This window comes from Oncorhynchus tshawytscha, linkage group LG26 (assembly GCF_018296145.1).
Source record: "Oncorhynchus tshawytscha isolate Ot180627B linkage group LG26, Otsh_v2.0, whole genome shotgun sequence".
NCBI lineage: Eukaryota > Metazoa > Chordata > Actinopteri > Salmoniformes > Salmonidae > Oncorhynchus > Oncorhynchus tshawytscha.
In genome coordinates, this window is record NC_056454.1 from 32,004,403 (window position 1) to 32,148,581 (window position 144,179).

Sequence of the window (144,179 nt, forward strand, 5' to 3'; positions counted from 1 at the left end):
TTTTTTACCCCTCTGCATCATCATCATGCCTCAGTCTGACCCAGGACACTCCTCCTCTCCTGCTTCAAGCCAATACCAAGCAGGGCTGGATACTTGTCCCACAGCCTTCTTTGAAACGCTTGGTCGTTATGAAATAGCCTAACTAATTTCAGTAGCTAGGCCTATTCATTTCTATTTGGATTAAAAGTAAAGTCATGAAACCCTTATAAAGACACTAGTATAAAGTCACAAATCTAAAGACATATGAGGATAGTGCTAAGTACACAAGAAACTTTAATCAAGCCTAACTAGTGTAAACACAACACAATTGTCTTTGATGAGTGTTAATAGGCTCATTGGCTGTTGACAAGATTAAGAATGTGTTAAATAGCATCCTTTATGCAAACAGTGTTTAAATAATATACAATGAACAGCATGGAGGATTTTAAAGGGATTGTTTACATTACATGTGACCAAGAGGTCATATAGGGTCAAATAGTTAATTATAATTAAGATACAGTGTTCCCCATTTCAGTGTTCACAATTTAATGAAATACCATTTCAGTGTTCACTATTTAATTAAATACCATTTCAGTTTTCTGGATCCATGCAAAATTAGGCCAAATAAAGTGGAGCAAATTACTGTTATGAAAGCTTCTTAAAGAACCTTAGTTTCTCACAAATACTGTACCAGTGGAAAAGAGAGCAGATTTAGGATTTAAGATTTGTAGATCAAAGGGTCACCTGATTACCTGTCAGCCATTATTATAATGTTCACATTTGTTCCTCCAGTCAAACATGAACACAGAAACTACTGATCGTGTGTGTGTGTGATCACGTGACTGAGGGGTGTTTAACATTATGACCAGGGGAATGTGATGGCTGCTGGCCGGGACCCTCAGGGTGGAGGAACACTTCCCTACTAATATTTTGACAGCAAAAAAAAACACACAAAAAAGCACAAGTGACTAAGACCAATGTTGGCCTACAAAAATACAACTGTTCTAGGAAAGACCTTCAAGTTCTAGACAACCTTTGTTTCAGAATACACTGAGAAGCCAACTCAATAACACAATAAGACAATCAGGTCAGATGTGTTTGACAATTAGCTGCAAAGTGTGACAGCTCGAACTTTTGTGGACATTTCTCTAAACGAATGTCTCAAATGCAAACTCAAGTTAAAATGATTAGGCTAATCGTAGTACTCTATGTCTGTCTGAGTATGTATAGAATTTTGTGTGCAGTTTGTGTCCTGAAGTTTAGATTCAAACATGTCAACAACAACAAACACAAAAAATCACACATTAGGCCAGTAAGTGGATATAGCCTAAGATTTATTTGTCACGTTATGGAGGACACACAGTTCATCGAAACATCGAAAACATATAAAAGTGGTAAAAGGAGAGCTATTTATTAACATTCAATAAATATGAAAGAATGTTTATTATATACCATACAGACAGGTACAATGGAGTGGTTATGCCAATGAGGCATTTAGTTAAAAAATTATTCTATGCTTTATACAAATATCAACGATCTGTTACCACTTTTCATAATATTTAAGTTTAATACCAACATTTTAGCTTAGCTCCAAATAATATAAAATGCTATGGTTTCTCAACAGTTTGGCAAATATCTCAAAAGAACACAAGAATGTAATTAACACAAATTCACAGATACACATACTGTAATAATCAACAGATGATGGTGAATGGAATAACTGTGGATCATCAGTTCCCCAAAAATCTGCAATTAGTTTTGCACATTGCAATGCTTCCCTTAATAGCAATTTTAGTGTTACATTTTTTTAACCCATTCAATATTTAGAAACGAAAGACTATGACAGTATTCAAAAATGGAATTAAGTAGTAGTGTACCACTGATCATTGTCAACAAAGCTTACATCAGATTCATTTAAGTAAACAAATTATTCATTCATAAAACTGGGTGAAAAGAAAAAACCCTGATCCCACAAAACCAATAATATTATTTTTTGTTTTCTTTAAGACTGAAGATGAAACACAGCACACCCACAATGGTCACATCATCATATCAGACTCAAGTTGTACAGAGCCATATATTTCTATTCTCAGTATAGGGCTCTGGGGCTGCCTGCATGTATCAAGCGTCTCAGAGTAGGAGTTCTGATCTAGGATCAGGTCCCCTGTCTATGTAACTGCTAGGTGTAACCCTAGCTAGCAAACTGTCATGGTCAAAACATATAGACTAAATGGTTGCTAAAATGGGAAGAGTTCTGTTCATGATAAGAAGTTACTCTGCTTTCGTGACATCGAAATCAACCAGACAGGTCCTACAGGCCCTAGTTTTGTCGGACTTGGACTACTGCCCAGTTGTGTAAACTTGTGCGGCAAATAAGGACAAAGGAAAATTGCAATTGATCCAGAACAGAGCAGCACATATTGCACGGAAAATGTATACAGAGGGTGGATGTCAGTGGTATGCATGTCAATCTCTCTTGACTCAGTCTTTTTTTGCCAGGTGTTGATTGGTTAAAGGTATCGAACTGTTTGTTCAAGCAGTTGGCACATAGTTCGGACACTCATTGGTACAACACAAGACATGCAGCCAGAGGTATCTTCACAGTCCCCCAGGTCCTGAACAGAGGCTGGGAAACGCACAATATTACATAGAGCCATGACTAAATGGAACTCTCTACCACCCCGGGTAACTCAAACTAGCAATACAACCAGATTTTGGATAAAAGAACACCTTACGGCACAACGGGGACTGTGAAGAGACATTTTTATACATTTTGTATTATATTCCTCATTGTATTAAGTATTGCATTATGTAGTGTATTCTGCACTGTATTAAGTATTGTATTAAGCATTGTATTATGTAGTGTATTCTGTAGTGTTATGTATATTATGTATTTTATGTATTCTATTTGTCATTTTGTTTCCTGTTTGGACTCCAGGAAGAGATTTGCAGTGGGATCCAAATAAAATATTACATCTCATTAATTGTGATCTAAAAGGCAAAACTGATCTCAAATGATCACTCCTACTCTGAGAAGCTTGATACATAAGGCCCCTGATGTTGTCTCCTTCACTCTCTGCATGCTAAGGCTCCAGACAAAACCTCTTTCTCTCGCTAGGCGGGGGGAGCCTCCCCGCCTGCCTCTCTCTCTCTCTCTCTCTCTCTGCTAGCCTCCCTGCCTCTCTCGCTAGCCTCCCTGCCTCTCTCTTTCTCTCGCTAGCCTCCCTGCCTCTCTCTTTCTCTCGCTAGCCTCCCTGCCTCTCTCTCTCTCTCTCTCTCTCTCTCTCTCGCTAGCCTCCCTGCCTCTCTCTCTCGCTAGCCTCCATGCCCCTCTCTCTCTCTCTCTCCTCTCTCGCTAGCCTCTCCTCCTCTCCAGCCTCTCCTCTTCCTCCTCCTCTCCAGCCTCTCCTCTTCCTCCTCCTCTCCAGCCTCTCCTCTTCTTCCTCCTCTCCAGCCTCCCTCCTCTATAGCCTCCTCCTCCTCTATAGCCTCCTCTTCCTCCTCCTCTCTAGCCTCTCTACCTCCTCCTCTCTAGCCTCTCTATCCTCTTTTCACCTCCTCTCAGGGCTCTCAGGTGGAGGAAGGCACACTCTGCTTGTAGACGGCGTGGTATGCGTTACGGAGCAGCACATAGGGGAAGCAAGACTCCAGAAGGTCCATGGTCAGGAATGGGGACTCCTGCACAATCTGGTAGAGAAAACACATGGATGGATAAGGACACAACCCAAAATAAACACTGTGTGAACAAAGTTACACATAGGTTGCATCCCAAATGGCACCCTATTCCCTATATAAGTGCACAACTTTTGACCAGGGCCCACATACAGCTCTGGTCAAAAGTAGTGTGCTATACAAGGGAATAGGGTGCCATTTGGTATGCAGATTAAGTTTAATCACACTTTTGTGATCTTGCCTTGTTCTCTATGTTATCGGGGCAGAGTAGCCCCATGGATTAGGCAGCAGGGTGTGTGTGTGAGTGTGTGTGTTCTATCCTATGCCAGGTCCACTGCAGGATAAAGACTGTGGCTGATTCTTCCTTCTTTCCATTACAGTTGTCTTTCTATTCAACAACCTCCCTCCTGTAGATTATTCTTCAAAGGAAAGCAAATCTCCAGACCAATGAGTAAGCATCTCTGATCAAAAGACCATACATGTGTATGCATGACTGCATATGTAATTTTCAATACAGTCAGAAAGAAAATAGTGCTCTGTTCATTTTCCAAAGAAAATAGTGCTCGGCTCATTTTCCAGTAGAAAGAGGTTATGCGATTCTCTTCCTTTTCCTTCTACTTTGTGCTGGCCAATGCTAGTGAAAATGTTGACCTTGGAACCAACTGGTATATTACATGTGTTAGTTAGATGATGGCTAGATGATAATTAGATGATGTGACAATGTGTTAGATGATGGCTAGCTTAGTCATAATGCATGTCAAGTTCAAAGTTCAAGTGCTACAGTATACAGTAAAACTCCAATCTACTTGGACTATTGTAATCCTTATTTATAGTAAGCCTAACTTTATAAAACTGCAACTCTTAGTCATTCGGTTTGATATAGTGTCATCAATTTTTAGTATAGGACTCTCTCCTAAATGAATTTTCCAGGTCTCCTTTGGGAAACATTTCTTCTGGCCTAAACGGGACTTCCTGGTTAAATAAAGGGTTAAAATAGAACATTAATCTGCATCCCAAATGGCACCCTATTCCTTATATACTGCACTACTTTTGACCATGGCCTATAGGGCCCTATATAGTAGTGCACTATATAAGGAATAGGATGCCATTTGGGACTCATCCATACAGTATGTGACTCACCATATCCAGGAGCAAGTAGACAGATTCTCTGTTCCTTGTTGTGGTTTTGTCAGTCTCCTGGCCGATCTTCAGCAAACTGGAGGAGGCAAGCTGCACGGAAGAGAGAACCGTTTAAATCAGTTTCAACTGACTGTGTAGAAGAATGGTAAAGAACTAGAAACTTTAAGAACAACTTCAAAATGGGGCGGCAGATAGACTAGCGGTTAAGAGTGTTGTGCCAATAACCAAAATGTTGATGTTCCCTTGAGCAATGCACTTAACCCTAAATGCTCCTGTAAGTTACTCTGGATACGATTGTCTTCTAAACGACTCAAATGTAAACTTTAACACTGAAAGAAGCATGGTGTCTTTTCACAACGTTTCTACAAGTCACCAAGCTGCACCGGAGAAAACAACTCTCACACCGAGGGCCGGTTTCCCACACACAGATAAATCCTATTTCTGAACTAAACAGCAATTCAAACTTTTTGTCCTGCAATATTTATCTGTGTCTGGGGAAACCGGTCCTAAATGTATAGAAGCACTCGTGTCTCTTCTGTCACTTTCACAATGTTACTAGACATTTAAAGCACACTGTTACTAGACATTTAAAGCACACTGTTACTAGACATTTAAAGCACAATGTTACTAGACATTTAAAGCACAATGTTACTAGACATTTAAAGCACAATGTTACTAGACATTTAAAGCACAATGTTACCAGACATTTAAAGCACAATGTTACTAGACATTTAAAGCACAATGTTACTAGACATTTAAAGCACAATGTTACCAGACATTTAAAGTCTACCACTCTAACCTTGCCTCTTGGATTTTAACTAAACACTGCAGGGTTTCAAAGAGGATGGGGCTTGGGCTGCATCTCACATGGTATCAGACTGGAGACAGCATTACATATTTTAACACTGTTGTAGTAATACAATATTGGAGCGCAATACAAAGTAAGAGACATTTTATGAGGAATAATTCCAATGGAAACACAGAGGGGAAAACAAGGTTGGTGGTGTGCTGTACCCTCCTCAGCGATGCAGAAAAAGCCCCGGTATCCGGGAAAATTCATTTCTGATATTCAAATGAAAAATGATTTAGAATCACAGAAGGTTTATGGAACATTAATGTTTATCAATCCCGGTCATGAAAATAAAAAATGAAATAAAACAAATATCCTGCCTCCTCCCACACCGTGTGTAATAAATTCTTACACGACCTTGGCTCTGTCCCAAATAGCACCCTATTCCAGGGCCCAAAAGAAGTGCACTATATAGGGAAGTGTGCCATTTAGCATACACTCGCTACATTTTGAAAAACCCACCAGAGAGATTAAATAGGAAACAGATGAAAGAAGAGAGCTGCTTATAATACATAATAAGAAAGGGTGGAGAGAAATGTGTGGTATAAACCAAATGGACTACCACTATAAAACGTACTGCGAGGAACTCTTTGAGGCGGTCCTCGATGCTGCCCTTGTGGATGGTGAATAAAGCTGCAGCGATCTGGTTTATGGCTTTAGCCAGACAGTGGATGTTGTTGCAGTGACCTGTGAAAGGATGACAGACAAGTAGATATTAGTGTCTCGACTATGTCGTTAAACACTGCGGGTAAAACTATCTACTATATCTCCCTACAATGTTAACTTGAGACTAAACCACATCAATCCATATACACGGAACAACAAATGAACATAAAATGTCCTTAAGACATCTTTTTACTTACTGTATGTCACAGCACTATTAACAAAGGACTATTATGAAGGAACCATATCAAGTATAACAACAAATAGACTTAAAATGTACATAGGAACATTTACTTCATGTATCTAAAAACAGGTACCTTCAATAGCAGGGCTATACTGGGACATGACGTTGCTTGCCAAGGTGGGCATAGAGACCGCCACAAAGACCATCAGCAGGCACGCTATCTTGTACTCCTCCTCAGGACTGATGTTCTCTGTTACCAAAGAAAGGAAATGTCTGTTAACAAACCATCACCATGACAGCTTAACAGCACGACTTTATCTTGGCATCATGACATAGAGAAAAAAATATATAAAAAAATAGCAGTTTGGGGGAAATCGGGGGGATCCAATTTGGATATTATCTGAACACGAAGACCCTCTAGCCAAGACAAACTGCAATAAGGCTCTGTAATTAGCTGTAATTTATATTAACAGGACAACACTGGGAGATGATTCAACTATGTGGACCCAGCACGGGGTAGGAGTGCCTCCCAAATGGCATCCCATTCTCTATATTGCACTACTTTTGACCAGACCCTTATGGGTCTCCCTAAGGCCCTGGTCAAAAGTAGTGCACTACATAGTGAAAAGAGTGCCATTTGCATCCTAGGGGATGAAGTTGAGGGTTGATAACTATTTTGATATTAAACAGAGGTTTGTATAAGAACAGCAGGAGCATAATAGAAATGTCTTCGCTGGCCAAACGGCCTGCAGGGCTCTTAATGGCTCTGACAGAGTTAAAGCAATGTTATTGAGTATTTTCCTTAGAGCAACAGAGAGAGGCTGGGAACTTGAGGAGAGCCAGTGGTTTAGTCCCAAATGGCACCCTATTCCCTATATAGTGCACTACCTTTGACCAGACACCTATACAGGGGATAGGGTGCCATTTGGGATGCAAACAGAGGAATCTCTGGGAATAGGGTAACATTTGGGACATAGAGTGCATTCGGTAAGTATTAAGACCCCTTGACTTTTTCCACATTTTGTTAAATTACAACCTATTTCTAAAATCGATTAAATAGTTATTTTCCCCTCAATCTACAAACAATACCCCATAATGATAAAGCAAAAACAGGTTTAGATATTTTTGTCATAAAAAATTACATTTACATAAGTATTCTGACCGTTTACTTTGTACTTTGTTGAAGCACCTTTGGCAGCTATTAAAGTCTCACATCTTCTTGGGTATGACGCTACAGACTTGGCACACCTGTATTTGGAGAGTTTCTCCCATTCTTCTCTGCAAATCTTCTCAAGCTCTGTCAGGTTGGATCGGGAGCATCGCTGCACAGCTATTTTCAGGTCACTCCAGAGATGTTTGATCGGGTTCAATTCGGGGCTCTGGCTGGGTCACTCAAGGACATTCAGAGACTTGTCCCGAAGCCACTCCTGCATTGTCTTGGCTGTGTGCTTAGGGTCATTGTCCTGTTGGAAGGTGAAGAGTTCTCTGGAGCAGGTTTTCATCAACGATCTCTCTGTACTTTGCTCCGTTCATCTTTCCCTCGATCATGAGTCGTTTCCCAGTCCCTGCCACTGAAAAACATCCCCACAGCATGATACTGCCACCACCATGCTTCTCTAGATGAGACACTTGGCATTCAGGTCAATCTTGGATTCATCAGACCAGAGAATCTTGTTTCTCATGGCCTGAGAGTCCTTTAGGTGCTTTTTGGCAAACTCAAAGCGGGCTGTCAAGTGCCTTTTACTGAGGAGTGGCTTCCGTCTGGCCATTCTACCATAAAGGCCTGATTGGTGGAATGCTGCAGCAATGGTTGGCCTTCTGGAAGGTTTTCCCATCCCCACAGAGGAACTCTGGAGCTCTGTCAGAGTCACCATTGGGTTCTTGGTCACGTCCCTGACAAAGGCCCTTCTCCCCCGATTGGTCAGTTTGGCCCGGGCGGCCAGCTCTAGGAAGAGTCGTGGTGGTTCCAAACTTCTTCCATTTAAGATTGATGGAGACCACTGTGTTTGTGGGGACCTTCAATGCTTATGATATTTTTTGGTACCCTTCCCCAGATCTGTGCCTCGACTCAATCCTGTCTCGGAGCTCTACGGAAAATTCCTTCTACCCCATGGCTTGGTTTTTGCTCTGACATGCACTGTCAACCTGTGGGACCTTATATAGACAGGTGTGTGCCTTTCCAAATCATGTCCAATCAATTGAATTTACCGCAGGGTGACTCCAATCAAGTTGTTGATATATCATTTTGTAAACATTTCAAAAAACCTGTCATTATGGGGTATTGTGTGTAGATTGATGAGGATTTAAAAAAATGTAATACATTTTAGAATAAGGCTGTAACGTAACAAAATGTGGAAAAAGTGAAGGGATGCACATATGGAATGGACAGCACTTTGTGGATATGGCTGCAGGCTACATGACTTGACAAACTAATACCAGTGTGTATAAGCATCAACATGTCCTGTTAAGTAATACGTCCCTCGGGGGTGCTGGGGTGTTAAAACATTACCTAAAACAAAGCATGGCATATCTGTTGCGATTATGAAAAATTGACAGGACATGTATTTCTTTTTAATTTCTGAAAACATTAGTTTGATACATGACCTCAGCAGGGAATGTAGTTCTAATGCTTGTCCAACTCTCTCTCTCTTTGCCATTATTAACAGATTTACTTTCAAACTCTGAGATTTCAACAGCGAATCAGTCATCCCTATACACGGTGTTTGCACATGTAACTCAGGTTATGATGCATATGATAGCCATCGTCATTTCAGCTCAACAGCTAAACATAACCATTAATTCAAAATGTAAATTGCCGATTGACTAAATCCAAGATGTGCAGCAAACTAGTTCACATATGTGTTCTTGTTACAGTTTGTCATTATTCAACAATAATTTCATTGAATACACAATCATAGAGACTTCCTCAATGGTGCGTACAGAGAAATGGACTTCCATGTATCAGCTGTGTGATGAAGCAGTGTATGGAGTGTCCTATCTTACCTGACTTCTGGGAGGAGAGGGCCACCACTAAGGCAGGGTCTATCTCACAGGGCAGGCCTGCTGCAGAGGACAGCTCATACACATTCATGGCCACCTGATGATCAACATACAGGACATCAGAGAGTCAGTCTGCTTCAAACACAACAGCCATTTATATATCATATTAATAATATGAATAATATATGCCACTTAGCAGATGCTTTAATCGAAAGCAATTTACAGTACAGTGTATGTGATCCTTGTGCGAACTGAACCCACAACCTTGACCACATGAAGCATCAATTAAAGGTCCTACTGTGTTTCTCACCTTCATGTCGGTCTCTCTGGGAATGTGATCCTTGAAGTCCTCCACTGAGCTCACCAGGAATGGGATGTGGCACGACAACACCTGTTGACAAGAAGAAGATCATGTGTTACCTCAATACTAAGCCAGAAATATTTGATTTAACCAACTTCAGCACAGGGTGTAATATGAGAAATCAAGATAATTGTGTACTCTATTGTGTCAATATATGATGCCAATCAATTTAGAAACGAAGCATTTGTGTTTAGTGAGTCTGCCAGATCAGAGGCAGTAGGGATGACCAAGGACGTTCTCTTGATAAGTGCATGGAATTAGACAATTTTCCTATCCTGTTAAGCATAAAAAATGTAAGGAGTACTATTGGGTGTCAGGTAAAATGTAAGGAGTACTATTGGGTGTCAGGTAAAATGTAAGGAGCAAAAAGTACATGATTTTCTTTATGAATGTAGTGGAGTAAAAGTAAAAGTTGTCAAAAATATAAAAAGTAAAGTACAGATATCCCAAAAAACTACTTAAGTAGTACTTAAGTATTTAAGTACTTTACAAAACTGCCCACGGACAAGTCTGAAGTCGGTACCGCCAATGTGCCAACTACTGTCTGTAGCTTCTGAACTGTTTGGACTACAAACTAATATGGAAAGGGGAGATTCTGGTGGTGTTCCCCGTTTTGCTCTACGACCCCCACAAGTGTCACAGGACTCATCTGAAGGTAACCTTGTACCGGTAAAAAGAAATGAATGGAAGTAGTTTGTACCCCTACCAAAAATGGGGTTAAATATGGGTTAACATCTAAAAAAAATCATTTCTGAGCTTTTGAATATCTCCTAGATATAGGACAGACACTTTAAAACCTTATTCGTTATGATATCTTTTTTTACTCTCTGTTTTGCCATTCATGAAGGTGTTTCTATGAGCTATAGCAGTATTATTATCATTAGGATATATATTTTTTATATTGCTACAGGGGTCCTACAATTCAAAAGAGCCGACTTACATCTCGGAGTGCCTCCTGAGCCAGTGATCGGAATGAGAGGATAACGCCGATGATGGTCATCCGTTTCAGAACACTGTCGACTGCTATAACACCAAGACAAAAAACATGTGAGCCTCACAGACAACTGACATGTCTCTAGTCATTTTACTGGTATGCAAATAAGATTTAGATGTTATGTTACGTCACTTTTGCCCTTCAGCAGCCATAACCAAAGGTCCGTACGCAAAACAGTTATATTTATGGGAGAATGTATCACATATCTGTTGCTTATTTGGCCCTTGGCAGCACTGAGCCTAGTGTCTGTCTGGCACAGTAAGACTGACCAGGCCAGTAGAAATACAGACAGAGTACCCACATGAGAGCTTCTTGAACAGAGCAGCCATTTCTCCAGGCTTGTCAAAGCTGGTCCTCATCTGGGTCAAAACCTCAACGTTGTCCACCACCAGTTTCTGAAGAGGAGTAGAGGAGAAGAATGAGTTGAGGGAGACAGGGAGAGGAGTAGGAATGTGAGGGAAAGAGGAAGGAAGAGAAATAGGGAGATATATAGTATATATACAGTGCATTTGGAAAGTATTCAAACGTTCACTTTTTCCACAATTTGTTACAGCCTTATTCTAATATTGATTAAAACGGGATCTAAGCCATAAGAAGTTAACAGGATCGATATGACAACAGTCAGTGAAAGTGCAGGGCACCACATTCAAAACAACAGAAATCTCATCATTCGAATTCCTCAAACATACAAGTATTTTACACCATTTTAAAGATAAACTTGTTGTTAATCCCACCACAGTGTCCATTTTCAAAAAGGCTTTACTACGAAAGCACACCAAACTATTATGTTAGGTCAGTACCTAGTCACAGAAAAACACAGCCATTTTTCCAGCCAAAGAGAGGAGTCACAAAAAGCAGAAATTGAGATAAAATTAATCACAAACCTTTGATGATCTTCATCAGATGACACTCATAGGACTTCATGTTACACAATACATGTATGTTTTTGTTCGATAAAGTTCATATTGATATCCAAAAATCTCAGTTTACATTGGCGTGATACGTTCAGTAATGTTTTGCTTCCAAAACATCCGGTGATTTTACAGAGCCACATCAATTTACAGAAATACTCATCATAAATGTTGATGAAAATACAAGTGTTATGCATGGAACTTTAGATAAACTTCTCCTTAATGCAACCGGTGTCAGATTTAAAAAAAGCTTTATCCGAAAAAGCACACCATGCAATAATCTGAGTACAGTGCTCAGACAACAAAACAAGCCATACAGATATCCACCATGTTGTGGATTCAACAGAAGTCAGAAATAGCATTATAAATATTCACTTACCTTTGATGATCTTCATCAGAATGCACTCCCAGGAATCCCAGTTCTACAATAAATGTTTGATTTGTTCGATTAAGTCCATCATTTATGTCCAAATACCTCCTTTTTGTTCACGCGTTTAGTAAACAATCCAAACTCACAAGGTTTATGTAAACGTCTAATGTCAAAATCTACTTTGTGCATGACACAAGTTATTTTTTACAACAATTACCTTAGACAAATGATTTCACTTATAATTCACTGTATTACAATTCCAGTGGGTCAGACGTTTACATACACTAAATTGACTGTGACTTTAAACAGATTGGAAAATTCCAGAAAATGATGTCATGGCTTTAGAAGCTTCTGACAGGCTAATTGACATAATTTGAGTCAATTGGAGGTGTACCTGTGGATGTATTTCAAGGCCTACCTTCAAACTCAGTGCCTCTATGCTTGACATCATTGGAAAATCAAAAGAAATCAGCCAAGACCTCAGATTTTTATTTTTGTAGACCTCCACAAGCCTGGGTCATCCTTGGGAGCAATCTCCAAATGCCGGAAGGTACCATGTTCATCTGTACAAACAATAGTACGCAAGTATAAACACCATGGGACCACGAAGCCGTCATACCGCTCAGGAAGGAGATGCGCTCTGTCTCCTAGAGAAGAACGTACATTGGTGCAAAAAGTGAAAATCAATCCCAGAACAGCACAGTAAAACAACCTTATGAAGGTGCTGGAGGAAGCAGGTACCAAAGTATCTATATCCACATTAAAACAAGTCCTATATCGACATAACCTGAAAGGCCGCTCAGCAAGAAAGAAGCCACTGCTCCAAAACCACCATATAAAAGCCAGACTACGGTTTGCAACTGCACATGGGGACAAAGATCTGAAGAAATGTCCTCTGGTCTGATGAAACAAAATAGAACTGTTTGGCCGTAATGACCACCGCTATGTTTGGAGGAAAAAGGGGGAGGCTTGCAAGCCAAAGAACACCATGCAGGGAATTGAGTGCCATTTGGGACACAATCAAAAACAATTAGAGGCGTAGAATTGTCTGTGATGGGTGTCTTGGCGCAACGAGCCAAAGGATTGTTTTTGAAATGTTGAGACAGTCATGTGTGCCGCTTGCAATGCCTCACATGTCATCCACTCCTTCAGTTTACTTTGAGACAATTCGCCAAAAAAGTAACTTGATGACCACGACTCGGTGTGCACAGACTGAATAAAACCAATGCTTAATTCCTACATCTGATTGTGAATCAGATACCAAAACAATTTGTGCCAAAAATGTGCTTTTGTCCATTAAAATTACATGAACTTGATTAGAAATACAGTGTCAACATTGTTAATGTTGTAAATGACTATTGTAGCTGGAAACGGATGATTTTTTATGGAATATCTACATAGGCGTACAGAGGCCCATTATCAGCAACCATCACTCCTGTGTTCCAATGGCATGTTGTATTAACTTATCCAAGTTTATCATTTTCTGTGAAGGGAGTAGTACACAGCGCTGTACGAGATCTTCAGTTTCTTGACAATTTCTTGCATGGAATAGCCTTCATTTCTCAGAACAAGAATAGACTGATGAGTTTCAGAAGAAAGTTATTTGTTTCTGGCCATTTTGAGCCTGTAATCAAACCCACAAATACATATGCTCCAGTTCCTCAACTAGTCTAAAGAAGGACAGTTTTATTGATTCTTTAAAAATCAGCACAACAGTTTTCAGCTGTGCTAACATAATTGCAAATGATCAATTAGCCTTTTAAAACGATTGGATTAGCACAACATGCCATTGGAACACAGGAGTGTTGGTGATGGTTGCTGATAATGGGCCTCTGTACGCCTATGTAAATATTCCATTAAAAAAAGTTTCCAGCTACAATAGTCATGTAAAACATTAACAATGTCTACACTGTATTTCTGATGAATTTCATGTTATTTTAATGGACAAAAATGTGCTTTTCTTTCAAAAACAAGGACATTTCTAAGTGACCCCAAACTTTTGAACGGCAGTATATATCTATAAGGAATGATTTTGTGCCTAACCATAGTACCTTTTCATCCCAGTTACACTAAATCCAATCAAAGAGATTTTGCAGCTCTAAAGTGCAACACTAACCAAATAACAAGCCACGGAACGCAGAGGTCTACGTATGTACAGTACGTCTATTAGAAGTGATTTTGGTTCTGATGTAGGTTTATCAATAGGCTGGCTAGCTGCTTTCCTAACACTTACCATGAACCCATTTTGTCCCAGTCTAATGTACAGAACAAAAATATAAACACAACATGTAAAGTGTTGGACCCATGTTTAATGAGCTGAAATAAAAGATCTCAGAAATGTTCCATACGCATAAAAAAAATATTTCTCAAAAAATGTGGTGCACAAATTTGTTTACATCCCTGTTAGTGAGCATTTCTCCTTTGCAAAGATAATCCATTCGCCTGACAGGTGTTGCTAATTAAGCAGCATGATCATTACACATGTGCACCTTGTGCTGGGGACAAAAGGCCACTAAAATGTGCAGTTTTGTCACAAAACACAATGCCACAGATGTGTCTAGTTTTGAGGGAGTGTGTAATTGGCATGCTGACTTCAGGAATGTCCACCAGAGCTGTTTCCAGAGAATTTAATGTTAATCTCTCTACCATAAGCTGCCTCCAAAATTGAAAAGAATTTGGCAGTACATTTAACCGGTCTCACAAGCACAGACCACGTGTAACCATGCCAGCCCAGGACCTCCACATCCGGCTTCTTCACCTGCGGGATCGTCTGAGACCAGCCACCCAGACAGCTGATGAAACTGTGGGTTTGCATAATTGAAGAATCTCTGCACAAACTGTCAGAAACCATCTCATGGAAGCTCATCTGCGTGCTCGTTGTCCTCACCAGGGTCTTGACCTGACTGCAGATCGGCGTTGTAAACGACTTCAGTGGGAAAATGCTCACCTTCGATGGCCACTGGCACGCTGGAGAAGTGTGATCTTCACGGAAGAAACCCGGTTTCAACTTTCAGACAGCGTGTATGGTGTCGTGGCGGCAAGTGGTTTGCTGGATGCGGGGAGGTTATTTTATGGGCAGACATAAGCTACGGACAACAAACACAACTGTATTTTAACAATGGCAATTTGAATGCACAAGGGATACCGTGACGTGATCCTGAGGCCCATTGTAGTGCCATTCATCCGCCACCATCACCTCATGTTTCCGCATTATAATGCACAGCCCCACGTCGCAAGGATCTGTAGACAACTCCTGGAAATGTCCCAGTTCTGCATAGTCAAGGATCTGTAGACAACTCCTGGAAGCTGAAAATGGCCCCGTTCTTCCATGGCCTGCATACTCACCAGACATGTCACCAATTGAGCATGTTTGGGATGCTCTGGATTGCTGTGTACGATAGCGTGTTTCAGTTCCCGCCAATATCCAGCAAATGGTAGCCACTCCAGATACTGACTGGTTTTCTGATCCATGCCTCTACCTTTTTTTTAACACATCTGTGACCAACCACCACCCAGTCATGTGAAATTCATAGATTCATGGATTTATTTCAATTGACTGATATACTTATATGAACTGTAACTCAGTAAAATCTTTGAAATTGTTGCATATTGAGTTCATATTTTTGTTCAGTGTAAGAACTAATCAAAAAGATTTTGCTGACCATACAGAATTCCGTGGTCCTCTTTTTTTTAAACAGAATTCTTATTAGTTACCCAAAATTCAGTGAGGGTAGGGAACCTGATCCATCGTCAGTCAGTCAGCAGTAAGAGGTTAGCAGAAACCCCCACTGCCTCTGCTCTTCTCTGGGAAACACCTCATTAATGAATAATGAAGAAACAAACAAATTTGCTCCGCTGTGGGTCTGGTTCTGTTTCCAGGGAAAAAAAAAAAACTCTGCTTCTGGAAAGAGCCTCTAACCTCTATTGGCTCATACAAGGCAGTATCTCAAATGGCACCCTACTCCCTATATAGTGCACTACTTTTGACCAGATCCCATAGGAGACCGCCATAGGGCCTATGTCAAAAGTAGTACAATATATAGAGCAGGGGTGTCAAACATACAGGTCCAAACCAGCCCGGTTTGAGTAAAAAATAAATAATAATAAAACAAATCGATATACTTTAAAAATTGTATAACCAAATCAAAACTGTGTAGAAATGATAATGGACCTACATTCATACAATTTACTGACTGTCCAGCACACTGGCAATGAAATATTTAAAACATTCAGTGCAGCCCTGAAGACCGATTGCAGCCCGAGGCAAAATGAGTTTGACACCCCTGATATAGGGCACAGGGTCTCCTTTTGGAGCACACTAGGAATTAGAGAAGCGAGAAACCAGGGTCGTGTTCATTAGGCACCAAACGGAACAATGTCATCCTAAACTGGCATGGGACTATTTGGACCAATGAAAGAATATATGTATATTTTTTTTGTTACTATGGCCGAGTGCCCTAATGAACATTGACCCAGCCTGCCCTGAGTTAACCCTGGATTACCTATGGTCCTCAACCTGTAACCCCTGACCTCCATGACCCCTCACCTTGAGCTCAGCCACCTGGGAGGAGATATGCCACATGAGACTCTCACTGAGGAACTTCATCCCATAGGGCCCCAGCAGCTCTGACAGGGACCGCATTTCTGAGAAGAGGAGAAGAAGATGACTTTATTGTCCAATAAATGTCCAAAGGAAATTTGGCGTTCTGCTTTAAACCAACACAAGATGTCTTCTTCTGTATACATCATCTGTATACTTAAGGTGCTTTATCGTCCAAATGTCGAACATACATGCTTTTTTGTTTTATCCCAATCCTTCCGACATAAGATGGTAATGTTTTGTCAGTGATTCCTTGTGTCATCCAACACTGCTATTGCTATAAAAAAGCCATGTTTAAATATGCTAGATAGTAAATCATCAGACTCACTCTCAGTAACATGAATGTCTATTGGTGTCTAAAAGGACAATATAACTAATGAAGCTTACCTGAGATATCAGAATATTCCTCTGCATTGAAGGTGAGCTCGTTCTCCGTAGGCAGGTTGACAAAAGCCTTCATGGCTGGGAAGTAAGCAATGTGTCCGTTACTTACTTGGCGCAGTAAGGTCTCCAGATACCTGAAGTACAGAGAGAATGTATGGTGTCTGCGTCATTGAATGGAAGGCATGATCAAGGCTGGGATTCAAATCAATCAATTTCTCAGATGTTCACAGAGATCACGTTCACTGCCTTCCTGAAGACAAACAATGTATTCGAAACGCTTCAGTCTGGTTTTAGACCCCATCATAGCACTGAAACTGCACTTGTGAAGATGGTAAATGACCTTTTAATGGCGTCAGACCAAGGCTCTGCATCTGTCATCGTGCTCCTAGACCTTAGTGCTGCTTTTGATACCATCAATCACAACATTATTTTGGAGAGATTGGAAACCCAAATCTACACGGACAAGTTCTGGCCTGGTTTAGATCTTATCTGTCGGAAAGATAGAAGTTTCTCTGTGGATGGTTTGTCCTCTGACAAATCAACTGTACATTTCTGTGTTCCTCAAGGCTCCGTTTTAGGACCACTATTGTTTTCACTATATATTTTACCTATAGGGGATGTCATTCGGAAACATAATGTTAACTTTCACTGCTATGCGGAAGACACACATCGGTACATTTCGATGAAACATGGTGAAACTCCAAAATTGCCCTCCCTGGAAGCCTGTGTTTCAGACATAAGGAAGTGGATGGCAGCAAATGTTCTACTTTTAAACTCGGACAAAACATAGATGCTAGTTCTAGGTCCCAAGAAACAAAGAGATCTTCTGTTGAATCTGACAATTGTGGTACAGTTGTCTCTAAATAAAACTGTGAAGGACCTCTGCGTTACTCTGGACCCTGATCTCTCTTTGGACGAACATATCAAGACTGTTTCAAGGACAGCTTTTTTCCATCTACGTAACATTGCAAAAATGATAAACTTGCTTTTGTCACTTCTAGGTTAGACTACTGCAATGCTCTATTTTCAGGCTACCCAGATAAAGCTATAAATGAACTTCAGTTAGTGCTAAATATGGCTGCTAGAATCTTGACTAGAACCAAAATATTTTATCATATTACTCCAGTGCTAGCCTCTCTACACTGTTGTCCTGTTAAGGCAAGAGCTGATTTCAATCAATCCTTATCCCAGTCTGCTGTTCCCACATGCTTCAAGAGGGCCACCATTGTTCCTGTTCCCAAGAAAGCTAAGGTAACTGAGCTAAACGACTACCGCCCCGTAGCACTCACTTCCGTCATCATGAAGTGTTTTGAGAGACTAGTCAAGGACCATATCACCTCCACCCTACCTGACACCCTAGACCCACTCCAATTTGCTTACCGACCCAATAGGTTCACAGACGACGCAATCGCAACCACACGGCCCTAACCCATCTGGACAAGAGGAATACCTATGTGAGAATGCTGTTCATCGACTACAGCTCAGTATTTAACATCATAGTACCCTCCAAACCCATCATTAAGCTCGAGACCCTGGGTCTCGACCCCGCCCTGTGCAACTGGGTACTGGACTTCCTGACGGGCCACCCCCAGGTGGTGAGGGTAGGTTACAACATCTCCACCATGCTGATCCTCAGCACTGGGGCCCAACAAGGGTGCGTTCTGAGCCCTCTCCTGTACTCCCTGTTCACCCACGACTGCGTGGCCATGCACGCCTCCAACTCAATCATCAAGTTTGCAGACGACACTACAGTGGTAGGCTTGATTACCAACAACGACGAGACGGCCTACAGGGAGGAGGTGAGGGCCCTCAGAGGGTGTCATCAGGAAAATAACCTCACACTCAACAAAACAAAAGAGATGATCGTGGACTTCAGGAAACAGCAGAGCAGCACCCACCCCCATCCACATCGACGGGACAGTAGTGGAGAGGGTAGAAAGTTGTAAGTTCCTCGGCATACACATCACGGACAAACTGAATTGGTCCACCCACACAGACAGCGTTGTGAAGAAGGCGCAGGAGGCTGAAGAAATTCGGCTTGTCACCAAAAGCACTCACAAACTTTTACAGATGCACAATCGAGAGCATCCTGTCGGGCTGTATCCCCGCCTGGTACGGCAACTGCTCCGCACACAACCGTAAGGCTCTCCAGTGAGGTCTGCACAACGCATCACCGGGGGCAAACTACCTGCCCTCCAGGACACCTACACCACCCGATGTCACAGGAAGGCCATAAAGATCATCAAGGACAACAACCACCCGAGCCACTGCCTGTTCACCCCGCTATCATCCAGAAGGCGAGGTCAGTACAGGTGCATCAAAGCTGGGACCGAGAGACTGAAAAACCGCTTCTATCTCAAGGCCATCAGACTGTTAAACAGCCACCACTAACATTGAGTGGCTACTGCCATACATGTAAAAAATGTATCATTAGCCACTTTAAACAATGCCACTTAATATAATGTTTACATACCCTACATTACTCATCTCATATGTATATACTGTACTTGATACCATCTACTGCATCTTGCCTATGCCGTTCTGTACCATCACTCATTCATATATCTTTATGTACATATTCTTCATCCCTTTACACTTGTGTGTGTGTATATAAGGTAGCTGTTGTGCAATTGTTAGGTTAGATTACTCGTTGGTTAATACTGCATAGTCGGAACTAGAAGCACAAGCATTTTGCTACACTCGCATTAACATCTGCTAACCATGTGTATGTGACAAATAAAATTTGATTTCAAGGTTTTACTGCTAACCTACAAAGCATTACATGGGCTTGCTCCTAAACATCTCTCTGATTTGGTCCTGCCGTACATACCTACACGTACGCTACGCTCACAAGACGCAGGCCTCCTTATTGTCCCTAGAATTTCTAAGCAAACAACTGGAGGCAAGGCTTTCTCCTATAGAGCTACATTTTTATGGAATGGTCTGCCTATCCATGTGAGAGATGCAGACTCGGTCTCGACCTTTAAGTCTTTATTGAAAACTCATCTCTTCAGTAGGTCCTATGATTGGGTGTAGTCTGGCCCAGGAGTGTGAAGGTGAACGGAAAGGCACTGGAGCAACGAACCGCCCTTGCCGTCTCTGCCTGGCCGGTTCCCCTCTTTCCACTGGGATTCTCTGCCTCAAACCCTATTACAGGGGCAGAGTCACTGGCTTACTGGTGCTCTTTCATGCCATCCCTAGGAGGGTTGCGTCACTTGAGTGGGTTGAGTCACTGACGTGATCTTCCTGTCCGGGTTAGCGCCCCCCCCTTGGGTTATGCCGTGGGGGAGATCTTCGTGGGCTATACTCAGCCTTGTCTCAGGATGGTACGTTGGTGGTTGGAGATATCCCTCTAGTGGTGTGGGAGCTTTGCTTTGGCAAAGTGGGTGGGGTTATATCCTGCCTGTTTGGCACTGTCCGGGGGTATCGTCACACGGGGCCACAGTGTCTCCTGACCCCTCCTGTCTCAGCCACCATTATTTATGCTGCAATAGTTTGTGTCGGGGGGCTAGGGTCAGTCTGTTATATTCTTGGAGTATATCTCCATTCTTATCCGGTGTCCTGTGTGAATTTAAGTATGCTCCCTCTAATTCTCGCTATCTTTCTCTCTCTCTCTTGGAGGACCTGAGCCCTAGGACCATGCCTCAGGACTACCTGGCCTGATGACTCCTTGCTGTCCCCAGTCCACCTGGTCGTGCTGCTGCTCCAGTTTCAGCTGTTCCGCCTGCGGTTATGGAACCCTGACCTGTTCACCGGACGTACTACCTGTCCCAGACCTGCTGTTTTAAACTCTCTAGAGACAGCAGGAGCGGTAGAGATACTCTGAATGATCGGCTATGAAAAGCCAACTGACATTTAGTCCTGAGGTGCTGACCTGTTGAACCCTCTACAACCACTGTGATTATTATTATTTGACCCTGCTGGTCATCTATGAACATTTGAACATCTTGGCCATGTTCTGTTATAATCTCCACCCGGCACAGCCAGAAGAGGACTGTCCACCCCTCATAGCCTGGTTTTTTCCTAGGTTTTTCCTAGCCACTGTACTTCTACGCTTGCATTACTTGATGTTTCGGGTTTTAGGTTGGGTTTCTGTACAGCACTTTGTGACATCAGCTGATGTAAAAAGGGCTTCATAAATAAATTTGATTGATTGATGGTTCACCGAGGATGTTGGCTCAAGCAGAAAACCCTTTCAAACTCAATCGCAGTGCACAGGACATTTATTTGCGTTTGTTTGAATCAAGGCCTAAATCTGTTATTCATAGACAGGCAGAAAGAGGACATTTGTATTGCTTGTGCCAGTTGGTGTAGAGGCTGGTGATGGTAGGTTTGGGTTAAGGGGGTTAAAGAGTGCAGGGGTTAAATAGTTTGGGAGTTAAGGGGTTAAAGAGTTCGGGGTTAAGGAGTTAAGGGGTTTAGGGGTAAGGGGGTTTAGGGGTTAAAGAGTTAAGGGGGGTCAAAGAGTTCAGGGGTTAAAGAGTTTTGGGGGGTGAGGAGTTATGGGGGTAAGGAGTTATGGAGGGTAAGGAGTTATGGGGGTAAGGAGTTATGGGGGTAAGGAGTTATGGGGGGTAAGGAGTTAGGAGGGTTAAGGGGTTAGGGTTAAGGGCTCACCAGTTGGTGTAGAGGCTAGTGATGGTTGGTTCTCCGTGACTGTCCAGATGTTGCGTCTGCTGCAGCAGCACGTTGTTGAACACCCTGGTGATATCTATCTGAACATAGTTCTCTATGCTCTGGAGTACAGTCATGTAAGCCCTGACACTGGTCAGCAGCTCAGATGGTTTGGCTATCTCCTGGGTCGCCTGGTTATACATGGTCATCCCCACGATAGACCTAGAGAAGGAACAAAACAGGATCGATCAGTCAATCAATCAAAGGCATGATGAAGAATTCTTTATATTTCATTGACAGGGATGCAGAGAGGGAATTCATCATGTCCAGGAATTTGATATTTGACTGGCAGATCCAACAGTTAAGATTGGAATAATAGGGATCAATCAATCAAATGTTCTTATAAAGTCCTATTTACAACAGCAGATTATATCTGTTACTGGTAGTTACATGGACTCCAGGGAGTTTGGGCGACTCTTCAACAACGTTCAACAATGGCTGTATTGTTTTCCCTAATGCCTAACCTTTCCGTATTTCTACGTAGATAACTTGGTGTGGAGTGGGCAGATCTGATCCAACATGGCAGGGTTAAAAAACTATGGCGCAACAAGTGGTAAAAAGCTTTTTCACACCCTGACCGAGCATTAGGAACATTTTGTAAATAACTAGCCACTTTTCCCTTCTGTCTGAAGTGTGCTGGGAACTGGGAACCTAAGAGCAGTAAAACTTTTATCCTGCGCTGATCTGGAGGAGCAGGGTGGAGTGGTAAGTGGCGGTAATTGGGTATGTGTGTGAGCCCTCGCCTCTGTGGGAAGCCTGGAGAGTGGAGGGGTTCACGGCACTGTGGAGAGGGGCCAGCCAACGCACCCTCCCCTCTCACACACACACACACACCAGCCAAAGCACCAACGTCACAACCCCAACTCCCACAGTGGAAAATACCTGTTACTCTCCAGCACAATGTTTATTTCATTGGACCGGTCAGGCCCCATTCTGGATGCATGTCAAAAATCATTCTGACCCCAAAAAACGTTTGTCTGTTGGACTAATAAATCACTCACATATAACATCAAACCCCGGAGAGGTTTTTTGTTAAACTCTGTCTAGGGATTTTAATTAAAATTAACAAATGGATGACAATGTTCCTTGATGTATAACAACAAACTAAGCCTCCTTCCTTTTGCATGAGATAGTCAATGGATTGGTGTTTGGGGAGGAGAGACAGATTTCATAACTGACCAGCTAACGTTACAACACAGTGGTGTCATGATGTTGGCCGGGGGGTAGGTTTATGACAGTTATAAATACCTCTTCCCCCCTTTTTCCTCTCTCTACCCTACTGATGTTACATTTGAAAACCCCTTGGTTAACATTGAGATTCTGGGAACACCAGAAGGTGGGGGGAAATGAACTATATTCTGGTAACCCGACCAATTGAACATATGCAGTGGTACTTAATGAATATGATGTCAGTTCGGTTGTCATCTGAGACATTCTCATCAATGATAAGATGACAAACTCTACAGTGTAAAGCCTACACAGAGTTAGAGTTATCGGATTCACATGGAATTGTTGTTCAATTTAAATGTTTGAATATGAAATTATTCATGATGGGATGAAATGTGATTTTAGCTTCTAAAATGTGAGAATTAGGTTTTCATGAGTGAATTAGGCCCGACTCAGTGGCCCACCCACGTGAAGATACACAGGTTGTAAACTATGAAACACACCCCTTGTCTCCCTCCACTATATAAGCCCTTGACGAAAATGTAACCTCCTGCTCCGAGGATGTGAGGACGATGGTCCGATGTCAGAATGGTTCAGATAATAACTACAGAACGAAGCCAACATCAGCGTGAGCTTTGATTGCGAATGGTATGAACTTTGAACTCTTATTCACTACAGAAGTGATACCTCCTAGCCGTTGAGTTAGCAACAGCAGCTGCAAACGAGGGTTAGGAAGGAACAGACAGAGTATCCCGTCTATCACACAATGGGTGGTAATTTAGAATGCATAAGACACTGTATTTACGATAGCACAGATTCTTCCTTTGTCCCTCAGTCTTCCCGCTCTTTCAGTCAAACCCAGCCCCTTTCTTTTGTGTAACCAGCTGTCATATCTGTTCTGCCCGCTAGGGACGTTTTCCTTTATGACGTAATTTGTAATCAAGGTATAATTCATTCTTTGTATATGTAATTTCTGTGTGATTAGTTAGGTATTTAGTAAATAAATAATGAAACCTTATTTTGTATTGCTGATTCAACTTGTTAGCCAGGATTCGTGAAGATAACCAATAATTTACAACTTTCAGATGAGACTGAATTCAGGTGACGATTAATATTGACTCCTATTGATGTAAAATATTACTAGGTCTTGAAGAGTTTATTCGGAAGATAACAGCTCTATAAATATTATTTCGTGGTGCCCCGACTCTCTAGTTAATTACATTTACATGATTAGCTCAATCAGGTAATATTAATTACGGATAAATTATTTTATAGAATAGCATGTCATATCACTTAATCCGGCATAGCCAAAGACACGACAGTGGGAAGCCATCAGACTATCTGCAGGAATTCACTCATAGCCTCCTGTGAGGATTCGTGTTTGGATTCCCTAAGTTTGTGTGTGTGTGTGTTCATGCACATGTGCGATCATAAATATGCGTGTGTCTGTGTGCAAGCATGTGTGTGTACTCACTTGGTGAAGCGGATCTCCAGGTGTGAGGTGAGGTACTCCCTGGGAGTGAAGGTGTGTTCCCATATCACCATGTTGGGTACATAATTGATGGAGAAACACAGCTCGGATAGCGCTGTGTGAAGCTTATCCAGGCTAGGAACACAGACAGTTAGGCAGACATTAAAACCTCATTTCGTTCAGATTAAAGGGGAAATCTGTGACAGAGCAGATGGATTAAGTTCCTCCAGCACCACAGTTAATGTTGTTTTTACACATCACTTTTTTAGCCCAGACCTGAATCTATGTTATCCTAGCCCTGGTCATGGTCTGTTTCTATGCAGCTTAATGGACGCTGAGAATTAGGAGTATAGTAGTAGAGTTTGGACCAAATTCAAGTGGAATACCCAGAGCAGGGAGGGCAAGTGATGGCAGTAAATCTTAGCATGGTATTTTTAACACACAGTGGAAGATGAGGTTGCAAAACCATGTCTGCATCCCAAATGGCATCCTATTCCCTATGTAGTGCATTACTTTTGACCGTTGTCCACAGGGCTCTGGTCAAAAGTAGTGAATTTTGTAGAGAATAGGGTGCCTTTTGGGACACACACAGACCATGACTTACAAAACCATCCAATAACAGTGCGCTGTTGAAAATATCTGAAAGTGGATAGGTGGTCATGGAGAGGGGGAGGGGAACAGGTAGCCTAGTGGTTAAGAGCGTTGGGCCAGTAACAAAAGGTCGCTGGTTCGAATACCCGATCAGACTTGGTGAAAAATCTGTCGATGTGCCCTTGAGCAAGTCACTTAACCGTAATTGCTCCTGTAAGTCACGCTGGAAAAAAGTGACACAAATGTAAATGTCTCCATTTCATCTTTTCTTGATTCCTCCAAATCGAGCATAGACACATTGGGAAAGAGACCCTACAGAGTGTACACTACTTACTTGGTGACCAGCAGCCTGTTCTTCCTCATGCTCTCTACTCCAGGCTTCTCTCTCTCAGGTTCTCCTTTCTTCCCCGTCTGCTTCTTTGACTTCTTGTTCACCGCCTGACTGATGGTTTTGGCACAATGTTTTGGCAGCAGCTGCAACAGGAGCACAGCAGGGACAGGAAACCCCCTTTAACACTCACAGACCAATAAGGAATGAAGTGACAAATTATGTTTCCAAGGCACTTAGTTGGGACGTGCACAATGTAGGATATATGGTATTCTATTTACTAGGCTTGGGCGGTATACAAATGATTTTTTTGAAGTTTTTCAATAAATGTGAACATTTGTAGCTACTTAAGTTATTACCTGCAGTCAACTTGTGCAATATGTTAGGAGATAAAGCAGATTGCATTTTTCATTTTACCTGTCACATTATTTTAAATGATGAAGCTTACCATAGTTCCCTAGAACAGTTGATCCAGTCGGGTGTTTGTTAGTAAATAGCACAACAGGAGACAGCAGGAGCTGGTGAACCCATAGTGTTCTATATCTATCAGAGTCTCTGCTGTGCGGCGCACATGAGCTGATGAACTTATTACACTTGGATACAATTCACTACTAAATGTTTGCCAACAGATATCTTAATGGCTTTCTGCCAGAAGTCAAAGAGATCTGGATGAGTTCTGTACAGATGCCATTTTTTCCCTGTGTTTCCTACTAGTGTTTTTTCCCCTCCTCCTTCTCCCATCTGCGCCATGTACACACGCTGCTCTTCTTTCAGTAAAGCATGAATCACAACTTTCTCCATTTGCACAATTTCTCCTGTCCACTTTCACTTGTAAAATGTCCACCCTCACTGTAAATGGGATTCAGTAACAACAGGCTATGCTTTTATAACTTTATGAGCTGGATTTGCCGGTCTTTGCAATTAGCTTGTTTGGTTTCAAACGTTAGCATTTAGCTAACAGCTTCTATATGATTTTGCTATTAGTTCGTGCTAATTCTGTTAGCATTCTGGTAATAGCGGCCCAATGGGCTTTTCTTGTGTTTTTAGCGCACAGTTGTGTGTTATCCGGTAATACAGTAAATCCCAGGATGCGAGAAGGATGATATAGCAATATGAAAATTTGGATACCGCCCAAGCCTATTTACCTGTACATGACAGAAATAGAATTTTGAAAAGTATCTGACTTAAGACCTACATTGAGTCAGTCATCAGTTGAAAAACTTAAATGGCTAGTAAATAGGTCCAACATACTAACATACAATAGTTCCAACACACAGATAACAAGGCATGAACTCAATGTACCTTACGGGCCTGTTTTCCAGACTCAGATTAGGCCTAAATGACGAGGCTTAACCTGTGTCTGGGAGACCGGCCCTTCTCAGTAATTATAATAAATGAGATAGCTAGGAATGACACGAGAGCAGACCCAGACCACTCCTACCAAACAGTAAAAAAAAAAAAAAAAGTTAAAATACATTACACATTTCGTAATGACAGAATGCATTTGAAACTTCACGCACAGTAAAACTTGTGTAGGACTTTGGCCTAATGAAATTATTTTAACCACAGGAGTGGGGAAAAAGGTGCTTGTACATTAATAAGCAAAGACAAAGACGGCCTTAACGATACGTAATAAAATAAAGAGGACACTTCAACAAGCCTATTTCATACCATAGCCTGCTGAATTTGCAAGACGACTCGTCTTTCATTTAAATTTTGGCACAAATTAAAAATGTTGCACTGACTCACCCATAGACTGATGTTTCAGCATTGTATAAAATAAGAGTTCAGCCTTCGACTAGCCACGTGCGACATGCACGAGCAGTTACAAGCCTGCTTGAGTTAGCGGCAGGTGGACGAGCAATATCCACCATTGTCGTGTGGCTGAAGCCTGATCTGGAAAGAGAAGCTAAGTGAAGCTGGCTAGCTTTAGAAAATCCTGAGTAGATCAAGCTTGTATCGTAATATAGCCCTCTGGTCGCTTAGTGTGGACTGTGATTAATCACCATGACAACAGAACCTCACCTGGTCGCTGAGCGTGCACTGTGATTAATCACCATGACAACAGAACCTCACCTGGTCGCTGAGCGTGCACTGTGATTAATCACCATGACAACATAACCTCACCTGGTCGCTGAGCGTGCATTGCTCGGTGCAGATGTCTGTGATGAGGTTGCGGGCCTGTTTAGCCATCTCATCCAGAAACATGTTGCACAGGGACAAGCTACGGTCGCCTATGTGATGCCTCTGTAGGAAGGAGGGAAAAGGGGAAGAAAATGTTATCCAGGGTAAAGCAGTTTGCACTATAGGAGATTGGCTGGTGGATGGTTAGGTGAACGGCTGTTTGTTAGCCTGGTCCCAGATCTAACTCCTTCAGTAATTTGTCAATGCCAAACAGATCTAGGACCAGACTAGCGGTTTGTGAATAGCAAAAAGTTCTAGGTAGGTAGAGAGGTCTGAGTGAACCTGTCATTCATAGGTAGCCAACCCTTAACAGTACACACTGACTGAACAGCACACACCGCCACGCTCTAAAACTGGTCACACAGTCTCCACAAACAACTCTGGTCAAACAGAATAGCTCACAGAATAGGGCTGCGGGCAGCTGAGCGGAAACGGAGGAAAACTAAACTTTCGGAGGACCTACCATGCTTCCACTCCCTCCTCTCTACCTTCTCTTCCTCTGTGTACGTGCTAAAGCTGCTTTCTATCTCTTTACATTTCAAGCTTCTGCCTTTAACCCCAGGAAACTGTTTTCCACCTTCTCTTCCCTCCTTAATCCTCCACCTCCTCCTTCCTCACTGATTACTTTGCCAACCACTTTGAAAAGGTCGACAATATCCACTCCTCATTCACTCAGCCTACGGAGTCCACTGGTCCCACTATTACAGAACTACCTTACACCTTGACCTCCTTCTCCCCTCTCTCTCCGTATTAAATCCTGCAACTAGTGATGTCCAGCCGCCTGACAACCTGCTCGCTCGACCCCATGCCCTTCTCCAGACCATCTCTGGAGACCTTCTTCCATTCCTCATCAAGATGGCCAATGTTGCTCCCCTCCTCAAGAAACCAACTCTTGACCCCTCTAATGTCAAAAGCTATAGACCAGTACCCCTTCTTTCCTCTTTCCAAAACCGTGAGCGTGCTTTTGAGTGAAATGTTATGTTTGTGTATCAAATCAGTGCTTAGAGCATTGGGCCAGTAACTGAAAGGTTGCTAGATCGAATCCCCGAGCTGACAAGGTAAAAATCTGCCGTTCTGCCCCTGAGCAAGGCAGTTAACCCACTGTTCCCTGGGCGCCGAAGACGTGGATGTCGATTATGGCAGCCCCCCCCACCTCTCTGATTCAGAGGGGTTGGGTTAAATGCGGAAGACATATTTCATTTGAATGCATTCAGTTGTACAACTGACTAGGTATCCCCCTTTCCCTTTCCCCAAATCAATGCTACTTTTCTAATAACCCATTAGCTAGGTTCATGCAGGTGACTGACTGATTGTGTATGGAGGAATCCTCACTATCACTGATATGGAACTTGGCAGGACTCCCAGAATGTTGCTATGGGAACAACCAAAGTTTCAAGGTCTCAACTTGGAGAGAGAAATCCTCATGAGGTATTGGTCAGCAACATGTGTGAACCACCGGTAATGATTCATTAATCATGCTAAATCATGCAAATATAACTTGTCTGTGTACAGTATAGCTGTATATAAGAAAACTGCTGGGACTGCCCCAAGGGAGCTTCTGATAGACCTGCACGGTGTGCAGAGTTTTTTGTAACCTGTTGTAAGCTTGCTCATAAAAGAGTGATTAATTTAAGCTCGACTTTAGGTGTCCCTGGTGTTGAATTTCCACCACACTTTCTATGACCAACTCTCTCGTTATCGCTCTCAGAACGATCTTCTTGACCCTAACCAGTCGGGCTTCAAGACGGCTCACTCAACTGAGAACTCTCTCCTCTGTCACGGACGCTCTCCGCTCTGCCAAAGCTAACCCTCTCTCCTCTATTCTCATCCTCCTAGATATATATCCACTGCCTTCATCACTGCCAACCATTAGATTGAGATTGTACTCTCCACTCTCAAGGCTGGGTGTTTCAGGCTCTGCACACTTTTGCATTGAGTCCTACCAGGCAGGTTGCTCATACCAGGTGACATGGAGAGGAGTCTGCATCACATGCTCTCAATACTGGTGTCCCAGTGTCTCAGTTCTAGGTCCTCTCCTCTTTTGTCAACACAAAGTCACTCGGCTCCATCAAATCCTCACATGATCTCTCCTATCATTGCTATGCGGATGACACTCCTAGGTGGCGACATGTCTGCCCGGCACGCAGAGATACATCTCAGCTTGGATGTTGGCCCATCACCTGAAGCTCAATCCAATTGAGAAGACGGAGCGGCTCTTCCTCCCAGATAAGACCTGCACGCTCTAAGACCTCTCCATCACGGTGGACAACTGTGTCCCCCTCCCAGAGTGCAAAGAACCTTGGCATGACCATTGACAACACGCTGTCATTCTCTGCAAACATCAAAGCAGTGACTCGCTCCTGCAGGTTCATGCTCTAGTCTACAACATCCATAGAGGTCCCCTGTTGCTCAGTTGGTATAGCATGGTGCTTGCAATGCCAAGATAGTGGGTTTGATTCCCGGGACCTCCCATACATAAAAATGCATGCATGACTAAGCCGCTTTGGATAAAAGTCTGCTAAATAGCATATATTACACTGAGTGTACAAAACAATAAGAACACCTTCCTTATATTGAGTGGCACCCACTTTTTCCTTCGGGACAGCCACAAATCGTCGGGACATGGACTCTATTAGGTGTCGAAAAACCTCATTACATGTTGACTCCAAAACTTCCCACAGTTGTGTCAAGTTGGCTGGATGTCCTTTGGGTGGTGAATCATGTTGAGCGTGAAAAACCCAGCAGCGTTGCAGTTCTTGACACAAACCGGTGCACCTGGCCCCAATTACCATACACCATTCAAAAAGGCACTTAAATATTTTGTCTTGCCCATTCACCCTCAAATGGTACACATACACAATCCATGTCTCAATGCTTAAAAATCCTTCTTTAACCTGTCTCCTCTCCTTCATCTACACTTATTGAAGTGGATTTAACAAGTGACATCAATAAGGGATCATAGCTTTCACCTGGATTCACATGGTCAGCCAATGTCATGGAAACAGCAGATGTTCCTAATGTTTTGTATACTCAGTTGATTATAATAGAGTACGACCCTTCCTCACACAGGAAGCTGGAAAGCTCCTAATCCAGGCTCTGGTCATCTCCAGTCTAGACTACTGCAACTCTCTGTTGGCTGGGCTCCCTGCATGTGCCACCAAACCCCTGCAACTTATCCAGAATGCAACAGCCCACTTGGTGTTCAACCTTCCCAAGTTCTCCAATGTCACCCCGCTACTCCACACACGCCACTGGCTTCCAGTCGAGGCTCACATCCACTACAGGACCATGGTGCTTGCCTACGGAGCAGCAAGGGTAACCGACCCTCCCTATCTTCAGGCTATACTGAACTGAAACCCTACACCCCAACCCAAGCACTCTGTTCTGCCACCTCTGGTCTCTTGGACGTCCCACCCCTACGGGTCAGCTCAGTCCAGTGTTCATTTTGGATTTAGCCGAGACTTAGTCATTTTGACAAAAATATAATTAAGTCTTAATCATTATTCAAATGAAAAAAATGTGACAGTCTAGTTATTGTCAAAATGACAAAAGCAGCAGGCAATTTTAGTAAACTAAATGCCCTTTCATTTTAGTCACATCACATTTGTATCGTCTCATCAACCTATAGTAAACAAAATCACAGACTTCCATGTGCACAAACACACAGTACACCATAGCCTTGTCCTACCAACATATTTTTCTGCATAACATCATATTCTCTTCCCAACAGCAGAAATATGATAAACATATACAGTGCTGTGAAAAAGTATTTGCCCCCTTTCTGATTTTCTCTATTTTTGATATTGAACATTAACAGATCAACCAAAACCTAATATTAGATAAAGGGAACCAGAGTTTAGATATAACAACAACAAAAAAAGTTATTTTATTTAAAAAAGTTGTGCAACACCCAATTCCCCTGTGTGAAAAAGTAATTGCCCGCTTACACTCAATAACTCATTGTGGCACCTTTAGCTGCAATGAATGATACCAAATGCTTCCTGTAGTTGTTGATCAGTCTCTCACATCGCTGTGGAGGAATTTTGGCCCACTCTTGCTTTAACTCAGTGACATTTGAGTTTTCAAGCATGAAATGCTTGTTTCAAGTCCAGCCACAACATCTCAATTGGGATTAGGCCTGGACTAGGCTATTCCAAAACTTCAAATGTGTTGCTTTTTTAACCATATTCATGTAGACTGTGTGTTTTGGATCATTGTCTTGCTGCATGACCCAGCTGCGCCTCAGCTTCAACTCACAGACAGATGACCTGACATTCGCCTGTAGAATTCTCTGATACAGAGCAGAATTCATGGTTCCTTCTATTAAGGCAAGTTGTCCAGGTCCGGAGGCAGCAAAGCATCCACAAACCATCACACTACCACCACCATGCTTGACCGTTGGTTGAAGATCTGATAACATTCGGTATCAAAAACAGAGAAAATCAGAAAGAGGGCAAATACTTTTCATGGCACTGTATTAGAATATATGAGAATTATCTGGCCATGTAAATGCCTATTTCAGCCTACATTGATATTACACATTACATACAAAACAAACAGACACACGCAAGCACAGAGGGACAGAGGAGAGAGAGAGAGGCAGGCACAATCACCAGATGGTGGTGTAAAGTATTGGCGAAGTAGTATGGGTTGCACCTCCATCATTCATCCCGTCATTGACATTGTTATCATCATCATTTCACAGACGCCGCAGCCACATTGATGCCTAAAAGTATAAAGGGAGCTAATGACTGTTTCAGCCAATGATGTAGTTGAGTCACTAAAGTAAAAGTCTTGAGTCCCCATGCTCGAGTCCTGGTCCAAGTGCTCAAGTCTGAGTCTCTAGGTCCACATGAACTCAAAATAAATTTACCCAGTCAGATAGTGTAGTGGCGAGAGGAATTTAGTCAATCAATTGTTTGCTCTCCCTTTCCCTTTCTTTTCCACCAAATGTTTGCATATAGGCTACGTTCAGTTGAAAGATGTTCTCGAATGTTGAAGATAGAAATACCATGAATAGAGCCAACGTTATTCCTTATTCAACATGTCAGAGGAAGGTTTGTTCTACATAGCATATTTCTATCTGAGCATTCTAAACGTTGCGTCCTTCTGAACGCGCCCCCAGGTTGTTAGCTATAGCTAGCTAACTGAACAAGGTGTAGCCTAAACCAATGGTTAACAGTCCGGTCCGCAAGTAGCTACGTTTTAAAACAGCCCGCGATATGCTTCATGAATATAAAATGCAGCCCACCAATGCATGATAGAAAGAAAAAAAAGTAGTGCCAGTATTATGGGTCATGTCTTTTGAACGGTAACCTAAGGGCTATTTTCTCTGAATAAAAGAGCGGGAATTGTCTTCTTTGGCCTCAGAACCTATATATGAGATGCAGTGGGAAAAGTGGGAGTGTTGAGCGAGACTACATTTACTGTTGGACATAGGCGGCAGAAAAAGCGCTTAGGCCCAATACTTTATTGCAGAAAAAACCCTGCCAATGGTGGAACCATCTTCCCCCTGAAGCTAGAACAGCTGATTCCCTGCCCATCTTCCAAAAACATCTGAAACCCTACCTCTTCAAAGAGTATCTTAAATGAATCCCATGGCAGTTTGCTCTTTAAACCATTCAGTTTGGTCTTTTTGAAAGCCATAGAGGGTGGGGGAGTTATTTGTTCCCCCAGGCATGGAAGACATGAACAAAGGTTGAAATTTAAAGCTGTGAGTGACAGGTCTTATTTCTCCCTCAGGCCATTGCTAACCGGCAGACTCTATATTAATACTGTGTGTGTGTGTGTGCTCCTTACACAACATACTTCAATTATTATCTAGTCACTCAACATTTTCTGAGAAGATTTCACATGGAATAGCTTTCTTTCTAATAATTGTTGCATTTTTATTTTTGTTGAAATGATTATGGCCTAAAAAAGTTAAAATGCTGAGGATTTTTCAAAATAAATAAAAATCGGATGTAAAATGACGTTTAGCTGCCAAAAGAATAAAACAAAAACAAAATCTAATCAGATGCCTTTCGCTGAAGTTCTGTGACCTTGGTTGCGTCCCAAATGGCATCCTATTCCTTATGTAGTGCACTACTTTTGGCCAGGGAACTATGTAGGGAATAGGGAGCCATTTGAGATGTATGAGGCCCAGAAGTGGGAACCAAGTCACTATTATTTGAGTCACAAGGTCCAAGTCTGGAGTCGAGTCTGGAGTCGAGTCTGGAGTCAAGTCCAGGTCGTGCATTCTAAGAGCAAGTCAAGTTGAGTCAAGTCACACGTTTTTTCAAGTCAAGTAAAAAAATGAATACAGGCAACGACTTGTTCAACAACAAAAAATCTGTCTATTTATGGAGGCTACTAGACAGCCCTTTATTTAGTCTACAACACATTGATTATGTAATAATACATTAACAACCAATTCCAAACACAAGCTTCTCAAGTACATTTTCACATAGCAAAATACCAGTAGGCCTCTGTTAGTAAGTGTTGCTTGATGCCCCATTGCTGGTGAGCTTGCAACGTAAACAGTTCATATTCTTGATGACCAAATCACTTGATTTTCAGAGCCCCCATATTTTATTTTACCTTTATTTAAATAGGCATGAGACAATTTTATTTGATATTATTGTATGATTTGATATTAATTTGTCAATCATCTCTCCCTACAATTTGACATTTGTGCTGCACCCGATCTCCTATAGCTGTAGACTTCCTTCCTGTTTGGCCCTGTCTGGGGGTGTCCTCGGATGGGGCCACAGTGTCTCCTGACCCCTCCTGTCTCAGCCTCCAGTATTTATGCTGCAGTAGTTAATGTGTCGGGGGGGCTAGGGTCAGTTTGTTATATCTGGAGTACCTCTCCTGTCCTATTCGGTGTCCTGTGTGAATCTAAGTGTGTGTTCTCTAATTCTCTCTCGGAGGACCTGAGCCCTAGGACCATGCCCCAGGACTACCTGACATGATGCCTCCTTGCTGTCCCCAGTCCACCTGGCCGTGCTGCTGCTCCAGTTTCAACTGTTCTGCCTTATTATTATTCGACCATGCTGGTCATTTATGAACATTTGAACATCTTGGCCATGTTCTGTTATAATCTCCACCCGGCACAGCCAGAAGAGGACTGGCCACCCCACATAGCCTGGTTCCTCTCTAGGTTTCTTCCTAGGTTTTGGCCTTTCTAGGGAGTTTATCCTAGCCACCGTGCTTCTACACCTGCATTCCTTGCTGTTTGGGGTTTTAGGCTGGGTTTCTGTATAGCACTTTGAGATATCAGCTGATGTACGAAGGGCTATATAAATACATTTGATTTGATTTGATTTACAGCAAATCAGCAATCTGTTCACTCAGCAGTTTTCAAACATTTTGACCTGCGAAGCCCAAAAAGGATTGGTTCAAAGCTTGCGACCCCTCGTGCACACGCGCATAGGGTGAACACAATCACTCCGCAAATGTAGCCTGTCATTACAGCCATAAACGGTGATGCATTTTCAAAACACAAGATACAGAAATAAACTGCGTTTTACATTTGGAGCTGAAAGTCATTCATGTTAGCAGTCACTATCAACTAGGGCTATTATGTCACTGTCACTTCTCTGGAGGTCAGAGCAAGCAGGATCATAACTGTATGCAGCGGAGGTTGCATGATCTGTCTGTAGCCTTTTTCTTACTCACAAACATCGTCATTCATTCTCCAGAATGTAACATCTTCATCCCGTAACTATTGAAGGTAGTGCGATGTTACAGCAATCTTTAGACATATAGCCAGAACTGAGGTATACAATTATAAAACCACCCAAACTAGGCCTATCTGAAATTTGAAAATGATCAATGAAATCACCAGCTTGTTGTGGCAAAGATGCGTCCGTAGCAGATTTATATGGATAATATTAATGTAGGTATGCTACTCTCTTTTTGCCAGGCAGAACTGGAGAATATCAAACAAGCGCTTTCTGGTCACTAATCTGAATATGTGCGTCTGCCTTTGTGCGCCAATGCTGGTGACTGGTCAACAGTTAAGAAGCACAACTTTTTGGTTCTGAAGCACAGATTAGAAGTTTTTGAAACAAGAATTTGGTCCAATGCCGTAGGCTAACGTTAGGTGACTAGATCGAATAAGCAAAAATATAAATATACAATACAAACAGTATGTATGTAGCCTATTAAAATATGTATGGAAAATATATACTTTTCCCATTCAGTTTCACACTCAATCCCCCCAAAACCTTCTCACTGTGCTAGCTCAGCCGACCTGTGTTGATTGACAGTTTGCTGGTTCAATCAGAGGGCAGAAAGTGTGCGTTTCACTAGCCAATCAGTTTTTTTGCAATTGTGATACTGTCTCTGGCTGCGTGTAGAGCAATCCACGGAGACTCTGTGCCACAAAATGAGTGACAAGGCGTAACAAAACCTGCCCAGATCATTTTAAGTAATCAGTCTCAAGTCGAGTCCCGAGTCTTGCGGCTCGAAGTCCAAGTCATGTCTCAAGATATTTTATTTTCTATCAAGCAGAGTTTCAAGTCATCAAATTTGTGACTCGAGTCGACTCACATCTCTGATAAGCCCTGGTCAAAAATAGAATAGGGTGCCATTTGGGAAACAGACCTTTTACTGTTAATACAAACCACTGTAAAATGTTCCGTGCAAGATGGAAATATTCTTGGAAACATTTCATGCTTTTCCAACATAAATAAAGTTTGCAGCTGCCCAAAGCTATGAGGAGTGGACATAGGAAGAGGAACATTTTGAAAACACGCTGAGAGAGGCAGTTTTGTGAAATCCAAGCCTATGGCTCAATAAATCTATTTTATTTCTCTAAGTGCACTCAGACAGCTCCTAAGCAAAAGGCCCTCCTTTGACCACTCTGCTCGGCCACATGAGAACGCCCATTGTGCCACTTCTTTTGGTACTGTTTGTCAACCAATTAGGAGCAAAAATATGCCTTATTTACCAAACTAAATGGATATTGGGCTCCATGTTTGGCAGGAACAAACATGAATGGGCCTGGCGTATTTCAGCAGAGAGGGAAACAGAAATCTGTTGTGGAGGCTGTGTGAGCGGAGGGCTTCCACATCCCTCTGGGAGTAGCTAGTAGCTGCACCAGTGTATGGTTCAACTACAGATTTAATAAATCATGCTTTTCAGCCCTCTACTTCTCAGTACACATCCGGGTACATGGACCACAGCGCTGGACGCTTCGTTACACAACATTCCACAACCCCAGAATATTTGCAGTTACTTTCCTGATTCTCCGTATGACTCCATCCTGCTGTTGCGGAAGGAGACAGAGGCTGTGTCCCAAATGGCACACTATTCCTTATTAGTGCGCTACATTTGACCAGGCAAAAGTTGTGGCCAAAAGTAGTGCACTAATAGGGAATAGTGTGTAATTTGGGATGCACATATGGGCCTTAGCAGCACTGAGACGGAGCTGAAGGAGACTTTTCCAGTCTGTGTGAGACATCCTGTGAAATGGCCTGTTTCTCTGAGACTAGCAGTCCCCCTAAGAGCCACAAAACTAATGAGAGAGATGAGTCCAAATGGAATAGGCTGCTACTGCACCAATATATTTTACTTAAGATTCCAATTCTTGGAAAGACATCTAAAGAACATACAAAAACATTAATCTTTACATTACATGTATTATACATAAACGTGTCAGGGGCCATTACATGTATTATACATAAACGTGTCAGGGGCCATTACATGTATTATACATAAACGTGTCAGGGGCCATTACATGTATTTTACATAAACGTGTCAGGGGCCATTACATGTATTATACATAAATGTGTCAGGGGCCATTACATGTATTATACATAAACGTGTCAGGGGCCATTACATGTATTTACATAAACGTGTCAGGGGCCATTACATGTATTTTACATAAACGTGTCAGGGGCCATTACATGTATTTTACATAAACGTGTCAGGGGCCATTACATGTATTTTACATAAACGTGTCAGGGGCCATTACATGTATTATACATAAACGTGTCAGGGGCCATTACATGTATTTTATGTATTCATTTATTTAAGTAGGAAAAACCCTTAAAAACATATTTTGCAAGGGCGACCTGATCAATTATGAGTTATGTTGAAAATACATGTCTTTAATAAATGACTATCGCAGAGTGACCCGCCAGACCTCAGTGATGCTTACTGTGAAGTTTTGTGACACAGTGGTAACATCATATCTCAATGGGACACTCACCTCCTCAGGACAGAGCTCATGGGTGCAGCTCATGAAGTGGGTACAGAGCAGAGGGAAGGAGATGGAGTGACGAGACTGGGATGGCAGCTCCAAACACTGCTGGAACATCTTCTCAAACGCACGACTGTAAAAGCTATCAGAAGGGAGAAGGAGAGAGAGAGGAGAGAGGAAAAGAGGAGGAGAGGGAGAGAGAGAGGAGAGAGGAAAAGAGGAGGAGAGGGAGAGAGAGAGGAGAGAGGAAAAGAGGAGTGGGAGAGAGAGAGAGGAAAAGAGGAGAAGAGAAAGAGACAGAAAGTGGAAGAGAGAGGGAAAGAGGAAGAGAGAGGGAAAGAGGGCGAGAAAGAGGACGAGTGAGAGAGAGAGAAAAGAGGAGGAGAGGAATAGAACGAGCATGAGCTGCAAATTTCAAAAATCCATCTGGTACAATCATATTTAAATCTGTCCAACCCTCTCCTCTCCTGTGCTGTCTCCACCGAACATAAAGAAAAATAACATAACAAAACCTCTAACAGACAGTTACCATGGGGTTTTAGAGGATGAATGATGGCTATATAGCCTATTAGCTTTTACTATGTTTTCCTTGTAAATGACTTTAACTGAATATGGAGGTAGATGTAAATGTAGACTCCAGAGGTAAACGTCCCACTTGCACACTGCACCTTTGATCCAATCTATTTCTATTGATGTCGCGTCTTCCTGTTTTTACTTTTATATGTACATTTGATGTGTTTTTATTAATATTTTACTTTTTCAATCAAATTGCCCAGCAATGGCTCTAAAGTACTCTGAATTCATTATTTTTTCAGAGATTTGAAGTGGGGCATGCTTACATCTGTATCGGACTCTTTTAAAGAACTGTGTGACTCTCTGAATCTTGAACAATTAATTAATGCACCTACAAGATCAAATCCCAGAGCACCTAACAAACCAACGCTATTGGATATTCTTCTAACGAATACCCCTCACAAATACACATGGACTGAGATATTCTGTAATGATGTCAGTGATCACTGTGCAAAGCTTGTGTTAGAAATACAAAAATGACCCTGTTACATTTTAGACAGTTTGATAAGCAAGCGTTTACATGATCTGATTCCCAATGTTGACACTGCCTGGGAATATTTTTATATGGCATTTTTGTCCATTTGTGATCAGCATGCCCCTGTGAAGAAATTTAGATTCAGTGGAAGGGACCATCCCTGGTTTTCTGATAACTTAGCAGAATTAATTAGAAACAGAAATGTCTCTTGGGCTCAAGATATACATATAAATCAAATCAAATGTTATTAGTCACATGCGCCGAATACACCTTACAGTGAAATGCTTACTTACGAGCCCCTAAACGACAGTTCATTTTTAAAAAATATGGAGAACAATAAGAGAGAAATGTAACAAGTAATTAAAGAGGAGCAGTAAAAAATAACAATATATACAGGGGGGTGCCGGTACAGAGTCAATGTGAGAGGGGCACCGGTTAGTTGAGGTAGTATGTACATGTAGGTAGTGTTAATTAAAGTGACTATGCATAGATGACAACAGAGAGTGGCAGTGGTGTGGAGAGGGGAGGGGGGCAATGTGAATAGTCTGGGTAGCCATTTGCCTAGATGTTCAGGGGTCTTATGGCTTGGGGGTAGAAGCTGTTTAGAAGCCTTTTGGACATAGACTTGGTGCTCTGGTACCACTTGCCGTGTGGTATCAGAGAAAACAGTCTATGACTAGGATGGCTGGAGTCTGGAGGGCTTTCATCTGACACTGCCTGGTATAGAGGTCCTGGATGGCAGGAAGCTTGGCCCCAGTGATGTACTGGGCGGTTCGCACTACCCTCTGGAGTGCCTTGCGGTCGGAGGCCGAGCAGTTGCCATACCAGGCAGTGATGCGACCAGATGCTCTTCGTGGTGCAGCTGTAGAACCTTTTGAGGATCTGAGGACCCATGCCAAATCTTTTCAGTCTCCTGAGGGGGAATAGGCTTTGTCGTGCCCTCTTTACAACTGTCGATGAGAATGGGGGTGTGCTCAGTCCTCTTTTTTCTGTAGTCCACAATCATCTCCTTTGTCTTGATCACGTTGAGGGAGAGGTTGTTGTCCTGGCACCACACTGCCAGTTCTCTGACCTCCTCCCTATAGGCTGTCTCGTTGTTGACGGTGATCAGGCCTACCACTGTTGTGTCATCGGCAAATTTAATGATGGTGTTGGAGTCGTGCCTGGCCGTGCAGTCATGAGTGAACAGGGAGTACAGGAGGGGACTGAGCAAGCACCCCTGAGGGGCCCCGGTGTTGAGAATCAGCGTGGCGGATGTGTTGTTACCTACCCCTACCACCTGGGGGCGGCCTGTCAGGAAGTCCAGATGCAGAGGGAGATGTTTAGTCCCAGGGTCCTTAGCTTAGTGATGAGCTTTGCGGGCACTATGGTGTTGAACGCTGAGCTGTGAATAGCATTCTCACATAGGTGTTCCTTTTGTCCAGGTGGGAAAGGGCAGTGTGGAGTGCAATAGAGACTGCATCATCTGTTGGGGCGGTATGCAAATTGGAGTGGGTCTAGGGTTTCCGGGATGATGGTGTTGATGTGAGCCATGACCAGCCTTTCAAAGCACTTCATGGCTACAGACGTGAGTGCTACGGGTCGGTAGTCATTTAGGCAGGTTACCTTCGTGTTCTTGGGCAGAGGAACTATGGTGGTCTGCTTAAAACCTGTTGGTATTACAGACCCCGACAGGGAGAGGTTGAAAATGTCAGTGAAGACACTTGCTAGTTGGTCAGCGCATGCTCGCAGTACAAGTCCTGGTATTCCGCCTGGCCTTGCGGCCTTGTGAACATTGACCTGTCTAAAGGTCTTACTCACATCGGCTACGGAGAGCGCGATCACACAGTCTTCCGGTACAGCTGGTGCCCTCATGCAGGTTTCAGTGTCATTTGCCTCGAAGCGAGTATAGATGTAGTTTGGCTCATCCGGTAGGTTTGTGTCACTGGGCAGCTCTCGGCTGTGCTACCCTTTGTAGTCTGTAATGGTTTGCAGGCCCTGTCACACCCGACGAGCGTCAGAGCCGGTGTAGTACGACTCGATCTTAGTTCTGTATTGACACTTTGCCTGTTTGATTGTTCGTCGGAGGGCATAGCGGGATTTCTTATAAGCTTCCGGGTTAGAGTCCCGCTCCTTGAAAGCGGCAGCTCTAGCCTTTAGCTCAGTGCGGATGTCCCCATAATCCATTGTTTCTAGTTGGGGTATGTACGTACGGTCACTGTGGGGACGACTTCATCGATGCACTTATTGATGAAGCCAATGACAGATGTGGTGTACTCCTCAATGCCATCGGAGGAATACTGGAACATATTCCAGTCTTTGCTAGCAAAACAGTCCTGTAGCTTAGCTTCTGCTTCATCTGACCACTTTTTTAATCGATCTAGTTACTGGTGCTTCCTGCTTTACTTTTTGCTGTAAGCAGGAATTTGGAAGATAGAATTATGGTCAGATTTGCCAAATGGAGGGCGAGGGAGAGCTTTGTATGCATCTCTGTGTCTGGAGTATAGGTGGTCCAGAGTTCTTTGCCCTCTGGTTGCACATTTAACATGTTGATAGAAATGAGGAAAAACTGATTTATGTTTCTCTGCATTAATGTCCCCGGATACTAGGAGCACCGCCTCTGGGTGAGCATTTTCTTATGGCGGAATACAGCTCATTCAATGCGGTCTTAGTGCCAGCCTACGACTGTGGTGGTATGCAAACGGCTACAAAAAATATGGATGAAAACTGTCTCGGTAGGTAATGTGGTCTGCAGCTTATCATGAGAAACTCTACCTCAGGCGAGCAATAGCTCTAGACTTTCTTAGATATCGTGCACCAGCTGTTGTTTACAAAAATACATAGACCGCCGCCTCTGGTCTTACCAGACGCCGCTGTTCTTACCAGACGCCGCTGTTCTTACCAGACGCCGCTGTTCTATCCTGCCGGTACATCGTATAATCAGCCAGCTGTATGTTGAGATTGTTGTCGTTCAGCCACAACTCCATGAAGCATAAGATGTAACAGTCTTTAATGTCCTGTTGGTAGTTTAATCTTCCCAATAACTCAATTTTTTTGTCCAAAGATTGCATGTTTGCGAGCAGAATTGAGGGGAGTGGGGGTTTATCCGATCGCCTCCTACTCCTCAGAAGGCAGCCCGCCCTATCTTTCTCCGCCTCCTCTTCACACAGATCACTGGGGTCGGGGCCTGTTCCCGAGGGAGCCATATATCCTCCGCCTTGGGCTCGTCAGACTCGTGAAAGGAGAAAAAGGATTCTGCTAGTCCGTGGTGAGTAATCGCAGTCCTGATGTCTAGAAGTTATTTTCAGTTATAAGAGACGGTAGCGGCAACATTATGTGCAAAAATAGTTTTTTTTTTTTTAAATGTTTAAAAAGTTTCAAACAACGCAACGCAGATAAACAAACAAAAAAACAATAGGTTAGGGGCACGTAAAACGTCTGCCATCTGCTCCGGCGCCATTTTACTCAATGCTCCTGTTGACTGGGCCTCCTTCAGAGTGCTAAGAAACAAATGTACAGGATTGATCAGGAAGTCCAAATCAGATTTCTATCTAAATACAGTCACAGAGAACCTTAACAACCCTACCATGTTCTGGAAGCTAATCAAATCAGTGTCAGGTTCTAATGTATCCTCTGGCCTTCCTGACCATTTAATGATGGATTCTAAAGAAGTGAAGGACAAAGATGATATTGTAGAGGTTTTTAACAAGCGCTTCATATCTGCTGGTTCAGTTTTTGATAACGGTGGGGCCCAGGTCTCTAATGTAAGTTCTGTTACAGTAAACTATGATATAGGCCCTCATGTGAACCATTAACTTTGAGCCTGTTTCTTATGCCGAGGTCTATAAAGCACTAAAGGCAATAGACAAAGTCGGCAGGCCCAGACAACCTGTATCCCTACCTCTTTAAGATAGCAGCTGGTATTATTACTGAACCTGTGGCTCACATTTTCAACTTGAGTCTCTTTACCAATTCCATACCCAGCATTTGGAAATCAGCTTATGTCCTCCCACTGCTAAAGGGAGGAGATCCCTTAGATGCCAATAACTATTGTCCTATCTCCAAACTCCCTATCCTGGCCAAAGTCTTTGAATCCCTATTGAACTCAGTTAAAAAACGTCTTAATTGAAAATAACATACTGAGCGGGGTTCAGTCTGGCTTTAGATCGACGCACAGCACCACAACTGCATCTATGGCAGTGACAAATGACAAACGCACCTGATAAAAAACAATATTGTGCTGCTCTGTTTGTTGATTTATCAAAGACATTTGATTCAGTTGACCATGAATTGTAGCTAGACTCAGTAACATTGGTCTCAGTAGAGGGGCAGTAAATTGGTTTAGGAACTATCTTTCTGACAGAAAACAATGTGAATATACCAACAATCACAAGGCTAGCATTCTTGAGATTAATAGAGGTGTGCCCCAGGGTGCCATTTTAGCTCCTGTATTGTTCTCAATTTTTATTTATGATTTGTGAACTGGGATGCAACCAGCAAAGTTGTATCTATATGCAGATAATAGTCATATATTAATGTGCTCCTTCTCTGGTTCAGGCTGCAGGCCTCCCTATATGGTCTCAAATTGGTCTTGAACGCACAAAAAACTAAATTAATTAACTTTACCAGAGCTCACACTCAGCCAAATAAGGTTAAAATTTGTCACATCTGGTGGCTTATTAATTGAAAAAAGTGGCATCCTACAAATACCTAGGTATATAGTTGGATGACATGTTTTCCTTTAAAGTTCATATGGATAATCTTGTGAAGAAACTGAAATTGGGTTTTTATTTTAATAGTAAGCCTTGCTTCCTGCTTACGGCTAGAAAGAAGGTTGTTCAGGCCACTTCTCTCTCTGTAATTGATTATGGTGACTTGTATAGGCATGGAGCCTCCTCCATCTTACAGAAACTGGACTCTGTTTATAATGCATCCATTGCACTTTATTACAAATGCCAAGTCACTCACCCATTGCACCTTGTACCAAAATGGTGGTTTGGACATCACTTTATATGTGCAGAAAGCTACATTTGTATGTGTTCGCCTACAAAGCCCTTTTGGATAAACTCCCTCTTTACCTCAGTAGTCTGGTCTCCTTCACCACCGGCAGTTACCATACCCGGTTTGCTAGGTGGTTGCTACTTAAGTCCCCAGGACATTTACAGTATTAGGTGAGACTGCCTTCTCGTCTTGTTTTTTGATGGGAGAATGTTACAGGAGTGTAAATGCTTTTTTAGGCTGGATCATGCTGGTGAATTGTATTGTAATGCTGTATGTTTAAATTTTGTAATGAATTGATTGTTGCTGCCTCCATTGAAAAAGATCCTGGTAAAAAAATATTTTTTAAAAATGGGACATGTTTTTCTAAATAGGAATCCGAATCCCAAATGTAGACGCCTACCAGAAGATGGAGTCCACATAACCGAATACCTTTACTGTTTTAAAAGGCTGTGTAACTGAACATGGAGGTAAATGTCAACGTAGATGCCTACCAGAATAGGCCCTGCTGTAAAGTAGCGTCTTGTCCAGGGGGTGTACTTCTACATCAAGCTCTCTCACGCTATGGAAAAGGGAGATATGCGCCTGCCCTTTGGGTTGTTCTGGCGCAAACAAGGTTTACTTACCAGAATATGGAGAGGTCAGACGTCTCCACCAGCATCTCCACCAGGGAATCCACCATCTTGGTGTGAAATATAATGGTATTCATCATCTTTCCTAGCTCACGGTGGTCTGCGATGCCCAGAGAAGCCTTTGACACGCTAGTATAGGCCTGACCAAGAGATAAACAAGGCATTATTGGTATGTCTGACCAGAGGAAAACACAACATGTACCTTCTCATTCAAGAGTTTTCTTATTTTTACTATTTTCTACATTGTAGAAAAATAGTGAAGACATTATAACTATGAAATAACATATGGAATCATGTAGTAACCAAAAGTGTTCAACAAAATCTAAATATATTTTATATTTGAGATTCTTCAAAGTAGCCACCCTTTTCATGACAGCTTTGCACACTTGGCATTCTCTCAACCAGCTTCATGAGGAATGCTTTCCCAACAGTCTTGAAGGAGTTCCCACATATGCTGATCACTTTTTGGCTACTTTTTCCTTCGCGCTGCAGTCCAACTCATCCCAAACCATCTCAATTGAGTTGAGGTCGGGTAAACCATCTCAATTGGGTTGAGGTTAGGTGATTGTGGAGACCAGGACATCTGATGTAGCACTCCACCACTCTCCTTCTTGGTCAAATAGCCTTCACACAGCCTGTAGCTTTGTTTTGGGTCATTGTCCTGTTGAAAAGCAAATGATAGTCCCACTAAGCACAAACCAGATGGGTTGGCGTATCACTGCAGAATGATGTGGTAGCCATGCTAATTAAATATGCCTTGAATTATAAAGAAATCAGTGTCACCAGCAAAGCACCCCCACCATCACACCTCCTCCTCCATGCTTCATGGCGGGAACCACACATGCGGAGATCATTCATTCACCTACTCTGCATCACACAAAGACACGGCAGTTGTAACCAAACATTTTGTACTCATCAGACCAAAGGACAGATTTCCACCGGTCTAATGTCCATTGCTTGTGTTTCTTGGCCCAAGCAAGTCTCTTCTTCTTATTGGTGTCCTTTAGTAGTGGTTACTTTGCAGCAATTCGACCATGAAGGCCTGATTCACGCAGTCTCCTATGAACAGTTGATGTTGAGATGGGTTTGTTACTTGAACTCTGTCAAGCATTTATTTGGGTTGCAATCTGAGGTGCAGCTAACTCTAATGAACGTATCCTCTGCAGCAGAGGTAACTGTGGGTCTTCCTTTCCTGTGGTGGTCCTCATGAGAGACAGTTTCATAATAGCACTTGATGGTTTTTGTGACTGCACTTGAAAAAAACTTTCAAAGTTCTTGAAATGTTCTGTATTCTGTTTATCTTTGCTTATCAGAGCTGTTCTTGCCATTATATGGACTTGGTATTTTACCAAATAGGGCTATCTTCTGTATACTACCCTTACCTTGTCACAACACAACTGATTGGCTCAAACGCATTAAGGTAAGAAATTCCACAAATTTTCAAGGCATACCTGTTAATTGAAATGCAGTCCAGGTGACTACCTCATGAAGAGGATTGAGAGAACGCCAAGAGTGTGCAAAGCTGTCATTAAGGCAAACAGTGGCTACTTTGAAGAATTTCCATTTATTTAACACTTTTTTGGTGACTATATGATTCCATATGTGTTATTTCATAGTTTTGATGTCTTCACTATTATTAAATAGTCAAAATAAAGAAAAACCCCTTTAATGAGTAGGTGTCCACACTTGACTGGTACTTGTATGTAATGTTGTCTACAGCTGAAGCGGCTTTATACCTATTTTATTTGTCAAATCAACAGATTTTTGGTATCACGCAGTTTGAAATCTTTTAAAGAATCATTTTCCTGTTAGTAGCGTTCCTTTGCCACTTTCCCAAAAAAAAACTATTTCTGAGGAATTAAAGAAAAAGCTGATTCGATTTGAATTTGGAAGTCAGTGGGAGTCTGGAAGGAAAAGTGTGGTTGGATGAGTTACCATATCATTAACATCTAAGGAAAGATTTCTGGGAAGACGTCCGTGTTAACTTGATACCGCTGATACTGACAATAGCCAAATAACACAATTTCCTCCCAAAGCATATGGTATCAAACCAAGACTGTATGCAAAACAGATTCTCTCTGGTGTCTTTGCAGAGTTCAAGACTATGCTTTCTTTGATCGTCGAGATCGTCAGAAGGAAAATGGCTACAGTTCTGAAACTGTGTCCCAAATGGCACCCTTCTCACATAGTGCACTACTTTTGACCAGAGCCCTATGGAGCAATATGTAGGGAATAGGGTGTAATTTGGGCAACACAACAAGAGCAGTGAAACATCTGCGTTACCAGGGTACAACTAGGCCTTAGGGAATCAATCTGAGAATCCAAAAATAAAAGCACATACTTTTTGGAAAGAAGTCATCGTGAGCTACACAAGTGTGAGAAAATGCAGTGAAAGTGTTGACTCGAACATGTTCCACTGGGTCTCAACATCTCTAAATGCCTGCCAACTTAAAGAACATTCGATGCCAACCTGGTACCACAGCCACAAAGACATTTAGCAGGTGCTAAACTCACACAACCGTTGTTCAAACGTCCGAGCAAGGATTATATATTGAAAAATTAGGCAAGGGGAAAGCTTAAAGATGATTGGAATTCAAGGCCTATTTCAAAACGTTAAAGTGCTGTTGCATGATGTTCATGGTGCCATTGTCAGAACCACATTAGAAAACAGCACTGTGGAGAAGAGACATGACAAGAGAAAAACAGAGAAAGAGAGAAAGAGAGAGGGTTTGGGTTTCTCTTCCCTCAATCCAGTCCAACTGTGGCTCAACCAACATCTGCTAGTTGGAGTTAGATCATGACATGATGCAAGACTCAGTTTAGATTACAATCACTAACATGACCTTACTGTGGTAATGGCAGCTTGTGTTTCTCATCCAACATGTTCACTTAATGGATCAGACAAACAACAAGAGGTTCCTAAATAAAACTGAGAGATTTAAAGAAAATAAAGAAAAGTACTTGATAGATAGAAAGAAAATTGATATGGCTTATGACAAGGTCTGTGTGCTGTAACCGCTCACATGGCTTGTGGGTTGTGGTTGACAAGCAGCTCGGAGGAGAAGAGAGCACATGTGGTAGAACCTTTAGAAGCAGTGTTCTTGATGCTTGTGGAAGAGACAGGTTTAGGTTCTGATCCAAACATGAAGCTTTCAGGACCATCTTGATAAACTAGGATTATTGGCTGACACATTCTTATTTACAACCATGTATTTTTTAGGGATTACACTGACACCTAAATATGTAGGTATAGGCATATACTGTGGATACAGTACAGCTGTTCATGCACATAATGTGTAAAATACTTTGTGAATTTGCTTTGACCCTGGCAAACACTAAACGCAAAAACACAGTGAATAAACCAACATCCTGCTTCTTGTAATCTGAGCAGTTCTGTTTTTGCTATCATAGTGTTAAGAGGCTGGCTGTGAAGGGTGTAGCGCAGTCAGTAGAAAAACCATGAGACTTGAGAAAATAGTTGTTCAGCTGTGTTGGGAAAACAGTCCCCATTCCACGCATGGAAGCTTTTCTCTTTTCCCCTTGCCTGCTGACTAAACTGAGAAACTTTTCCGAGTTGAAGAATTTCTTGCCGAGGCCCTGAGCTAAGATCAAACATCTCAGAGGGAGTTGAGTGGGACCGTACGTCACAAATGCACCCAATTCCCTATGTAGTGCACTACTTTTGACTAGGGCCTAAAGACCTAACGCGTAAGACCCTGGTCAAAAGTAATGTGAACAGGGCGCCATTTGGGACGCACGCTGAAAAATCCATCCGAGTTGAGGGCTGGGCGAATCGGAAGGCAGCGAAACGGTGAGCCGACCAACGGGTCAGGGAGTGATGTGGGTCCCTGACAGCAGGGATGGTTGTGTTGATCTCAGCAGAGTACTGAGGAGTCAAGCGTGATTGAGAGAGAGAAAGAAAGTGAGAGAGCTCAACTCAACCACACTTGAAAATAATATGCCATCTCTTTTCTGGGGTGAGTTGCGATTTATTTGGGACAGGATAAAAGACGTGCAACGATTCTTAAACAAACACTGTTTCAAAGAAGAATATTTATTGTCATTCATTCCAAATTCATTTTTAAGAAATGGTCAGGGAATGGGGCCCAGAATCTATCTTCCAATAAAGTTATTTTCCCTGAGAACATGGACATTTATTTTTCATCACTTCAAATAACATGTACATCATGCACATGAATAAACAAAGAAAACAGATGTCTTGATGATGTATAGACATTTGTCCTCCTCACAGTATCTCAGGCCATATTATCTATTACTAGTCTGTTAAATTAATGTGCAGTGGGGCTTCTCACACAGGTACAAAGAACATCGCTCTGGGCCTGTATTCACAAAGTGTCTTAGAGTAGGAGTGTGGATCTAGGAACAGGTCCCCCCTCTTATTCATTACGACCTAAAATACTAAACTGTCCTATATCCGTTATATATTGTCCCCCCCACACACACACACTGGCTTACAGATAGGAAAGTAAGACAGGAGTAGGGTAACTGGAGTAGTGTAGCATGCTAAACACTGCTCTCTCATTACTGGCTAATTATGAGTGCTAATTATGACACACACACACACAGAGCACAGTGGCCTCTCAGCATGACCTGGGTTCAAATCATATTCAAAATCTTCCAAAATAATTTAGGCCTTTGCTCTAGCCTGCCTGGAGTGCCAGATGGGCTGGGTTTGACACTTTTGAGACTATTATAGTTGTTCCATTGCACCAAGCAAGCTCAATTGAGCAGACATGAAGTATTGTGAAAGGATTTCAAACACTATTTGAACCCACGTCTGCCTCCCAGCTCCAGCCGCAAAGCTGGTCTCATTTTCCTGATGGCTTCTTACCTGCAATCTGAACCAGTCCAGCCTCATGCCCCTGAAATCGAACACGTCCCCGTCTTCCACTGTAACACCGACAGAGACAATTCACTCAGATATGGGATCAACATGACACAGGAAGAAGGGAGGACAGAGTAGGGGAGACGTGGAGAGCGGCGCGGGCTCCTACTCTGCTCGCCATCTGTCCTCCCTCCTTTCATCTGTCCTTCACTCAGCCATTACCAAAACAACCGACAATGGCTTTTAGTGCTCAAGACTAACATGGCTAGATAAAAAACAACTAAGCATGATCAAGTAGACATTTCCTAACCTGGACTATTTACTGTACAGCAACAGGATGGATTGAACTGTGTTATCAACAACAGTCTCAATGAGAAACTGTTTATTGTTGATGATATTTCTGTAATATGAGTGGCAGGCCGTGTTAGGTTGAATACCTTGTTTGACGCCGAGGGAGGTCATGGTGTTGACGAAGGAGGACATGATAATGGACTCATCCTCAGGACAGACGGACAGATTCTAGAGGAGAGGAAAATGAGGAGAGGACAGGGCCTCAGTTAGACACGGTTTAAAGTTGGAATTCACACCGCATATCAGAGAGCAAGACATGTCCAAGCAAAAAAAATAATAAACAAAATACTTCATCTCCATCTAGTGGTCAGCTCTGTTGTTTTCCTTCAAAATAGAAACCTGCATACAACATAGTACAGTACACTGGATCATCAGTCATACCCTAGATCATAAATACTAAGATATTATGAAACCAAGGGGAGAACATTGACAATGAGTTCCTCTGAAATGGCATCCTAATCCCTACATAGTAAACTACTTTTGACCTGGGACCCATGGACCATGGTCATATGTAGTGAAATATATACAGTGCATTCGGAAATAATTCAGACCCTTCACATTTTGATACGTTTCAGCCTTATTCTAAAATGGATTAAATTTAAATTAAAATCCTCAATCTACACACAATAACCCATAACGACAAAGTGACACAGGTTAAGACATTTTTGCAAATGTATTAAAAATAAAAAACTGAAATTATTCAGGCCCTTTGCTATGAGACTTGAAATTTAGCTCAGGTGTGTCCTGTTTCTATTGACCATACATAAGATGTTTCTACAACTTGATTGGAGTCCACCTGTGGTAAATTCAAATGATTGGACATTATTTAGAAAGGCAGCATTGAAGGTCCCCCAAAAAACAGTGGCCTCCATCATTCTTAAATGTAAATAGTTTGGAACCACCAAGACTCTTCCTAGAGCTGGCTGCCCAGCCAAACTGAGCAATCAGGGGAGAAGGGCATTGGCCAGGAACGTGACCAAGAACCCGATGGTCACTCTGGCAGAGCTCCAGAGTTGCTCTGTGGAGATGGGAGAAACTTCCAGAAGGACAACCATCTATGTAGCATGCCACCAATCAGGCCTTTATGGTAGAGTGGCCAGATGGAAGCCACTTCTCAGTAAAAGGCACATGACAGCCAATTTGGAGTTTGCAAAAAAGGTACCTAAAGGATTCTCAGACCATGAGAAACAAGATTATCTAGCCTGAAATCAAACCTGGCATCATCCTCACGGTGAAGCATGGAGGTAGCAGCATCATGCTGTTGGGGATGTTTTTCAGCGACAGGGAAACTAGCCAGGATCGAGGAAAAGATGAACGGAGCAAAGTACAGAGCGATCCTTGATGAAAACCTGCTCCAGAGCGCTCAGGACCTCAGACCGGGGGCGAATGTTCCCCTTCCAACAAGACAACGACCCTAAGCCAAGACAACGCAGGAGTAGCTTTGGAACATCTCTGAATATCCTTGAGTGTCCCAGCCAGAGCCCGGAATTGAACCCGATCGAGCATCTTTGAAGAGACCTGAAAATATCTGTGCAGCGACGCTCCCCATCCAACCTGACAGAGCTTGAGAAGATCTGCAGAGAAGAATGGGAGAAACTCCACAAATACAGGTGACAAGCTGTAATTTGGGGCTGTAATCACTACCAACAATCCTTCAACAAAATACTGAGTAAAGGGTCCGAATACTTAAGTAAATGTAATATTTAAATAAAAAAGATTTATGCCTTGTCATTATGTGTGTGGTATTGTGTGTAGATTGATGACGAAAAAAACAATTTAATACATACTAGAATAAATCTAACGTACCAAAATCTAACGTACCATTTGAGAGGGAGCCCATGAGAGCTTCAGCTAGCAGTCTTACCTGTACTAGCTCGTTGAGCACCACGGCATCGAAGCCAGACAGGTACTGGACATAGTACCTCTGCATGACAGGACCATACTTCCTCACATGAGCCCTCAGCTCCTCCATGTAGAAGATCAGCTCTGCAATGTGCCTGAGGACATAGAAAAGCAAAAATTATACAAAACATAAATGCAAAATGTAAATTGTTGGTCCCATGTTTGATTAGCTGAAATAAAAAGATCCCAGAAACTTTCCATATACACAAATCTTATTTCTCTTAAATTTTGTGCACAAATGTCTTTACATCCCTTTTCGTGAGCATTTCTCCTTTGCCAAAATAATCCATCCACCTGACAGGTGTGGCATATCAAGAAGCTGATTAAACAGCATGATCATTACCCAGGTGCACCTTGTGCTGGGGACTATAAAAGGCCACTCTAAAATGTGCAGTTTTGTCATAGAACACAATGCCACAGATGTCTCAAGTTGAGGGAGCGTGCAATTGGCATGTTGACTGCAGGAATGTCCACCAGAGCCATTGCCAGAGAATTGAATGTTAATTTCGCAAATATTGTTTTAGAGAATTTGGCAGTACTTCCAACCGGCCTCACAACCGCAGACCACGTGTAACCACGCCAGCCCAGGAACCTCCACATACGGCTTCTTCACCCGAGGGATCATCTGAGACCAGCCAACTGGACAGCTGATGAAACTGAGGAGTATTTCTGTCTGTAATAAAGCCCTTTGTGGGGAAAAACTCATTCTCATTGGCTGGGCCTGGCTCCCCAGTGGGTGGGGGGCTATGTCCTGCCAGGCCCCACCCATGGCTGCGCCCCTGCCCAGTCATGTGAAATCCATAGATTAGGGCCTAATGAATTTATTTCAATTGACTGATTTCCTTATATGAACTGTAACTCAGTAAAATCATTGAAATTGTTGCATATTGCGTATTATTTTCATTTAGTATAAGAGAATAGAAGACCTAAACTTCATTCGTATGCTCAATACTCCTACACATCACAGCTTTCCTTAAAGGGTAATTTTATTCAAAAATCTTTGAGACATAGCACTTTTAGCCTCCTGATGGCAGTCAAGCAAGAGAAAAACGTGTCACGAAGATGCATTTTCACACAGGGCCACTACATGCCATAGTTACAAGTTGAGTCAGTAGGATGTCTTACTTGTCAATAAAGTCATCTGTGCTCTTCTTCTGGATGTTGTCTGCATGTCGTAGCAGCCAAATGATCTCATCCCGAGCGAACGACAGAGCCATGAATACAAACAGGGCCTAGGCAGAGGACAGGAGTCAGGTTTTATAGTTAATATCACCCATCAATTAGACACGACAGCCCACTTAGAGAGTGTAAGGACTACTGGATCTAAACAGGTCATTCAGGATTTGAATCCCAATTCTCTGACCCCTTTAAAGTTAGTCCAACTAGCATTATCATGTCCACACAACTAGTGTGCTTATACTATAGTGCTCGTTCAACTAGCATTATCATGTTAACACAACTAGAGTGCCTATCCAACTAGCATTATCATGTTAACACAACTAGAGTGCCTATACTATAGTGTTCGTTCAACAAGCAGTATCATGTGAACACAACTAGAGTGCCTATAGTGTCAGTCCAACTAGCATCATCATATTAACACAACGAGTGTATAGTGTTAGTCCAACACAGGAGGTGGTGGCACCTTAATTGGGGAGGACGGGCTCGTGGTATTGGCTAGAGCGGAATGATATCAAATACATCTAACACATGGTTTCCAAGTGTTAGATGGCATTCCATTTACTCAGTTCCAGACATTATTATGAGCCGTCCTCCCCTCAGAGCTTCCACTGTAGTCCAACTAGCATTATCATGTTAACACAACTAGAGTGCCTATAATGTTAGTCCAACTAGAGAGCAGTAGCGCAGGTGCAGAGCTGTGGTTGAGTGGCAACACTCCCGGCAAAAGCCACATATACAAATCTCCCTAACTGAGACTGGGGTTCAATCCCTGTGTCCACTCTTCCCACTGTTTCTCCCACCTGTATCCCCTTCTGATTTCAAAACTGTCTAAATGGTGCCGTGATGAAAGAGCAGTGGTGCAGTACCTTTGGGCCCAGTAATCCTGGCTGGTCAGATAGGACTGTGGCCAGCTCCTTCAGGGCAGACCTCAAGAACTTGCGTCTTTCTCTGTGCATCAAGCCTCTGTAACAAAACAAACAATCACATTCTGAGAGGATAGTGTGGCAAATACCATTTAAAATCTCTGTGCTGAATTGCATCCTAAACCGCCAATGAGATACATTTGTGGGGCACTTACGCATGTGACAGAGCTTGTTCTTTGCACTCTTTGATGTCATTCACACGCTTATTGTAGCTGTGAAATGAAAAGGAAGAATAGTTCATTTACTCATACACACTTAAAATGCCTGGGTATATTCTTAAACTGTCCCTCATTGAGCATGCTTTTCAGTCCAGGGCGATGCTTAATCTGAGTCCAGGAAAACTGTTAATGTGTGATCCCTCACCCGCGGATGTTGATGAAGAGGTCCTCAGCAGCCTTGTGGATGTGGAACACCTCGTCTCTGAAGAGACAGAGGCAGGTGCTGCTCTGAAGAGCCAACTTCCACAGGCTCAGAGCTGCCTGGTCGCTGTTCAAGACCCCATGACACAGGATGAAGCCAACTGACACACAAACACAAGGACAGAGAGAGTTCGATGCACAGAAATAAGATTGTGAATCATTCAAAACAAATACGGCATTTGTGGGGAATAAGAATATTTAGACTGATTTATAATTTTACCTGTGTTTTAAAGTGTTATGCTTTTAGATATGCACATTGATGTTAAATACACCTGTACCATGAATTACAATTTAAAAAATGATCATGCTCCCCATTCCCTCCAATGGTATAAACCTATCAAGTCAATCAGGTCAGACTGTACTCTACAAACAAACACTTACATACTATCCACTTCTCCATGGCGTCCAGGGACAAGTATTCACAGGGCATCTAGAAGAAACAGAATCAAAGGTCAATGCATGTGGCTGTGAGCAGGAAACGGTGTGATTGGAGATCTACAGTGCCCATAGAAAGTCTACACCATTGAATTGTTTTCAGATTTGGTTGCATTTCAAAAGAGGGATTTAAATAGATTTCATTTTTAGTTCCAACATATGTTGAGCACTTGTTGGCTGCTTTTTCTTCAATCTGCAGTCCAACTCATCCCAAACCATCTCAATTGGGTTGAGGTTGGATGATTGCTGCTCAGGGATGTTATCATGAGGGCATTGGTGATTTTTAAAACAGCTACAGAGTTCAATGGCTGTGATGGGAGAACACTGAGAATGGTTTAACAACATTGTAGTAATTCCACAATAATGACCTAAATGACAGTGAAAAGAATACAAATATACAGAATAAAAATATTCCAAAACATGCATCTTGTATGCAACAAGGCACAAAAGTAATACTGCCCCAAAAAATCCTAGAGGAAAACCTGCTTCAGCTAGCTTTACACCAGACACTGGGAAAGGAATTCACCTTTTAGCAGGACAATCTACATCACAAAGCCAAATCTACAATGGAGTTGCTTACCAAGAAGACAGGGAATGTTCCTGAGGCCAAATTACAGTTTTGACTTAAATCTGCTTGAAAATCTATGACAAGACTTGAAAATTATTGTATAGCTATGATCCTTGACAGACCTTGAAGAATTTTGAAAATAATACTGGGCAAATACTGCACAATACTTGTGCAAAGCTCTTATGGGACTTTCCCAAGAAGACACAGCTGTAATCGCTGCCAAAGGTGTTTCTAACATGTATTGACTCAGTGGGGTGAATAGTTATCTAATCAAAATATTAGTGTTTTATTTTTCATTAAGCTAAAATAAAATAAAAATTGCATTTTTCTTCCACTTTGACATTACAATATTTTGTGTATATCGTTGACAAAAAATTACCATTTTAATCCCTCTATGTAACACAATAACATATGCAGTAATCCAAGGGGCTATAGACTTTCTATAGGCAGGCAGTGTATTGATGGTACTGTGTGGCTCAAGTATGGCACTAGCAACACCGTAGTCATGGGTTCAACTCCTGGAGAGATCACATTACTGCACTCACCCTCACTGTGTCTGACTGGGCTGGGTTGAGCACGGTAACTCACTGTGTCTGACTGGGCTGGGTTGAGCACGGTAACTCACTGTGTCTGACTGGGCTGGGTTGAGCACGGTAACTCACTGTGTCTGACTGGGCTGGGTTGAGCACGGTAACTCACTGTGTCTGACTGGGCTGGGTTGAGCACGGTAACTCACTGTGTCTGACTGGGCTGGGTTGAGCACGGTAACTCACTGTGTCTGACTGGGCTGGGTTGAGCACGGTAACTCACTGTGTCTGACTGGGCTGGGTTGAGCATGGTGCTAGGAGCACTGATGAGACTGAGTAGCTGGGCGTTCCTCCACTGGTCAGCAGACAGGTTTCTCCTGGGGTACACCATCTGGAGGGAGAGCAGGGCGTCTGACAACGACTACAGGGGAGGGAGAGATTGATTTAGGACAGTTTATATTAACTTTCATGAACAAGCATTAATCAACTATTAACACATATGTATTTTATTATTAGTAAACATTTAAAAACAATATAAGCATTTATAAACATGGCTTAAGCATACAAGTTATAATACAGTGTAACCAAAAAATGTGTTATTGTCAGTGCTCAGGACAAGAACATAACATGTTGAGATATAGGTGACACTATTCACCTTCCCATGTGGAACAAACTCCTCCATCATCTTTTTCAGGGGGTTCTCGTAGTCAACGATCATCTGTCCCAGCCTAGGGTACTCTCGATCACTAGATGGGGAACAAACATAAAACAATGTTGTTGATATTTCTAGTTCTAAGGGATTTCTAAGTCCGAATCAACAATACAAAGAGTGTTTTAGTCATGCATTACATTTTCCCTATAATACTATGCCATTTTAATATAATGCCACTGGAACTGTACGTATAAAAGCTTTAAGCTTCACTTATTTGAATATTAATATTGTTTTACCTTGATCCATGTGTCATTTCATGGGCATAGTTGTAGAGGCCAATGATAGCTTTCCTCTCTTCAATCCGAGACAGTAGCATCATTAGGTTAGTGTAGGTCACTACTAAGTCAAGGTAGTTTTTGGTCAGGTCAAAGTTTACAGTCTGTAGAAAGATATGGGAACAAAATTAGATCTAGACCGATCCCTTAAGAGTCAACATACTTATCTAATCCAAGTAAAAACACAACATCTTTGAGATATAATCTTGGAGGAATAACCAAAAGCATTCTGTAATTACATGTATTGTATAAATAAATGTGTCTTACAATATCAAAGAATACTTGGCAAGCATCGATAGTGTTCAGCAGCTCACAGACATGGTCCTGGAAGCAGAGAAAGAAAACAGTATTTATATACATTTCACAGTATAGTACCTTGATAATAAGTGTAACTGACTTGTGATGGATTATCATTACACATGTATATAAAGTACTGTAGAATTGGTATCAAGACAGTCATATTATGCTCCTGCTACTGCTTATTTGACAACGGATCTTAAAACCCGTTCTCTATTTTCACTACATTGAATGATGCTTAAATTGCACATACCTTAAACTCCATCACATCTACGAATGTGAAGTAATACAACGCTAGATTCTTAAGGATTTCAGACTTCTCTTTCTGTAGTTGTGCAAGCTGTTGCTGTAGAAAAAAAATACATGATTGTAACAAAAAGGTGCTCTAAAGTTAAACATAGGACACACAAAGGTTCAATGTATGGATGCTATGGAACAATGAGCACAGTCAAATAGGCTGACGGAATCTGGCATAAGAGTTCAAACATTGTATACTTTATCGTGACTTTGACATCTGTGTTTGCTAGTTCATGATTGGTAGAGCAGTGAGTGGTCTCAACTTGTTAGAATAACTAGATATCCTGAGAAATACTACCAAGGACATCACACAATGTGTCAGGGTGACATTTTGACAACGCTAAACTGTAGAGCTCTAACCAAAAACACCTTTCCAAAACACTCATGTCGCCTTCGTTAACGACTGCATTTTTAGCACTGTCACAATGGGGGCTTTATTTAACCACTGATAGCCTCTCACAAGCCAAAAATGAAGTCATGTTTTATGGATTGTTATCTGTGGTGTGCGTCTCAAATGGCACCCTATTCCCTATGTAGTGTGCTTCTTTTGACCAAGGACCATAAGGCTCTAGGTAAAAGTAGTGCAGTATAATGAGAATAGGGTGCTATTTGGGACACACCCTTGGTCTCTTGCCCATAAATGTTACTTATTCTAACTATTAACAGTTACCTAACAGTATTGAAAAACTTGAGTGTGAAAGATAATACAAATATGAATAATTAGCAACAAATTAAATGAAAATCTGCTACATAGAGAATAATAAGACATGCAAAACATAGAAAGAAAGGAACTCTGAGGAGCTTCAACTTACCAAAATAATATTCCAGAAAAAAGCCAAGAAGTTAAGCATGCAAAACAAAAACACAGACCAAGTAAAACATGAACCACTGCAGCAAAAAGTACAACATAGCAAACCACATGACAGCTACACCACAGAAGCAGTTAAACAGTTCAAATGAAATAGAAAGCCGGCCAATGGTGTTAGATAAGCATCAAGTGGAAAAACACTTGAAAAGACAAACATGGTGAGAATGAATTAGTTGTACTGAAAAAGGCTAGCTATAAAAAGATAGAATTGTCATACAGAACATAACATTTATGGAAATGTACATGTGATTGATACATATATAGTGAAGAGATAGGATAACGGATCTCAGATGGAATTTCATTTACATTTCCCATTTTATCTCAAAGGAGTCAAATACTATGATTAAAATGACTAATTGCAACAATTAATAAATGCACATTATTGCACAGACCTTGTAATGCAATAGGTAAAGGACTGCATATAGATACCAAGCAGCATTCAAATGAGCTGAAATAACATGGAATATATCTGGAAAATACATGCAATAGACAGACTTACATTGTTGTTGCGTGTTTCAACCGCTGGGAATTTTCTGACAATGAACTTGACAGCAGACTCCAGGTTCTTGTCTATTAGATAGGATGGTTTGGCTTTGGGGTCACCACATGCCTATAATGAAGAGGGACAAAAACACAGACAAACGCTAAAGAAGCATCAACAATAATACTAACAACAAAACATTGGCAGAAAACTGATAGGATGATGAGGTAGTATTTTGGTCACTTTTTGAGTGAGTGAGTGTATGAGAGAGAGCGAGAGAGACACAGAGAGAGAGACTGAGATAGAGTATGAATACATTTCCACTGACAGAGTGCTGTATGGGAGGTTGGAGAACAGTTAGTGAGAAAGCAGTGCATGGGCATACTCCTACTGGGAGAGAAGATAGTTGAACTGTGTGTTACAATATAGATGTTAGAAGCAACAAAAGGTTAGCAGGTGTATGTTTGAGGTAGGATGGTGTATGGTATACGACACTGGGCATGCACAGCTACCCGACAAAACAGGAATAGTTATGTTTTAGTATTCAGTCAGTCTATAATACATAAGAGTGTTGAGGTTCGCAATACAATAAAACTAAAACAGCAGAGCGACAAATATAGAGAGAAAGAGTATGTTCAAATCCTCATATCATCAAAACTGGATTCAAGATTAGTGATACAATGTGATGGATCCATGCAGGGAACACTTTCATTTTGCAGAGGAGAGCAGGGTAGTGTTGAATTGCATAATGAAGTGTCAGTGAATTCAACCAGGCCCTATCTTTTCCCATTGCCTGATCTTCAAACCCTAAAAAAATACAAACTTTTTGTTTTTGTGGTGCAAATGTCCGGGAACTGTGAATTTGATGCTCACAAACCAAAAGATGACCATGGTTAAAGCGTTAATGTATTATGATCTAGTTGTTGGACTATAGGTGCTCACCTTTTTTTAATAACAAGCTAAAGATAACTAACAGTTGCAAAGTCTATCTGGTAAGAAATAAACGGGAAAATATTATATCTATTTTAACCTAATAAAATGATTCCAGCGATTCAATTGCACTTTGGGATGGGCCTGTTTGTTGAATTGTGAACGTTGTGAGTACTGAGTAGTATACAAGTAATTCCTGGACATGATGCTGGTAAGGATAGCAGGGAGGGGTAGAACGAGGGGGAGTGATTTAGGGAAGAGCTGAGCAAACCTTCCAAACTTGTCCTTGCTGAGGGAAGCATTGTGACAGAAAGAGAGAAAACCACACAGGTAAACACAGGTAAACACAGGTAAAGTCAGGTTTAAAACATAGAACCATGCATCGCTACATTAAAAAGGCTTCGGCTTTTACTTCCGGGATATTTGTTGAGAGATAGTTTGGCTTTACACTGTGCACAATAATTCATGTGTTGCCTGTCAAAGCATTGTTCAATCACTATCTCACACCATGCTGGGAACCCTCCTCCTAGAGTAGCAACACCGTAGAGTATTAAGGCTTTAAGTTTAAGAAAGGACATAACGTATTGTTTGATTAGTACAAGTAGGAACAGAAACATGCAAGTAAAACCAAGGAAAATGCTAAGCCAGTGCATCTACCAATGAACCCAAAAAGAATATGGCCTGAAACATTTCATGCACAGAACCCGTAGCTCATATAGGCAGTTAGGCAATTCATTGTTCATTTCCAAGATAAATTCACAACATAAAAAAACAGAACATGTCTAACAGTACAATGACATACAGAGATTAGCTTTGTTGTAAATATTTTGTTTAAAAATGTGCAAAATCAAAAGGAGTAAAAGAAAATATGTTTCTCTGCTTCATCCAACACAACCTTGGTCTGAGACCAGTTAAGTTAACTTGGTCTAATTTAGTGAGCAGCACTGACTACCATAAGCACTTCTTCTCTAGTGCTATTACTAATAGCTCTAGCAGAGCTTCCCAAGTGCTAGCAATGCTTTCCCCCTTCCCCAGTGTCAATTGCTCCTCCCCAGTGATAACAGTACTTCCCCAGTGATAACAATGCTTCCCCCTTCCCCAGTGTCAATTGCTCCTCCCCAATGATTACAGTACTTCCCCCATGCTAACAGTGCTTCCCCCATGCTAACAGTGCTTCCCCCATGCTAACAGTGCTTCCCCCATGCTAACAGTGCTTCCCCCTTCCCCAGTGTCAACTGCTCCTCCCCCCATGCTAACAGTGCTTCCCCCTTCCCCAGTGTCAACTGCTCCTCCCCAGTGATAACAGTGCTTCCCCCATGCTAACAGTGCTTCCCCAGTGCTAACAGTGCTTCCCCAGTGCTAACAGTGCTTCCTAAGTGCTACCATGGTCATAGGAGAGTGAATAACAGATTGATGTAAAGGCTATGTACACATAGGAGACCCTCCCCCTCTGACCTCATAGATGCAGTAAAGACATCAATGGAACTTGACCGTAACAATGGAAATTCCATGGAAATGCGTGGGGGAAATATCCCAAGTCTTCTCATTGTCCACCCAGTAAAATTAGCCTGCATTTAGGCTATTGTTTATGTGTATTTCACACCATGTTGAGGTAAAAATCTGAGTATAAATGCTTGTATGGATGTCAACCCCAACACATGTTCATGTCATTGTCACCAATCAACTGCATTGCAGTTAAAAACAACTGACTAGCACCACTGATTTCTGTATGCCAGCTATGGTACCAGCTAATAGAAAAAGGAGTTATAAGTCACTTCTTCTATACCTGAAAAGAAACAACTTCTACATGTTATGCACCGAAAACAGCCAAATATATACAAATCAGACTTTAGTAACCACATTGGGGACCTGTTACAATACATCAATCATGACGGATTAGACAAATATCCACTTTGTTAGATCAGATTTCTTCTATCCTCTTCGGTCTGCGTTCCATTGACGGCCTTTACTGCATCTATAGGAGACCTCTATCAGGACCCTCCGTCTATCAGGACCCTCCGTCTATCAGGACCCTCCGTCTATCAGGACCCTCCGTCTATCAGGACCCTCCGTCTATCAGGACCCTCCGTCTATCAGGACCCTCCGTCTATCAGGACCCCCCGTCTATCAGGACCCCTGTCTATCAGGACCCTCTGTCTATCAGGACTTGGACTGAAACACACAATACCAAGGAGCTGACTGAATTCCTATTGCACTCACTACATCAATGTACTGATAAAGTCTTGATCTGGTTATTGACATATGGATGGATGATGTGTGTTTTTTCTGCAGTACTGCTATCCAATATTCAACCCAGTGACCAGAATCTCTGTTGAATGTTGTGAGTCTTTCAGCAGGACAATAACCTAAAACACACATAAAAAGCACCCTGGAATGTTTCAAGAACAGATGCTGGACTGTTCTGGAGTGGTCTGAATCTGAATCACATCCAAAACCTATGGCGAGATCTGAAAACAGCAGTTGGTGGGAGGCACCCCGCAAACATTGAAGAATTAGAGCAGTTTCGGGCCAAATGGTAAGTAGAAAGGTGCAGCTAGCTCATTGATGGCTACTAGAAGCATTTGTTGGCAGGATTCTTGACCAATTTTAAATTAAAATTGTAGACTTAAGTTTACAAAAATAAAATTGGTTCTGCAATGTTGAAAATCCAATAAGGTGTGAAGAACAAAAGTTATTTTCAATTTAAATTCATTGAAATACGACATTTAAGAAAATTGCAAGGGTGCCATTATATTTGGCCGCAACTGTATGTTCGACTCGAGGACAACTTGAGCTAACCTTTGAGCTAACCCTAACTCTTTTCCTTAACCTACTGTAACGGATGACAAACGGCTAGCTAGTTAGCGGTGGTGCGAGCTAAATAGCGTTTCAATCGGTGGCGCCACTTGCTCTGAGACCTTGAAGTAGTGGTTCCCCTTGCTCTGCAAGGGCCGCGGCTTTTGTGGAGCGATGGGTAAAGATGCCTCGAGGGTGACTGTTGTTGATGTGTGCAGAGGGTCCCTGGTTCGCACCCGGGTATGGGCGAGGGGACGGTCTAAAGTTATACTGTCACACTACTTCACCTACTCTGCCACAGGTAATTATCTTAACCTGCTGCAAAAAGTCACTTCTGCTAGTGAAAACCAGCAGGCTTGCCCCTGAGAGCAGCAGGAGTTTCCACTATGCGATACACCTACATTTATGACATTATAAGAAGCTCTCCCCTCTCCACAAACATGGTTATTTTTATCAATTTGAAAACCTACATTTGAAAGGCTACATTTTTCAGCCAGTAGTCTATTTGTCTGAACACATAAATTGCTACATTGCAATATAAGGGGGTCATACATGCTTATGACAAGTCTTACACTTTTCAAACAAATATTGCACTGTAACACTGATACACTACATAAACATTATTGTTAAATGACAGAAATATCATCATTGTGTAAGTCAGGGGTTCTCAAACTCTTTGGGGCCAGGGACCACTTATGTGATAGGACATTTATCAGGGACCACTTCATAATCAGAACACAACTTGAGGTAGATAAAAATAGCATACAAAGAGTTTTACTAAGATTTTGGCAGTACAACTCTCAGGCCCTGGGAAGGAACATTTTATAGGCCCACCTCTTGGCATCGGAGAAAAAAATTCCTGCAATTCTACACATTTTGTCATGGGTCAGAGAGATTGTGTTGTTGTTGCAGCTTCAAAGCCAATATCCTGCAATTCTACACATTTTACCATTAGGAAATGAGAAAACTGTGCAGTTTTACATCTGAAATTACAGCACATTTATGTAAAAAATGTTTTATAATAATTGGGTGGGAATACAAGAAGTATTGAGTTGAAAAATGTATAATTGGTGGAGTCCTGTGGATACCAATATCCAGCTGAGCCTCCCAGTCCCATGTTGCCCAGGGTTAAGAACATGAATTGTAATGTAATATTGTACTACACCCTCTAAACTTATTCCCGGATCCATTGGCAAAAATGTGTTTAATCTGTTATTGTTAGTAATATTCATTCAAAAATGCAAAGTCAAAAATAAATATATATAATTTTTTTTAAATATTGAGATCTGGCCGCGGACCCCCTGCAGTAACTCTGCAGACCCCACTTTGAGAACCCCTGGTGTAAGTTACATCAATATAATGAGGAATACTGCTGGCCCAGACAGTGGTGTCCCACTTGGTGTCCCACTTGCAGCCAGCTGTCATATCAGGGGTCCCATTGTTTTTCTGTCAACAATTCTAATGCTAAGCTATAAACTGTTCTTGGTACATAATCCCATATTGTTGGTCACTGAATCTTCAGATTCACATGTAACTCGCTGAGTGGGTATCAACAAAATATCTCTCTATTTTGGATGAACGCTCCAATTAATTGTGTTTGATAAAGCTGCTAGTCTAAGCAGTTTGATTTACTGAGGTAGTCCTAGTAGACTTGTGCAGTAGGCTACAGTAATGTGATTTACTGGGGTAGACCTGTGGTAGTAGTAGGACTGTGCAGTAGGACAATGATATAGGCCTGTGGTAGACCTGTGTGCCTTAGGCATGTGCAGAAGCCTACAGCCGTTTGATTTACTGAGGTAGTCCTAGTAGACTTGTGCAGTAGGCTACAGTAATGTGCTTTACTGGGGTAGACCTGTGGTAGTAGTAGGATTGTGCAGTCAGACAATGATATAGGCCTGTGGTAGACCTGTGTGCCTCAGGCATGTGCAGAAGCCTACAGCTGTTTGATTTACTGAGGTAGTCCGAGTAGACTTGTGCAGTAGGCTACAGTAATGTGCTTTACTGGGGTAGACCTGTGGTAGTAGTAGGATTGTGCAGTAGGACAATGATATAGGCCTGTGGTAGACATGTGTGCCTTAGGAATGTGCAGAAGCCTACAGCTGTTTGATGTACTGAGGTAGTCCTGTGCCGCAGCCTACAATCACAGCGCGTTACAATCATAGCACGCTACAATCACAGCACGCTACAATCACAGCTGAAACAAAAAAGCCACCTGAAATTCTTCATAAGTGCTATCAATGCCTACCAGTTGCCAAGCAACAGATATGCTAGTTCAATGCACAAGCATCGAACGCTGCCACAGTTTCAATAAAGTACATTTTCCCAATAACAAGAAATGTTAGGCCTATAAAATAACAAGAAATGTTAGGCCTATAAAATAACAAGAAATGTTAGGCCTATAAAATAACAAGAAATGTTAGGCCTATAAAATAACAAGAAATGTTAGGCCTATAAAATAACAAGAAATGTTAGGCCTATAAAATAACAAGAAATGTTAGGCCTATAAAATAACAAGAAATGTTAGGCCTATAAAATAACAAGAAATGTTAGGCCTATAAAATAACAAGAAATGTTAGGCCTATAAAATAACAAGAAATGTTAGGCCTATAAAATAACAAGAAATGTTAGGCCTATAAAATAACAAGAAATGTTATTGGAAGCATGAAAACGGAGGTTTATAAATGGAACTGTATGAGTAAAAGGCCTAATATTACTGATAGATTGTCTGCAAAACTGCTGCTCTTTAATTATTTGTTACTTTTTGGGGGGTATTTTCTTAAAACTGCATTGTTGGTTAAGGGCTTGTAAGTAAGCATTTCACTGTAACACCTGTTGTATTCGGCGCATGTGACAAATAAAATTTGATTTCATTTGAAAACCGGCAGACAACTCAGCTCGTGTGTTGTGACAATCAACCTTAGTCATTTTGATAGTCATCCTGTGTTCTGAGGAAATATTTTTTCCCTTCTGAATCCTGTATCTTACTTGGGCTGCATAATGTTTCTATGATAATGCATCTGTATCACCATCTAACTTCAATTGAGAGTTTAGAGAGAGATGATTCTGTGGCGCCTATTAAGGGCTAAGCCTTCTAGCTCGGGTAGGCCGTCAGCACAAGGGTTGATTGGCTGGCAGACAGATAGGCAGGCAAGGCAGAGAGGCATTATTCTCCACCAGCCTCCTTTCAGCTACACGCTGGACTGCCTCCAGCTATCTTCTATCTGCTGCCATTTACCCAAAGTCGTCCAAGCATCTCCGATACCCAGTCTGTGTCCCAAATGGAACTCTACACAGTGCACCTCTTTTGACCAGAGCATAGGAATAGGTTGCGACACAGTACTCTCTTCTCATTAAAGGACTGACTGTATCAAGGCCATTAACATGGACAGATACACTAAGAATGCTCTTTTCTGTTACACTGACTGAAAGTCTTGTATGAATTCTGCATTTTATGACACCTCCCGAGTCCCCACTATGAATAAGTAATAGTGAATAGTATTAAACTAGTAATACAACTAAGAATGCTTTTCTCAGTAGGGGTTTAAAATAAGTAAATTAAACATCATGGGCCAGTTTCCCAGACACAGATGAAGTCTAGTCCTGGACTAAAAAGCACTTTCATTTCATATGTTTCTTTAGTCCAGGACTAGGCTTAATTAGTGTCTGGGAAACTGGTTCAAGTGTGGAATCTGTATCATAATGTCACCACTTTTACAAGTGTACTAAACAAATCATTATAATCTCTAAAACGGTGCCTTCTTTTAGGTACTCCCTTCTGTCCTGCGAAAATGTGTTTTATTGTGTGATTTTAAAAACAGGACCTGTATGCTACTATGCATCAGGTATTAAATAACAACTCTACAATAACTGTATAACAACCATATCCAATACATGTACAACAACTGTAGATACTGCCGTGCCATTGGTTAGTATCCTACAGTCATGATGTGCAATTTGCCCAATGATGTGTTGATTTGATTCTGTACAGCACTTTGAGATATCAGCTGATGTACGAAGGGCTATATAAATAAATTTGATTTGTGCTGGGTGTTTAGGCCTACTGGATGATGTGATGGCTGAATAGAATGGTCTACATCAACAACTGACTGCTGTCAGACAATATAGGCCTAATGTGTGTCAGATAGTGTTAACATTATTACTCTAATATCTACTAATCTGACACATTATGTGTTCACATTAAATTGATTGATCTCACCAACAATAGCTCAAGAATCTAGAACAGCCTTCCATTCTTAATTTGATTGAATATTATATTAGCAATGTGGTGAACGAGAAACTATGTAACGTTAACTAACGTTAGCTAGCCAGCAATCACAAAAACATTTGCACAGCTAGGCATGTAGGCTGTTTCACTGAGCTACTATTTTATTTCAAAGGAAGTGAGCAACATCTTTCAATATCCGATGAGTTTGTATTATTGTTATACGAAGATTGAAATAGATCAATCTCAGAAAACAGTGATTTGGCATTTTGATACTATTGATGACAGAGCTTGGCTAGCCACATAGCTAACTTATACTGCAACACATTTCAAGAGGGCCTTGACTGGAATCCTGCAGCCCTAGCCGTCATTCTTTGGATTTCAAATGAAGGCTTCCGCCATACATCACAGATCATTTTGGGGTTTGATCTTTAATTTCTCTTGAATGTAGTTACAATTTACTATGAACCTAAGAATTACACTGAGTACCTTACCTTCTTGATATTATAGACACGAGTGAGCATCCCGATGCCCCGGTCGTTCAGAATGGTAAATTTCTCGGCCAGCTTTTGCTGGCCTGGTTGGAGCGAGCCGCGCGACAATGTTGCCGACATAGCTACCGAATCTTGTAAAATAATCGTTGTAGAATTTGTTTGTTGTGAAAACAGTGACACTCGAGTGTTAAAATGTTATAAATCGCCCATTCTGTGGGTTGAGCGGTTTTGCCAAGCCCCACTCCTCTCTCCGGTCGCAGACTCGGTTTTTACTAGGTGTTGTCCTATCTGACGAAAACGAGGCTGTTTCCTGCAATCCAAAGGCACGTCACGTGAGCAGCTAGGGAAGGAACATACTATTTTATATGTAGGCTGCACCCACACTACACCCACGACAAAATAGTTCTAAATTATAGGTTTCTATTATTACATTTGTTTGGGCGAGTAATGCGTGCGTACATGTTTAATAATGGGAGGTCCCAGGAATCGAATCCACTATCCATCCTGGCGTTGCAATGCTCTACCAACTGAGCTACAGAGGACCAGCATGCATTCCTTGCATTCTTGTGGTGGTCATTATCATTAGTGTGACATTTTATTTTATTATTTTATTAAATACTTGTCATTTGCCATGGTATCAAGAACATACTCTTGCTAAACTGGTTTTAAAACTGGTTTTTAAAACTCATCTCAACCAATCACAATGCTTGTTTTGACCCACCTGTTGTAGAATACATTATTTAAACATAAATACTGTTCATGTGTAAAACTTCATATGGGCAAGCCCTTTAGGGCAATCCTCGATTCAATGGTATCTCGGTTGTGTTGGAAAATGATGATGACAGCATGTCAAATAGACATTGAAATAATATACCACTGCACCAGCCTACTGGACACACACACATTCACAGGCGTTTAGAATGGCATCATGTGATAGTGACATCTGTGACGCCCAGAAAAAAAGCCCAGGGACCCATATGGGTTGATTGACTGATTTGGGCTGATTGACTGATAGGAGTTCTCAATTTTCAAATTGGTGTTGACAAAACCTGTCCAGAAAACATGCAGGAGTCCATTTGAACCAGGAGCTAGGCACTGTTCACAGTGCATCCAAGGGAGTAGCATACCAATTATTCTTGCTTTGTTTTGAGAAGACAAATGTGATGCAGTCTCTTGCCCAGGAAATAGAGACATTTTCCAAGACCAATTTGAGAAAACAATGCACCCACGTGACAACATTGAGTGGCAGGGGGATTACTGAGACATGGAAAGGGTCAACTATTCATGTCGTAGAGGATAAAACTCAGCCTGAGAAAGCATGCGGCTATGTACAGGACAACAGCTGGGACTTACAAGTTAGAGTTATTAAACCTTATTTAATATTAGGTGAGTGGATGAGATGTGTGTTATTGACAGGGGACACTTAGCTGTCATAATACAATTGACAGGTGCCTACACAGACACACAGAGGTATCAATAAATGATATGGGGGTTTCAAGTTTGTTGCCACTGAGACTCTGAGTCCACTGGATTATTGCATGTAAACACATGTATTTTTCCCTACAGACAGTTGAAACTTTTACAGTACCATTACTGTAGTAAGTCAATATAAACATACATTGCCAAATCTCTATAGGCTCAGTTATATTTCCATTACAAAATGCCTCACAGGTTCACAATTTGATGGTTGTGAATTATTGTTGTAGGCTCACAATATGCTGCACATGACTTTGGCACTCTGAAAAAATACAAGGTATTGTTTAATGTAATAGAGACATGTTTATATAATTTTCTGTCTACTTCTGTTTTGTTTTGGCGTTTTATAAATGTTCTTCTCCATTTTAGGCGTCCCACATATTGAATGTAGCCTATGGTGTTGAAAACGCCTTTCCAGACCTGTTCATTTATAAAACACTGAGCATTCTGGCTGTGTCTGATACTGACATAACATCCTATTTCCAAGAGTGCTCAAAATTCATAGACCAAGCAAATAAAGAGGTAAGTTGTTAATGTTCTCACGACCTTGTAGGCTAATTGGGGGCAGTAATATCCAGTTTATTTTAATTTTAATATTTTCTTTTTATGCTTTAATACCCTATATTTCACTGCATTCATCTTACCTGACAGTAAACATTCCTAAGCATCATGAATGGTGACACAAGTGTTTTCCACTTGCTAACTTTTTTTTATTAATAAGCACTCTACTGTATACAGCACATCGGTCAAATGACTTTACTTTACGTTAAGCTACTTTGTTTAACTTTACTTTAGTAATTTCATTGACTGTTCAAGTTTATTACCTGGCCTATAACTGATACTGGACAGCAGTGAGCCAATGCAAAGCCTCCCTCACTACCTCTAGGTATCCCCAATGTGTAATAAAGAATACACGGCAGAGTTTTCAACATGCATAATTTATTCTGTTGTGGAAATATCATATATATAGTGGCCCTATATTTGCTATACAACCTTTTAGCAAAATGCGGTGCTGGTTACCCAACAACCTGACACTGCCTCATGCTGAAAATTCACCAAAGGTTTATGATTACAATAACTTGGCCTATTGGAAATAACTTTCCACTCTCCGTTGAATGGAGGTTGGTGGCTACTGGCTATTTTATTTCCCTATGTAACCTGTGATACCATGCAGGGGTAACTCTAATTTGACTAATCAAACCATCAATGATGCTTAGCTGACTGGGAGAATAATTCTATCACCTTACAGCTTGTAATTGTGCCATTGTGTGTGAATAGCATAAGAGTCTTCTATTAGACTACCATGAAGTGCAGGATGGTGTAATTGATCTTGTGTTACTGGGGCTGTGTGAATTGAAGGGATGGGATTCATATTTAAAGCAGCCAAGCACCTCATGTCTCATGCTTTTGGTCTAGATAGCACTAAACTGACATAAGGCTTTATAAAAATAAAATAAAAAATCCCAGAACACTTCAAAAGGTTTTTTAGATTATCAAGTCCCTCAGTTGAGCTATTAATTCCCTTTTTTGATCAAACTGGGCTGAAGTGCTTTTGGGTATGCCTTCATTCTACTGGCATAAGGCTTGTTTCCCTCTTCTTCACCCTCAGAATGGAGTTGTGTTGGTTCACTGCAATTCTGGAGTCTCGAGGTCTGCCTCGGTTGTCATTGGATACCTGATGTCCAGGGAAGGGAAGCCTTTTGATGACGCATTTGCCTTGGTAAAATCAGCCTGGCCAGCCACATGCCCAAACCCAGGCTTTGTCGAACAGTTGAAAGGTTTCAAACCTTAATGGGGCATACAAGCCAATGGTGGGGACTATGAATGAGCAACAACAGCAACACCTGCAGCGCCAGAGTAATGCATTTCATCATCAGCCACTGTTTCTCATAAAGAGATCATTCTGATAAAGATCCTTGGCTGTGTCCGAAATAGCACTCTATTCCCTATACAGTATTGTGCACTGGGGCCCTGGTCAAACGTAATGCACTATATAGGGAATTGGGTGACATTATGGATCTTAATATGGCCCCTAATCCCCTAATCCAAGGAACCCAACCATCATGTTGAGGTGTTCATTAGCCGTCATTTTGAAATGCCCTACAATGTCCTGTCAATTTACACTGTGGGGCCAGTGTTATCCAATAGTTCAACATTCCCGTTATCAATTTCTATAAACCACTGAGGGTGGTTTGAGGCCACAATGGAATTGAAAATAATCTAATTTGAATAGGAAAGGTATAAATATACAATTCTCAACTTTATGAACGATGCCATGTCTGTGCAACAATTCTTAAATTAATTTTGAGTCTTTCTTTTTTTGTACCAAAAATGTGTGGGGTAAAGGTAAGGTAAACGGACTAAACTGATACAAAAATATTATTGTTTAATGTAGAGTTTTAATTTGATTAACGTTCATTTTGGTTTAAGAAATATTACAGACATCCTTAGTTCTATTATTGTAAAAATCTATGGGATGTTGAATAACAGATCGATTCTAGTGGAGGCAAGATTTTAAATGTTAAAATGTACTTACATGATTTTGTAACAGACATATTATTTTAGATTTTATTATCTTTAGTTTAAAATGTGTTTTTTATTGTAAAAAATATTACTATCCTTCAAGAAGTCCTTTTAGATATTTAATGATTGTGGGTATATGAAATGACTTGTTTAGTAATGTTAATTTGTTTTATATTGTCACGCCCTCACCTTAGTTATCTTTGTTTTCTTTATTATTTGGTTAGGTCAGGGTGTGACATGGGTGGTTTGTTTAGTTTTTGTATTTTCTAAGGGGTTTTGTATGTCTAGGTGTTTGCCTTGTCTAGGTGTTTATATGTCTATGTTTGCCTAGATTGGTTTTCAATCAGAGGTAGCTGTTTATCGTTGTCTCTGATTGGGTACCATATTTAGGAAGCCATATTCCTTGGTTATTTTGTGGGTTGTTATTCTATGTTTAATTGCCTGTTCTGCACTAGCCATATTTCTTCACGGTTCGTTTTGTTGTTTGTTTAGTTCTGTTCCGTATTCTCTCTTTAATTAAAGAGTTATGTTCGCTTACCACGTTGCGCCTTGGTCTCCTCCTTATGACGACTGTGACAGAACAACCCACCAAAAAAGGACCAAGCTGCGTGTTAAAAAGGAGTGGACATCGTGGACCCGGGAGAAAGAGGAGTGTAGGACATCCTGGACCTGGGAGGAGGTAATGGCAGGGGACAAGACCCTGCCATGGAAGCAGGTGGAGATAGCACAGGAGGAACAAATCAAATCAAATCTAATTTATTTATATAGCCCTTTGTACATCAGCTGATATCTCAAAGTGCTGTACAGAAACCCAGCCTAAAACCCCAAACAGCAAGCAATGCAGGTGTAGAAGCACGGTGGCTAGGAAAAACTCCCTAGAAAGGCCAAAACCTAGGAAGAAACCTAGAGAGGAACCAGGCTATGTGGGGTGGCCAGTCCTCTTCTGGCTGTGCCGGGTGGAGATTATAACAGAACATGGCCAAGATGTTCAAATGTTCATAAATGACCAGCATGGTCGTATAATAATAAGGCAGAACAGTTGAAACTGGAGCAGCAGCACGGTCAGGTGGACTGGGGACAGCAAGGAGTCATCATGTCAGGTAGTCCTGGGGCATGGTCCTAGGGCTCAGGTCCTCCGAGAGAGAGAGAGAGAAAGAGAGAATTAGAGAACGCACACTTAGATTCACACAGGACACCGAATAGGACAGGAGAGGTACTCCAGATATAACAAACTGACCCTAGCCCCCCGACACATTAACTACTGCAGCATAAATACTGGAGGCTGAGACAGGACGGGTCAGGAGACACTGTGGCCCCATCTGAGGACACCCCCAGACAGGGCCAAACAGGAAGGATATGACAGCGTCGATATGAGTGTACATGGCTGGCACGGAAGCCCGAGAGGCAGTCCCAAGATGTTTTTTTTTTGGGGGGGGGGCACATGAGGAGATTGCATGAGTCAGGTCGGAGACCTGAGCCAACTCCTCGTGCTTACTGTGGGAAGCGTGTTACTGGTCAGGCACCGTGTTATGCGGTGGAGCGCTAGGTGTCTCCAGTGCGCTATTCTAGCCCGGTGCGCTCTATTCCAACTCCTCGCATTGGCCGGGCTAGAATGGGCATCCAGCCAGGAAGGAGGGTGCCGGATAAGTGCTCCTGGTCTGCAGTGTACCTCCTTGGACCAGGATATCCTGTTGCCGGCCCTGCGTACTGTGTCTCCGGTGAGTCTACACAGCCCAGTACACTCAAGACCTCCAGTACGCCTCCACAGTCCAGTACATCCTGTTCCTCCACCCCGCACTCGCCCTGAGGTGTGTGTCACCAGCCCACTACCACCAGTGCCGGCATCACGCAGCAGGCTTCCAGTGCGCCTCCAGGGTCCAGTACGCCCTGTTCCTGCTCCTCGCACTCGCCCAGAGGTGCGTGTGCCTACAGGCCTACAGTGCATCTCGGCAGTACAGAGTATCTGGCGACAGTGCCCAGTCCGTAGCGTCCGGCGACAGTGCCCAGTCCGGAGCGTCTGGCGACGGTGCCCAGTCCGGAGAAACCGGCGACGGTGCCCAGTCCGTAGCGTCCGGCGACGGTGCCCAGTCCGTAGCGTCCGGCGACGGTGCCCAGTCCGGAGCGTCCGGCGACGGTGCCCAGTCCGGAGCGTCCGGCGACGGTGCCCAGTCCGGAGCGTCCGGCGACGGTGCCCAGTCCGGAGAAACCGGCGACGGTGCCCAGTCCGGAGAAACCAGCGACGGTGCCCAGTCCGGAGAAACCGGCGACGGTGCCCAGTCCGGAGCGTCCGGCGACGGTACCCAGTCCGGAGCGTCCGGCGACGGTGCCCAGTCCAGAGCGTCCGACGACGGTTCACAGACCGGAACCTCCGACGACGGGCCACAGTCCGGAACCTCCAAAGACGGGCAACAGTCCGGAACCTCCAAAGACGGGCAACAGTCCGGAACCTCCTACGACGGGCAACAGTCCGGAACCTCCTACGACGGGCCACAGTCCGGAACCTCCTATGACGGGCCACAGTCCGGAACCTCCTACGACGGGCCACAGTCCGGAGCCTACAACGATGGTTCCCAGCCCGGGGTCTCCAGCGACGGTCCCCAGCCCGGCGTCTCCAGCGACGGTCCCCAGCCCGGGGTTTCCAGCGACGGTTCCCAGTCCAGAAAATCCAGGGATGATCCAAGTAGCGGGGGTCCCCAGCCCGGGGCCTACGGTGAGGATCCGCAGTCCAGAGCATCCGGTGATGATCCACGGGTCAGTGCTACAAGAGCGGACTCAGTATAAAGGGGGGTGGCGTACAGAACCAAGGACAAACGGGAGACTCTGGCGGCTTAGGACAGATGGGAGACTCTAGCGGCTCAGGACAGATGGGAGACTCTGGCGGCTCAGGAATGACGGGAGACTCTGGCGGCTCAGGAATGACGGGAGACTCTGGCGGCTCAGGACAGACGGGAGACAGCGCTGGGCAGGAGGAAGGCTCTGGCAGTGCTGGACAGGCGGGAGCACCTGTAGGGAGAAGACGGAGAGACAGCCTGGTGCGGGGGGCTGCCACCGGAGGGCTGGTGCGTGGAGATGGCACCAGATAGACCAGACCGTGCAGGCGCACTGAAGCTTTTGAGCACCGAGCCTGCCCAACCTTACCTGGTTGAATGCTCTCCTCCGCGAGGTGGAATAGCCCGCACTGGGCTGTGCTGGCGAACCGGGGACACCATGCGTAAGGCTGGAGACCAGATGCGTAGAGCCGGCTTCATGGCATCTGGCTCGATGCCCACTCTAGCCTGGCCGATACGAGGAGCTGGAATATACCGCATCGGGCTATGCACACGCACCGTGGACGCCGTGCACTCCACCGCATAACACGGTGCCTGCCCGCTCCCTCTCGCTCTCTGGTAAGCACGGGGAGTTGGCTCAGGTCTCCTACCTGACTTAGCCACACTCCCCGTGTGCACCCCCAATACATTTTTGGGGCTGCCTCTCGGGCTTCCAGCCACGCTGCCGTACTGCCTCCTCATACCGGCGCCTCTCCGCTTTCGCTGCCTCCGTCGCCGATATCCCAAGTCCAGGAGTCTTGTGTTTTCGGCCGCTGCTGCTGCTGCCCGTTACCACGCTGCTTGGTCCTCTTGTGGTGGGTGTTTCTGTAACGGATTTCCTCCTCTTCGTCTGTGGAGGAGTAAGGATCGGACCAAAACGAAGCATGGTAAGTGTCCATATTGATCTATTCAAAAACACAACTGAACACTGGAAATAATAAACATGAAATATACCAAACCGAAACAGTACCGTGTAGCCCAAACACTCACACGGAAACAAACACCCACAAACCAAAAGTGAAACCCAGGCTACCTAAGTATGATTCCCAATCAGAGACAACTAACGACACCTGCCTCTGATTGAGAACCATACTAGGCTGAACACAAAAACCAACATAGGAAAACAAACATAGACTGCCCACCCCAACTCACGCCCTAACCATACTAAAACAAATAATAAAATAACAGAACTATGGTCAGAACGTGACAGTTTACATGTCTATGGTTGCCTCGATTGGTTCTCAATCAGAGGCAGCTGTTTATCGTTGTCTCTGATTGGGAACCATATTTAGGTAGCCATATTCCTTGGTTATTTTGTGGGTTGTTATTCTATGTTTAGTTGCCTGTTCTGCACTAGCCATATTGCTTCACTGTTCGTTTTGTTTAGTTCTGTTCAGTGTTCTCTCTTTAATTAAAGAGTTATGTTCGCTTATCGCACATGCGCCATGGTCTCCTCCTTATGACGACCGTGACATATATGAACATGTTTGACTGCAAAATAAAATGTTGTGAACTCTTGTTCAAGAACAGGGATGAGCAACTTTGATGGGGGTGGGGGCCACAAAAAAATCAGTGCCCACAATGGCTCGTGGGTCTGCGTACACACATCCATACAGGCATGCAGTCAAACTGATTTGTGCAATCAATCTATTTACGCAGTTCACTTTTTTGTTTTGAAGTTCATTTCCTGCAATTTGGCCATAGGGTGTGGAGAAAATGTTGCAGTTTTAAAGCAAGTTTTCTGCAATTCTACTCATTTTGCCATGGGGCGGCGATAACTTTTTGCAATTTTATGACACATTTCAAGCAATTCTACTCATTTTGTCACGAGGCAGAGCGAAAGAATGTGTAGTTTTACAGCTGATTTTCTCATGCATTTTGCCATGGGGTGGAGAGAAATTGTTGCCGTTTTAAAGCAAATTTCCTGCAAATCTACACATTTTACCGTGACTTATGTCATTAATCAATCTAAAAATTGTTAGCTGACATGGCTAATTCAGTAACTGTCAGTGATTGACATAACAAGAGAAAAACTGCTGATTCACAACCAAATTTGCACCTTGTGTATTCTACTATTCTAACTCTCAACAGTAAGTTGAAGAGAAAAAAATGAAGAAAAATAAATATACTTTTAAATGTTGGTCGGGGGCCTGTTTTTTTATTTATTTATTTTTTTAGTGATATTTTTAAAAATTGTTTTACAAGATGCCTTGCCTCCAAAATACAGTAGTGTTGTCAACAAAAACATACCAATGTCACAGCTGTGTTACACTGCACCAGTTTAACACTCTCCCCTCCCTATAAATGTAAAGCCAGTAGGATCTATCAGAGAAGCCAGGAGTCCTGGTCTGAGGCTGGAGGCCGTAGCCTGGAAGTGGTTTAGCTCTGGCCTCCTAGGGTGTGCTTGTCAAACAGGTACTCTGCCATCTTGTTGTTGACAGCATCCATCTTGGTGAGGTTTGTGATGTGGTCACCCAGCTTCTTAATGGCCTCCACCTGCTCATTCAGGTAATGGGTCTCCAGGAAGTGACACAGATGGGGGGTCAACCTTGTCAGAGGCAATCTTGTGCAGGTCCAGCAGGGCCTGGTTCACATTCTTCTCCAGCTGCAGAGCACACTGCATGGCCTCCAGCCCATTACCCCACTCATCACGATCTGGCTTCCTGATGTCCTGGAGTAAAATGCGTCCACCTCTCTTGTTCTGGAAGGAGAGTAGCTTGTCGGCGTACTCCCGCTCCTCGTCGCTGTTCTCCTTGAAGAAATGCGCGAAGCCAGGCAGAGCCACATCGTCACGGGAGAAATAGAAAGCCATTGAAGTGTAAGTATAAGAGGCAAAGATCTCCATGTTGATCATCCGGTTGATTGCAACTTCGCAATCGTGGTGATAGTTCTGGCGGACCTGAGACTCCATTTTCATTTTATATCAAAATGAACGGTACAAATATAGAGATTCTTAGATTATTTTACTAAGACAGTTCAAGTAATTATTACGTTATCAATCCGGAATGTTATATTGCGCGGGAGGCGGGCAGAAGAGTTCCGTTCAATCACTGTTGAAGCAAGAAGTTCTTTGTGCGTCTTCCCAGAGTTGTGAACTGGAAGGCGGGGGCCTGTTTTTGGAAATTGATCTGAGGGACTACAAAAGGTGGGCCGTGGGCCGCTCGTTGCAGATCCCTATTCTAGATTGTAAACTTATTTTATTTGAGTTTCTTGGATTTTTGTCACCCATGAGCAAATTGGGAAGGGACTGTGGATATGTCACTGTCTGTATAGTACATTTGTATGTTCGTTCATCACACGTGATATCTCAGACAGCACTCGCCCGATTTTGACTAAACTTTGACCTTTTACAAAATTACACTGATTGGCCCAAGGGGGACGTTATAGTAATCAACTGTACGTACATTAGTCACACGTTAGTCAAACACCACTGGCCCGATTTTGATGAAACTTGGATTAATGAAGCGTCATGCCATAGAGATCTGTCATTGACAAAATTACACTGATTGGCCCAAGGGTGGCACTGCATCAATCGTGATGGATGACATGTTTACTGTTTTGCTTTGTTTTGGCTTCCATACACAATGTACTGCTTACATTTCCTCCATAATATTTGTTTTGGCAACTAGTGTGAATTATTAATCACGAACCTATCTTTTGATTAATGCATGAATGAACCCTTTTGATCAATGTGTGTGTGTATTCAGAATATACAGTGCCATCAAAGTTTTCCTATCCATTGACTTTTTCCACATTTTGTTGGGTTACAGCATGTATTTAAAATGGATTAAATACATTTGTTTCACCCATCCACACACGATACCTGATAATGGCAAAGTGAAAACATATTTTTGAAAATGTAGCACATTTATTGAAAATGAAATACAGAAACATCTCATTTACATAAGAATTCATGCCAGAGTCAAAACTTTGTAGAAGCACCTTTGGCAGTGATTACCACTGTGAGTCTTTTGGGGTACGTCTCTAAGAGTTTTCTACACCTGGATTGTGTAACATCTGCCCATTATTCTTTTCAAAATTATTCAAGCTGTCAAATCGGTTGTTGCTCATTGCAAGACAGCTATTTTCAGGTCTTGCCATAGATTTTCAACTAGATTTAAGTCAACTGTAATTCAGCCATTCAGGAACATTCACCGTCTTCTTAGTAAGCAATTCCAGTGTAGATGTGTTTTTTGTTATTGTCCTGCTGAAAGGTGAATGTATCTTCCAGTGTCTGGTGGAAAGCAGACTCAACAAAGTTTTCTTCTAGGATTTTGCCTGTGCTTAGCTCCATTCCATTTATTTTCGATCCTGAAAAACTCCCCAGTCCTTAATGATTACAAGCATACCCATAACATGATGCAGCCACCACTATGCTTAAAAATATGGAGAGAGGTACTCAGTAATGTGTTGTATTGTATTTGCCACAAACATAACACTTTGTATTCAGGATAAAAAGTTAATTGCTTTGCCACATTTTTTGCAGGATTACTTTAGTGCCTTGTTGCAAACAGGATGAATGTTTTGGAATATTTTTATTCTGTAGAGGCTTCCTTCTTTTCACTCTGTCAATTAGGTGTCACGTTCTGACCTTATTTCCTTTGTTATGTCTTTGTTTTAGTATGGTCAGGGCGTGAGTTGGGTAGGTTGTCTATGTTCGTTTTTCTATAATTTGGGATTTCTGTGTTCGGCCTAGTATGGTTCTTAATCAGAGGCAGCTGTTAATCATTGTCCCTGATTGAGAATCACACTTAGGTAGCCTGGTTTCACTTTTGAGTTATGGGTGTTTGTCTTCCGTGTCAGTGTTTGTTACCACACGGGACTGTTTCGTTTATTCAAGTTTATTGTTTTGTTCCAGTGTTCTGTTGTGTTTGATTAAACATTATGGACACTTACCAAGCTGCGCATTGGTCCTCCGATCCGAGACGTACCCCTTCTCGCTACTCCTCCTCAGAAGAGGAGGACGAGATCCGTTACATGAGGTCAGTATTGAGGAGTAACTTCAATGTTGCTGATCCATCCTCACTTTTCTCCTATCACAGCCATTAAACTCTGTAACTGTTTTAAAGTCACCATTGTCCTCATGGTGAAATCCCTGAAAGGTTTCCATCCTCTCCGGCAACCGAGTTAGGATGGATGCCTGTATCTTTGTAGTGACTGGGTGTATTGATACACCATCCAAAGTGTAATTAAGAACTTCACCATGCTCTAAGGGATATTCAACGTATGCTTTTTAAAATTTTACCCATCTTTAAGAACTTCACCATGCTCTAAGGGATATTCAACGTATGCTTTTTAAAATTGTACCCATCTACTAATATGTGCATTGGACAACCTCCCTGGTCTTTGTGGATGAATCTGTGTTTGAAATGCACAGCTTGACTGAGGGACCTACAGATAATTGTATGTGTGGAGTACAGAGATGAGGTAGTCATTAAAAAACAGGTTGAACTCTATTATTGCACACAGAGTGAGTTCATGCAATTTATTATGTGACTAGTTAAGCACATTTGTATTCCTGAACTTATTTAGGCTTGCAATAACAAAGGGGTTGAATACTTATTGGCTCAAGATGTTTAATTAATATGGGAAAATTTGCAAAAACACAATACCACTTTGACATTATGGGGTATTGTGTGTAGCCCAGTGACAAAAAAAATCCAAATATAATACATGTTTAATTCAGGCTGTAACACAACATAATGTGGAAAAGGTCAAGGGGTGTGAATACTTTCTGAAGAAACTGTATATATTGAATAAAATACTGCTACTGAAGAGTTCATCTCCATTCAATTAAGTTTATAAAGTTATTATATTCTATTATTTCATATCAATTACATCGCTAACACAGCACATCTGATTACAATTACAATATTATGTCCTCATGCATAATAACCACTTAAAAACCTGTTATAATCATGAAATATAACATTTAGTATATGGGCTACTTATGTAAACTCTGCTACACCATTGGACAGATGTACCCTGATTAATGGGCTAAATATCACACATCATCAAAGCAGTGTAATTTGATGATGAATAAATTTTGATTACCCTACTCATCATCTGTAAATAAGGCACCATGATGCCAAATGCTGTTGGCGCGTTTGCTTGTCATGTTTAATCACAAGAGAGCGGCTCCAATATTGCCGCCTAATCGAGGGGATGCTGTGGTGGACAAGACAACTAACTGTATTTAGACTACTGAACATCAATAGCAGCGAGCTGGGAAATGAGAAGACAAAACAGACTGACCAGTACTAGACTCTAACTACATGGCATGGATTTTGCATCCAACAGAACAGGTGTGGCCATGGGCTCTCCATCGCTGTGAGGAGTCGCTCGCGGGAAAGCTTAACCTCTCACATGCAGACAGGCTTCGGCGGGGATTTCTATATTCTACATGGGCACGCTCTCTTCGAAGCTCACGCGACGGAAGACTGCAGTTGTCTCGGTCATAGTCACGGAGCGGGATGATCCGGTGTGGACAGCAGCGAACGAGAACCACCTGACCGAAACTGGACGGAATGCCGTAATTAAAAATGCGGTTCAAAAGGTCGCTCCAGAGATGCAGAATGTTTCTGTCATCAGCGAGGAAGGCAAGTGCTGAAACTTTCGTTGCCCTTATCAACGCAGCATATACCCTGTTGTCAGGGTGAATGTCAGTGCGGCTGAATAGAGAGAATAAGAAAATGTCAAGTTGCTTTATTTTGTAAAGACAACTTAATACTTGATATTTAAAATATTGAATTAGTTAGGCAGGTATTAATGTCAGTCAGTTACTTCGCTCATTCAGTAGGCCTACTTCAACTAAACATACTGTAATGAAACAGGCAGGGAGCAGGTCTCGAACCCTCGACCTTCTAGCCCGAAGTCCAGCACGCTTTCGACTGTTCCGCAAAAGCATGCTCATGCGGCAGAGTCTATATCGTTACAATACTCACGTTGCCTATGACAGACTACAACTTGATGGTTATTAGATAGCAAATTTTAAACTGTAAAGTAAGCAAGATGAGTCTCATAGTTTGCAGTAGTCTAAACACTATTCCATATAGACCTCATGATTTCCCTAGATACAGTATATAACCTGTCTTTACCAGTGTCTGAAACTGCATGGACAATCTTCAAAACTGTAGGGTAAAACCCAGTGACTTCTAGTCAAACCAAACTGTATTTACCAAGGTTTAGGCTAACATGTTGACCACTTCATGCCAGTTTTTGGTTATCTCAACATTTACTGTGCAATGCCCATGGTAGATTGAGTGAAACACATACACACTCATTGGGACCCAGACCCACAGGACCTTGTTGCACCATGCAACACACCCACATTGGAGTTTGCAAGCTGCATAATGGCTTCCAAGGCTTTGACAACATCATGCAGCTTGCACATCAGAGTCTAATATTGAAGTCATTTTTCAAATGTGCAAGGCCTCCCCTGTAGCCTACAAAAATACCCTCCAAATTGAACATTGTTATAGCCCTTACAGCTGAGGTCACTGAAATATTTTTTCTTTGGGGATAATATTATACCACCCTTATACCTATTAAACCACCATCAATTGAAGTTACAAATCTTCCTTATTAAGAACAAACTGGTCAGATAACAACATAGGTTGGACATGAGGCAGGACTCATTTACATCACCCTCAGAATACAATCAAAACACACTTATGAAATATTGTAAATGACGATTAGCCTGTAATATACCTCAGAGGAGGCTGGTGGCGGGAGCTATAGGAGTAATCAATGGAACAGAGTCAAACTGTTGTTTCCATGTGTTTGAGGTGTTTGGTACCATTCCTTCACTTTCTCCACAATTTCTTACGATACATCCTTATTCTAGAATTGATTAGATTGTTTTGTTTCCTCATCAATTTACACACAATACTCCATGAAGACAAAGCAAAAACTGTTTTTTAGACATTTTAGCAAATCTATACAAAATAAAATCAAAAACTGAAATATACCATTTGCATAAGTATTCAGACCCTTTATTCAGTACTTTGTCACAGCACCTTTGGCAGCAGTTACAGCCTCGAGTATTCTTGGCTATGACGCTACAAGCGTTGCACCTGTATTTGGGGAGTTTCTCCATACCTCTCTGCAGAACCTCTCAAGCTCTGTCAGGTTGGATGGGGAGCGTTGCTGCACAGCTATTTTCAGGTCTCTCCAGAGATGTTCGATCAGGTTCAAGTTCGGGCTCTGGCTGGGCCACTCAAGGCCATTCAGAGACTTGTCCTGATGCCACTCCTGTATTGTCTTGGCTGTGTGCTTAGGATCGTTGTGAACCTTCGCCCCAGTCTGTGATCCTGAGGGATTTAAAAAAAAATCTGATCCTGAGCTTTGTCTTGGCTGTGTGCTTAGGGGCGTTGTCCTGTTGGAAGGTGAACCTTTGCCCCAGTCTGAGGTCAAAATCAAATCAAATTGTATTTGTCACATGTGCCAAATACATCAGGTGTAGACCTTACAATGAAATACTTACTTACAAGCCCTTAACCAACAATGTTTTCAGAAAAAAAGTGTTAAGTAAAAAAATAGAAAATAAAAGTAACAAATATTTAAACAGCAGCAGTAAAATAACAATAGCGAAGCTACATACATGGGGTACCGGTAGAGAGTCAATGTGCGGGGGCACCAGTTAGTCGAGGTTTTTGAGGTAATACGTACATGTAGGTAGAGTTAAAGTGACTATGCATAGATAATAAACAGAGAGCAGCAGCAGCGTAAAAGAGGGGTCTGGGTAGCCCTTTGATTAGCTATTCAGGAGTCTTATGGCTTGGAGGTAGAAGCTGTTAAGAAGCCATTTGGACCTAGACTTGGCGCTACGGTACCGCTTGCCGCGCAATAGCAGAGAAAACAGTCCATGACTAGGGTGGCTGGAGTCTTTGATACTTTTTAGGGCCTTCCTCTGATACCTCGTGGTATAGAGGTCCGGAATTGCAGAAAGCTTGGCCCCAGTGATGTACTGGGCCTTACGCACTACCGTCCGTAGTGCCTTACGGTTGGAGGCCGAGCAGTTGCCATACCAGGCAGTGATGAGACAAGTCAGGATGCTCTCGATGGTGCAGCTGTAGAACCTTTTGAGGATCTGAGGACCCATGCCAAATCTTTTCAGTCTCCTGAGGGGGAATAGGCTTTTTCGTACCCTCTTTACGACTGTCTTGGTGTGTTTGGACCATGATAGTTTGTTGGTGATGTGGACGCCAAGGAACTTGAAGTTCTCAACCTGCTCCACTGCAGCCCCGTCGATGAGAATGGGGGAGTGCTCGGTCCTCCTTTTCCTGTAGTCCACAATCATCTCCTTTGTCTTGATCACATTGAGGGAGAGGTTGTTGTCCTGTCACCACATGGCCAGTTCTCTGACCTCCTCACTATAGGCTGTCTCATCGTTGTTGGTGATCAGGCCTACCACTGTTGTGTCATCGGCATGCTTAATGATGGTGTTGGAGTCGTGCCTGGCCATGAAGTCATGAGTAAACAGGGAGTTGAGCACGCACCCCTGAGGGGCCCCTGTGTTGAGGATCAGCGTGGCGGATGTGTTGTTACCTACCCTTACCATCTGGGGGCGGCCCGTCAGGAAGTCCAGGATCCAGTTGCAGAGGGACGTTTTTAGTCCCAGGGTCCTTAGCTTAGTGATTAGCTTTGAGGGCACGATGGTATTGAACGCTGAGCTGTAGTTAATGAATAGCATTCTCACATACAGTTGTCGGAAGTCGGAAGTTTACATACACCTTAGCCAATTACATTAGCCAAATACATTTAAAGTCAGTTTTTCACAATTCATTGAACCCTAGTAAAAACCCCTGTCTTTGGTCAGTTAGGATAACCACTTTATTTTAAGAATGTTTAATGTCAGAATAATAGTAGAGAGAATGATTTATTTCAGCTTTTATTTCTTTCATCACATTCCCAGTGGGTCAGAAGTTTACATACACTCAATTAGTATTTGGTAGCATTGCCTATAAATTGTTTATCTTGCGTCAAATGTTTCGGGTAGCCTTCCACAAGCTTCCCACAATAAGTTGGGTGAATTTTTGACCATTCCTCCTGACAAAGCTGGTGTAACGGAGTCAGGTTTGTAGTCCTCCTTGCTCGCACACGCTTTTTCAGTTCTGCCCACAAATGTTGAGGTCAGGGATTTGTGATGGCCACTCCAATACCTTGAATTTGTTGTCCTTAAGCCATTTTGCCACAACTATGCTTGGGTTCATTGTCCATTTGGAAGACCCATTTGTGACCAAGCTTTAACTTCCTGACTGATGTCTTGAGATATTGCTTCAATATATCCACATAATTTTCCTTCCTCGGGATGCCATCTATTTTGTGAAGCGCACCAGACCCTCCTGCAGAACAGCAGCCCGGCAAGATGATGCTGCCACTCCTGTGCTTCATGGTTGGGATGGTGTTCTTCGGCTTGCAAGCATCCCCCTTTTTCCTCCAAACATAACGATGGTCATTATGGCCAAACAATTCAATTTTTGTTTCATCAGACCAGAGGACATTTCTCCAAAAAGTACAATCCTTGTCCCCATGTGCAGTTGCAAACCGTAGTCTGGCTTTTTTTGGCGGTTTTGGAGCAGTGGCTTCTTCCTTGCTGAGCGGCCTTTCAGGTTATGTCGCTATAGGACTCGATTTACTGTGGATATAGATACTTTTGTACTTGTTTCCTCCAGCATCTTCACAAGGTCCTTTGCTGTTGTTCTGGGATTGATTTGCGCTTTTCACACCAATGTACGTTCTTCTCTAGGAGACAGAACGCGTCTCCTTCCTGAGCGGTATGACGGCTGCGTGGTCCCATGGTGTTTATATTTGTGTACTATTGTTTGTACAGATGAACATGGTGTCTTCAGAAATTACTCCCAAGGATGAACCAGACTTGTGGTCTATAATTGTTTTCTGAAGTCTTGGCTGATCTCTTTTGATTTTACCATGGTGTCAAGCAAAGAGGCACTGAGTTTGAAGGTAGGCCTTGAAATACATCCATAGGTACACCTCCAATTGACTCAAATGATGTCAATTAGCCTATCATAACATTCTAAAGCCATGACATAATTTTCTGGAATTTTCCGAGCTGTTTAAAGGCACAGTCAACTTAGTGTATGTAAACTTCTGACCCACTGGAATTGTGATACAGTGAATTATAAGTGAAATAATCTGTCTGTAAACAATTTTTTTTAAATGACTTGTGTCATTCACAAAGTAGATGTCCTAACCGACTTGCCAAAACTATAATTTGTTAACAAGAAATGTGTGGAGTGGTTTTAATGACTCCAACCTAATTGTATGTAAGCTTCCGACTGTAGGTGTTCCTTTTGTCCAGGTGGGAAAGGGCAGTGTTGAGTGCAATAGAGATTGCATCATCTGTGGATCTGTTGGGGCAGTATGCAAATTGGAGTGGGTCTAGGGTTTCTGGGATAATGTTGATGTGAGCCATGACCAGAATTTCAAAGCACGTCATGGCTGCAGACTTGAGTGCTACGGGGCAGTAGTCATTTAGGCAGGTTACCTTCGTGTTCTATGGTGGTTTGCTTGAAACATGTTGGTATTACAGATTCAGTCAGGGACAGGTTGAAAATGTCAGTGACACTTGCCAGTTGGTTAGCGCATGCTCGCAGTACACATCCTGGTAATCCGTCTGGCCCTGCGGCCTTGTGAATGTTGACCTGTTTAAAGGTCTTACTAATTTCGGCTACGGAAAGCGTGATCACACATCGTCCGGAACAGCTGATGCTCTCATGCATGCTTCAGTGTTACTTGCCTCAAAGTGAGCATAGAAGTAATTTAGGTCATCTGGTAGGCTCGTGTCACTGGGCAGCTCACGGCTGTGCTTCCCTTTATGTTCTGTAATAGTTTGCAAGCCCTACCACATCCGACGAGCGTCAGAGCAGGTGTAGTACGATTCAATCTTAGTATTGTATTGTATTGACGCTTTGACTATTTGATGGTTACACGGAGGGAATAGCGGGATTTCTTATAAGCTTCCAGGTTAGAGTCCTGCTCCTTGAAAGCGGCAGCTCTACGCTTTAGCGCAGTGCGGATGTTGCCTGTAAACCATGGCTTCTGGTTGGGATACGTACGTACGGTCATTGTGGGGACGACGTCATCGATGCACTTATTGATGAAGCCAGTGACTGATGTACTGTTTCGGAAGAATCCCATAACATAATCCAGTCTGTGCTAGCAAAACAGTCCTGTAGCTTAGCATCTGTTTCATCTGACCACTTTCTTATTGGCCGAGTCACTGGTGCTCCCTGCTTTTGTATTTGCTTGTAAGCAGGAATCAGGAGGATAGAATTATGGTCAGTTTTGCCAAATGTACGGCGAGGGAGAGCTTTGTACTCATCTCTGTGTGTGGAGTAAAGGTGGTCTAGAGTTTTTTGTCCCTCTGGTTGCACATTTAACATGCTGGTAGGAATTAGGTAAAACTGATTTGAGTCAAATCAAATCAAATCTTATTTGTCACATACACATGGTTAGCAGATGTTAATGCGAGTGTAGCGAAATGCTTTTGCTTCTAGTTCTGACAATGCAGTAATAACCAACGAGTAATCTAACCTAACAATTCCACAAATACTACCTTATACACACAAGTGTAAAGGGATGAAGAATATGTACATAAAGTTATATGAATGAGTGATGGTACAGAACGGCATAGGCAAGAGGCAGTAGATGGTATCGAGTACAGTATATACATATGAGATGAGTAATGTAGGGTATGTAAACAAAGTGGCCTAGTTTAAAGTGGCTAGTGATACATGTGTTACATAAAGATGCAGTAGATGTTATAGAGTACATTATATACATATACATATGAGATGAGTAATGTAGGGTATGTAAACATTATATTAAGTGGCATTGTTTAAAGTGGATAGTGCTACATTTTTTACATCAATTTCCATCAATTTCCATTATTAAAGTGGCTGGAGTTCAGTCAGTATGTTGGCAGCAGCCACTCAATGTTAGTGGTGTCTGTTTAACAGTCTGATGGCCTTGAGATATAAGCTGTTTTTCAGTCTCTCGGTCCCTGCTGTGATGCACCTGTACTGACCTCGCCTTCTGGATGATAGCGGGGTGAACAGGCAGTGGCTCAGTTGGTTGTTGTCATTGATGATCTTTATGGCCTTCCTGTGACATCGGGGGGTGTAGGTGTCCTGGAGGGTAGGTAGTTTGCCCCCGGTGATGCGTTGTGCAGACCTCACTACCCTCTGGAGAGCCTTACGGTTGTGGGCGGAGCAGTTGCCGTACCAGGCGGTGATGCAGCCCGACAGGATGCTCTCGATTGTGCATCTGTAGAAGTTTGTGAGTGCTTTTGGTGACAAGCTGAATTTCTTCAGCCTCCTGAGGTTGAAGAGGCGCTGCTGCGCCTTCTTCACAACGCTGTCTGTGTGGATGGACCAATTCAGTTTGTCCGTGATGTGTACGCCGAGGAACTTAAAACTTACTACCCTCTCCACTACTGTCCCGTCGATGTGGATAGGGGGGTGCTCCCTCTGCTGTTTCCGGAAGTCCACAATCGTCTCCTTTGTTTTGTTGATGTTGAGTGTGAGGTTATTTTCCTGACACCACACTCTGAGGGCCCTCACCTCCTCCCTGTAGGCCGTCTCGTCGTTGTTGGTAATCAAGCCTACCACTGTAGTGTCGTCCGCAAACTTGATGATTGAGTTGGAGGCGTGCATGTCCACGCAGTCGTGGGTGAACAGGGAGTACAGGAGAGGGCTCAGAACGCACCCTTGTGGGGCCCCAGTGTTGAGGATCAGCGGGGTGGAGATGTTGTTACCTACCCTCACCACCTGGGGGCGGCCCGTCAGGAAGTCCAGTACCCAGTTGCACAGGGCGGGGTCGAGACCCAGGGTCTCGAGCTTGATGACAAGTTTGGAGGGTACTATGGTGTTAAATGCTGAGCTGTAGTCGATGAACAGCATTCTCACATAGGTATTCCTCTTGTCCAGATGGGTTAGGGCAGTGTGCAGTGTGGTTGCGATTGCGTCGTCTGTGGACCTATTGGGGCGGTAAGCAAATTGGAGTGGGTCTAGGGTGTCAGGTAGGGTGGAGGTGATATGGTCCTTGACTAGTCTCTCAAAGCACTTCATGATGACGGAAGTGAGTGGTACGGTGCGGTAGTCGTTTAGCTCAGTTACCTTAGCTTTCTTGGGAACAGGAACAATGGTGGCCCTCTTGAAGCATGTGGGAACAGCAGACTGGGATAAGGATTGATTGAATATGTCCGTAAACACACCAGCCAGCTGGTCTGCGCATTCTCTGAAGACGCGGCTGGGGATGCCGTCTGGGCATGCAGCCTTGCGAGGGTTAACACGTTTAAATGTTTTACTCACGTTGACTGCAGTGAAGGAGAGTCCGCAGGTTTTGGTAGCGGGCCGTGTCTGTGGCCCTGTATTGTCCTCAAAGCGAGCCAAAAAGTTATTTAGTCTGTCTGGGAGCAAGACATCCTGGTCCGTGACGGGGCTGGTTTTCTTTTTGTAATCCGTGATTGACTTTAGACCCTGCCACATACCTCTTGTGTCTAAGCCGTTGAATTGCGACTCTACTTTGTCTCTATACTGACGCTTAGCTTGTTTGATTGCCTTGCGGAGGGAATAGCTACACTGTTTGTATTCGGTCATGTTTCCGGTCACCTTGCCCTGGTAAAAGCAGTGGTTCGCGCTTTCAGTTTTGTGCGAATGCTGCCATCAATCCACAGTTTCTGGTTTGGGAATGTTTTAATCGTTGCTGTGGGTATAACATCGCCGATGCACTTTCTAATGAACTCACTCACCGAATCAGCGTATTCGTCAATGTTGATGTTGGACGCAGTGTGGAACATATCCCAATCCACGTGATCGAAGCAAGTCTTGAAGCGTGGAATCAGATTGGTCGGAGTTTCCCTGCATTAAAGTCTCCGGCCACTAGGAGCGCCGCCTCTGGATGCATTTTTTTCTGTTTGCTTATGGCCGTATACAGCTCATTGAGTGCGGTCTTTGTGCCACCATCGGTTTGTGGTGGTATATAGACAACTTCGAAAAATGCAGGTGGAAACTCTCTTGGTAAGTAGTGTTTTCTACAGTTTATCATGAGATCCTCTACCTCAGGCTATCAAAACTTAGATTTCCAGAGAATCTTGGTGGTTCCAAACTTCTTCCGTTTAAGAATGATGGAGGCCACTGCATTCTTGGGGACCTTCAATTCTGCAAAAATGTTTTTGGTACCCTTCCCCAGATCTGTGCCTCAACACAATCCTGTCTCGGAGGTCTACAGACAATTCTTTCAACCTCATGGTTTGGTTTTTTCTCTGACATGCACTGTCAACTGTAGGACCTTATATAGACAGGTGTGTGCCTTTCCAAATCATGTCCAATCAATTGAATTTACCACAGGTGGACTCCAACGAAGTTGTAGAAACATCTTAAGGATGATCAATGGATAAAGGATGCACCTGAGCTCAATTTCAAGTCTCATAGCAAAGTTTTGTTTTAAACATACATTTGCAAACATTTAAAAAATCCTGTTATTGCTTTGTATTTGGTTACTTTCAGGAGGCGGATGGCTTTTAGATAGTTACTTTTGGCCACCTGTGAGAGTAAATGTAATTCCTGTTGGTCAGGTTAAGTTTGTGCACTGGAATGTTACATTTTCCTTGAATATTATTGGACATTACATATTCTAATACAAAACTATTAACATGATCATTTACACATTGCAACAAAGTGGTTACTATTAGTGTTGATACGTTTGATACTGGAGCTCCGAGGCATGCATAGAAATCGCTTAGAAGTTTACTTTCGAAGCAGTGTGCCGATACCTGCATCACTTTATCAGAGTGAAATGATCAATGACGTCCAAAGCTTTGTTTCAACGAAAAAAACACCTGATTGGTTTGGTATTTGTTTCAGTAGAAGATAAAAACAATTCCCTTCGCACGCGCTACATCGTGTGGGACATCATATATAATTATTTGGCTGCTCTAAATTATTTTGACCAGCAGGTGCCACTAGTGTACACTGTTTTGCTCAAAGCCTCGAGTAATGAACCTATTTCGACACAATTGTCTGGAAAGCCTCAATGCATCAAGAAGCTTCGTTTCCGCATCACTAGTTACAAACCGATTGGGGATATTACATTGGGATTTGGATAGGTTTTTAAGGAACTCATACACTCCTGTAAGCTTCGTTAATGCTACAAACGTGCCAGTATTCAATGGTAACGTGATAAAAATTCAACAGAAGAGATGAACCGGACTGAAATTTACTCTCACGAGTGACCAACAATAACTTCCTGAGCAGCCATATTATTATAGATGACGCCCCACACCCTGTAGCACGTGCGCAGTCTTTAGGTCTATTACCAAACCAATGAGGTGTTTTTTTGATGAAACAAGCTTCAGGCATCATTGATCACATGCTTGTGAAAAAGTGATACAGGCATCGGTACACTGCTTAGAAGTCAACTGCTTAGCGATTTTGACACATGCCTTGGAGTGCCGGCATCAAACGTAACATCACTACTTGCAACCCAGCAGTTGGGTCATCCAAACAACCCAATATTTTTTTAGAGTGTAAGCCCTCAAAATTATAGCATATTCACTTAGGTTCTCACTTGGTGAAGCCTATTGGTCTGAAAATGGAAGTATGCAACAAGCATGTCTCTGTCACAAACAAATTCAGTCATATGTGGTAACTCTACAATGCACTCGAAAAGCAAAACATTCTGGGAAATATGCAAATAAAGCTTTACGCTAAGCAGTGTGTTAATTAAACACTGTTCAGTATAGTATATAGTAGTGGTGCATGGGTCAGCTGTTTGCTCAACCACACCCACCCTCAATTGCTAATAACCAATCTGCAACCACCTGACTGTGGTAATAAAGTAAAAATCTGAGGCCCACACCCAACCACAACCCTCAAATATGGAAAATGTGCTATAGGCTACAGTCAAAGACAGCAGAATTATTTTTTGACAGGGGGTGCCGGATTTTCTTTTAGATATGTTTCTGCTTATAATTTCCAATATTTTGGTAGGCTATTTGTTAGTCAACTTGTCTATAATTAGATATATGTAGCTTCTCTTTTGTCATTATATGTTTCCCTAGATGACTAAATAAACCCATTTCACCATGTCATAAATTAATGCTTCAATCTAGCTGACATCGGTAAAGTTTTCTCTGTCATCTTCTTTTGCGGAGCAAAGAAGTTTATTCTAACCGGTGAAGATATTCTGTGCAAAATTTCCAAATGACGTCAGGAAATAGAAAGCTATGAAAATGACCCAACATGTTTCTGCTAACATTTCCGTTTGGCTTAGATGCATATTTTATGTGGTTGAAATACTATCAGCTTTTATGATGTTGATAAAGATAGCACATCTACAGATGGTATCTGAGCATTAGCATTCTCTCAAGATGCTGAAAGAAAGAAATAATATTTCTCCCCTCCTGTTCCAGTAACATTTTTGCCTACATTTGGTGTAGCATTTTATTGCAAGAAATGCTTAATTCTGCAGGAGTTAATATTAAGGCTATGTGAGAAGGTTAATGACTTACAGTCAATGTCCAGATAACATTTTCCATTGTACCCATCTGACAGTAGGCTTCAGTTCCCTTGACGTGCCATAGGCCTATTTGAAGTCCCTGTCTTGTGATTATTTCTATAGTACCTCAATCGTCACACATAACATAGCCGACATTGCTATCATCCTCTTCTACCACTTCACAAAATCTTTCCAAAACATGACTTTTCTGTCTCTCCTTTCTCTTTATTTTCAACTTTCGCAGATGTTCTCTTATTGAAATAAACTCCGCCATTGTCCTTTTTGCCTCCATGGATTGGCGTTAAGTTTTTCTGCCCATTCCCAAAAGCATTTGGTGATTTCCGTGTATAGGCTATTTGGTGTGCATACAGTTAGGCCATAAAGCTTAGTCTTATGCCCTAATGCTAGACAGCCTAAAACAATGAAAGAAAAACCTCAATGTACCCTATAGATATAAATTGCATAAGAATGATACATTGATGGATTTTTTTAAGGTTTTGTTTTCTCTTTATTCAACCGCCCACCACCCACCGGCCCTTCATAAAGATATAACCCCCGGGACTTCGGGTTATGAGTCAACCCGCGCACCACTACTTTACAGGTCCGTACATTCAGTGTTAATTTAATACTGGAGAATTTGCTGTGTAGCATATTGCTGTTGTTTTCGTCTTCATTACCCTTTAGAAATCCATGATAATGACTAAATCTATCTGTTTTATTTTAAGCCTACTGGACTGGGTTGAGTAGGCAGAACAAAGACAGTGGAATTCATAATGGGTCCTCTCCACTACTCTCTGGGCAGTAGAGTAAGAACACACACACACACACACACACACACACACACACACACACACACACACACACACACACACACACACACACACACACACACACACACACACACACACACACACACACACACACACACACACATTTCCTCTTTGGACAGGATATTGAGTGCACTGCAGGTTCAATCTCTAATTCACTCTCCAGACCTGGGTTCAAATACTATTTTAAATAATTTAAATACTTTATCCGGGTTTGATTGAGCTTGTCTGGTTCAATAGTACACTCCCAAAACTGTAAACCCCCGCCCACATGGCACTCTAGGCAGGCTAGAGCAAACTGCCAAAGTATATGAAAGAGATCAAATACTATTTAAACCCGGGTTTGTTGCTATCTGCTGCCAAAGCTTATTAGCAATTAAAGACAGCCACATGAGGCATAATTAAGAGGAATGAACTCAGCCCAATCACAGTGAAGAGCTGTTAAATTAAAATGAGTACACACCAGGGTGAGTCTGCACTGTATTTTTCCAGCGGTAGTTCCTCATTACATCCCATCATCTCTACAATCAACAAAATTGTTATTTTTAGATGTTAATTTGCTCTTAATGGTGCCAGTGAACTGTGTATTAGCCTAGTCTGTGTGAATGGAGAAATATTGTAGATGTGATAGTCTCCTCTCACAACCGCTGAGAGAAGAGAGATGTGAGAAGAGAAAATTGAAAATGAGTGATACAGCTTTTTGCATAGTGAAAGGCATATGTTCCTTTCATTGAATACAAAGAGATACATAGCTCTTGACTTCCTATAGGGATTTAGCTAATAGACTAGTAATCTATATTTAATAGTACATAATTAAGTCTTTGACTTCTCACGGTAATGAGCAGTCCTGCCTTGTAACATCTTCCATTCACAGGCCACAGCATTACCTTGTAGGGTAGAAGTTTGAGCCTGATGTATGCCACCTGTATTTCTGAGACCTAGAGTCTAGACCACACTGTTAGTTAGATACTGAGAAAGATTCACTGCCCTTGCAATGTCAAGCCACAGGCCACACAGTATACGAGAATTCCCCGTTAGCAGTCAGGTCAATGAGCAACAGAAACCTTTAAAGGCACGCTATGTAATTTAGCTTCCCCAGTGACTGTACAACAAATGACACACACAATGACAGCTGAAACAAAACAAGTGTATGATTTACAGTAATCAAGTCACCTTTTCCACTTCTTTCATTTTGTATTTGCAAATACCCATTTGCACTGATTGTAAATACATGTCTCTTAAATGATCAAAATGTAATCAGTCCACAAGAATATAAACAAACATGAAGTATTCTTTCTGTTGCCACCTAGCAGAAGATCAGTCAAACTGCTAATCACGTGGAGGGAAATACTAATGCACTGGGGTTCTGGTTAGGTTTATAAAGAGGATTTTAATCTAACATGGATGGCCACTAGATGGCGCCCTGTAACTATAAACCTGCAAAAAATGGATGAAGAAATATAGGTGGTGAGCAGGTGTATTGAGTGCAACATAGCATGCCAGTGTGTGTGTGTGTGTGTGTGTGTGTGCGCGCGTGGGCGTGGGCGTGGGCGTGGTGTTTCCCCTAGGATTTGTTTTTCAGCAGCAGTGGCAAACGTAAGGTTGCTTCTGGTGACTTTTTAAAAGGACATTATATTTCAAAATGAATTCAAATGAAAGTTTATTGACACATATTTAAGTTGAAATATAATTTCCCATTGAAAATACTATAACCTGTAGCCTAACTGATGCTGCATAGCGGCTTTAAATAATAGGCTGAAGCATGGGGTCCTCCATCTGCATTTACCTAATTGAAAAAACAAAACAAAAAAACATATACACTGTAACTTGTTACTCTGATCTTAAATGTGTGTCTCGGCAGAAACCTTTTTTAAAACTAAATCATTTTGGAAGTGGCGGCAACGATTTAGCAGCAGCGGGGTACTGCTGCATAATGAATAAATAAAATAAAATAAATAATCTTTCCTCAGGACACAAGATGACTATCAAAATGACTATAAGGTCATTGTCACAACACGCAAGAGCTGAGTTGTCTGCCGATTTCAAATGAAATCAAATTTTATTTGTCACAAGCGCCGAATACAACAGATGTAGACCTTAAGGTGAAATGCTTACTTACAAGCCCTTAACCAACAATGCAGTTTTAAGAAAATACCAATTTTAAGAGATAAGAATAACACATAATTGAAGAGCAGCAATAAATAACAATAGTGGGGCTATATACAGGGAGTACCAGTACAGAGTCAATGTGCGGGGGCACCGGTGTTGGAGGTAATTGAGGTAATAACTACATTTAAAGTAGTGACTATGCATAGATAATAACAAAGAGTAACAGCAGCGTAAAAGAGGGGGGGGGGGCAATGCAAATAGTCTGGGTAGCTATTTGATTAGCTGTTCAGGAGTCTTATGGCTTGGGGGTAGAAGCTGTTTAGAATCCTCTTGGACCTAGACTTGGCGTTTCCGTACCGCTTGCCGTGCAATAGCAGAGAGAAGAGTCTATGACTAGGGTGGCTGGAGTCTTTGACAATTTTTCCTCTGACACCGCCTGGTATAGAGGTTCTGAATGGCGGGATGCTTGGACCCGGTGATGTACTGGGCCATATTGCCTTGCGGTCGTAGGCCGAGCAGTTGCCATACCAGACAGTGATGCAACCCGTCAGGATGTTCTCGATGGTGCAGCTGTAAAACCTTTTGAGGATCTGAGGACCTATGCCAAATATTTTCAGTCTCCTGAGGGGGAATAGGTTTTCAACCTGCTCCACTATAGCCCCGTCGATGAGAATGGGGGCGTGCTCGGGCCTCTTTTTCCTGTAGTCCACAATCATCTCCTTAAGGGGAATATAGGGGAAACACTGATGTCTCTACTGTGTGTGTGTGTTGAGCAGGTGTATGGAGTGCAACATAGTACACCATCTCTTTGAGGGAGTGTGACCTCTAGGAATCAATGTGCTCAGACTGTAGTGGTGGATTGGCCATTTGGCAATTCTGGCAAATGTCAGATGGGTTGGACCATTTTTAGTTGGGTGGGCTGGTCGAAATTGACACACACTTGCAAACATTTTTTTGTATATAAAAATAAAACAATGAAAAAGGTGACATGGCCGGCGGCCCATGGACCTTACGGATAGTCGGGACAGTCGCGTCCCACTTGGGCAAAAAACAGGGAAAATGCAGCTCGGCAAATAAAAAAAATTATATAAAATCAAACTTTCATTAAATCACACATGTAAGATACTCAATTAAAGCTACACTTGTTGTGAATCCAGCCAACATGTCAGATTTTAAAAATGCTTTTCGGCAAAAGCATAAGAGGCTATTATCTGATGATAGCACAACCAGTAAACAAAGAGGGTAGCATATTTCAACCCAGCAGGCACTACACAAAACGCAGAAATAAAATATAAAACATGCATTACCTTTGACGAGCTTCTTTTGTTGGCACTCCAATATGTCCCATAAACATCACAATTGGTCCTTGTGTTCGATTAATTCCGTCCATAAATATCCAAATGTCAATTTATAAAGCGCGTTTGATCCAGAAAAAAACAGCTTCCAAAAAACGCAACGTCACTACAAAATATTTCAAAAGTTGCCTATAAACTTTGCCAAAATATTTCAAACGACTTTTGTAATACAAATTTAGGAATTTTTAAACGTTAATAATCGATCAAATTGTAGACGGGTCTATCTGTGGTCAATACAGGTAGACAACAAACCAACCCTACTTTTCGCATCTTGCGCAACTCTCAACAGTGTTACCCAGTTCCTAGTTGGCCTACTTCTTCATTGCACAAATTAATAACCTCAATCAAATTCCAAAGACTGGTGACATCCAGTTCCTAAGAAATATTGTTTGCCAACGAGAACTCACTGAACAGACTGAGACCTAAAAAAAAATGTCTGAACGGTTAGTCCTCGGGGTTTTGCCTGCTACATAAGTTCTGTTATACTCACAGACATGATTCAAACAGTTTTAGAAACTTCAGAGTGTTTTCTATCCACATGCACTAATAATATGCATATCTTATATTCTTAGCATGAGTAGCAGGAAGTTGAAATTGGGCATGCTATTTATCCAAAAGTGAAAATGCTGCCCCCTATCCCCAAGAGGGGATATTTGTATTCAATTTTTTGGGGTGATTTCTCTGTTATACTAATCTATTCATTGGGTGCACGTTTCATCACAAAATTGTTTTGAACGTTTGTTTTAGGACTGATGCCCAGCTGAGCATTCTACTTGATGAAGTCTCAATTGGTGTCATCATTGTGATGTCTCCAGATTGACTTTAGATGCAGTATAACTTTAGCTAGCTAGCTAAGATTGAGGGGAGAGCACAATATTTTTAGCTAGCTAGCGTTAGCATTGCTAGCTATTTCTTACAAACTTTGCTAGCTCATGAAAACATTGCTGTTATTTTTGTTCCTTATATAATGACAAACTGGGGCGTAGGTTTAACTACTTTTAATGAACATATACTTCAGCTAGAAAACTCCATGTTTAGCCATGCAAGGCATTCTTCAACAATCAGCATAGCCTGCTGGGTAACGTAGTCTAAATGTAATTAACACGTAACAACACATCTTCTTTCCTTTAAAAGAAAACTATTTTTGTATGTAACTACACGTCACATCACATTTGTTTACTCAACCTGCATAACATGCAATTTTCAATAACACACATTTCTTTCCCCAAATTAGTTTTCTTCTATCTAAAAATAAATATAGTCTGTCCAACAATACTCTATTGTGGCTCTATTTCTTTTCACATAACCCAAACACTCAGTCCAGGTGCCCCTTTTTTGTATTTTTTAGCAATTCTCAATAAGACTTTCAGGGGCTCTGACAGTCCTTTTTGGTCGTTCTGCTGAAGTGCTTCCTGAAACAATTGGACAGCGTTCACTGTCAGTCAGTTCTGACTGAATTGTCCATTTCTAAAGGCATTTGACGCTTCCGCAGTATCCTCCTGATGATCCTCAGTCCCTTGAGTGAATGGCTGAAGCCTTAGATCCACTCTGTTTCGTCTCAGTTGTGATCCATAATCCGTTTGTATCTCATAGGATCGCGGTGCAACTTCGATCTGCACACACCCTTGCTGCATCCATGTTCCTGTAGTGATGTCTCAGAGTCGTACATGATCTCCAGGTTTCAGTTCAGGTAAGTGTCTTGCACTTTTGTTGTGTCGCTGTTTTTGTTTGTGTTTCTGTTTTTCCTTTGAGAGCACCTCTGGGTGTTAGCAAGTCCTCATGGATGGGTAGGTTGTTTCTGATGCGACGACCCATCAACATTTGTGCAGGTTAAAGTCCGTTCTGCAGCGGTGCGCTGCGGTAGATCATCAGAATTTTTCCATCGTGTGCCTTTTTCATCAGACCTTTGACAATTTTGACTGAACTCTCTGCTAAGCCCTTGGACCTAGGGTAGTTGGGGCTGGAGGTGTTGTGTCGGAATCCCGAGTTGTTAGCGAACGATCGGAATTCAGAACTTGAAAACTGCGGGCCATTGTCCGAGTACAGTTCAGACGCAACCCCATGTCTTGCAAAGACTGATTTCAGGTAGGTGATTACAGCTTTGCTGGAGGTAGTTGGCAGTGTTGCTACTTCAGGGTAGTTTGAGTAGTAGTCGGTAACAACAATGTGACTTTTGCCATTGCAGTGAAAAAGGTCAACTCCAACTTTGTAGTAGGGTCTGTTGGGTACTGGATGAGGCATTAGCGGCTCTGCTTGCTGCTTTGGCCTGTAGGTCAAACACAGTTCACATGAAGCAGTGGTCTGGCTGATTTCCTGGTTCATTCTTGGCCAGTACATTACTTCTCGTGCTCGTCGTTTGCATTTTTCCTCACCCAAGTGGCCCTCGTGTATTTTCTGTAGCATTTCTTTGCGTAGTGTCATGGGAATGACAATCTTGTTTCCTTTGAACACTATGTCATCCACAATGGTGAGCTCTGCTCTGCACATCCAGTAATCCTGTATTATTCTTGGACAGTTGTTTTTCTGTGCAGGCCATCCTATCAGTGTTGTTTCTTTCAACTCTGTCATTGTTTGGTCAGCTGCGGTCTCTCTTTTGTTCTGCTCCATTCTCTCAGAAGACACAGGAAGTGATGCTACGATCATGTCGACATAGGCCTGAATCTCAGTGTTTTTCTGTGTGCCGAAGCTCTCCTTCTTGTCGACTGCTTGAGAAAGAGTGTCGGCGGCGAACATGAACTTTCCCGGGGTATAGATCATCTTCAGATCATACTTTTGCAGTCTGATCAACATTCTCTGGATTCTCATTGGACAATCATTCAGTGGCTTACACATGATTGACATCAATGGTTTGTGGTCAGTTTCTACTTTGAAGTCTCGTCCGTAGGCGTATTGGTGAAACCTTTCACAAGCGTATGTGCTCGCCAGTAGTTCTTTCTCTATTTGTGCATACCTTGTCTCTGCACCTGTAAAGGCTCTGGACGTATAAGCGACGGGTTGCCATGTGTCGTCATGCTGTTGCAGAAGAACTGCTCCCAGGCCAAACTGTGACGCGTCTGCAGAAATCATTGTGCTTTTCTCTGGATCATAGAACCTGAGCACGGGCTCCTCTGTGATTGTCTTCTTTAGGTTTTTGAAGCACTTTTCCTGTTCATGGGACTATTCCCATTCCTTTTTCTGTTCCAGAAGACATCTAAGTGGAGCGGACTGTGCTGACAGTTGAGGTATTCACTTTGCAAGATCATGCCCATGAAGCGTCTCACATCGTCCTTGTTCTTCGAGCGCTCCATGTTGTTGATGGCTGATGTTTTCCTCGGGTCTGGTTTGACTCCATCCTCAGAAAGTACTCCTACGAAGGTAAGTGTTTTCACACCAAACTCGCATTTGTCCTTGTTTAGTTTTAGGTTGACCTTCCATGTCTGGTCCAGCACTTGCCTCACTCTCGCATCGTGTTCTTCTTTTGTGGACCCCCAGACGATGATGTCATCCATCTTAGTCTCCATTCCTGGAATGTGCTCGAAGATCATGTGGATTGTCTTGTGGTACACCTCTGGCCTGAGAGAATCCCATATGGTAGACGAAGAAATCTGTACCTGCCCTCGAGTGTGTTGAATGTGTATAGCCTTGAGCTTGCATCATCTAGCTTAATTTGCCAGAATCCTGATGAGGCATTAAGCTTACTGAACCACTTTGCTCCAGCAAACTGCGACATTATCTCTTCTCTGGTTGGCAACTTGAAATGCTCTCTCTTGATTGCTTTGTTGAGATCTATCGGGTCTAGACATATCCTGAGATCGCTGTTCTTTTTCACCACAATAACCAGTGAGATTACCCAGTCTGTAGGTTCATCCATTTTTTTGATGACGTCCATCTTTTCCATGCGTCCAAGGTCCTCTTTGAGCTTTTTCCTCAGTGCAAATGGAACTTTTCTGCATGCATGCACAACTGGAGTAATTTTGTCATCAGTACATATTTTGTGTTCTCCTGGTAAACATCCAAGACCCTCAAACACATCCTCATAGCCAGTACTGATTCTTGGACATTTTCAGTCTGTGATGTCACTACATACACTCTTTTCAACAAATTGAGCTTTTCACATGCATTGATTCCTAGAATAGGCTGTACACTCTTTTCCACAATCAGCAGCTGTGCTCTGAACCGTTTTCCTTTGTGCTGTAAAGTTACTATGCAGCTCCCTTTGACTGGTACGTTCTCCCCAGTATAACCAGTAACCTTCATTTTCACCGGGTGTATTTTGCTCTTCACCTTCAGTGTTTTGTAGTCATCCAGGGACAACAGGTTTACCTGTGCTCCAGTATCAAGCTTGAATGGTATTATAGTATCATTCCCCTTCAGTGTTTTGTAGTCATCCAGGGACAACAGGTTTACCTGTGCTCCAGTATCAAGCTGGAATGGTATTATAGCTTCATTCACCTTCAGTGTTTTGTAGTCATCCAGAGACAACAGGTTTACCTGAGCTCCAGTATCAAGCTTGAATGGTATTATAGTTTCATTCCCCTTCAGTGTTTTGTAGTCATCCAGGGACAACAGGTTTACCTGTGCTCCAGTATCAAGCTGGAATGGTATTATAGTATCATTCCCCTTCAGTGTTTTGTAGTCATCCAGGGACAACAGGTTTACCTGTGCTCCAGTATCAAGCTGGAATGGTATTATAGTATCATTCCCCTTCAGTGTTTTGTAGTCAACAGGTATTATAGTTTCAGTCACAGTCAATGGCACAATCCATTCAGCATTTACTGCATTGCATGTTTCCACAGAATCAACAAAGAATTCCTCCGTCTCCTTGACCGTGTGAACCTTTTTCTTTGTAGCCTCAGCTTTGCAGCATTTTGAGAAATGATTATTTTCCCACAGTTGTTACATGATTTGCCATATGCAGGGCATTTTTTTGGCTTGTGGATAAATCCACATTTTCCACATGTAGTGTTTTGATTTCTCTCTTTTGCTTGTTTTTGTTTTGTAAGGTGTTGTGTGTGGTGCTCCTCTCTTTTTATTGCATACACTGACGTCTCATCCCAGCACAGCTCTTTAGCTTGTGTTCTGGAGGTTTCAGCTGCTCGACACATATTCACTGCTTTATCCAAAGTTAAATCTTGCTCACGCAGCAATCTCTCCTTGAGTCCATTATCAAGTATGCCACAGACTATCCTTTCTTTCACTAGTGAGTCTTTCAGATTTTCAAATTCACACGTTTTGCTCAGTGTGTTCAGCTCAGCCAAATACTGGTCAAAACGGACTCCCTGTTTCTGATCATGAGAGAAAACCTTGTATCTCTCAAACGTGACGTTCTGGCTTGGTACAAAGTACTCCTCAAATTTAGCCATTAGCACAGTCAATGTGAAGTTTGCCTCGTCTTGCTGAAAGCTATTTTAAATGTCCAATGCATCTTCTCCAATAACATGCAGAAAAATGGACGCTTTCAATTTGTAATCGTCTCCCCCTGCTCCACTGGCTGCTTGGTAGATATGGAATCTCTGCTTGAAACGTTTCCAATTGTCAGCTAAATTGCCTGTTAACTGCATAGGAGTAGGAGGCCTAAGCCTATCCATGACGGAGAACAGGAACAGTGTCAATTTCTCTTATTTCAGTATGTTGCTCATCAACTTGCTCGTCAACAGATTCCAATGCAGCCTCGCTCTCGCTGCTGTCACTCTCGCTTCTGCGGCTCGTTGTCCTGGTTTTCTGATGAGCTGAGCTGAACTCGCAGTCAAAGTCAAATGTGGCATTAACAAAAAGACCTGCTCCGACTCTGTCATCAATTAGACATCCAAGATTATGCATAGTAAAAAACGGAAAGGGTGCCTATTTTTTTTATTTCACCTTTATTTAACCAGGTAGGCTAGTTGAGAACAAGTGTCACACCCTGACCTTAGTGTTCTTTGTTTTCATTGTTATTTTGGTTAGGTCAGGGTGTAACATGGGTGATGTATGTGTTTAGTCTGTCTAGGGTTTTTGTATGTTTATAGGGCTGTTTCCTTTCTAGGTAGTTTGTATGTCTATGGTTGCCTAGATTGGTTCTCAATTAGAGGCAGCTGTCTATCGTTGTCTCTGATTGGGAACCATATTTAGGCAGCCATATTCTGTGGGTACTTTGTGGGTGGTTGTCTTCTGTCTTTGTGTCTATGCACCAGATAGGACTGTTTCGGTTTTTCACATTTGTTGTTTTGGTATTTTGTAGTGTTCATGTTTATGGTCTTTATTAAACATGCTGAACTCTAACCACGTTACGCTTTGGTCTGATCCTTCGTCCACTGAAGAAAACCGTTACAACAAGTTCTCATTTACAACTGCGACCTGGCCAAGATAAAGCATAGCAGTGTGAACAGACAACAACACAGAGTTACTAATGGAGTAAACAAACAAGTCAATAACACAGTAGGAAAAAAATAGTCTATATACAGTGGGGCAAAAAAGTATTTAGTCAGCCACCAATTGTGCAAGTTCTCCCACTTAAAAAGATGAGAGGCCTGTAATTTTCATCATAGGTACACTTCAACTATGACAGACAAAATGAGAAAAAAAATCCAGAAAATCACATTGTAGGATTTTTAATGAATTTATTTGCAAATTATGGTGGAAAATAATTGCCGTTTGCTTTCCTGACTAACTGCGTGTATTGGTTCCTGACTTCCCTGAACAGTTGCATATCGCTGGGACTATTCGATGCTATTGCAGTCCGCCACAGGATGTTTTTGTGCTGATCGAGGGCAGTCAGATCTGGAGTGAACCAAGGGCTATATCTGTTCTTAGTTCTGCATTTTTTGAACGGAGCATGCTTATCTAAGATGGTGAGGAAGTTACTTTTAAAGAATGACCAGGCATCCTCAACTGACGGGATGAGGTCAATATCCTTCCAGGACACCCGGGCCAGGTCGATTAGAAAGGCCTGCTCGCAGAAGTGTTTTAGGGAGCATTTGAAAGTGATGAGGGGTGGTCGTTTGACCGCGGACCCGTAGCGGATACAAGCAATGACGCAGTGATCGCTGAGATCTTGATTGAAGACAGCGGAGGTGTATTTGGAGGGCCAGTTGGTCAGGATAATGTCTATGAGGGTGCCCATGTTTACAGATTTAGGGTTGTACCTGGTGGGTTCCTTGATGATTTGTGTTAGATTGAGGGCATCTAGCTTAGATTGTAGGACTGCCGGGGTGTTAAGCATATCCCAGTTTAGGTCACCTAACAGAACAAACTCTGATGGGGGGCGATCAATTCACAAATGGTGTCCAGGGCACAGCTGGGAGCTGAGGGGGGTCGGTAGCAGGCGGCAACAGTGAGATACTTATTTCTGGAGAGATTCATTTTTTAAATTAGAAGTTCGAACTGTTTGGGTATGGACCTGGAAAGTATGACATTACTTTGCAGGCTATCTCTGCAGTAGACTGCAACTCCTCCCCCTTTGGCAGTTCTATCTTGACAGAAAATGATATAGTTGGATATGGAAATTTCAGCAATTATTTTGGTGGCCTTCCTAAGCCAGGATTCAGACACGACATGCCTATAAACGTGGGTATTATGTTTAGAGTTAGTGATCTAGTTAATATGTTTTCAGATTCCACTTCCTCAGGTGAACCCCAAATGAAATAGCCTATAATATTAGTTAGTGCACATAAAGATGTAATTCATCTCTCTTGAACAAAACAAATGTCTGGAAATTATGGATTCCTTTTTGACAGTAAAATATAACTACAGTAAATTCTAATTGTCAACCTAAAATACTTGACAATCACTGGATTAGGTTGCACATCAAAATGTCATGAATCATGCATTCTTGCTTGGATTTGTTTGATGAAACAACTTGTATATTGAATACTTCAGTAGTCTATGTATTATACTTCCTAATAAAGCACTATGAATTACTTTACAAGATGATTACTCATGATTTGTGTCAGACCAAATAATTGCCTGGTGCCACCAATTGTAAGGACTCAGACACCAATAGCGTTTGCTGGCCAAGAGTACATAGCATTTGCGAACCGAGTGCGCACCGACTTTACAATTGGCAGACGAACGCTAAATCCACATTCGGTGCGATGTGTGTGAGCCTTAAAATTTAGTGTCACCAGTAACACCAGGGGAAAATGTAAGTCCGGAGCCCTGTAATAGTAATCATTAATTAAGGTGTTTATTTAGGGGAACACATATGACGGCACTAATTTGCTAAATATTTCCTAAATCAGCTTGTCTTTATAACGTTTAAGTTTTAAGCAGACAGACAGACTGGTGTGGATAAAATGCCAGGGTCGAATTCTTGTCCCAGTCCGCCTCTGTCAGACTGTATTTTTGTATTTTTTTATTTAACCTTTATTTAACTAGGGAGGCCTGAATTGAACCAAAAGCTTTATTTGACATTTTGGCTTGTTTAATCTTAGAGGATTATCTTGTCACACCCAGAAAGCTGATCCTTGATAAAACATCAATTAATTTACCTTATTGCTTTTCCCTTTCCTCTTGTTTTGTATGGATTCATAGGGGCCATGTGCCTGAGGATTACAGAGACCTTTGATCAATGTTGATGTGGGCCAGGAGTCAGGATTACATCTAATGTTTGATCCTGTTTGTTCCTCTTGCTAACTGTGAATAAGAGAAGCAGTTGATTATGGTTCCCATTGATAGTTTTTGTTGACTGATTAGTCAATTATTTAAGTATTTCTGCCATACAAGCTTTCACATGTATTTGTGAATAGCTATAGCTATTTTGATATGGAAAAAGGAACCACATAAATACTATTGATTACCAGGCCTAATGATGCAGCATTCTATTCATGAACATTGCATATGATTGCTATAAGAGCAGTACAATGAGTAAACATTATTATTTTTACCTTTGCAGCTGGAGGATTCCTATGGGCAAATTTTAGTCTATTCTTGTGGTGTTTTGAGATTTATTTGATTTATTAGGATCCGCATTAGCTGACGCCAATGGTGACAGCTAGTTTTACTGGGGTTTGACATAACGAAAAAGACATTACAGACAAAATACTTTACAATTGAAATACATTTAAAAAACATGAACATGTAGTGTGCGTGCATCTATCAGTTACACATACATGTCAGTACATACTGTACACACAACAAGTAGGTCACATGGGGGTGTTGTAGACCATCCTGTAGACACAGAGAACATTTAGAACATTTAGGCCTGTTTCAATGCCACAAAAATAGTTCTAATTCCAGGGCTGTGGGGTGTTTGTGGGCTGACATTAATTCAGTGGAAAAGGAAGGAGATGTCAGGGAGCCAATGGGTTTCTTGATTACACAGAGAATATATGAGTCTATTCAATTAGGTTACTATTTTTTATCCCTGGCAGATGTATTACCTTCTGATATACGTAATAATATTTAATACAAGGCATATATCACCTTTGACAACGAGTGCGTAAGACATACTTTTTTAACACGGTTTGGCTTCATTATAAGTGCAGACATCATTAATTAATTTTTGTCAGATAATTATCTTAGCAACAATTTTAGAATGTCTAGTAAATGAACCTGGGACATTTTTTGCTATATTAAATTAACTCCTAATATTAATTTCCCACCTTGTCCAACAAATCAGTGTTGATGTCTTTGTAGGTGGTTATAAATAGTGATGGGCACGATAATTCAATAGTACTGTAGCGATCTGTTTCATATTGTTTTATCAAAGATACTTTTTCTCTTTCAGCTGTGGTTTTATCCTAGCCAGCCTTTTAAGGCCATGAGCTTTTTGGCAATTTTTGGGGGTAATATTGCCAGGCAACGGGATGTTACCTTACCTTTACCTTTTTGCTCTGAGCAGTGGAACTCATCTTGGCATTCAATGAAAATGACAGAATCTTCAAAAGAGGCGGGAGCGCAAATATTTGTCAAACCAAGATGGCAGCTGTGGTGAAAACCCCCATATGAAAAACACCACTAATTTTACCTTTCTAGTAAACAAATATGTATGTTTTCCAAATGATACAAGCAGTTTTGTAGTGTGGGTAACTACCTACAACTAACTAGCTATTTGTTTTGTAACTTAAGTATGTTTACAAATCTTGTGTATACCCGTTTAGATGTAGCTAGTTAGCTAGCTAGTGATTTATGCTAACATTAGCTACCGTAGCTAGCTAGCATCTAAGACTTAATTGCTGCTATAATTGAAAAAGGCTATAAGGACACTCCTGACGCCCAAACCGATATTTAATTTCAGTATTGATTAAAATTAAGTTAGGGTAAGGGTCAGGGTGAGGGTTAAAGGTTTGGTTAATGTTACAGTTAAGGTAAGGTAAGGGACATTTTTAGGTTTTTGCTAGTCAGTTTAAGCATCAGCTGTGTCCTTATAGTCTTTCCCATTATAATTGCTGGTGGGTGTTGATTTTATCATTGGGGGTTTAGCTAGCTAGCCTTTTGTTAGCTAGCTAGCCTTAAGCCAAACAGGGAAGCAGAAAGTTTTGATTGGTGTAATCAGCTAGCACCAAAAAAGAGCATGACCTTTTCCAGTCTGCTTCTCTCCGCTTTTATCGATATGGACTTTCTAGCCCATCACTAGTTATATAAATAGGCTATATTAGCCATAGCCTTGTGTTATTAACTACAATGTTATTACAATAGCGGGCAGGGAGGATTTTTTTTTAGAAGCGAGACAGAGAGACCATGAACTAACAATCAGTCTGATGGCAGTCACTCTGTCATTAGTGATCTTTTTCCCAGGCAGCTTTTACTTGATGCCTGCCCTGACAAACATTTACTAAGCGTACATCCAGTCCAAACACTACAAAAATACTCTACAGCAGTTGTATTGGTGACATTCAACCTCAATATTTACTGCCAATTTGTCTGTATGGACTGATGACTTTGACCTTGTTATTGTTTCAGAATGATGATGCACCTGAGCATCACCTAGGTTGCTTCCCAAATGGCACCATATTCTCTTTAGGGCACACTACTTTTGACCAGAGGTAGTGCACTATATAGGGAATAGGGTACCATTTGGAACAAAGCCAAAGAACACAGGTTCATCCAAAGTCACTCTCAGACCTCTGGAGTGGCCCTTACTCTGATTGGTTGTTGAGTTGTTGATAGCTCTGTGAGGTTTCTAACAGATGAGGGTGAGCAGGTTAATAAAACCAATGGCATCTCTATGTGTGTGTATGTTTGTGAGAGTGTGTGTGTGTGTGTGTATGTGTGTGAAGGCAGGAAATGTGGATGACATTTGGTTTTGGAGAGTGTTAGTTGAGGCAATAACAGTTTTACGTTTGTTGCCTTCAAGCCATTGTTTTTGAAGCTATTACGTGAATGCTTCTATTGACAATAACATTTCAGAATACAGCCGACTGCACAGTGCATATGGCTTCAAGGTAATTGTTTCAGTATTTATCAGGCACAAACACACATACTCTTAAGTCTTGTCGATTGATGCATTGCACTCTTTTTGTTTAATAAGCCCTCCTGCATAAGCATTCGCCATACCTTACTTCATTGTTAACTCACAAACATGCGAGATACCAGACCCGGTCTCAGGGATGGCTAAATCTGGAGATCCCTTCAATCTCCGCTGAGTTAGGTAAATTAGCTTTTAATTTTTTTGCACTTTACTTGTGGAATGATCTACAAGGCTTTCTAAAATGTGATGAATTGGTGCCTCTAGGGCAATTCAAAAGGATGATTGAGGACCATTTTACTGAAAAATGAATGCTTTTATCTTTGATAGTGTTTTGCTTTTAGTGTATTCATGTGAATATTGATGTGTGTAGTGATGTGTATAGTGTATATTGATGTCTATTGATGTCTATTAATGTGTATGCAGGGCTCATCTGTGAAAGAGACCTTGGTCTCAGCATTTCTCCCTGTCGAAATAAATGGGATTTAAAAAAAATAAAAATAAAGAGGGAGAATTGTCGCATCAAACAAATTGATGTGGAACCCATTGCTACTACGGAGTCGCAGAGTGCAAACTCACAAACTGTAATGAAGAAAACGGAGAACAGGAGCAATTTTACTAGATTGGCCAGTAACAGTTTCAGTGGGACCATAAATAGTATTGTATACCGCTGGCAGCTCCAACAGAAAGCCATATGGTGCATCCCAAATGGCACTCTGTCCCCTATATAGTGTAAAAGGAGTGCACTAATGTTTAAATAATATAGTGCCATTTGGGATGCAGAGTAATGTCTCAACTGTTACAACTTCCTTTCCATTTCATTGAATATTTCAATGGATATCAGACATTTTAATTGGACATCTAGTGTTTTACTGTTGTGCCGAAACCCAATAATGAGACAAATGTTGTTTAATGTGATTGTGAACTGTTAAAAGCAAACGTACAAAACAAACAGGTCCTTTGCTAAACCCTCTGTGGACAATGAGAATCCCTTCCTGTATAATATGTGCTTGTTTGTGCTATGCCCATTAAGATGGTTGTAGTAGAAAGGTCATACAGAGAGAATCATACTGCAGATATTTAGCTGCTTTGTTAGAAGGTGAACAGTACAGAGTTAGGTGTCACGCCCTGACCTTGGAGATTTTTATTATTCTCTATGTTTGGTTAGGTCAGGGTGTGACTCGGGTGGGAAATTCTATGTTTTCTATTTCTTTGTTTTTGGCCAAGTGTGGTTCTCAATCAGAGGCAGCTGTCTATCGTTGTCTCTGATTGAGAATCATACTTAAGCAGCCTGTTTTCCACCTGAGTTTGTGGGATCTTGTTTTCTGTTTAGTGTCTGTACATGACAGAACTTTGTGCTTTCGGTTTCACTTTGGTTATTTTGTTTGAGTGTTTAAAAAAAAAAAAATATCATGAACACGTTCCAAGCTGCACTTTGGTCCACTCCTTTCGACGAGAGCCATTACATTATGTGCTGTGCGGTCTGACAGTAAAACCAGAGTTATTTTCAGGGAAGTAGACTTTGTTTTAATAGGTAATGGTAAATTCAGGATATTTCCTGCTGACCTCTTAAAAAAAAAAGTTGATGTGTTGTCACATACACCAGGTAGGTGCAGTGAAATGTGTTGTTTTACAGGGTCAGTCAAAGTAGCACAGCACCCATGGAACTAATTAGAGTTAAGTGCCTTGGTCAAAGGTACATCCACAGATTTTTAAGCTTGTCAGCTCAGATATTTGAAACAGAAACCTTTTCATTACTGGCCCAACACTCTAACCGCTAGGCTACCTGCCACCCTAGCAGGTACCCAGGTCCCCCTTGCAAAAGAGGTTTCTAACCTCAATGCTCTTTTCCTGGTGAAAGAAATGTTTAATTCATAAAGGAGCATGAAAATGTATTTCCAATACATTGAACCTATTATTGCCCTAGCAGGTTCTTAGCTCCCCCTCGCAAAACAGGTTTCCAACCCCAAGGTACTTTTCCTGGTGATAGAAATGTTTAATTCATAAAGGAGCATGAAAATGTTTTTCCATTAAATTGTACCTATTTGGTTTGCTCTGAGCAAAGCATGCATGGCAATTTCAATGAAACATTACTTGGATTTGCTAGGCCTAATGTCAGACATGTTGTAACAAGATCAGAGCACAGTACAGTCTGGTTATCAGTGACCCTCATCAAGTGTCTAATTTGTCAGTCTTCTGAAGCAAATGGAGCATTATAGCGTTTTTACAATTGCAATTGTGTGGAAATCTCACAATGTGGCATTCTGTGGCAGAGCACATATGTATGTTGTCATAGACAACTAGTCAAACCGCCTGCACATAACATTTAGAGAGGGGGAGGGGGATGTAGCCACATACCATCTACCTACTGGGCACAGATGTCAGTTCAACATCTAATTTTGATTTGGTTGCGTTGTCAACAAGCGTGAATTCAACTTTAAATCAACAAAGAAATTCACCATGTCATTCGATTTATGTAAAAAGTTGTGTGAAAAAAAGGCTAGATTCGCTTACGTTTGACTTTTTCAAATCCAATCAGTTTTCCACGTTGATTCAACGTGTTCACATTGATAGTGGATAGGCCACTAACTGTCAGCCTGATGTGAAATGGTTAACATCAGTATAACCTGTGGCTGTGGTTTCTGTTTCAGAACTCATTATTTCATGTATTCATTATGTTTCCTGGTGGGATGTGATTGGACACATGTATCTGGTTCTTATCTTTTACCATGGCAACCAGAGAACAAAGCAGTTAGTGTGTTCTGTTCTCACGAGCATGAACGTGCCATGATCCAATCAGAATCAGATCGCCTGCTAATGGGCTGCAATGGCAGGATACACACACAGCATGGGGATGATTTGATTAGGAATTGCAGTACATCTGATGTGTCATTGAACTATCAAGTACCATTTGCATATTTACATTTAGTTAATTGTTGGTGGCTCACTCTTTCAGTATGTACACAAATTAAGTCATTGCTCTTTCTCAATAACTCATAAAGATTGAAATGAATCCTTGATCTCCATGAAAGTTACTGATGGTGTGTGTGCGTGTGTGCGCGTGTGCACATGTCTGTGTGTTTGGTCTAAGCTTCATGCAAGTCAGATCGGTTCAAATACATGAGAGACAGACATTCCACTGACACACCATTGTCAGATTCAATCTTTTGTCTTCTGCTCTTCTCTTCATAAGACATCACAGCAGCATGTCTGGAATAGACTAATCGTTCAAAGTTAACGAGAAATATGTCCTGATATCATTATCGGTTTTATATCACTGGGGAAACAGTATTACAGCGCAACAGCCTAACTGAATCTTCATATTTTGTAATATATGTTCTATAGAAGGATTTGAACATTCTCCACCAAAGGAGGCTGGTGGGATAGGCTATAGGAGGACGGGCTCATTGTAAGGGCTGGAAATGAATTAATGGAACGGAGTCAAACGAGTTGTTTCCATGTGTTTGATGTGTTTGGTATCATTCCATTGATTCCATTCCAGCCATTACAATGATCCTGTCCTCCTATAGCTCCTACCTCCTCTGTTTTCCACTAGGGCTAGGATTTGCCAGGGGCCTCAATATACAATATTATCATGATACTTAGGTGCCGATACTTATTGCGATTCCCACGATTCTATAGTGTATGGATTGTGATTCAATACTGCATTGATTTTTTTCCCCCCATCGCTATTCTGAAATGGATCCTCCACTTATAGAAAGAGAATGTCTCCACTCTCTCCACTATTCTACTCTCAGGGCTTTAGAATTCCCCAACGTTCCTACTCACTAGAGACAGAAAACATGTATTTGCTCTAAGACTATATTATTGTTACACAGCAAGTTCTCCAGTGTTAAATCAACACTGAGAGTGTGGACCCATATAGACACTGGAACATTAGCACACTGATTGGTGTAAAGCCTTATTTCAAGTGCCTTGCCTTTCGAGTGAATCATACAGTTACCACCCATGACTGTGTTTGTTAGTGACAGAGACATAGTTGTTGCATTTATCAATTTTCAGTTCTATGGGATATGTTATGTTATCATCCGATGGAATATGTTATCGTTTAAGGTTCAATATCTAACACAATACGTATTTCATAAGGTCTTATTTAGAGGAACTACACTCTAAACATAACAATTAACTCTGTAAGTTTTGAATTAGCACTTATTGGTGTAAAATAACCCTCCAGTGTTAAGTGCTAATAACCAGTGTTTAACCAAAACCATGCCCATCATTATCATATTTCCCGGCATGCACTATTGCAGGTTAATTTTAAGAATAGTTTATTTCAATATCTATCTTTTTGCATGTACATTGATTGATTGATTAATCTTATGCTTCTCAAATATAAATTACATACATTTTCTAAACCTTCTCCAATATGTTACTTGGACTTATTGCAATCATTTCTGAAATGGTTGTTCCAGTTGAGATGCTTTAAGTAGTCTCATACCTAAAGGATTTTCTCAAATCTGGCAGTCATTCTGAATGTAGCTTTTGGGTGATGAAAATGTAAAAGGTTGGATATCTCCTCTCTGGTTGGATTTCAATAGGAATTGCATATCACTTTGCAAGCCAGCATAATGTGACAGGTTGCGTGAATAACCCAACATGTTGGGTTGTTCGCCTTATCCGAACGTGACTTAATTTAAGCATCAATTGGGTTTTGATTCACTTTCATACTGGGTTGACCAAGCAGCTGGTTCTTGTTTTTAAATGTAATCCTTAGATTTCACAACAGGAATACCTATGTAAGAATGCTGTTCATCGATTACAGCTCAACATTCAACACCATAGTACCCTCCAAACTCGTCATTAAGCTCGAGACCCTGGGTCTCGACCCCGTGCTGTGCGACTGGGTCCTGGACTTTCTGACGGGCCGTCCCCCAGGTGGTGAGGGTAGGAAACAACATCTCCACCCCGCTGATCCTCAACACTGGGGCCCCATAAGGGTGCGTTCTCAGCCCTCTCCTGTACTCCCTGTTCTCCCATGACTGCGTGGCCATGCACGCCTTCAACTCAAGCATCAAGTTTGCAGACGACACAACAGTGGTAGGCTTGATTACCAACAATGACGAGACGGCCTACAGTGAGGAGGTGTGGCGTCAGGAAAATAACCTCGCACTCAACATCAACAAAACAAAGGAGATGATCGTGGACTTCAGGAAACAGCAGAGGGAGCACCCCCATATCCACATCGATGGGACAGTAGTGGAGAAGGTGGAGTTTTAAGTTCCTCGGCATACACATCACTGACAAACTGAAATGGTCCACCCACACAGACAGTGTGGTGAATAAGGCGCAACAGCACCTCTTCAACCTCAGGAGGCTGAAGAAATTTGACTTGTCACCAAAAACACTCACAAACTTTTACAGATGCACAATTGAGAGCATCCTGTCGGGCTGTATCCCCACCTGGTACGGCAACTCCACCCACAACCGTAAGGCTCTCCAGAGGGTTGTGAGGTCTGCACAACGCATCACCGGGGGCAAACTATCTGCCCTCCAGGACACCTACACCACCCGATGTCAAAGAAAGGCCAAAAAGTTAACGAAGGACAACAACCACCAGAGCCACTGCCTGTTCACCCCGCTACCATCCAGAAGGCGAGGTCAGTACAGGTGCGTCAAAGCTGGAACCGAGAGTCTGAAAAACAGGCCATCAGACTGTTCAACAGGCCTCACTAACATTGAGTGGTTACTGCCAACATACAGACTCAATCTCTAGCCACTTTAATAATTAATAATTGGATGTAATAAATGTATCACTAGTCACTTAAACAATGCCACTTTATAATGTTTACATTACTCATCTCATATGTATATACTGTACTCTATACCATCTACTGCATCTTGTCTATGCCGTTCGGCCATCGCTCATCCATATATTCATATGTACACATTCTTAATCATTCCTTTACACTTGTGTGTATAAGGTAGTTGTTGTGAAATTGTTAGATTACTTGTTAGATATTACTGCATGGTCGGAACATCTGCTAACCATGTGTATGTGACCAATACAAATTTATTTGATTTGATTAAAACCTAATTATGATGTGTACAATATTAATATTACATATTGGATCTTTAAAAAATATAAAACTTTTACATTACCCTGCAGTTTACCTATAAAATGGGCGGATGGTGAATATCACAAAAGATACAAATGAGCTCTCCACAATGAACTGCAAAAGAAAACTTGTAAAAATAGACAATGTCCTGCAACCATGGAGAGGTAAATAACTGTCTATTTATGGAAAAATTTCCCTGATGAACTCCTTAGTCATATCTCAGTTTATTCACTTTCTTATGGCGCTGCCTACTCCTGATGATTCGCTTTTCAACTCATATGAGCAAAAACTATTTAGCTTTATCTGGGATGCTAAACCAGACAAGATAAAGCGTGCCTAACTATATAATGAATATGAACTAGGTGGATTAACATTATTTTACTTGAATGGTTTAAATGGCTCTCAAGTAAATTACTAAGAAAAGCTCTTCCATTGCTTATAAATTGCCTTTTTGCCATTGTGCAGATTGCCATGTCTTATTTTCGATTAGTTGAAAATGAAACTTTTTTCAAAGTATCTCTCTTTTTCAAACAAGCATTGCAGAGCTGGCTACACTTTCAATTTCATCCCCCTGAAGAGATAGAAGAAATATTACAAATATTATGGCTAAATTCAAATGTGCTGGTTGATAAAAGACCTGTATTTATTGAAAATATGTTTGAAAGTGGTATTTTGTTTTTAAATTATATTGTAAATTGGAATGGTAGAGTTATGTTTTTCATGGAGTTATCAGAATTGTATGGGAAGGTCTGCTTAATCCAAGATTACAACCAATTCATTACAACATTACCCCAAAAATGGAAGAGGCAGGTGGCAGCGGGAGGAGGTAGGGAACTGGTCTGTCTGCCTGATATAAAATGGATCAAATCCTGCGGAGGAATAAAAATAGGAAAGTATACCAGTTTCATTTGATGACCAGGATGTTGACAGCTGTGCCATACAGATTTCAAAATAGTTGGGAAGAGATTTTTTATGTACCGATTCCATGGTACAGGGTGTAAGAGCTGATATATAAACAACGCAAGATTCAAGACCGTGCTTTTCAGCTAAAATGATTGTACAGAATTCTTGCCACCAACAAAATGTTGAATATTTGGGGCATACAATCATCACAGCTCTGCAGATTTTGTTGTGAGGATACAGGATCAATAGACCATTTGTGTTGGTATTGCCTTCAGGTAGCCTGTTTCTGGTATCAGGATCAGGAATGGCTGAAAAAAAACACAACATTGATCTAAAATTGACCCTGGAAATAGTTTTTATTTTTTATTTATTTTTTACATTTGAACCTTTATTTAACTAGGCAAGTCAGTTAAGAACAAATTCTTATTTACAATGACGGCCTGCCGGGTAACAGTGGGTTAACTGCCTTGTTCAGGGGCAAAATGACAGATTTTTACCTTGTCAGCTCGGGGATTCAATCCAGCAACCTTTCGGTTACTGTCCCAACGTTACTGGCCCAACGCCCTCTTAGTAAAAGTATTTACCTTCAACGCGTAATCTGTGGATGCTATTCGATTAGATAGATTCAAATTGTATGTAATCATCACAGCATAGTTGAAAGATATATGGTGCATATACTGTAAATCCGAAGAGGGTTGCAAGCAGAGATAGGTGGGATGGGCTGAGGGAAGCTGAGGGTTGGGATGTGGAATTGGAGAAAAGTGGGAGTTGAGTTGCTGGGCGGGGGACAGAATGACAGTCAAAGTTAAAAGTACAAAAATAAAGTCAAAATAAAACATGACAAAAATTATGTTTGAATGATACTGAGGGGCAGTATTGTTAGAGATGTATGTTTGGCTGAGGTTGATGCCATTCAGGTGTTTGTACACATACCGTGGGGAGAACAAGTATTTGATACACTGCCGATATTGCAGGTTTTCCTACTTACAAAGCATGTAGAGGTCTGTAATTTTTTATCATAGGTACACTTCAACTGTGAGAGACGGAATCTAAAACAAATATCCAGAAAATCACATTGTATGATTTTTAAACAATTAATTTGCAATTTGCATTTTGTATGACATAAGTATTTGATCACCTACCAACCAGTAAGAATTCCGGCTCTCACAGACCTGTTAGTTTTTCTTTAAGAAGCCCTCCTGTTCTCCACTCATTACCTGTATTAACTGCACCTGTTTGAACTTGTTACCTGTATAAAAGACACCTGTCCACACACTCAATCAAACAGACTCCAACCTCTCCACAATGGCCAAGACCAGGGAGCTGTGTAAGGACATCAGGGATAAAATTGTAGACATGCACAAGGCTGGGATGGGCTACAGGACAATAGGCAAGCAGCTTGGTGAGAAGGCAACAACTGTTGGCGCAATTATTAGAGAATGGAAGGAGTTCAAGATGACGGTCAATCACCCTCGGTCTGGGGCTCCATGCAAGGTCTCACCTCGTGGGGCATCAATGATCATGAGGAAGGTGAGGGATCAGCCCAGAACTACACGGCAGGACCTGGTCAATGACCTGAAGAGAGATGGGACCACAGTCTCAAAGAAAACCATTAGTAACACACTACGCCGTCATGGATTAAAAACCTGCAGGGCACGCAAGGTCCCCCTGCTCAAGCCAGCGCATGTCCCATCTGAAGTTTGCCAATGACCATCTGGATGATCCAGAGGAGGAATGGGAGAAGGTCATGTGGTCTGATGAGACAAAAATAGAGTTTTTTGGTCTAAACTCCACTCGCCATGTTTGGAGGAAGAAGAAGGATGAGTACAACCCCAAGAACACCATCCCAACCGTGAAGCATGGAGGTGGAAACATCATTCTTTGGGGATGCTTTTCTGTAAAGGGGACAGGATGACTGCACCGTATTGAGGGGAGGATGGATGGGGCCATGTATCGTGAGATCTTGGCCAACAACCTCCTTCCCTCAGTAAGAGCATTGAAGATGGGTCGTGGCTGAGTCTTCCATCATGACAACGACCCGAAACACACAGCCAGGGCAACTAAGGAGTGGCTCCGTAAGAAGCATCTCAAGGTCCTGGAGCGGCCTAGCCAGTCTCCAGACCTGAACCCAATTTTAAAAAAAACGAAACCTGAAGGATATGGAGAAGGTCTGTATGGAGGACTGGGCCAAAATCCCTGCTGCAGTGTGTGCAAACCTGGTCAAGAACTACAGGAAACGTATGATCTCTGTAATTGCAAACAAAGGTTTCTGTACCAAATATTAAGTTCTGCTTTTCTGATGTATCAAATACTTATGTCATGCAATAAAATGCAAATGAATTACTTAAAAATCATACAATGTGATTTTCTGGATTTTTGTTTTAGATTCCATCTCTCACAATTGAAGTGTACCTATGATAAAAATGACAGACCTCTACATGCTTTGTAAGTAGGAAAACCTGCTAAATCGGCAGTGTATACACACACTCTCATTCAAATGCTAACACGTACACACATGTAAATAGTACCATACATGCACGCAAACATATTCAGTTGGCCTTGCTGTTATGATTTTCTTAAAGGGGGGCGGGAGTTTCTCAGATGGTTGAGGGGCAGCTCTTGGGGAACTGTGGGGGGGATCTTGGAGGGCTGGTGGCCTGGTGGTGTCGCTGGGTCCCCCATTTTTGACCTTGTGGGAGATCTGTTGACGTGCCCTTGAGCAGGGCGTTGACGCAGGTTGCTTCTGTGGGTCGCTCTGGATGGGAGTCTGTTAGATGACTAATGTGATGTAGATGTTGAGCGGCTTCACTGCAAGTAGATTGTATGTTATATATATATTCAATAAAAAAAGGGTTGTAAAAAAAAAGCTACAATTGACTTGAAAGGCAAATATGCAAACATGCCAATAAAGCTTTACACTAAGCAGTGTGTTAATGCAACACTGTTCAGTGTCTATTTCATTTTACACTGGGGAATTTGCTGTGTACATCATGGATTAGAAGCTTTGCCATTACGTTAGTGTGCTCTGCTAACTTTGAAAGGGCTACACTGACTGTGTCTCCATGGCAACCTGTTTAACCACTGACTGACTGTCCCTAACAGTCAGGGCCGTTTCTAGTGTTTTGGGGACCCTAAGCGAGATTTGGTTGGGGGGGCCCCCCTACCTTGCGGGCAAAACATTGTAGTGGCCCCCTCTTGGTGGTGGAAATAAAAATGTGCAGCTTTAAAGTTAATGTCCTAACAGTAAGTTGAGACTCCGACTGACTTCCTAATTTGTTTTCTGCTTTTTTTTTTTTCGGGGGGGGACGACCTAGCAGCCACTTACGTCACATATGCCTAGATACAGCACCGCTAACAGTGATTGGTTGTATAAAAAAGCTCTCTCTCTCTCTCCGTTTCTTTCTCTTTCCTTCTCCTTCTTTCTGTCTAGCCCACCCAACTCTTTCTCACTTACTTACTCACTCACACTGTCTCTCTCTCTCTCTCTCCCCCCCTCTCTCGATCTCTCGCTCTCTCTGTTTTAATTACAGTAATGGATTTCTGTTAATATTGTCTCATTTTCACCCTGATGACTTTGCGCTCTAGGCCTAACAAGAAAAAGACTCCGGAAAACCATTAGTATATTAATGACGTCCATATTTAAACACTGCTAGTGGGATGAAATAATGACACATTCCTAGATGACAATAATACATTCGTATTCTAATAGTATGTCGGATGGTCATCATTTCTCCATAGACATGAAGGAAATTAGTTCTAGAAATAGGTAGAATCATATTTGGTGCAGATTGTCAGGGTTTGTTAAATGTACACTATTTTCAGTGAGCATGAGTCCCACTGAACTGGAGTTAAAATAACACTTTTGAAAGTGTTAAAGATTTAACTCTGTTGTAGTGTTCCCCATTCAACTCTTAAACTGTGTAACTGAACTTGGTTGTGGTGTTTGCATAGGTCTACTGTGGAGTAATACACAGCACCTACAGTGTAAAACATAACACTTGATTTAGAGTAAACTAGACTAACTTTGCTTAGTGCTGACCTTGTTACACTTTCTCAGTGTAAGAAATTAACACCTGTTGTGTTACAGTAAATACTTTTTTGGTGTTGTTTTAACACTGTATTATGTAAAGCCTATTTTGCATATTTCCCATGACTGTATTTGTTAGTGACAGAGACACGGTTAATGAATTATTTCCTTTTAAAGGTACTCACTTGGCTTTCACTAAGTGAGTACCTACGCGAATGCTGTCATTAAAATACAACAAGGTGTTTGATGGCCTGGTTTTACCATTTTACCTTTATTTAACTAGGCAAGTCAGTTAAGAACAGATTCTTATTTACAATGACAGCCTAGGAACAGTGGGTTAACTGCCTTGTTCAGGGGCAGAAAGACAGATTTGTATCTTGTCAGCTCGGGGATTCAAACTTGCAACCTTTCAGTTACTAGCCCAACGCTCTAACCACTAGGCTACCCTGCCGCCCCAACACAGTGTTGTTAGGAAGCTCGTGGTTTAAAGGCCACGTCATGCCTGCAAGTAACATTTTTTTTGCAAAGTGATGTGTAATTCCTATTGGAATCCCGCCAGAGTTAGAATATCCAACACTTAGCATTTTTATTCCTGCATTCAGAATGATTGTCAGGGGTAGGGACATTGGTAAGAAGACTATCTAAAACATTTAAACTGGAACAACAATTTCAGTAATGGGTGCAAAAAAATCTAACTAACTATTTGGATTAGTTTAGAAAATGTATGTCATTTATCTTTGTGTAGCATAAGATTAATAAATGAATCAATGTACATGCAAAAACATAGATATTGAAAACAATCCCCCCCAAAAATCAACCTGAAGTAGAGCATGGTGGGAAATAATGATGATAATGATGGGTGTGGTTTTGATGGGACCGTTTTACTCGCCAAAGTGTTATTTTACACCACTGAGTGTTAATTTCATTTTTACAGAGTAAATTTAACATTAGAAATGTTCCACAAAAAACATCTACACCGGACAATTTGCTGTGTAGTTTGCCCTGATAAATCTGATTCAATATACTGTAAGCTACTCTTGCATCTGTCACAGTCTTGACCAGTGTGTTGCTGTGCTGAACAATGTGTAAAATCTGTTGTCTGTAATGTAATTCTTACCTGACAGGTGACTCACTGCACTCCATCTCTCAAAAGCATTTCCTTGATTGCTCTTGCCTCTGTCCTCACTAAGGTGAAATTGCGGGAACCTGGTTACCAAGATTAACCGTGTTTTACTGCCCAAAACCACTACCTTTTCCTGGGATAAATAAGTGCGAGAAACCGGTAAATTATAATACATTATTTATATGAACAGCATGGCATGAAATGGAACTTTTAAATGATGTGTGATGTCTAAATCTGGCTTCTCTATGGACTCTGCATGATGAATCATCAACGCTCAGGGTAGGGAAAGACAGCCCCTCTCAGTATGGAACCCATTTCACAATGCATGTATTGTAGACCTATCATCTCATCATGGTAACTTTTTTTCTTGTGACAGGTAGGCCTACATTTGCTGCAGCATAGCCTATGCTAGAGTAATATAAAGACAGAGTGCATGTTTAATTCACACATCTCCAATCTGGCTTTCAGGGGTCACCTTGTTTTTAAATTGTAAAACTTCATATTTTTTTAATTGTAGCTGCAGAGTTTTAAAACAGCCTTTCACTCGAATATTGTTGCTATAAATCAGTGCACGTGCGAACACTCTCTCAAAGTCTTTCTCTCTCTCCATCAACCCCATTCAAATTGCATCTAAAATAGATCATCCTGTTCTAGATTGATATACAGTATAGCCCTATATACAGTTGAAGTCGGAAGTTTACATACACTTAGGTTGGAGTCATTCAACTCGTTTTTCAATCACTCCACAAATTTCTTGTGAACAAACTATAGTTTTGGCAAGACAGTTAGGACATCTACTTTGTGCATGACACAAGTCATTTCTCCAACAATTGTTTACAGACAGATTATTTCACTTATAATTCACTGTATCACAATTCCAGTGGGTCAGAAGTTTACATACACTAAGTTGTCTGTGCCTTTAAACAGCTTGGAAAATTCCAGAAAATGCTTTAGAAGCTCCTGATAGGCTAATTGACACAATATGAGTCAATTGGATGTGTACCTGTGGATGTATTTCAAGGCCTACCTTCAAACTCAGTGCCTCTTTACTTGACATCATGGGAAAATCAAAAGAGATCAGATCAGCCAAGACCTCAGAAAAAAATGTGTAGACCTCCACAAGTCTGGTTCATCCTTGGGAGCAATTTCCAAACGCCTGAAGGTACCACGTTCATCTGTACAAACAATAGTACGCAAGTATAAACACCATGGGACCACGCAGCAGTCATACCGCTCAGGAAGGAGATGCGTTCTGTCTCCTAGAGATGAACGTACTTTGGTGCGAAAAGTGCAAATCAATCCCAGAACAACAGCAAAGGACCTTGTGAAGATGCTGTAGGAAACAGGTACAAAAGTATCTATATCCACAGTCAAACGAGTCCAATATCGACATAACCTGAAAGGCCGCTCAGCAAGGAAGAAGCCACTGCTCCAAAACCGCCATAAAAAAGCCAGACTACGGTTTGCAACTGCACAAGCGGACAAAGATTGTACTTTTTGGAGTAATGTCCTCTGGTCTGATGAAACAAAATAGAACTGTTTGGCCATAATGACCATCGTTTTTTTGGAGGAAAAAGGGGGAGGCTTGTAAGCCGAAGAACACCATCCCAACCCATGAAGCGTGGGGTGGCAACATCATGTTGTGGGGGTGCTTTGCTGCAGGAGGGACTGGAGCACTTCACAAAATAGATGGCATCATGAGGCAGGAATATGATGTGGATATATTGAAGCAACATCTCAAGACATCAGTCAGGAAGTTAAAGCTTGGTCGCAAATGGGTCTTCCAAATGAACAATGACTCCAAGCATACTTCCAAAGTTGTGGCAAAATGGCTTAAGGACAACAAAGTCAAGGTATTGGAGTGGCCATCACAAAGCCCCGACCTCAATCCTATAGAAGATTTGTGGGAAGAACTGAAAAAGCGTGTGCGAGCAAGGAGGCCTACAAACCTGACTCAGTTACACCAGCTCTGTCAGGAGGAATGGGCCAAAATTCACCCAACTTATTGTGGGAAGCTTGTGAAAGGTTTCCCGAAATATTTGACCCAAGTTAAACAATTTAAATGCTATGCTACCAAATACTAATTGAGTGTATGTAAACTTCTGACCCACGGGGAATGTGATGAAAGAAATAAAAGCTGAAATAAATAATTCTCTCTGCTATTATTTTGACATTTCACATTCTTAAAATAAAGTGGTGATCCTAACTGACCTAAGACAGGGAATTTAACTAGGATTAAATGTCAGGAATTGTGAAAAACTGAGTTTAAATGTATTTGGCTAAGGTGTATGTAAACTTCCGACTTCAACTGTATATAGTAGATGTCCTAGCCTACCTCTTTCAGGTAATACATTCACTGCAGTATTAGCCTTATATTTAGCTAATTAATTATGGGTTAGCCTCTGTTTCTTTCACAATACGCAAGCACCTGTGCTTTGCTGGCCTCTTCTTAAAAAACCATCCTTAGCACTTGAAAGCAAGGAAGGAATGAAGCAACAATAGAGAGTGAAATAGGAGGTAAACTAATAACATTAGGGGAAATATTATGAAAATATATATGCGCAGTCTACTAATTATACAAATACAGTAGGCCCTATTATATTTTTAAAAATTAAATCAAATTCACCAGCCTATACTTGGTAGCCCGCATGTGCTGCACTAGAATCTCTGCTTTATCATGGTTTGAACAATGTGCATTATTCCACTCCATATACAGTAATACAATATAATACAGTAATACAGTTCACACTCAAAAAGATTAGCCTACTGAAGCTAGTTTAATTTATTTATCCACGAGAGCATATACTGTAGTTAGCTACATCTATGGGCTTTTATGTTTTTCTGTCTTGTGTAATGTGCAGTAGACTCTATCATATGTGTATTGGATAATGGCACAATCATTTGCGCTTGTTAGGTCTTTGTTCTCATTAAATGTTGTTTATGTAGGGCTCATAAAATGTATTTAATATATGACTCATCAAGCTCAGCTAGAGTCAGGTTAGAATTTTTATACTGATCAAAGCTCTAATCAAATCTAGACATATTTACAGTATATACTTTATAATGCTTTTGAATGACACTTACGGTTTTGGCAGGAAATGTGTGTTACCTGGAGAAAAGTGATTTATTCTCGGGATGGAACATTTGTAAAATACAGGGAAAATATTCAACCCTAGTCCTCACTCCTTCTGTGACATTTTGAGAAGGAGGTGAGTAGAAAGGACACAAGGAATCACAGAAACGATTCAGGACACGATTCACAGTGTGTTGTCTGAGGTGTGGTTCTAACAGTCTGCTCCTCCTTTCCTGCCAGGTGACTCACTGCACTCCATCTTCACTGTGCACCAGCCATCCCACCCAGCATCCCACCAGCCACCCCACCCCTCGTCCTGGCCACTGAGGACCAGGTGTAGCACTGTGGGGGTCCGGCCTCAGCTGCAGCCAAGGACAGGGCCTAGGACAGGAGGATCAGGGAAGGAGAACAATGTAACTGCAGCCAAAGACAGGATCAGGTAAGGGCCCCAATGGGAGACTGGACGGCTACAACAGGCTGTCACAATTGCCGGTTCTCATGTTGACTTATTACTATATCTATCACCTCACTTCACAGGGTTGTTTTCACATGTAAGAGCAAGGATAGATATAATGGCAAAAGGATCCCAAGAGGGCACATAGGAGGTAGGGAAATCTTGCAAGTTAAAAAGCTTAGAATCTGTTTCATTGTTCCCTGTCCCAGCACACTGGTTCTTCGAGCCGGATAGTTTGATGTACACTTGGATTTGTTATTTAGAGTCTATATCACATTAAAATATCCTCTTTGATCCTCTTTGATTCATTAGCAAAATGCACTGTTTTGCGTGGGTGATATAAATGGTGGGAGTAATGAAATGTAATGCTTTGGCATCTTTTCTAATGCAGAAACACACAGACACACATGCTCAGGCTCAGGTAGCCATAGCAACAAGTCCACTCTGCTCCTCTGTTGCTCTCATAAACATATTTCAGTCAAAGTCCTGGTATTGAAATCACGAACACTTTGCAATATTAACAGTCCTTTGCACATCGAAGGAGCAACAGTCTACCTCAATGTTTCAGCCTGCAAAGAGCCAAGGTACAACGCAGTGAAACTAGAATGTAGAGCAGCCACATACTAAGCCAAATATATGTAATAATATACTGTATGTCTCTTAGCAGACACTTTTATGGAAAGCAACTACATTACAGTAAGTGCATACATTTTTTGAATGTATATGTGTGATCCCTGTGGGAGTTGAACCCTTGACCTTGCGGCACTCTACTTATCCACACATGATAGCTAGCTGCCAGGACCAGTACAGCTCTGACCCCAATCAGAGGATGTAGTTCTGAGTAACACCACATAAGACTGAGGTAACAGGAGCCATTTATCACAGTGACACGGTGACTGTGTCTTAAATGGCACCCTATTCCCTATATATTACTGAGATGGCGCCGAAGAACATGGCTGACGTTTTACATTCTCCCAACCAATTGTGAAATTTTGTTTAAAAAATGGTGTTTTGTGAAACTTATTTTTAAACTTATTGCGTACGTAATGTTGCTGCTACCGTCTCTTATGACCGAAAATAACTTCTGGACATCAGAAAAGCGGTAACTCACCGAGGACTGGAAGAAACTGACGGGAAGGATATCCTGCTTTCACTGGAACACACCCAGATCCACGACTTTTGTGTGAAGAAAAGACATCGGGAAAGGGGGTGCAGATCGGGGATCCTTCTGAGAATCTGGAGGCAAGCGAGCAAACTCCCAATGCCTTCCATTCTCCTTGCTAACATGCAATCGTTGGAAAATAAAATTGATGACCCACTATTAAGATTATCATACCAACGGGACATTAAAAAAAAGTAACATCTTATGTTTCACCGAGATGACAATATAGAGCTGGCAGGATTTTCCATGCACTGGCAGAACAGAGACGCTCACCCAAATGCTCACCCAGAAGCGGCGCTCCTAGTGGCCGGGGACTTTAATGCAGGCAAACTTAAATCAGTTTTACCAAATTTTTACCAGCATGTCACATGAGCAAACCAGTGGGAAAAGAATCCGAGACCTTTACTCCACACACAGAGATGCAAGCTCTCCCCCACCATCTATTTGGAAAATCTGACCATCATTCTATCCTCCCGATTCCTGCTTACAAGCTAAAACGAAAGCAGGATGTACCATTGACTAGCTCAGTATAGAAGTGGTCAGATGCTACACTACAGGACTGTTTGTGTATTTGATTGTGTTTCAGGAGATGGCTTCCTGAAATCCCCCAGCAGCTGATTGGTCGACTCCACGGTTAATTGGAGCTGACCCCGCCCCCTTGTCAAGTTACAGCTGTATCCCATTAAATCAAATCAAATCAAATCAAATTTTATTTGTCACATACACATGGTTAGCAGATGTTAATGCGAGTGTAGCGAAATGCTTGTGCTTCTAGTTCCGACAATGCAGTAATAACGAGCAAGTAATCTAACTAACAATTCCAAAAAAAACTACTGTCATACACAGTGTAAGGGGATAAAGAATATGTACATAAGGATATATGAATGAGTGATGGTACAGAGCAGCTTAGGCAAGATACAGTAGATGATATCGAGTACAGTATATACATATGAGATAAGTATGTAAACCAAGTGGCATAGTTAAAGTGGCTAGTGATACATGTATTACATAAGGATGCAGTCGATGATATAGAGTACAGTATCAACGTATGCATATGAGATGAACAATGTAGGGTAAGTAACATTATATAAGGTAGCATTGTTTAAAGTGGCTAGTGATATATTTACATCATTTCCCATCAATTCCCATGATTAAAGTGGCTGGAGTAGAGTCAGTGTCATTGACAGTGTGTTGGCAGTAGCCACTCAATGTTAGTGGTGGCTGTTTAACAGTCTGATGGCCTTGAGATAGAAGCTGTTTTTCAGTCTCTCGGTCCCAGCTTTGATGCACCTGTACTGACCTCGCCTTCTGGATGGCAGCGGGGTGAACAGGCAGTGGCTCGGGTGGTTGATGTCCTTGATGATCTTTATGGCCTTCCTGTAGCATCGGGTGGTGTAGGTGTCCTGGAGGGCAGGTAGTTTGCCCCCGGTGATGCGTTGTGCAGACCTCACTACCCTCTGGAGAGCCTTACGGTTGAGGGCGGTGCAGTTGCCATACCAGGCGGTGATACAGCCCGCCAGGATGCTCTCGATTGTGCATCTGTAGAAGTTTGTGAGTGCTTTTGGTGACAAGCCGAATTTCTTCAGCCTCCTGAGGTTGAAGAGGCGCTGCTGCGCCTTCCTCACGATGCTGTCTGTGTGAGTGGACCAATTCAGTTTGTCTGTGATGTGTATGCCGAGGAACTTAAAACTTGCTACCCTCTCCACTACTGTTCCATCGATGTGGATGGGGGGTGTTCCCTCTGCTGTTTCCTGAAGTCCACAATCATCTCCTTAGTTTTGTTGACGTTGAGTGTGAGGTTATTTTCCTGACACCACACTCCGAGGGCCCTCACCTCCTCCCTGTAGGCCGTCTCGTCGTTGTTGGTAATCAAGCCTACCACTGTTGTGTCGTCCGCAAACTTGATGATTGAGTTGGAGGCGTGCATGGCCACGCAGTCGTGGGTGAACAGGGAGTACAGGAGAGGGCTCAGAACGCACCCTTGTGGGGCCCCAGTGTTGAGGATCAGCGGGGAGGAGATGTTGTTGCCTACCCTCACCACCTGGGGCGGCCCGTCAGGAAGTCCAGTACCCAGTTGCACAGGGCGGGGTCGAGACCCAGGGTCTCGAGCTTGATGACGAGCTTGGAGGGTACTATGGTGTTGAATGCCGAGCTGTAGTCGATGAACAGCATTCTCACATAGGTATTCCTCTTGTCCAGATGGGTTAGGGCAGTGTGCAGTGTGGTTGAGATTGCATCGTCTGTGGACCTATTTGGGCGGTAAGCAAATTGGAGTGGGTCAAGGGTGTCAGGTAGGGTGGAGGTGATATGGTCCTTGACTAGTCTCTCAAAGCACTTCATGATGACGGATGTGAGTGCTACGGGCGGTAGTCGTTTAGCTCAGTTACCTTAGCTTTCTTGGGAACAGGAACAATGGTGGCCCTCTTGAAGCATGTGGGAACAGCAGACTGGTATAGGGATTGATTGAATATGTCCGTAAACACACCGGCCAGCTGGTCTGCGCATGCTCTGAGGGCGCGGCTGGGGATGCCATCTGGGCCTGCAGCCTTGCGAGGGTTAACACGTTTAAATGTCTTACTCACTTCGGCTGCAGTGAAGGAGAGACCGCATGTTTCCGTTGCAGGCCGTGTCAGTGGCACTGTATTGTCCTCAAAGCGGGCAAAAAAGTTATTTAGTCTGCCTGGGAGCAAGACATCCTGGTCCGTGACTGGGCTGGGTTTCTTCCTGTAGTCCGTGATTGACTGTAGACCCTGCCACATACCTCTTGTGTCTGAGCCGTTGAATTGAGATTCTACTTTGTCTCTGTACTGGCGCTTAGCTTGTTTGATAGCCTTGCGGAGGGAATAGCTGCACTGTTTGTATTCAGTCATGTTACCAGACACCTTGCCCTGATTAAAAGCAGTGGTTCGTGCCTTCAGTTTCACACGAATGCTGCCATCAATCCACGGTTTCTGGTTAGGGAATGTTTTAATCGTTTTAATCGTAGACTCCTTCTCCAGTTATAAAAGCCAGTGTTCTGTTGTTCAAAAGAGAGATCATGGCTGAGAGAGGAGGCTGATGGCTGAGGGTCATATTATGTTTGTTGTTTCTGAGAGTGATACAGGCAGTTGGTATGTACTGTGTTAGTTTGTTGCATAATCAGATAGAGCTTATTTGATGTCCTTTGTTTCTTAGTATGTTTGTGAAATTGTTTAATATTCTGTTTCATTTGTTCCCAGGGGGTAGGCACCTAGGGAGTGCTTAGGCAAGAGGCCCGCGGGCATACATATACCCGTAGTATATTCACTGTCTAGGCACACTAGGTAAGACCTGGGCGGACCACCCCTGCATTTTGGTTAGCGCACCAGGTATACTAAGTTAGATAGGTAGTGGGTAGGCAGGTTAGATAGGAGAGGGGGCTTTGATATTTACTTTCTTTGCTTTGGTTCCGTCCAGATGCTTTTCCCCATATTACTGTGTGACGGAATAAATTCCTTGTAAACACTCTCTCTGCCTTTTGTCATCCTTACTCACACCTAAGGTCCATACCTCTTTCACTTCACGGGGAGTTGAGTTGTAGCAGGGTGTTGCGTTCCCTCTTCACAGAGGCGTGCGTAACAATGACGTCATCCCCACAGTGACTGTACGTACATATCCCAACCAGAAACCATGGATTATAGGCAACATCCGCATCGAGATAAAGGCTAGAGCTGCCGCTTTCAAGGAGTGGGAGACTAATCCGGACGCTTATAAGAAATCCCGCTTTGCCCTCAGACGAACCATCAAACAATCAAAGCATCAATACAGGATTAAGAGTGAATCCGACTACACCGGCTCAAACGCCGATGTGAGTAAGACCTTTAAACAGGTCAACATTCACAGAGCCACTGGGCCAGATGGATTACCAGGACGTGACCTCAATTCGCATACCGCCCCAACAGATCCACAGATGACGCAATCTCAATCACACTCCACACTGCCCTTTCTCACCTGGACAAAAGGAACACCTATGTGAGAATGCTGTTCATTGAATACAGCTCAGCATTCAACTCCATAGGTTTCACAAAGCTCATCACTAAGCTAAGGACTCTGGGACTAAACACCTCCCTCTGCAACTGGATCCTGGACTTCCTGACGGGCCGCCCCCAGGTGGTAAGAGAAGGCAACAGCACGTCTGTCACACTGATCCTTAACACTGGGGCCCCACAGGGGTGTGTACTTAGTCCCTTCCTGTATTCCCTGTTCATCCACAGCTGCATGGCCAAACACGACTGCAACATCATCATTAAGTTTGCTGACGACACAAGAGTGGTAGGCCAGATCACAGACAATGATGAGACAGCCTATAGGGAGGAGGTCAGATAACTGGCAGTGTAGTGCCAGGACAACAACCTCTCGCTCAATGTGAGCAAGACAAAGGAGCTGATCGTGGACTACAGGAAAAGGCAGACCGAACAGGCCCACAATTAACATTGACGGGGCTGTAGTGGAGCGGGTCGAGAGTTTCAAGTTCCTTTGTGTCCACATCACCAACAAACTATCATGGTCCAAACATACCAAGACAGTCGTGAAGAGGGCATGACAAAATATTTCACCCTCAGGAGACTGAAAAGATTTGGCATGGGTCCCCAGATCCTCAAAACGTTTTACAGCTGCACCATCGAGAGCATCCTGACCGGTTGCATCCCCACCTGGTATGGCAACTTCTCGGCATCTGATCGTAAGGCGCTACAGAGGGTAGTGCGAACATCATTGGGGCCAAGCTTCCTGCCATCCAGGACCTATATAATAGGCGGTGTCAGAGGAAAGCCCAGAAAATTGTGAGAGACCCCAGTCACCCAAGTAATAGACTGTTTTCTCTGCTACCGCACGGCAAGTGCCAAGTCTAGGACCAAATGGCTCCTCAACAGCTTCTACCCCCAAGCCATTAGACTGCTGAAGAATTCATAAAAATCGCTACCGGACAATTTACATTGACTCCACTCCCCTCTTGTACACTGCTGCTACTCACTGTTTGTTACCTATGCATAGTCACTACCTATGCATAGTCACTTTGGTACCGGTGCCCCCTGTATATAGTCTTGTTATTCTTATTGTGCTTCTTTTTATTATTACTTTTTATTTTAGCTTACTTGGTAAACAGTTTCTGCTTCTTGAACTGCACTGTTGGTTAAGGGCGTAAGTAAGCATTTCATGGTAAAGTCTATACTTGTTGTATTCGGCGCATGTGGCAAATAAAGTTTGATTTGATAGTCCACTACTTTTGACCAGAGCCTTATGGACGATAAAGTAGTGCACTATAAAGGGAATAGGGTGCCATTTGAGACACACATAGTATTAAGGCTGTCTTTTCTCCTCCAGTTACAGCACCATGCTAATGTCACTATCCCTCTCTTCGTTATGGAGCTAATGATGCCTGTGTGGCCAGCTTAGGAGGACTTTCTGTGATGAATGTGTGAACTAACTAGGCTAGCCCACATCTGTAGCTCCTCTCTTCATTGCAGGAGTCAATGTGCAGGGATACAGGTTAGACGAGGTAATTGAGGTAATATGTAAAAAAGTAGAGGTAAAGTGAAAATGCATAGATAATAAACAGAGAGTAGAAGCAGCGTAAAAATGGGGGTGTCAATGTAAATAGTCTGGGTAGCCATTTGGTTAGCTGTTCAGGAGTCTTATGGCTTGGGGGTAGAAGCCATTAAGAAGCCTTTTGGACCTAGACTTGGTGCTCCGGTACCACTTGAGAGATCAGTCTATGACTAGGGTTTCTGGAGTCTTTGGCAATTTTTTGGGCCTTCCTCTGACACCGCCTGGTATAGAGGTCCTGTATGGCAGGAAGCTTGGCCCAGTGATGTACTTGGCTGAACGCATTACCCTTCGTAGTGCCTTGCGATTGGAAGCATACCAGGCGGTGATACAACCAGTCAGGATGCTTTCGATGGTGCAGCTGTAGAACTTTCAGGATCTGAGGACCCATGCCAAATATTTTCAGTCTCCTGAGGGTGCATAGGCATTGTCGTGCCCTCTTCACGACTGTCTTGGTGTGTTTGAACCATGACAGTTCGTTGGTGATGTGGACACTAAGGAACCTGAAGCTCTCAACCTGTACTCCACTATCATCTCATTTGTCTTGATCACGTTGAGGAAGAGGTTGTTATCCTGGCACCACACTGCCAGGTCTTTGACCTCCTCCCTATAGACTGTGTCATCGTTTTCGGTGATCACTGGTGTGTCGTCAGAAAACTTCATTATGATGTTGGAGTTGTGCTTGGCCATGCACTCATGGGTGAACAGGGAGTACAGTAGGGGACCGAGTACACACCCCTGAGGGGCCCCTGTGTTGAGGATCAGCGTGGCAGATGTGGCAGATGTGTTGTTACCTACCCTTACCACCTGGGGGCGGCTATCAGGAAGTCCAGGATGATGTTGCAGAGGGAGGTGTTTAGTTACAGGGTCCTTAGCTTAGTGATGAGCTTTGAGGGTACTATGGTGTTGAACGCTGAGCTGTAGTCAATGAATAGCATTCTCATGTAGGTGTTCCTTTTGTTCAGGTAGGAAAGTGCAGTGTGGAGTGCACTATAGATAGCGTCATCTGTGGATCTGTTGAGGCGGTATGCAAATTGGAGTGGGTCTAGGGTTTCTGGGATAATGGTGTGATGTGGGCCATGACTTGGCTTTCAAAGCACTTCATGACTACAGATGTGAGTGCTATGGGTTGGTAGTCATTTAGACAGGCTACTTTTGTGTTCTTGGGCACAGGGGCTATGATGGTCTGCTTGAAACATGTTGGTATTTCTGACTCGGTCAGGGACAGGTTAAAAATGTCAGTGAAGACACTTGCCAGTTGGTTAGCGTATGCTCAGAGTACACGTCCTGGTAATCTGTATGGCCCTCGGCCTTGTGAATGTTGACCTGTTTAAAGGTCTTACTCACATCGGCTACGGAAAGCGTGATCACACAATCGTCCGGAACAGCTGGTGCTCTCATGCATGTTTCAGTGTTGCTTGCCTCAAAGCACGCACAGAAGTAATTTAGCTCGTAGGCTTGTGTCACTGGGCAGCTCACAGCTGTGCTTCCCTTTCTAGTTCATAATAGTTTGCAAGCCCTGCCACATCCGATGGGCATCGGAGCCGGTGCAGTAGGATTCAATCTTAGTCCTTTATTGACGCTTTGCCTGTTTGATGGTTTGTCGGTGGGCATAGCGGGATTTCTTATAAGCGTCCGGGTTAGAGTCCTGCTCCTTGAATGCGGCAGCTAAAACCTTAAGCTCAGTGCGGATGTTGCCTGTAAACTATGGCTTCTGGTTGGGGTATGTACGTACGTTCACTGTGGGGAAGACATCATTGATGCACTTATTGATGAAGCCAGTGACTGATGTGGTTTACTCCTCAATGCCATTGGAAGAATCTTGGAATATATTCCATTCTGTGATACAACGACAGATACCTGCCAGACCAGTGAATGGCCAATAATGAACATGATTTGACTTCTATAAACATTTGTCTTCAAGCTTTAGTGACCAAGTAATGCACTGACAGACACACAGCCTTGATGTCAGAGCTCAGGGAAAACAATCATCATCAGGACAGGAAGTTGATGGTTAGCAGAGAAAGCACTGTGTGGGCGTACATGGTTATAACACACCTTTTTAGTTAAATGGCTTTCTAAGTACCTTCAGACAGTATGTTTATGTTTATTGCCACGTGCTACGAGGAAGGTTGACATCCACACATTCATTAGTGTGCACTGTTGAAGTGAGCTTAGCTTCGTACGGCTAGCAAAACAGTCCTGTAGCTTAGCATCTACGTCATCTGACCACTTCCGTATTGAGCGAGTCACTAGTACTTCCTGCTTTAATTTTTGCTTGTAAGCAGGAATCAGGAGGATAGAGTTATGGTCAGATTTGCCAAATGGAGGACGAAGGAGAGCTTTGTACGCATCTCTGTTTGTGGAGTAACATCTTGATAAATGTTACCTAAGTTAATAACATGTTGTTAATTCCTGTGGAATCGACATTGAATGTGAACACGTGTCACTTATCAAGATATTACATTTTGTTCCCAGTTTGTGAAGCATAATGAAGACTTTGTAAATGGATACAGAAGATTAAGGAAATGCAGACAATTTTAATGAATCTACAGGGGATTCTGTTTTATTTAATGTCTCTCCAGTTTCCCCCTTAAAATGCTGCAGTAATCAGTACCATCAGCTTTTACAATGGAGCCCATAAAAATATAATTCTGGAAATTTCTGGAAACTCAATAACTGCATCTCAAATGGCACCCTGTTCCCTGCATTGTGCACTACTTTTTTACCAAAACACTATAGGTCCTTGTCAAAAATAGTGCGCTATCATTAGGAATAGAATGCCATTTGGGACGTACACAATCAATAACCAACGAGCCAGGACATAATATACTATATGTTAATGTAATGAAACAAGGAGATGATCACCCTAACCCTATAGCCTTATATCCACCCTCATATCTAAATCTCTTTTCTCTTGGGCATTGTCTGTCCCTTGTGCTCATCCAAAGTAAATGCCAACATTATTAATCTAAATAAAGAGATTAAATTTTCACTTATTGCCTTATTCAGGATTGGTCTCCATGGTGATAGCAGCGTTTCACAGCCATATTTGTTTATATGAGGTCAGTAAGAGACTTTCAATGGGCCTAAATAACCTCTCACTCAATGTCAACAAAACAAAGGAGATGATCATGGACTTCAGGAAACAGCAGAAGGTGCACGCGCCTATCTACATCAACAGGACCGCAGTGGAGAAGGTGGAAAGCTTCGAGTTCCTTGGCGTACACATCACTGACAAACTGAAATGGACTACCCACACAGACAGTGTGGTGAAGAAGGCGCAACAGAGCCTCTTCAACCTCAGAAGGCTAAAGAAATTTGGCTTGTCACCTAAAACCCTCACACATTTTTACAGAAGCGCAATTGAAAGCATCCTGTCGGGCTGTATCACTGCCTGGTACGGCAACTGCACCGCCTGCAACCGCAAGGCTCTCCAGAGGGTGGTGCATTCTGCCCAATGCATTACCGGGGGCAAACTACCCGCCTTCCAGGACACTTACATCACCAAATGTCAAAGGATGGCCAAAAAGATCATCAAGGACATCAACAACCCGAGCCACTGCCTGTTCACCCCGCTATCATCAAGGCGGCTAGGTCAGTACAGGAGCATCAAAGCTGGGACCGAGAGACTGAAAGACAGCTTCCATCTCAAGGCCATCACTAGCACATTAGAGGCTGCTGCCTATAGGCATAGACTAGGAATCACTGGCCATTTTAAGGAATAGAACACTAGTCACTTTAATAATGTTTACATATATGGCATTACTCATCTCATATGTACAGTTGAAGTCAAACATTTGCATACACCTTAGCCAAATACATATAATCTCAGTTTTTCACAATTCCTGACATTTAATCAGAGTAATCAGCTCTTATTTCTTTCATCACATTCCCAGTGGGTCAGAAGTTTACATACACTCAATTAGTATTTGTCAGGATTTGGCCAGGATTGTTCCGGTTTTGGCCACTAGATGCCCCCATTGTGCTTTTTGACCCTTTTGTTTTCCCTTGTTTCCAGGTATTATTTGCACCTGTGCCTTGTTTCCCTTGAATGTATTTAAACCCTTAGTTTTCCTCAGTTCTTTGCTCTGTGTTTGAATGTTAGCACCCAGCTATGAACTGCTGTGAACATTTGTTGCTCCAGTTGGACTCTCTTGTGGTACTCTGTTTTTGTTCTCGTTTATTTATTTTTGATTATCTTTTGAGGCTTTCTTCTGCTGCACCTACCACCTTGTGGATTTACCTTTTGACTTGGAGGATTACCTTTTTCTCTTGGAATTACTTTTGACGTTGTGGATTTATATTTTTGCCTGAAGAACTTTCCTTTTTACTTTATTAAAACACTGTCTTAAGTACTGCTGTGTCTGCCTCATCTTCGTAACCGGGTCTTGACAGTATTTGGTAGCATTGCCTTTAAATGGTTTACCTTGGGTCAAACATTTCAGTTAGCCTTCCACAAGCTTCCCACAATAAATTGGGTGAATTTTGGCCCGTTCCTCCTGACAGAGCTGGTGTAACTGAGTCAGGTTTGTAGGCCTCCTTACTCGCACACGCTATTTCAGTTCTGCCCACACATTTTCTATTGGACTCACGTCCGTAGCCATGTAGTGCTTTGAAAGGTTGGTAATGGCTCACATCAACACCCTTATCCCAGAAACCCTAGACCCACTCCAATTTGCATACCGCCCAAACAGATCTACTGATGATGCAATCTCTATTGCACTCCACACTGCCCTTTCCCACCTGGACAAAAGGAACACTTATGTGAGAATGCTATTCATTGACCACAGCTCAGCGTTCAACACCATACTACCCTCAAAGCTCATCACTAAGCTAAGGATGCTGGGACAAAACACCTCCCTCTGCAACTGGATCCTGGACTTCCTGACGGACCGCCCCCAGGTGGTGAGGGTAGGCAGCAACGCATCTGCCACGCTGATCCTCAACACTGGAGCTCCCCAAGGGTGCGTACTCAGTCCCCTCCTGTACTCCCTGTTCACCCACGACTGCATGGCCAGGCACGACTCCAACACCATCATTAAGTTTGCAGTCGACACAACAGTGGTAGGCCTGAGCACCGTCAACAACAAGACAGCCTATAGGGAGGAGGTCAGAGACCTGGCCGGGTGGTGCCAGAATAACAACATATCCCTCAACGTAACCAAGACTAAGGAGATGATTGAGAACTACAGGAAAAGGAGGACCGAGCATGCCCCCATTCTCATCGACGGGGCTGTAGTGGAGCAGGTTGAGAGCTTCAAGTTCCTTGGTGTTGTCATGACGTTGCCCTCTTTGGCTGTGGCGAGCCCCATCCCCCTCTCCCTGCCTCCCCCTTTCCTCCTTCAACTAGGCTGCTGTGGTCAGAGAGACGTCGTAAATTCCTGAGGATCTCCTCATGGACACACAGTATAGAGAGAGTAAAATTTCATAGAGAACAGGGGAATTTTTTCCACCTCACAGAACTCGAGGTCCGAACAAATGTCATGTTCTGGAGAAAGTATAGAAGATCGGTGAAGAATCCAGCTACGAACTGGTCCATTTGTTACAACTTGGGGAAGCTAATGGGAGACGGTGTGGCCACATTACCATAACACTGTTTATATAATAGCCTCAGATTTTAGGTTTACATCTGATATTTGTATAAGATGAATGAGTGAGTATGATACTGTTTTCACAATTTTACAGTGTGATTTTGGACTGTTTAATGAAGGAAAACTCAAAAAGGGAATTGGAGTTAACTAAATCAGAGGACCGCCCCTGAGCCCAGTTAGGGTCAGGCGTCCTGGGACAGCCCTTTTCTGCAATTCCGAATAAAACTAACTTTGAGAAATTATCATTAGGAGAGGACAAAGGTTGTAGACCATTGTTGAATCTTTTAACCATACTACGTGGTTAAACTCTTAGACTATCGATACCGACAGAATAAGAACAAGTCTTTGATATTAATTACTAGTCTGCAGCTAGCAATTCGGTACCATTGAACGCGAAGAACGACAACCGCCAACACATCCATTCTATAACTAAACGAATGTATGTCACTCTGAACAATCCACTCTAACCACAACAGAGAGAGGGAGAGAGACGGACAATTCTACAAAAGAAACACATTTTTCACCAGCGATCAAGACGACACACTGAGTGTAAATATATATATTGATTGCAATTGTTCCCGAATGAGTGAGCGTTCATGTGCAAAGGATTAGCATTTCAATTGTTATAATTATTACTCTGTAGTGACTTCTTATTCGACCACCACTTCCCCTTTTGTCTAACAAGCCGCCATGCCGGTTTAACCCACTAGGGCACATTCACCTATCATTTCTTGTAACCACATTTACCTTGTTTGTTTATGCATTTCTGTGAATTACTTGTTAGTAATAAATACATGATTTAAGACAATTGATGTATGGATGACTCATAGTGAAGACTGGGTTCGTGCAGATAACCAACAATTTACGACGTTTGGAATGAGACTAACGTGAGGTAAAGTAAATAATTCATTCATTTGAAGACTAATTGATCAGATAAAATATCTGAAAGTTATTTTAAGAACTTTGTAATCTGAATATTTTTCCTTGGTGCCCCGACTTCCTAGTTAATTACAGTTACACGATTAATCAGTTGATTGTGTAATACTAATTACAGAGAATCTTTGATAACTATAAGTCTTCAATTTAATGATAGTAAAGACACGACAGTGTCCTCATCAACAACAAACTAGAATGGTCCAAACACACCAAGACAATCGTGAAGAGGACACGACCAAGCCTATTCCCCCTCAGGAAACTAAAAAGATTTGGCATGGGTCCTGAGATCCTCAAAAGGTTCTACAGCTGCAACATCGAGAGCATCCTAACTTATTGCAAAACTGCCTGGTACGGCAATTGCTCATCCTCTGACCGCAAGGCACTACAGAGGGCAGTGCGTACGGCCCAGTACATCACCAGGTTAAGCTGCCTGCTATTCAGGACCTCTACACCAGGCGGTGTCAGAGGAAGGCCCTAAAAATTGTCAAAGACCCCAGCCACCTCAGTCATAGACTGTTCTCTCTACTACTGCATGGCAAGCGGTACCGGAGTGCCAAGTCTAGGACAAAAAGGCTTCTCAACAGTTTTTACCCCCAAGCCATAAGACTCGTGAACAGGTAATCAAATGGCTACCCAGACTATTTGCATTGTGTGCCCCCCCAAACCCTCTTTTTTACGCTGCTGCTACTCTCTGTTTATCATATGCATAGTCACTTTAATTATACATTCATGTACATACTACCTCAATTGGGCCGACCAACCAGTGCTCCCGCACATTGGCTAACCAGGCTATCTGCATGGTGGCCCCGTGGGTCAGAAGTTTACTTACACTCAATTAGTATTTGGTAGCATAGCCTTTAAATTGTTTAACTTAGGTCAAATATTTTGGATAGCCTTTCACAAGCTTCCCACAATAAGTTGGGTGAATTTTGGCCCATTCCTCCTGACAGAGCTGGTGTCAGGTTTGTAGGCCTCCTTGCTCGCACATGCTTTTTCAGTTCTGCCCACAAATCTCAAATAGGATTGAGGTCAGGGCTTTGTGATGGCCACTCCAATACCTTGACTTTGTTGTCCTTAAGCCATTTCGCCACAACTTTGGAAGTATACTTGGGGTCACTGTCCATTTGGAAAACCCATTTGTGACCAAGCTTAAACTTCCTGACTGATGTCTTGAGATGTTGCTTCAATATATCCACATCATTTTCCCCTCCTCATGATGCCATCTATTTTGTGAAGTGCTCCAGTCCCTCCTGCAGCAAAGCATCATAATGATGGTCATTATGGCCAAACAGTTATATTTTTATTTCATAAGACCAGAGAACATTTCTCCAAAAAGTATGACCTTTATCCCCGTAGTCCGGCTTTTTTTATGGTGGTTTTGGAGCAGTGGCTTCTTCCTTGCTGAGCGGCCTTTCAGGTTAGGTCGATATTGGACTGGTTTCCATCAGCATCTTCACAAGGTCCTTTGCTGTTGTTCTGGGATTGATTTGCACTTTTCGCACCAAAGTATATTCATCTCCAGGAGACAGAACGCGTCTCCTTCCTGAGTGGTATGACGGCTGCGTGGTCCCATGGTGTTTATACTTGCGTACTATTGATTGTACAGATGAATGTGGTATCTTCAGGTGTTTGGAAATTGCTCCCAAGGATGACCCAGACTTGTGGAGGTCTACAATTTCTTGGCTGATTTCTTTTGATTTTCCCATGATGTCAAGCAAAGAGGCACTGAGTTTGAAGGTAGGCCTTGAAATACATCCACAGGTACATCTCCAATTGACTCAAATGATGTCAATTAGCCTATCAGAAGCTTTTAAAGCCATGACATCATTTTTTTTGAATTCTCCAAGCTGTTTAAAGGCACAGTCATCTTAGAGTATGTAAACTTCTGACTCACTGGAATTGTGATACAATTGCAGTGTAGCCTAGTGGTTAGAGCGTTGGGTTAGTGGTTGAAAGTTCGAATCCCCGAGCTGACAAGGTACAAATCTGTCGTTCTGCCCCTGAACAAGGCAGTTAACCCACTGTTCCTAGGCTGTCATTGAAAATAAGAATTTGTTCTTAACTGACTTGCCTAGTTAAATAAAGGTTAAAAAAATAGTGAAATAATCTGTCTGTAAACAATTGTTGGAAAAATGACTTGTGTCATGCACAAAATAGATGTCCTAACCGACTTGCCAAAACTATAGTTTGTTGACAAGAAATTTGTGGAGTGGTTGAAAAACTAGTTTTAATGACTCCAACCTAAGTGTATGTAAACTTCTGACTTCAACTGTATATACTTTGTTGTGTTCTATACTATTCTACGGTATCTTAGTCACTTAATGTTTACATATCTGGCATTACTCATCTCATGTGTACGTATATACTGTTTTCTATACTATTCTACTGTATCTTAGTCCGTTCCGCTCTGATATCTCACGTCCATATGTATATAGTCATAATTAATTCCTACTTAGATTTGTGTGTATTGGGTATATGTTGTGTAATTTGTTAGATATTACTTGTAAGATATTACTGCACTGTCAGAGCTAGAAGCACAAGCATTTCGCTACACCCACAATAACATCTGCTAATCATGTGTATGTGACCAATCAAATTTGATTTGATGAGGCTAAGCTAGATGAGGCTCTGCCATATTGTTTTCATCTGTCTGTCCGGTTCATCCAGATCTTCTATCACAGAACGGCTAGGGGATAGGGTTTGTGTACTGGACTTGACTGTCATGATACCAACTTTAAATGAGCAGTTATACTTTTTATTTACAAGTTCTGAGCATATCACACACCTGAAGGGTAAAATGTAAATCACCTTGTATAATATTTTACTGCCGTTGGAGATAAACATGCAGACAGTACTGTCTGTAGGTCTGTAGGTACTTAGAAAGCCATTTAACTAAAAGGTGTGTTATAACTATGTACGCCCCCACACAGTGCTTTCTTTGCTAACCATCAACTTCCTGTCCTGACGATGATTGTTTTCTCTGAGCTCTGACATCAAGGCTGTGTGTCTGTCAGTGGATTACTGGGTCACTAAAGCTTGAAGACAAATGTTTATAGAAGTCAAATCATGTTCATTATTGGCTATTCACTGGTCTGGCAGGTATCTGTCATTGTATCACAGAGGATTGAAAGCAGAGTTAATCAGAGCAGATTTAATGCCTTTGCCCCTTAATGCCTCTTGCGTGGATGGAAACTGTGTGTGTGTGTGTGCTCTGTATCAGATGTACACTGATGACCTGCTCTGGCTTTATGCAGGGGGTTGAAAGGAAGGATGTGGATGTGGCCTTGAGTAGCACACTGTAACATAGCCTATATACTGTAGGTTAGAAAGGAAGGATGTGGATGTGGCCTTGAGCAGCACACTGTAACATAGCCTATATACTGTAGGTTAGAAAGGAAGGATGTGGATGTGGCCTTGAGCAGCACACTGTAACATAGCCTATATACTGTAGGTTAGAAAGGAAGGATGTGGATGTGGCCTTGAGCAGCACACTGTAACATAGCCTATATACTGTAGGTTAGAAAGGAAGGATGTGGATGTGGCCTTGAGTAGCACACTGTAACATAGCCTATATACTGTAGGTTAGAAAGGAAGGATGTGGATGTGGCCTTGAGTAGCACACTGTAACATAGCCTATATACTGTAGGTTAGAAAGGAAGGATGTGGATGTGGCCTTGAGTAGCACACTGTAACATAGCCTATATACTGTAGGTTAGAAAGGAAGGATGTGGATGTGGCCTTGAGTAGCACACTGTAACATAGCCTATATACTGTAGGTTAAAGTACAGTACGTACGATTCTATACATCCAATTACCATTTCTGCTTATGTTTATTGACATATGCCCTCTCCGAGGGAGATTGACATTCACACATTTATTAGTGTGCACTGTTGAAGGGAGCTTAGCTTCCTACGGCTAATTTGTTATTCATAAATAAGACATTCATTCTTTAGGATTATGGAAATGGCCTTTCTGCATAATAATATTATTGCAGGAGAAATTAGTTTTACATTGCCCTAGAACTAACTGAGCTATGTTCTCTACTGTAGAATTCTGCCCAAAGACAATAAGACAGAAAGACGTGGGATGTTTTTGTGATGCTGAATGGAAGTAAATGTTATGTATTTGGTATACAGTTGTCCTTCAGTGCTTCAGGGAAGAAAAACAGTTTGTTTAAAAGAAAAAACTACTTCAAGCATTAGAATAAGCTTCCCTAAAACCAATACATAAAAAGTATATAAAAAAATAATAAGCTCCCCTGTCTCTCGGCATCAGGTCCTTCTTCTCTGTTCTTATATATATATATATATATTTTTTTACAGCAGTCAAGTCATTACCCTCTGTACTAAGAAGCCATTTGTATAACAATAAAATGTGTGTTACCACGGCAACCCATTTTATCAATCACGAAGCAGGGAGCAAATAGGAAGAATAACGTTTGATTGATTTGCTCAGGGTGAATGTTCATGTTTACCGTTATTGACGGTTTATGTTGTTGTTTTCCAATTATCTTGGAATGAAAATAAGTTCCGACAGTCAAAACATAATTTCTGATTACAACAAAACATCTGGAAAAGGCACTGCCTTCTGAAGGCACTGTATACACTTGCTCCTCATCCCCACCCTTCCCCAATACATGTGTAAATTGTGCCTTCCTGTATTATACTTATGCAAAAAATATACAGTATATTCTACTGCCGTTTACTTTATGTTCGTATTCTTATCTTTTATTATTTATTATTGATGTTGCATTGTCAAGAAGGAACCTGCAAGTAAGCATTTAGTTGGACGATGTTTGCCATGCGTATCCCGTTCACACAACTAATAAAACTTGAAACTTTTGCTGATCTTTTCTCTTCTCTTCGTTATTGAAAACTATAGGCTACACTGTTACGGAGTGTAAACACTTGCTTTCACCAATCCCTTGTAATTACAGTAAAATACTGTGGAAAAACAAACCCCTCCCCTCAATGAATTTCATTAATTCATTGAATTAATTCCGATTACAGTAGCATTTACTTTTTTACAGTATAATAGAGTCAATTTTAAAGTATTGTACTGTGTGTCATGATACCGTATTTATATTACAGTAGGTGTACTGTAATATTAAATACAGAATTTTACTTGCCACCGAGCTGCCTGTAACTACTGTCAAATTCACAGTAACCCCTTTACAGTGTAATCTGTGAATTAGGCCTATACCCTGTGAATAATTGCTTACATTGCATTATAACACTGTCATAGTACACTAGGTCTATACCTGCAAGCTGTAAGTAAAGTGTTACATTGTTATATATTGTGGATTGTGTAATCTTGCACATGATATAGACTAATACTTGGGCAAGACAACATGTGTGACTATCATGAGGAGCTCTCTTTTTCCACTCTAGATTCATTTAATAGAGGAAATGTGCTTCTGCTTGGCGTGCCATGCTAATCTGAAAACAATTGAGTTGTTCTGCGTGTTGCTATCTCCTGTTCTGTAATTATATGAAGACAAAGCAAGCAGACCTCAATGATATGATTAGGATTATTCTGTTCCGAGAGACCTGCACAGTGCAGTGTGCACCCTTGAAATGAATTCTAGGTAGAGAAGTGACGTGGTGAAATGGAGAAATGTGTTAATCCATTGCAGTGGTATTGCTGTTCCAGTGATACTATTTCTCAGTGGGATAATAGCTACAGTATAATCTTATATGTTAATCACAAAGAGGTAGCCCCTTTCTCTGTTGGACCTTGTTTTTCTCCAGCTTCTGCCATTATTTTTGAATGATTAAGGGCACGTGTAGAGTACTGACCTTTAGCACAAGCCTTCTAGCTACATTACCTTTATCTCTCCATTCTTATATTCCCTCTCTTTCTTTTCTTCCCTCTTTCTCTATATTTTCTTCTTCCCTCTGTCCCACTAATCAGCCACGGTGTCTGTTTTGCTTCACAAACAATTGGGACATTTTCATCAGATCATTCCTTCCTTCCTGCAGTGAAAGCCGGAGTGACAGTAGTGGAATGGGGGGGTGAGATGTAACAGCCTCAGCAGCAGGACAATATACTGTAAGAGGAGGCACTGAGGAGTCAGGATGCAAGATGCTGCTACCGATCTGCTTTAGTTCATTGCTACTGCACCTTAGTGATAATAAAGGAACCAAACGCAGCAAGCTCTAGGACTTGGATCTATTATACAGCTGCCGATGCTCTGCTTCCCTGGCTGCCTCAGCTGTTTGTAGTTCCCTCAGCGAGGCGCACTGAAAGATTTCTAGGTAGGCTTGATAATTATGCCATAAGCAGCTGACGCTAATTGAACATCTCTAGCATCTCTCAATGGAACTGCCTGGACAAACGGAGAGCCTGTAATGTGAGAGCCGTAGAGGATACTGCTGTTACAGCTTGTGATGCGCATCTACTGGCCACATCACGTTACATTGGATCTTGATGTGAGGAAATGCAACTGAACTCCTCTTGGTGAGAGAGGAATCTCTACCTCTGCTTCTGTGTGGTGGAGCCGCTCACCATAGTCTGACTGCTCTGAACGCTCTGTGATCGCAGGATTTGGTGGTGCTGACCCTGTCGTGTCTGATACCATCTGCTACTTCTGCGTTTCCGTACCGCACCAACCCTCTCTGTCTGTCAAAGGAACGCTACCCACCTACCTACCTGCACCGATGTCGTGGATGGATGGAGCATTGCGCAGGAGTGCTCTATAAAGCAGCGGCACCATCAGTGTACACAGAGCAGTAAAACCGCATGGTGAGAGAGTGATCAGAGAGGTGCAAGAGAGAGAGACAGAGAGAGAGAGAAAGAACCAGAGAGAGAGAGAGAAACAGAGAGAGAGAGAAACAGAGAGAAGTACTAGAGAGAGAGAGATAGTGTGAGAGAGAGAGAAAGAAACAAAGAGAGAGAGGTACTCTAGAGAGAGATTAAATCATCTGACAGTCAGACAGTGAGTGACAGTGTGTAGTGGAGAGTGGTTCCTTCCTGCCTGACAGAGCTGCAGTGTGTGAAGCCGCTGTCTCTCTCTGCTCTGATAAACTAATAGGTTAATGAGACAAGTAATGCAGGTGCTGTAGAGAGGAGAGAAGAGACAATACTCCCGTGACTACAGCACAGGGAGGATGCTCTGAGGACCAGACTGAGGAGTGCTCTTAGGATTCAGGGATTCACACTGCAGAGTGCAGACAGAGGTCTGCTGTACGTACCTGAGATACCGCAGTTAACCGCTGCACCTTATAACACATTCAGCATGGATGAACTGTGTACATACACAGATAGCATGGACAAAAACTCTCTAAAGTATCCAAAGACTGAGCAGACAGAGAAAATGTGGATGCGACTCAAGGGAATGTAAGTTTTCTCTTTCTTTCATCCCTCCTCTTGTGTTTAACTTCCCCAGAGAGGGACTGACTTAGAGGCATGTGGTCTGTAAGGCTGGTTGAAAGAGTGAGGTTATTTCAAGCTCTTGTGAAATGTTTATTTGTTATCAGAAGTGATGCCGTGTTGATGCCGTGTTCTGTCGCGTTTCTACAGTATCTTACTTTTCCATCACTGTGCTGTATATTGAAGCACGTTCAATATTATTCTTATGTGCACATCTTTGTTTTGTAAACAATACATTAGTGTGTATAAAGCACTACAACTGTAGGTGTGTACATTTCATGATTTCAATGTATGTATGAACAAATGTACCTATCAGTGGAGGCTGCTGAGGGGAGGATGGCTCATAATAATGGCTGGAACGGCGCAAATGGAATGGCATCGACCCATCCGCTCCAGTCATTACCAAGATCCCGTCCTCCCCGATTAAGGTGCCACCAACCTCCTGTGGTATGCAGGTAAGTACATACCTTAGCATATGCGCATATTCGTGTATACGTAAAGCAGATAGGTATGTAGGTAAGTTGGTAGTCAGGTAGGTACCTGCACTTGTATTTACCTACTGTTTTTACAGTAAATGAATGAATTAATTCATCAATTCATGAATGAATTAATGATTGAATGAATGGAAGTTATAATGGTATAATATGTGTTCTTCTACAGTTGTGTTTTTACCGTCTAATCAATATGTTACCACAACAAATTGATCAAGCTAAATACAGCTGGCAGCATGATTAGACTAATATGCTATTACATAATATATCATTTCACAGCTTGCAACAAATGAATGGGTCAATTATGTAGCTGTTAAACTTGTATCTGACAAACATGTGTCTCAGTAGTAGCAAACTGTTTATCACTGAAGCTTGACTAAACCCATTATGTATTCAATAGTTCATTATAATGTGCAGTCACGCTCTATATACACGTTTGCGCCTACACACACTCTACCACTGAAATCCCTGATCACATAGTCCTCAGTCACACCCTGTCCCCTGAGCATCTCCACCCACCCACCCACCCACCC

General features: G+C 42.2%; 3 protein-coding genes and 1 pseudogene across 10 annotated transcripts in view; 2 read left to right on the forward strand and 2 right to left on the reverse strand.

The window, feature by feature from the left end:
* Nucleotides 1-3,432: 3,432 nt before the first annotated feature.
* On the reverse strand, nt 3,433-67,208 carry nckap1 (NCK-associated protein 1). Of its 8 annotated transcripts, none has more exons than XM_024389593.2 (32): nt 66,892-67,208; nt 59,651-59,668; nt 58,468-58,578; nt 57,057-57,149; nt 56,774-56,830; nt 56,468-56,610; nt 56,175-56,265; nt 55,803-55,940; nt 54,371-54,419; nt 53,934-54,090; nt 53,726-53,782; nt 53,514-53,610; nt 52,594-52,700; nt 51,431-51,563; nt 49,654-49,734; nt 49,222-49,290; nt 44,364-44,509; nt 37,722-37,854; nt 27,467-27,586; nt 25,346-25,485; nt 24,424-24,555; nt 21,726-21,944; nt 17,112-17,242; nt 16,671-16,768; nt 11,145-11,238; nt 10,790-10,869; nt 9,799-9,879; nt 9,492-9,585; nt 6,622-6,738; nt 6,219-6,328; nt 4,792-4,881; nt 3,433-3,666 (listed from the first exon to the last, which is right to left on the reverse strand). In XM_024389593.2, the coding sequence occupies exons 1-32, from the start codon at nt 67,009-67,011 to the stop codon at nt 3,550-3,552; spliced, it is 3,423 nt and encodes a 1,140-aa protein (XP_024245361.1). In that variant the 5' UTR covers nt 67,012-67,208; the 3' UTR covers nt 3,433-3,549. The 8 variants fall into 8 exon arrangements, with proteins under 8 accessions (XP_024245361.1, XP_024245362.1, XP_024245360.1 ...); XM_024389594.2 differs by having other exon boundaries at nt 3,434-3,666; nt 10,790-10,872; nt 57,057-57,143; nt 66,892-67,207; XM_024389592.2 differs by having other exon boundaries at nt 3,434-3,666; nt 10,790-10,872; nt 66,892-67,206.
* An 846-nt stretch (nt 67,209-68,054) lies between these two features.
* Nucleotides 68,055-70,488, forward strand: LOC112225551 (dual specificity protein phosphatase 19-like). Its single transcript, XM_024389600.2, has 4 exons — nt 68,055-68,277; nt 68,598-68,644; nt 68,737-68,889; nt 69,977-70,488. The coding sequence occupies exons 1-4, from the start codon at nt 68,055-68,057 to the stop codon at nt 70,157-70,159; spliced, it is 606 nt and encodes a 201-aa protein (XP_024245368.1). The 3' UTR covers nt 70,160-70,488.
* Nucleotides 70,489-75,888: 5,400 nt separating this feature from the next.
* On the reverse strand, nt 75,889-76,775 carry LOC112225552 (annotated as a pseudogene).
* A 65,842-nt stretch (nt 76,776-142,617) lies between these two features.
* The window catches only part of LOC112224849 (calcium/calmodulin-dependent 3',5'-cyclic nucleotide phosphodiesterase 1A), an 82,487-nt gene continuing 80,925 nt past the window's right edge, over nt 142,618-144,179 (forward strand). The window contains exon 1 of the mRNA XM_042306488.1: nt 142,618-143,122. Coding sequence (XP_042162422.1) covers nt 143,022-143,122 — 101 coding nt within the window. The 5' untranslated portion in view covers nt 142,618-143,021. The remainder of the gene's footprint in view (nt 143,123-144,179) is intronic.

Excerpts from the sequence above, each read along its gene's own strand:
- LOC112225551 (XM_024389600.2), top strand. The coding sequence starts at position 68,055 with ATGCAGTCTCTTGCCCAGGAAATAGAGACATTTTCCAAGACCAATTTG. Across the intron at positions 68,278-68,597 it reads TAAACCTTATTTAATATTAG|GCTCACAATATGCTGCACAT; the intron begins GTGAGTGGATGA and ends TTATTGTTGTAG. Across the intron at positions 68,890-69,976 it reads TAGACCAAGCAAATAAAGAG|AATGGAGTTGTGTTGGTTCA; the intron begins GTAAGTTGTTAA and ends CTTCACCCTCAG.
- nckap1 (XM_024389592.2), bottom strand. The coding sequence starts at position 67,011 with ATGTCGGCAACATTGTCGCGCGGCTCGCTCCAACCAGGCCAGCAAAAG. Across the intron at positions 56,611-56,773 it reads GCCAAGTATTCTTTGATATT|ACTGTAAACTTTGACCTGAC; the intron begins GTAAGACACATT and ends ATCTTTCTACAG. Across the intron at positions 6,739-9,491 it reads CCTCTCCTCCCAGAAGTCAG|AGAACATCAGTCCTGAGGAG; the intron begins GTAAGATAGGAC and ends CTTTGGTAACAG.